The sequence below is a fragment of the Rhinoraja longicauda genome, chromosome 27 (assembly GCF_053455715.1).
Source record: "Rhinoraja longicauda isolate Sanriku21f chromosome 27, sRhiLon1.1, whole genome shotgun sequence".
Classification (NCBI taxonomy): Eukaryota; Metazoa; Chordata; class Chondrichthyes; order Rajiformes; family Arhynchobatidae; genus Rhinoraja; species Rhinoraja longicauda.
The window spans coordinates 3,149,772-3,293,950 of record NC_135979.1 but is presented as its reverse complement, the minus strand read 5'-3'; the positions used below and the strand labels follow the sequence as shown (position 1 = coordinate 3,293,950).

Below are 144,179 nucleotides of genomic sequence, written 5' to 3'. Positions count from 1 at the left end.
AAGGCGGACTGAGCGAAGGTGTTGTGCGACTACGGGTGCAGTCTGTGTGGAGTTTGTACGTTCTCGCCGTGACCGCGTGGGTTTTCTCTGGGTGCTCCGGTTTCCTCCCACACTCCAGAGACGTGCAGGTTTGTGGGTTAATTTACTTTGGTAAAGAGTGTAATTTGTCCCTAGTGTGTAGTAGGATAGCGCTAGTGTACAGGAATCGCTTGGTCGGCTCAGACCCGGTGGGCCGAAGGGCTTGTTTCCGTGCTGTATCTCTGAACTAAACTAAAGCTGAACTAAGCATCCAAGATGTGGATCTAAACCGGGTCTCTGGCGCTGTGAGGCAGCAGCTCTACCACTGAGCTCTACCATAGTGAGGGCGTGCAGCGTAGGTTTACTAGGTCAATTCCCGGAATGGTGGGACTGTCATATGTTGAAAGACTGGAGCGACTAGGCTTGTATACACTGGAATTTAGAAGGATGAGAGGAGATCTTATCGAAACGTATAAGATTATTAAGGGGTTAGAGGCAGGAAACATGTTCCCAATGTTGGGGGGTTCAGAACAAGGGGCCACAGTTTAATAATAAGGGGTTGGCCATTTAGAACTAAGATGAGGAAAAACTTTTTCAGTCAGAGTGTTGTGAATCTGTGGAATTCTCTGCCTCAGAAGGCAGTGGAGGCCAATTCTCTAAATGCATTCAAGAGAGAGCTAGATAGAGCTCTTAAGGATAGCGGAGTCAGGGGGTATGGGGAGAAGGCAGGAACGGGGTACTGATTGAGAATGATCAGCCATGATCACATTGAATGGCGGTGCTGGCTCGAAGGGCCGAATGGCCTCCTCCTGCACCTATTGTCTATTGTCTATTGAACCACCGTAAAACCTTGTGAGTTATAAAACCGTGTGAAGATCGGCAGTCTGATCTTGAGAGCCTCCGTGGAAGAGGTTTTGAAGCAAATGAACTCAAAGTAACGACGATTATTTTTGAAGGGTGGCGGAACTCCTTGGCTAGAGTTGTGACACTCTGATCACCGTTCTGCATCTAATGCCTAGCACCAGTGTGAAAAATTACCACTTTCCTCATCTGCCGTCGGGGCCAAACAGAGTTTAATTAGGAGGAATCTGACAGTGTTGTCACTTGCTGTCAGAATGGTGCAACATCAGCCGCTTTGCCAGTGTCTTTGGAATGCTATTTACCACCTCATAAGGTGAGGAATTGTTCTCAATGCTGCAGTTTTCAGTGAGGTCCCTCTCATTTGGACCCACCAGGGTGCACCTCCTCCAACCTCAGCCCCTCTATCAGCTGAGGCGTTCGGTGAAAGGACCACCCAGTCTGCGCTTGGTCTCGCCGATATGTGGACTCCTGTATATCGGCGAGACCAAGCGCAGACTGGGTGGTCCTTTCACCGAACGCCTCCGCTCAGTCCGCCTTGGCCCACGCAATCTTTAACTCCCCCTCTCATCCCCACACCGACCTTTCCTGTCCTGGACCTCCTCCATTGTCAGAGTGAAGCCACAGGCAATTTGGAGGAACAGCACCTCATATTTCGCTTGGGCAGCTTACACCCCAGCGGTACGAGTATTGATTTCTCTAACTTCAAGTAACCCTTGCATTTCCTCTCTCTCCGTTTCTCCCCCCACACGAATTGTCCTGCTAGTTTCACTGTTCGTATCACCTCTTGGATAGCCAACAATGGACAATTGTGGGCTCCACCTTCCCATGATCATCAGTGCTGGCTCTGATGAATTATTTTACCGACCTTTCATTCGGTTGTTCTTTGTCTCATCTTGTATCTCTAGTCTCCCTCTCCCCCGTCTCTCAGTCTGAAGAAGGGTCTTGACCCAAAACGTCACCTATTCCTTTTCTCCAGCGATTCCCTGCCTGACCCCCCCCCCCCCCCCCCTGAGTTACACAGTTGCAGATGCAGTTTAGTTTACTGTCACGTGTGCCGAGGTACAGTGAAAAGCTTTGCTGCGTGCTATCCAGTCAGCGGAAAGACAGCACTTGATTACAATCGAGCCGTTCACAGTGTGCAGATACAGGATGAGGGGGACAGATAACGTTTAGTGCGAGGTAAAGTCCGATCAAGGATCGTGCGAAGGTCACCAGTGAAGTGGCACTTTGTCTCTTTGTCACGTCGCACTGCACTGGAAACGATCCTTCTTTTAGCTTCACCCCGCTGTTGTAAAGGTTGAAGTGAAATGCCTTAAGGTGAGGTGGTTTTTTTAACCCGCCCGCCCGCCCTCCCTAAAAATACAAAAACCTTAAGAAAACACGCAGGTACTGTAATGGAGAGATGCTTGCATTGACAGCAGAAAATTAATTCCACGGCAGCCCACCGTTGCAAGAAAGCAAGCTCCAAAGATCATTTTTAATTCGGACGACTGAATGCAAACATTGTCCGTTTTCGGGAGGGCGAGCCGTGCCAACATTCTTTCGGCAAAATCTCGCCTCAGCTGGTGTGTTCCATCAGGCTGGAGTACAAAGCATTCCTGCTCTGCCTGCCTCCCCCAGTCCCTCACGCGCCGGGAATTTCTGTAACAATGGCATTTTTTCAGGGATCATTAGAGAATAAAGTATTTGTGACCGTGTTAAAGCGCGCCACTGAAGTCCTCCTAATAAAGCCCGCGGAGCGCACATGACTGCTCCAAATGGCTCAGAGGGTGACTTAGCAAGCGGCCAGCTGCAGTTCCAGCAGACGTCCTTGCTCGCCTGACCCCCAAAAATACTTCCCCGTCTAATCCCACCACCTTCTCTGCTCTCTGCACAAATGGTATTCACAGCAGTATCCAGTCCTTCTACCCTGTGGCTAACAAACTGTGCAACTCCTCTGTCGTGGGGTAGACTGACTGCCCTTCCACCCCATCCCCCCCCCCCCCACAACCCCTCCCCCCACCCATCTCCGTTCTAAATGGCCTACCCCTTATTCTTAAACTGTGGCCCCTTGTTCTGGACTCCCCCAACATTGGGAACATGTTTCCTGCCTCTAACATGTCCAACCCCTTAATAATCTTATACGTTTCGATATGATCTCCTCTCATCCTTCTAAGTTCCAGTGTATACAAGCAGAGTCGCTCCAGTCTTTCAACATATGACAGTCCCGCCATTCCGGGAATTAACCTAGTAAACCTACGCTGCACGCCCTCAATAGCAAGAATATCCTTCCTCAAATTTGGAGACCAAACCTGCACACAGTACTCCAGGTGCGGTCTCACTAGGGCCCTGTACAACTGCAGAAGGACCTCTTTGCTCCTATACTCAACTCCTCTCGTTATGAAGGCCAACATTCCATTGGCTTTCTTCACTGCCTGCTGTACCTGCATGCTTCCTTTCAGTGACTGATGCACTAGGACACCCAGATCTCATTGTACGTCCCCTGTTCCTCTGACGAAATAAATTCCTCCTCATCTCCTTCCTAAAGGAACGTCCTTTAATTCTGAGGCTGTGGCCCTCTGGTCCTAGACTCTCCCACCGGTGGAAACATCCTCTCCACATCCACTCCATCCTGGCCGCTCACTATTCGGTATGTTTCAATGAGGCCCCTTCCTCATTCTGCTGAGCTCCAGCGAGTGCAGGCCCAGTGCCGACACACGCTCATCACACGCTAACCCACTCATTCCTGGGATAATTTTTGTAAAGTTTGACTGCTGTTTCTGTGTGTCAGGTTTTTTTGCAGGTCAGGGCCATTTAGCAGCGCTCTCCCGATGACAGAAGCACAAAAATAACCATATTGTGTATCGACAGTCTGCCACTCAGTAGACACTGACACACATTTGCATGTTCTTGAACATGTAGCACTGCAAGCAGCCAGATTCAGTGGTGATTAAATGTCAGGGCTGTCAGACTTGGATCCCCGCGTAGGTCAAAGTGCCAACCAAGTAATCAATTGAGACAGCTCGGTGCTGGCTTCAGAAACCACTCCTCATACTGGAGGAAGACGAGTGTGTGTGTGTGTGTGTGTGTGTGTGTGTGTGTGTGTGTGTGTGTGTGTGTGTGTGTGTGTGTGTGTGTGCGTGTGTGTGTGTGTGCGTGTGTGTGTGTGTGCGTGTGCGCGTGTGTGTGTGTATATATGTATGTATGTGTGCGCGCACGCGTGTATGTGTGCGTGTATGTGTGTGCGTGTGTGTGTGTGTATGTATGTATGTGTGTGCGCGCGTGTATGCGTGTATGTGTGTGCATGTATGTGTGTATGTGTGTGTGTGCGCGTATATGCGTGTCTGTATGTGTGCACGTGTGTGTGTGTGTGTGTGTGCATGTGTGTGTGTGTGTGTGCGTATATGTGTGTGTGTGTGTGTGCACGTGTGCGTGTGTGCATGTGTGTGGATGTGCGCGCGTGTGTGCACTTGTGTGTGCGTATGTGTGTGTGCATGTGTTTATTCATGTTTCTAGACTCTGACATGCTTCTCTCAGGTGTAGAGGAAATATATGAGCCTCAGTTCAGTAAATGTTCTGACATTTGAAGAGATTAAATAAAACCCATTGATGCTGTATATTTACTGGAAGAAAGAAATAGGATTTTTTCCACCCTCCCACACATTCCCTTAGTTTAGTTTTGAGATATAGCACGGAAGCAGGCCCTTCGGCCCGCCAAGTGGGATAACATCGAACTAGTGTGAATGGGTGATCGATGGTTGGCGTGGACTCGGTGGGCCGAAGGGCCTGTTTCCGTGCTGTCTGTCTAAACTACACCAAACTAACTTCAATCGTAAGAGCAGGGTTGCCAGATTTCAAGAATCAGGAGTGTTTTATTGTTGTAGGTCAAGAATCGGAACAACAGAATCCTTACTTGCAGCGGTACGACAGGCCTGTAAACATGGCGCTCAGCAGTGGTACGACAGGCCTGTAAACATGGCGGTCAGCAGCTGTACGACAGGCCTATAAACATGGCGGTCAGCATCGGTACGACAGGCCTGTAAACATGGCGGTCAGCAGCGGTACGACAGGCCTGTAAACATGGCGGTCAGCAGTGGTACAACAGGACTGTAAACATGGCGGTCAGCAGCGGTACGACAGGCCTGTAAACATGGCGGTCAGCAGCGGTACGACAGGACTGTAAACATGGCGGTCAGCAGTGGTACGACAGGCCTGTAAACATGGCGGTCAGCAGCAGTACGACAGGACTGTAAACATGGCGGTCAGCAGTGGTACGACAGGCCTGTAAACATGGCGGTCAGCAGTGGTACGACAGGTCTGTAAACATGGCGGTCAGCAGCGGTACGACAGGCCTGTAAACATGGCGGTCAGCAGCGGTACGACAGGCCTGTAAACATGGCAGTCAGCAGTGGTACGGCAGGCCTGTAAACATGGCGGTCAGCAGTGGTATGGCAGGCCTGTAAACATGGCGGTCAGCAGTGGTACGACAGGCCTGTAAACATGGCGGTCAGCAGTGGTACGACAGGCCAGTAAACATGGCGGTCAGCAGTGGTACGACAGGCCTGTAAACATGGCGGTCAGCAGTGGTACGACAGGCCTGTAAACATGGCGGTCAGCAGTGGTACGACAGGCCTGTAAACATGGCGGTCAGCAGGCACCGCAATAAACAGCAAAAAGACCTTCATTAAATTAAAACGAACAATGTGGTGCAAAAAGTAAAACACAGCCTGAAGTCCCCAGTGCAACCCAAGGAGTTTGTGGTTCAGAGTCACTCATTCATTCAGAGTCGAGGTTCAATCGCCTGATGGTCATTGGGAAGAAGCTGTAGACTTTAGAGATACAGCACGGAAACAGGCCCTTCGGCCCATCGAGCCCGTGCCGACCAGACAGGTTTGTGGATCGGCGGCATTCCTCCCGGAAGAGGGTGCGAACGAGGTCATAAGTTCATAAGTGATAGGAGCAGAATTAGGCCATTCGGCCCATCAAGTCTACGGCGCCATTCAATCACGGCTGACCTATCTCTCCCTCTCAACCCCATTCTCCTGCCTTCTCCCCCCCCCCCAACCTCTGACACCCATACTAATCAAAAATCTATCTATCTCTGCCTTAACAGTATCTGTTGACTTGGCCTCCACAGCCGTCTGTGGCAATGAATTCCACAGATTCACCACCCTCTGTCTAAAGAAATTCCTGCTCATCTCCTTCCTAAAGGAACGTCCTTTAATTCTGAGGCTCCGACCTCTGGTCCTTCTGGAAACATCCTCTCCACATCCACTCTATCCAAGCCTTACGCTGGTGACTATAAGGGCAAGAGTACGGTCTCTTCCCCTACCCTGGGCAAAAGACTGTGCATTCACCCGATCAATTCCTCTCATGACTATATACACCTCTGTAGGATTACCCCCTAGCCTCTTACACTCCAAGGAATAAGGTCCTAGACTGCACAAACTCTCCCTATAGCACAGGGCCTTAAGTCTTGGTAAATCCTTGTAAACCTCTGCACGCCCTCCATAGAAACATAGAAAATAGGTGCAGGAGAAGGCCATTCGGCCCATCAAGTCAGCACTGCCATTCAATATGATCATGGCTGATCATCCAAAATCAGCCTGGGCAGCTTGCAGCCCAGTGGTATGAACATCGACTTCTCCAACTTTAGATAGTTCCTCTGTCCCTCTCTTCCCCTCCTCCTTCCCAGATCTCCCTCTATCTTCCTGTCTCCACCTATATCCTTCCTTTGTCCCGCCCCCCTGACATCAGTCTGAAGAAGGGTCTCGACCCGAAACGTCACCCATTCCATCTCTCCCGAGATGCTGCCTGACCTGCTGAGTTACTCCAGCATTTTGTGAATAAATACCTTCGATTTGTACCAGCATCTGCAGTTATTTTCTTATCCAAAATCAGTACCCCGTTCCTGCTTTTTCCCCGTTAGCCCTAAGAGCTCAATCTAACTCTCTCTTGAAAACATCCAGTGAATAGGCCTCCACTGCCTTCTGTGGCAGAGAATTCCACAACTCTCTGGGTGAAAAAGTTTTTCCTCGTCTCTGTCCTAAATTGCCTACCCCTTATTCTTAATTCTCCAGTTTCAGTCATGACTTTAAGGTCTTTCCTTGTAAATGTGATGGGTGTAACAGGAAATCGTGTTTACTCAAGGGGAGACAACAAAAACCGGCTTGATTCAACATCCTGCAGGAAGTCTACCGGGATCTGTACCCAGCAGGGTTGCCAACTTCCTCACTCCCAAATACGGGACAAGGTGACGTCACCGCCCCGCGCCCCACGTGACATCACCCAGCCAGCGGCCACGTGCTCCCGCTCCACCAATGGCGGCCGCCATTGGTGGAGCGGGAGCACGTGGCCGCTGGCTGGGTGAGGTCACGTGGGGCGCGCGGGGGCGGTGACGTCACCCTTTGTCCCTTATTTGGGAGTGAGGAAGTTGGCAACCCTACTAACGCGGGACAAACTAATTTAGCCCAAAATACGGGATGTCCCGGCTAATACGGGAACAGTTGGCAACCCTAGTACCCAGTACAGCTTGTAATTGTACAACAGAATTAATAAATGTGCAGTTATCCATCTATTTCTGAGTTACCAGTCAGAGGGTTATATTTAGGACACTGCCTCATATGTTGGCTGCAGCAAAGTTCAATAAGTTTTCTCACCACATCAGCTCGTCAACAATGTCTCTCATCAGGAGGCTTTAGAGTTTAGACTTTACTTTAGACGTTAAAGACACAGTGCGGAAACAGGTCCTTCGGCCCACCGACCCCACGCTGACCAGCGATTGCCCCGTACACGAGTGCTACCCTATACAATAGGGACAATTTACAATTTTAACGAAGCCAATAAACCTGCACGTCCTTGGAGTGTGGGAGGAAACTCCGGCTTAGTGGAGGCATATGAGATCATGAGGGGAATAAAAGGGCGGCACGGTGGCGCAGCGGTAGAAGTGCTGCCTTACAGTGAATGTAGCGCCGGAGACTCAGGTTCGATCCTGACTACGGGCGCCGTCTGTACGGAGTTTGTACGTTCTCCCCGTGACCCGCGTGGGTTTTCTCCGAGATCTTCGGTTTCCTCCCACACTCCAAAGGGCATTGGTGAGACCACATCTGGAGTATTGCGTACAGTTTTGGTCTCCTAATCTGAGGAAAGACATTCTTGCCATAGAGGGAGTACAGAGAAGGTTCACCGGATTGATTCCTGGGATGGCAGGACTTTCATATGAAGAAAGACTGGATAGACTCGGCTTGTACTCGCTGGAATTTAGAAGATTGAGGTGGGATCTTATAGAAACTTACAAAATTCTTAATGGGTTGGACAGGCTAGATGCAGGAAGATTGTTCCCGATGTTGGGGAAGTCCAGAACAAGGGGTCACAGTTTAAGGATAAGGGGGAAGTCTTTTAGGACCAAGATGAGAAAGTTTATTTTCACACAGAGAGTGGTGAATCTGTGGAATTCTCTGCCACAGAAGGTAGTTGAGGCCAGTTCATTGGCTATATTTAAGAGGGAGTTAGATGTGGCCCTTGTGGCTAAAGGGATCAGGGGGTATGGAGAGAAGGCAGGTACAGGATACTGAGTTGGATGATCATATTGAATGGCGGTGCAGGCTCGAAGGGCCGAATGGCCTACCCCTGCACCTATTTTCTATGTTTCTATGTTTCTATGTACAGGTATGTAGGTTAATTGGCTGGGCAAATGTAAAAATTATCCCTAGTGGGTGTAAGATAGTGTTAGTGTGCGGGGATCGCTGGGCGGCACGGACCTGGTGGGCCGAAGGGCCTGTTTCCGCGCTGTATCTCTAAATCTAAATCTAAAAATCTAGATGGGGTAAATTCCCAGGGTAGGGGAATCAAGAACCAGAAGGCATAGGGCAACTTTTTCACACAAAGGGTGGTGGGTGTATGGAGCGAGCTGCCGGAGGACGAAGTGGAGGCAGGTATTATCACCCCTTTTAAACATCAGTTGGACAGGTAGATAGATAGGGACAGGTTTAGAGGGATATGGCCCAAACGCAGGCAGGTGGGACTAGTGTAGATGGGGCATGTTGGCTGGTGCGGGTAAATTGAGCCGATTTATCACTCTACGACTCTATGACAATGTCTCTCAGCAGATCTCATCCACATGTGTTTCTCTCTGCAATTGTCTCCAGTCATCATTCTGTTGGGGAAATGTATGATTAAGATGGAACAACAAAATGTTTACATTTTGACTGCAATTCTGAGAAATCGAACATTTAAAAAAATCTGATTTAGGTTCTTGCTTTCAGTTCTGAAGCATAGAAGACAGCATTAGAGATGGGATGCAGTTTTCAAGAGAAGGTTTTGAGCAGAGCTAGCGGATTTTCAATTATGTTGTATAATCCAATATATTTTGGAGATTATACATGGTAAATATTGCCGTCATGCTTAACGAATTTTGAGAATAATGGTTTTTGAAATCCACTTTATCTTTGTGACATCTTTGATGGCTTTAGTGACTGGATGTTGCTTTCCCTGATGACTGTAGGAGCTGGATTGCAAAAGCATTAACTTACAAATGGGCACAGAATGTCATAAAACAGCACATGTTCCTTCAGAAGAATTTCTGAGTCCATTTGCGAGAGGAGGAATGAGAGTATAACTCAAAATTGATGAGAATGATCATCCATTTTATGTGTCCACGTTGGATTAGACAGAACATAAGGCACCTTGTGGACACTGCCCAGTCCATCACCGGCCCTGACCCCCCCCACCACCGAAGGGATTTATCGGAGTCGCTGCCTCATAAAAGGCAGCCAGCATCATCAGAGACCCACAGCACCCTGGCCACACACTCATCTCACCGCTGCCATCGGGAAGAAGGTAGACGAGCCTGAAATCTGTAAAGTCCAGGTTCAGGAACAGCTTCTTCCCTACAGCCACCAGGCTGTTAAACACTACTACCTCAAATAACTACAGAGACTATTATAAGAAAATAACTGCAGATGCTGGTACAAATCGAAGGTATTTATTCACAAAATGCTGGAGTAACTCAGCAGGTCAGGCAGCATCTCTGGAGAGAAGGAATGGGTGACGTTTCGGGTCGAGACCCTTCTTCAGACTGAAACGTCACCCATTCCTTCTCTCCTGAGATGCTGCCTGACCTGCTGAGTTACTCGAGCATTTTGTGAACAGAGACTATTATTATTATTATTATTATTATTATTATTATTATTATTATTATTATTATTATTATTATTATTATTATTATTATTATTGTTATTATTATTATTATTATTATTATTATTATTATTATTATTATTATTATTATTGTTATTATTGTTATTATTATTGTTATTATTATTATTATTATTATTATTATTATTATTATTATTATTATTATTATTATTATTATTATTATTATTATTATTATTATTATTTATAGTGTACTACTTTTACATGTTCTGTTGTGCTGCAGCAAGTAAGAATTTCATTGTTCTATCTGGGACACACGACAATAAAACACTCTTGACCGAAACAGGCCCTTTGTTTAAGATAGACACAAAGGGCTGTGGTAACTCAGCGGGTCAGGCAGCATCTCTGGAGAGAAAGGAATAGGTGCTCCTTCTCAGTCTAAAGAAGTGCTGCTTCTTTATCTCCACAGATACTGCCTGACCTGCTGAGTTACTCCACCACTTGGTGCCTTTGTTTGGCATAAACCAGCATCTGCAGTTTCTTTGTTTCTACATCAGGCAATTGTTTACATAGAAACATAGAAACATAGAAAATAGGTGCAGGAGTAGACCATTCGGCCCTTCGAGCCTGCACCGCCATTCAATATGATCATGGCTGATCATCCAACTCAGTATCCCGTACCTGCTTTCTCTCCATACCCCCTGATCCCTTTAGCCACAAGGATAGTGATCAGCCATGATCGCATTGAATGGCGGTGCTGGCTCGAAGGGCTGAATGGCCTACTCCTGCACCTATTGTCTATTGTCTATTGACCACATCTAACTCCCTCTTAAATATAGCCAATGAACTGGCCTCAACTACCTTCTGTGGCAGAGAATTCCACAGATCCACCACTCTCTGTGTGAAAAAAAACTTTCTCATCTCGGTCCTAAAAGACTTCCCCCTTATCCTTAAACTGTGACCCCTTGTTCTGGACTTCCCCAACATCGGGAACAATCTTCCTGCATCTAGCCTGTCCAACCCCTTAAGAATTTTGTAAGTTTCTATAAGATCCCCCCTCAATCTTCTAAATTCCAGCGAGTACAAGCCGAGTCTATCCAGTCTTTCTTCATATGAAAGTCCTGCCATCCCAGGAATCAATCTGGTGAACCTTCTCTGTACTCCCTCTATGGCAAGAATGTCTTTCCTCAGATTAGGAGACCAAAACTGTACGCAATACTCCAGGTGTGGTCTCACAAATGCCCTGTACAACTGCAGCAGAACCTGCTCCTATATTCCAATCCCCTCGCTATGAATGCAAACATACCATTCGCTTTCTTCACTGCCTGCTGCACCTAGTTTAGTTTAGTTCGGTGTAGTTTAGTTTAGTTTAGTTCAGTTTAGTTTAGTTTAGGGATGCAGCATGGAAACAGGCCCTCCGGCCCAGTGGGTCCATGCTGACCGGCGATCTCCCCGTACACTAGTTCAACCACACACACTACCGACAATTTACAGAAGCTAATTAACCGAACAAACCTGTACGTCTTTGAAGTGTGGGAGGAAACCGGAGCCCCTGGAGAAAACCTCTGGCGCTGTGAGGCAGCAACTCTACCGCTGTGCCACTGTGCCACAGTCAGAGAAACATATTGAATGGTCCTATCCAATGAAGGCAAGCAGACATATTTTTTGTCAAATTTGACTAGATTTTACCTCTCCTCGCTTTCTTCAAGCGCTCCGGATTCCTCCCACACTCCAAAGATGTTCAGGTTTGTAGGTTAATTGGCTTCTGTAAATTGTCGGTGGTGTGTGTGGGATAGAACTAGTCTATGGGGGGCTGAGCACTGGTCAGCACGGACTCGGTGGGCCGAAGGGCCTGTTTCCATGCTGTATCTCTAAACTAAACTAAACTAATCTAAACTAAACTAAACTAAACTAAACAATTGGCAAGAAATTATTAACTGGCGGAGCTGGCTCGAAGGGCCAGATGGCCTCCTCCTGTGCCTATTTTCTATGTTTTCTGTGTTTATGGACATATTCACCATGGACATTGTGTGCCAAAGGGCCTGTTCCTGTGCTGCACTGACCTATGTTCTAAGTTTATAATAATGCTGAGAAATACCACAAATTAAAGAAGCAAGTTCGGAACAATATCAGCAAAAAGGAAAACTTGACTGACTACAGCAATTTTCACTTCCCTGTTAAGTTGCCTCAAACCTCTCGGCTGCTGATGAAGAGCTGTTGACGTGTCGAGAGTGGTGTGACGTGGGAAATGTGGCAGATGCGTGGATGTGCACTGCAGACAGCGGCAGATACCTCTGGAAGGGCACTGCTCTGAAGCGATGGAGGCCAGAAGCCAGCAGAAGCCAAGGCTCAGACAGAAAAAAAGACACAAAGTGCCGGAGTAACTCGGCGGGTCAGGCTGCATCTCAGGAGATAGACACAAAGTCTTGGAGTAGCTCTAAACGTTTAAGAAACAGTTAGGTACATGGATAGGACAGGTTTAGAGAGGTATGGACCAAACGCAGGCAAGTGGGGCTAGTAGAGATGGGACATGTTGGTTGGCGTGGGCAGGTTGGGCTGAAGGGCCTGTTTCCACGCTGTATCACTCTATGACTCTAAGCTAGGGTACTGTCCGATTCACCTCTGCCCCATTTCAAACGTTGAAATTTGTCTATGGAACTGGTGCGCTACAATGCTGAAAAATATATTCTGTACTCTTCCCCTTTACTCTATTGAACTTGAGTATGGTTTTATTATATATATGTGTAGTATTGTTTGATCTGTTCAGAATCCATGCAAAACAAGGCTTTTTACTGTACCTTGGTACACACGACAATAATAAACCCAACCTAACCTAATATAGAAACAAGGAACGGCAGATGCTGGTTTATACCAAAGATAGACACAAAGTGCTGGGGTAAGGCAACAGGTCAGGCAGCATCTCTGGAGAAAAAAAAGGATGTGTAGCATTTTGGGCCTGACCCGCTGAGTTAGTCCAGCACTTTCACAAGTTATAGGACTAGAATCAGGCCATTCGGCCCATCGAGTTTACTCCACCATTCACTCATGACTAGTCTCTGCCTCCTAATCCCACTCTCCTGCCTTCTCCCCATAACCCTTGACACCCGTTCTAATCAAGTATCTGACTATCTCTGCCTTAAAAATATCCAATGATGGCCTCCACAGCCTTCTGTGGCAATTAATTCCACAGATTCACCACCCTATGACGAAATAAACTCCTCCTCATTTCCTTCCTAAAGGAACATCTTTCCCATCTCACCTTATGGAAGGAACGTTCGGAAGCCTGATACCAGAGGGGAAGAAGCTGTTCCTGATGCCAAGGTTTTAACAGGAAAACTCAGGCAACAGCAGGGAACAATCCAAGATGATACTTTCTGCGGCAGAGAATTCCACAGATTCACAACCGTCTTTCACCCAGAGTTGTGAATCTGTGGAATTCTCTGCCACAGAAGGCAGTGGAGGCCTGGATTTTTCATGAGTTAGATTTAGCTCTTAGGGCTAACGGAATCAAGGGATATGGGGAGAAAATAGGAACAGGGTACTGATTTTAGATGATCAGCCATGATCATATTGAATGGCGGTGCTGGCTCGAAGGGCCAAATGGCCTACTCCTACACCTATGTTTCTGTGTTTCTAATGGGGAAAATCAGTAGACCTAGATGTAGACAGTTCAATAGACAATAGACAATAGGTGCAGGAGTAGGCCATTCGGCCCTTCGAGCCAGCACCACCATTCAATGTGATCATGGCTGATCATTCTCAATCAGTACCCCATTCCTGCCTTCTCCCCATGCCCCCTGACTCCACTATCCTTAAGAGCTCTATCCAGCTCTCTCTCGAATGCATTCAGAGAATTGGCCTCCATAGTCTTGCTTCCATCAAAATGGCATAATTGGTTAATATTTACAATTACAATTCATACCAACTTCCATTTTAATGAGTATTTGGTCCAGGTATCTGGGGCGGTGTGGTGGCGGTGCTGATAGAGCTGCTGCCTCACACTGCTGGAGATCCCGGTTCAATCCCGACCTCGCATGCTGTCTGTGTAGAGTTTCCGTGTTCTCCCCGTGACCGCGTAGGTTGCCTCAGGGTGCTCCAGTTTCCTCCCACATCACAAAAGGCGTGAGGGTCGGTGGAGTAAGTGGCCTTCACACTGAAGAATGGTTCTGACCCGAAATGTCACCTGTCCATGGTCTTGAGAGAAGGCACAGGGTGCTGGAGTAACTCAGCGGGTCAGGCAGCATCTGTGGAGAACATGGATAGGTGACGTTTCACAGAGTGCTGGAGTAACTCAGCGGGTCAGGCAGCATCTGTGGAGAACATGGATAGGTGACGTTTCACAGAGTGCTGGAGTAACTCAGCGGGTCAGGCAGCATCTCAGGATAACTTGGAGAGGAGATGTTTCAGGTCGGGACCCTTCTTCAGACTCTCGAGATGCTGCCTGAGGTACTGCTGAGGTACTCCAGCATTTTTGTCCTTTTTTGTAAACCAGCAATTGCAGTTCCTTGTTTCTACAATTTACCTCACAATGGAATGTCCCGTGCACATTTTTCTCGTGACCATGTTGGAGTTATTAATGTAACGTAAGAATTGCCAGTAATGTGTGGCCATCAGACTACCGTGAATCTTAGCACCAGGAAACCAAGAGTGCTCCTCGTGGCAATTTTATATTTGAGTTAGGCAGTCTTTAGTTTAGTTTAGTTTAGAGATACAGCGCGGAAACAGGCCCTTCGGCCCACTGAGTCCACACCGACCAGCGATCCCGCCATACAGTAGCACTATCCTACATACACTAGGGACAATTTACAATGCTTCCTCCTGAAGCCAATTAACCTACAAACCTGCCAATCTCTGGAGTGTGGGAGGAAACCAGAGCACCAAGAGGAAACCCACGCAGGTCACGGGGAGAACGTACAAACTCCGTACAGACAGCGCCTGTAGTCAGGATCGAACCCAGGTCTCTGGCGCTGTGAGGCAGCAACTCTACCGCCGCGCCACCCATTCGGAACAAACAATGTTTGGACAAACAAACAATGTTGAATTCTAGCGACCAAAGGGGACTTTGAGGCGGCACGATGGCCTGTGCGGGGATCATCGGTCGGCGCGGACCCGGTGGATCAAAGGGCCTGTTTCCGCGCTGTATTTCTAAACTAAACTAAACTAGACTAAACCAGAGCAAGTGAGAGACAATATTCGTCACAGTCAGAATGGCCCAAAGCTCAGGGAATGAAAGCAGATTCACAGAAATGTAGGCCTCTCGATTTTTTAATTTGAACAAGGAAACTAGTTGCTTGGAAATGTCTGCCTTCTGCTTTCCAGGCGACCGAAACACTCACATTCCTGAGCGACCAGCTGCAGAAGTCGGATGACACATGCTGCTCTGTGCACATAAAGTCTTCCATGGGTACTTAACTTTCATTAATTTAGTGCTGGGGTGGTTGGGGAGGAGTGGAATAACTTTAACTCGCTTTAATTTTGTTTTAAACTATTTATATTGCACAAAGTGTAACACCCTCATGTGTGTGAGGCTGCCACAGTACATTGTGGCCTGTTCAATATCGACCGAGCGAAATGTTCAGGGTGGGTGGATAATAATTAATCTCAGACCGTGACTGGATTCGTACACTGCTCTTGAATTCCACACTGTAAAGACTTTGTTCAGAAAGGAGTCATGATCTTTCCTGCCCCCTCCTCCCTCTCCCTTCCCCTCCCCCCATCCCACAGGCTGTGTGGCGTGCAGGCCCTTTGTCGATGGCAGTTTCCTGCGAACTGCTCTCTCAGAAGGCTACAGCTACATCATTCTTCCCCAAGCCCGACACAAGGAGTCACACTGCCTTGGACAAAGGCATTCTGTGCAGCGACAAATCCCCATTGTTAGTCTCCAACACAGGCCGCTACTGTTTCCGGTCCTTGTTTGTCATCGGGATTCATTCCTCCAATGTTCATATCTTCCCCCAGTTGTATTTACGAGCTGAATTCGCTTTGCAAATTTCACATTCCTGCCCAGCCACTGGCATTTCTTTGTGGGAAATATCTTCTTGGAATTCTCCCCGACAGTAATACAAACTCGAGACTTTCCACACACAGCACGGATACAGGCCCTTCTGCCCATCGAGTCCGTGCTAGCCAGCGATCATACCGTACACTAGCACTTTTTAGTGGCCAGCCATGATCGCATTGAATGGTGGTGTAAGAAAATAACTGCAGATGCTGGTACAAATCGAAGGTATTTATTTCACAAAATGCTGGAGTAACTCAGCGGGTCAGGCAGCATCTCAGGAGAGAAGGAATGGGTGTTTCGGGTTGAGACCTTTCTTGAGACTGATCACATTGAATGGTGGCGCTGGCTCGAAGGGCCGAATGGCCTACTCCTGCACCTATTGTCTATTGTCTATCCTACACACACTAGGGACAATGTACAACTTTTATCGAAGCCAGATTAACCTGCAAACCTGTACGGCTTTGGGATGTGGGAGGAAACCGGAGCACCCGGAGTAAACCTCTGAGGGCGACGCGGTGGCGCAGCGGTAGAGTTGCTGCCTTACAACGCTGGAGACCCGGGTTCAATCCCGACTACGGGCGCTGTCTGTACAGAGTTTGTCCGTTCTTCCCGTGACCTGCACGGGTTTTCTCGGTTTCCTACCAGACTCCATATACGTGCGGGTTTGTAGGTTGGCTTGCTATAAATGTAATTTGTCCATAGTGATAGTGTGCGGGGATCGCTGGTCGGCGCGGACTCGGTGGGCCGAAGGGCCTGTTTCCGCGCTGTATCTCTGAATGAAGCTAAACCAAACTAAACAAATGCGGTCACGGGGAGAACGTACAAACTACACACAGACAGCACCCGTAGTCAGGTTCGAACCCGGGACTCTAGCGCTGTGAGGCAGCAACTCTACCACAGTGCCAGCCTAATGGATGCATCTTGCCCTGTCCTTAGAGGGAAAGAATTTTGTTGTCCTTTTCTGAACAGTTCCAGATAAACCAATGCAGGCACACTAAACTTTGAGGCATAATTTGTCCAAATTACTTGATAGAACCAATTAATCAACATGAACCCTCAACTATTACTTGTCCAAATCTTCTCTCTGTGTAGGATTTAGAATTTATCAATGTGGCAAAAACCTGTTGGCCTCAAGCACTAGATTTAGATATTGGACTTTGCTGGGTTTACCCTGCACTAAACATTATTCCCTTATCATGTATCTGTACACTGTAAATGGATCGATTGTAATCATGTATTGTCTTTCCGCTGACTGGTTAGCACGCAACAAAAGCTTTTCACTGTACCTCGGTACACGTGACAGTAAACTAAACTGCTTCATGGATGAGGTCTCGGGTCGAGATTCTTCTTCAAGCTGAAAGTCTCAGTCTGAAGAAGGGTCTCGACCCGAAACGTCAACCGTTCCTTCTCTCCAGGGATGCTGCCTGTCCCGCTGAGTTACTCCAGCTTTTTGTATCTATCTTTGGTGTAGTGACTGGTATTTCTGTCTCTCTGAGAATAATTTAAATCATAAACCAGTAATCTAGTTTATTCTGATATTTTATGGGAACAGATTTATCATCTTAAATTACTTAGAATGTTTTGCCATTTCCAGATTAGAGAGACAGTTTAGTATTTGCATGCAGTGACTATATCTGCATTAACATTTCAGCTGATTCTCTGCTGGGTTAATATTTCAGGCAAATTGACTCTCCTTTGAACTTTCTTTAATCTGACTTGATCGGACTTCAATGTTATATCTTTGCACTAAATGTTGTACCTTTACCCTTTATCTTTGCACTGTGGGCACCTTGATTGTGATCATGTGTGGTCTTTTTTTTTACTGGATAGCACGCAACAGCAGCTTTCCACTGTACCTCGGTATACGTGACAATAATAAACAAACAGACAGACAGACAGACAACAAAGTGAAAAATCCATTCAATGACCAGGTTTTGCAGACATCAGTGCTGGGTGAGAGATACACTGTCGTATCATAACCCTATAATCCGAAGTAGCTCTGGAAATAGCTTAAAAAGGCTTCAAAAGACCCACACCACCCTGGCCACGCTCGTACCACTCGGGGCGGTGAGGCTCGGCGGTGGCGGTGAAGCCTCGTGAGTCGGCCCATGGCCGGCGGTCGATGAGGGCATGGGGGGACCGCCGTGAGGGAGGGGCAAGAACAATGGAGCACCCAGAATGGGGAAGGAGAAGGGGGGGGGGAGAACAATGGAGCACCCAGAATGGGGAATGGGGAAGGGGAGGGGAGAACAATGGAGCACCCAGAATGGGGAATGGGGAAGGGGAGGGGGGGGGGGGAGAACAATGGAGCACCCAGAATGGGGAATGGGGAAGGGGAGGGGGGGGGGGGGAGAACAATGGAGCACCCAGAATGGGGAATGGGGAAGGGGAGGGGGGGGGGGGCGGGAGAACAATGGAGCACCCAGAATGGGGAATGGGGAGGGGAGAGTACAAAGGAGGAGCAGGCGCGGGGGTACATTGTAACTTTGTCGGCGCCCTTTATGTGGTGACTATTTGCATACCTTGTGCATGCAAACAAAGACAATAGACAAGCAAACAAAAGGTGTAGGAGTAGGCCATTCGGCCCTTCGAGCCTGTACGCACCACCATTCAATATGATCATGGCTGATCATTCACAATCAGTACCCCGTTCCTGCCTTCTCTCCACTATCTTTAAGAGCTCTATCTAGCTCTCTCTTGAAAGCATCCAGAGAATTGGCCTCCACTGCCTTCTGAGACAGAGAACTCCACAGATTTACAACTCTCTGACGGAAAAGGTTTGCCACAAAGAATGCCACTGTGCCCCGTCACTTGTGACACTAAAGTATTCCACTCCATTCCATTACATCTCGCGGCTACCATTGTGAAGAAGGTACAGGAGTCTGGAAACTGTGACCTCCAGGTTGAAGAACAGCTTCTTCCCAACAGTATTCAGACCCATGGACACTGCTCAACCATCTCCTTAACCCTACCATAGCAACGACAATCTTCTAATCTTCCATTCATTATTTTTGGCTGAGCTACAGACTTTGGTTTTGCACTATCATGGTCTGGTTACCGAGTATTAATAATGAATAATTATTTATTTATCTATCGTGTTGTTGATTATTGTATTTATTTGTGTGTTATCACTTTAATGGGCCAATAAAGCTCCTTGTACATGTGACAAGCAAACGCCCGGGCACTTAAGTTGTTACTGCCGTGAGAGTCGAAGAAAGTTTCTAGGTGCATTCCTGGAACTCCAGAAAATATCAGTGCCTTTAGGAGAGAGGGGAGAGAAGGTGGCGGCACGGTGGCACAGCGGTAGAGTTGCTGCCTCACGGCGCCAGAGACCCGGGTTCCATCCTGACCACGGGTGCTGTCTGTACGGAGTTTGTACGTTCTTCCCCTGACCTGCATGGGTTTTCCCCGGGTGCTCTGCTTTCAATAGACAATAGGTGCAGGTGGAGGCCATTCGGCCCTTTGAGCCAGCACCGCCATTCAATGTGATCATGGCTGATCATTCCCAATCAGTACCCCGTTCCTGCCTTCTCCCCATACTCCCTGACTCCGCTATCCTTAAGAGCTCTATCTAGCTCTCTCTTGAATGCATTCAGAGAATTGGCCTCCACTGCCTCCTGAGGCAGAGTATTCCACAGATTCACAACTCTCTGACTGAAAAAGTTTTTCCTCATCTCAGTTCTAAATGGCCTACCCCTTATTCTTAAACTGTGGCCCCTTGTTCTGGACTCCCCCAACATTGGGAACATGTTTCCTGCCTCTAACGTGTCCAACCCCTTAATAATCTTATACGTTTCGATAAGATCTCCTCTCATCCTTCTAAATTCCAGTGTATACAAGCCTAGTCGCTCCAGTCTTTCAACATACACTCCCACACTCCAAAGACGTACTGGTTTGCAGGTTAATTGGCTTCGGTAAAATTGTAAATAATAATAATAATAATAATACATTTTATTTATATAGCGCTTTTCATATACTCAAAGACGCTTTACAGAGATTTTGAGAACATAGGGAAATGAATAAATAGATAAATAAGTAAATAAATAAATGAACAGAGAAAGGAGACAGAAGGTGAGGTGACCTTCAGTGGTTGAAGGCAGTACTGAACAGGTGAGACTTCAGTGATGTTTTGAATGTGGTGAGTGTGGGGGAGTCTCCAACGGTTTGGGGTAGTGAGTTCCATAGGGTGGGAGCAGCGATGGAGAAAGCCCTGTCCCCCCAGGATCTGAGTTTAGTCTGGATGTGGGGGGATAGGAGATTGGCAGCGTGTGTGTAGGATAGTGCTGGTGTAAGAGGTCGCTAGTCGGCGTGGACTTGGTGGGCCGAAGGGCCTGTTTCCGTGCTGTATCTCTAAACTAAAGTCTTAAAAGGTGAATAATATTGATAGGAAAATAATCTTTAATGTTTCGCACAACACTCGCAGATCAAGAAATAGACCGTTTCCAACGTTTCCCCGTGGTCATTTGGATTTCCAGCATCTGCGGTAATTTGCTTCATTGCCATCAACCAAGACAGCGGACCTTGCCTCTGTATTTGCTGAACCATTTAGTGAAGGACGAGAAGCCGTATTTCCTTTGTGGCAAATAACCAACATCTGTTTCTTTTTGTACAGCTTCTGGGCTTTAACCTCATGTTTGTATCCTGTACAAAATGATTAAACTAAGATGAGTTTACTTGTGTTGCTGTTAGTGCTGCCAAATTAAATGTCTGTGGTTAGATTTAGTATGATCAACCAGAGAGTCATGTGTGCGGTTTGGAAGACAGGTGTGGGTGCCATGTCAATAGTTAAAATACATATTGTGTTGCGTGTATGGAGAACCATACAATGCTTCACTATAATGGTGCAAAGGATGGCTGTTATGTCCAAGCTGGAATAAAAAGGAACTGCAGAAACTCATTAGGCATACACCAACGACAAGACACATAATGGCTGTGGTAATGTGTAGAAATCTGAGTCTGAAGAAGGGTCTCGACCCATCACCCATCCCTTCTCTCCTGAGAAGCTGCCTGACCCGCTGAGTTACTTCAGCTTTTTGAGTCTACCCATGCTTGTGTCAGGGGTTATGGGGAGAAGGCAGGAGAACGGGGTTGAGCGGGAAAGATAGATCAGCCGTGATTGAATGGTGGAGTAGACTCGATGGGCTGAATGGCCTAATTCTGCTCCGATTACTTATGAATGCCGGGGTAACTCAGCGGTATGAACGCTGAATTCTCTAATTTTAGGTAACTGTTACATACCACTCCCCCTCCCCCTCCCCCTCCCCTCGTCATGCCCCCCTTCCTCCACTAAAAGCTGGTTAACCAGTTCCACAGCTCACAATGTTGTCTCCCTCTTGTGATCACACCAGCCCTAGTTAACAATCAGCCTATCAGGGAACCATCCTGCCTGTGGTCATCTCTCACTGGTCCTGATTTGTCCTGGGCTTTTCTTGCTTCCCATTCATCAGTTCATAAGATCATAAGTGATAAGAGTGGAATTAGGCCATTCAGCCCATCAAGTCAAGGGCGGCACGGTGGCACAGCGGTAGAGTTGCTGCCTTACAGCGAATGCAGCGCCGGAGACTCAGGTTCGATCCTGACTACGGGCGTCGTCTGTACGGAGTTTGTACGTTCTCCCCGTGACCTGCGTGGGTTTTCTCCGAGATCTTCGGTTTCCTCCCACACTCCAAAGACGTACAGGTATGTAGGTTAATTGACTGGGTAAATGTAAAAATTGTCCCTAGTGTGTGTAGGATAGTGTTAATGTGCGGGGATCGCTGGGCTCGGTGGGCCGAAGGGCCTGTTTCCGCACTGTATCTCTAAATCTAAAAAATCTAAAAAAAAATCTAAAAGTCTAATCCGCCATTCAATCATGGCTGATCTATCTCTCCCTCCCAACCCCATTCTCCTGCCCTCTCCCCATAACCTCTGACACCTGATTCCTTCCAATCCCAATGAACTGTCCTTGTTCTCCAGATTTGCTGCCTGACACACTGACTTACTCCAGCACATTGTGTCTTTGTGTGTAAACCAGCATCTGTAGTTCCTTGTATCTACACGAATGGTAACTCATTGGTTTTTGCCTGTTATGAGTGGAATGAAGTGCCAATAAACAGTCTGTGCATTATAAGATATTTTTATGTTTCCATCGAATTGCCATTTTCACAGTTTTAATTGAATGTATCTCCATGTTTAAAAGCAACAGCTGAGATCATTTGTGTAGGAAGGAACATCAGATGCTTTTTCCACCAAAGATAGACACAAATTGCTGGAGTAACTCAGTGGGTCAGGCAGCATCTCTGGAGAAAAGGAATAGGTGATGTTTGGGGTTGTGAGTCTGAAGAAGGGTCTCGACCCGAAACGTCACCTATTCCCTTTCTCCTGAGATGCTGCCTAACCCGCTGAGTTACTCCAGCATTTTTGTGTCTATCTTAGCTGAGATAATTTGTTCTGTAGTATTGCATTAGGTATTGTTGCAAGTTTACATACACAAACAAACATGGTCAGAACTGGCTCTGGCCACGCCGATATTAAGACAAATCATAATTGTGATATTCTATTTTGTTATACATTATTGTGCCTTTTCCCAATTACATAAAAATGAATGAATAACGTTTCTACTGCTGTTAATTTCTGATGCTTTGAATCAGGGCCTTATTGCCTGTGAAGTATAGATTTTGCTGTGGCTACAATATGAATTGGTTTCGGGGAATTAAATTTACAGCAGCATCACTCAGGCACATTAAATTCCACTTGTTTCTATGTCCAATGTGACATGCAGATTTATGATGCCAAAGTAGGGGTGTAATAAAAATTTACAGGGTAGAAATATCTCTGAAGAAATCTGCAAAAGCTGCAATTAACAGCAAGATTAGACACAAGTGGTAGGAGATGAAAGGCAATTAACATATTTCTGTCAAACATTGTACATAACTTTTGTCACTTGCAGCAGAAGTCATTAGTATTCTGCTGCCTATGTCCAGTGCTGTGGATGCCAAATAATGAACAGCGTTTTAAAATAGTGATGCATGGAACAGTGTGCTGATTAAAACAATGGTTTACTGTGCAGGAATATTCTGACTACACCTGTTCCGAGCCCAACAACTGGCATGATGCTACTGACCAGATTTAGAATGCCGTCAAGACTAGAATAGAACATTAGGGCAAGCTTGGGCTACAGGAGATTAAATAATTTCCAATTTAACAATCCCCGCAGAAAGAGAAAGTGGAAGAGTTTTAGTTTAGTTCAGTTTAGTTTAGAGATACAGCGCGGAAACAGGCCCTTCGGCCCACCGAGTCCGCACTGACCGGCGATCCCCGCACATTATCACTATCCTACACACACAAGGGACAATTTACATTTATACCAGCAAGCCGATTAACCCGCAAACGTGCACGTCTTTGGAGTGTGGGAGGGAACCGGAGGACTCGGAGAAAACCCGCGCAGGTCACGGGGAGAGCGTACAAACGCCGTGCAGACAGCACCCGTGGTCGGGATCGAACCCGTGTCTCTGGCGCTGTGAGGCGGCAGCTCTACCCACTGCGCCACCCTGCCCGTTAGTGAGGTTTTAAACTAGAACGGTGCAGAGACGCTGACACTAAGATGGCGCCCAAGCTTGGTGACTCTCAGTGTGATGGTCACTGAAGTGGATCTGCAATCGCCCGTCACAAACACTCCACTCTTTTCAACCTCCAGCCCTACAGCAGACACTGTAAATGGCTTGACTGTAATCATGTATAGTCTTTCCGCAGACTGCTTAGCACGCAACAAAAGCTTTTCACTGTATCTCGGTATCTCGGTGGCAATAAACTAAACTAAAACTAAAAAAAAACTAGCTGAAGGGTCTTCAATGATAAGATAAAGTCAATTTGTTAAATTGATCAATTCTGGAGGGTGTGGAGAGACATCTAATGTTTCAACTATGTTGCCTCAAAAAAGTGAAATGCAGCATGTTCACTGAACCAGAAAAAAATGTAATTGGATAGGACAGATTCTTTTGATCTCTGAACTGATTGTCCTTTTTTTTGCTTCCCCTCGCCAGTCAATATGGGCGATGGTATTGACTACAGTCAGCAGAAACGAGAAAATATCGGTGACCTTATCAATGAAACTCTGGAGGTGTTTGAACGTTTTGGTGGAGAAGATGCCTTCATCAACATCAAGTACATGGTCCCCACATACGAGTCCTGCATATTAAACTAAACCCCCCGCAAAAGGAAGGCAATGAAGAATTGAAAACTTTACTGGGCACATTTGTACTGCTGTATTTCAAATTCATCTTTATATATTTCAGAAAATTTGAATGCCATTTGAAATAGAATCTCTTAGAGAAAGTATAAAAGGAAACCATTATCAGTGGTGGGAAAAAAAACCCACAAGATAGAAAATGACAGAATTGGATTAACGTTGCATTTGTACTTTTGCATGATTTGATATATCATCTTTAAAAATCTCTCCAGCCTCTGTGTAGTGCTTTGACAATAATTAACATCTATTTCATTGAATAATAACCCGCACAAATTAGTTGAGCATTTATGAAAAACCCATCCATGTGCACAAATATTAATATTGTCTACAAACAATGAATTGTTTGTTCAATAAAGATTATTCATTTGGGAATTGGTATTCCCCATGCAGTATTTCAGTGCCAGGTTTGCGTGGATGATTTTTCAGGTCTAGGTGTTGATTTCCAGAGTTCTGATGATGTTTCACAATGCACACGTTAAATCAATTGTTCATTGTACGCAGGGAATGGAAGGCATGTGCTTTTGGCACCCTTAGAAATCCTTCACCAATTTAGTTTAGTTTCGGGATACTGTGTGGAAAGAGGCCCTTCAGCCCAACGAGTTTGTGCCGACCAGCGATCATCCCGACATTCGTTCTATCCTAGACACTAGGGACAATTTATAGAAGCCAATTAACCTACAAACCTGCACGCCTTTGGAGTGTGGAAGGAAACCGTCACACCCGGAGAAAACCCACGCAAGTCACGGGGAGAACGTGCAAACTCCGTACAGACAGCACCCGTAGTCAGGATCGAACCCGGGTCTCTGGCGCTGTGAGGCAGCAACTCTGCGCTACCCTGCCACCCATGCTTTTTGAGGAACACAACAGCCCAAACCAAGCTCACACAAGCAGCAATGTGATAATACCTGGATAAACCTTTACTGCTGATGTTTGAGAGATAAATATTGGCCACGACACCACGGATAATTCCTTCAAATTGTCCCCAGTGTGTGTAGGATAGTGCTGGTGTGCAGGGATCACTGGTCGGCCTGGACTCGTGTTGGCTGAAGGGCCAATTTCCATGCTGTATCTCTAAACTAAACTAAACTAAACTGCTTAGGTTATCCATGTTTACTTGTTTCACGACTTTTGTCTGCAATGTTTAAACACGATTCACACCTGCCCGGTCGGACAGCATGAGGTTTGCACTGAGCTCTGTAACAGTTCCACATTCAATAGACAATAGGTGCAGGAGGAGGCCATTCGACCCTTCGAGCCGGCACCAACATTCAATGTGATCATCATGGCTGATCATCCACAATCAGTACCCCGTTCCTGCCCTCTCCCCATACCCCCTGACTCTGCTATCATTAAGAACTCTATCTAACTCTCTCTTGAAAGCATCCAGAGAATTGGCCTCCACTGCCTTCTGAGGCAGAGAATTCCACAGATTTACAACTCTCTGACTGAAAAAGTTTTTCCTCATCTCCGTTCTAAATGGCCTACCTCTTATTCTTAAACTGTGGCCCCTGGTTCTGGATTCCCCCAACATCGGGAACATGTTTCCTGCCTCTAGCGTGTCCAATCCCTTAATAATCTTATATGTTTCAATAAGATCCCCTCTCATCCTTCTAAATTTCAGAGTATACGAGCTCAGTCGCTCCAGGATTTCAACATACGACAGCCCCGCCATCCCGGGAATTAACCTAGTGAACCTACGCTGCACGCCCTCAATAGCAAGAACTCCACTCCATTAGTTCTCAGATGTCAAGCAAACATGGTCGCAAACCAAAGCGCAATATGGAGAGCATCACGAGTGATTAAAAGTGTGGTGGCCTTTAAGAGAAACTGTGCTACTTGGACTGTGCACAAAGGGATTGCAATATTATCCTGCCAATTTCTACATAATTAATACTCACCCCACAGACTGCATCAAAGAGAGGTTGTGTTCAAACAGGGCATAACAGGACATGTGTTCAAACATAGAAATTATCATTTCTATTCTATTCTGTCATATAATTGTTTTAATACAGCTACAAGCTGCCAATTAATCTCCAACAGGAGAGGCACCTTTGCATCCTCCCACTCCAGAAGCATTGGGTTAATTGAGTGCCTTTCAGGAGTGCTAATTAGCAATTAGGAGAGAGGTCTACCAAGGCATGAAACAAAGCTAACCCTGATGTTCAAGTCAAGCCAAGATTATTGCCATACGCAAAAGTACAGTTAGGTACAGGTACAAAGAATATGTGCAGCACGGTGGCACAGCGGTAGAGTTGCTGCCTCACAGCGGCAGAGACCTGTTCAGGAACCAATTAATCTACAAACCCGGACATCTTTGGAGTGTGGGAGGAAACTGGAGCACCCGGAGAAAACCCACGCTGGTCACGGGGAGAACGTACAAACTCCGTACCAACAGCACCCGTAGTCAGGATGGAACCCGGGTCTCTGGCGCTGTGAGGCAGCAACTCTACCGCTGCGCCACCGTGCCGCACAAAAAATGATCCTTCCGCAGGTGTGGGACTTCGGGCTTCTGTACCCTCCTGCCCGATGGCAGCAGCACAAAGGGTATGGATCAGATGGTGGGGGGAGGGATCCTTGGTGCTAGATGCCATCTTCTTGAGGCAACATGTTTGCTTGACATCTGAGAACTAATGGAGTGGAGTGTGGAACTGTTACAGAGCCCAGTGCAAACCTCATACTGTCCTACCTTGCCGGAGTGAATCGTGTTTAAACATTGCAGACAAACGTCGTGAAACAACCAAACATGAATAACCAAAGCAGTTTAGTTTAGTTTAGTTTAGAGAGACAGCGCGGAAATAGGCCCTTCGGCCCACCGAGTCCGTGCCGACCAGAGATCCCCGCACACTAACACTGCCCTACACACACTAGGGACAATTTACATTTACACCAAGCCAAACTTGTAGTCTCTGGAGTGTGGGAGGAAAACCGCAGATCTTGGCAAAAGCCCACACACTCAATGCAGATGCTTTCGATGGTGGGGAGGCTGTGTCCATGATGGACCGGGGCTGAATCCACCGCTCTCTTCAGACTCTTACATTCCTGTATGCTGGAATTGTGGCACCAGTACCAGACTGCGATACAACCAGTCAGCAGAACTTCAGCAGAGCATATGTTAAAGTTTATTCACAAAATGCTGGAGTAACTCAGCAGGTCAGGCAGCATCCCGGGAGAGAAGGAATGGAGTTTTAGAGTATTCGGCGATCGGCTGAATCTCCTTGAAACTTCTCAAAGGGTAGAGCCACTGGGGCACTTTCTTCATGATTACGTTTCAGTGCTAGGCCCAAGACACGTCATCTGAGATATTAATCCTCAGGAATTTTAAGCTGCAAAGTCTTTCAACAGCAAACCCACGTGCAATCCAGACTTCCCTTTATGAAGTCAACCATTGGTTGCCATGGAGATAGATAAAGGGTGTCTGAATTACTCAGGTCTGTAAGATCCTGTCATGCATTAAGTTAGTGGATGGTTAACTTTCTGACTGACTGCCTTAATGAAAGGGCATCCAACCGAAACATTTATTTGGTATTTTTTTGTCTTTACTGCTGCTGCCTGATCTTCTGAGCATTTCCAGCATTTTATATTAATTTTTCAGGACACAAGACTCCACGTGCAGGAAGGAAATGCAGATAGATACAAAAAGCTGGAGTAACTCAGCTGGACAGGCGGCATCTCTGGAGAGAAGGAATGGGTGACATTTCGTGTCGAGACAGATCTGAAGAAGGGTATCGGCCCGAAACGTCACCCATTCCTTCGCTCCAGAGATGCTGCCCTGCCCCACTGAGTTACTCCAGCTCTTTGTGCCACTTTGTGTAAACCAGCATCTGCAATTCCTTGTTTCTACACACCATGACCAAACTCATCCAGTTGAATTTCCACCGCATCATGTAGTCTCGGACTCTGTACCACTCAGGTTGGAAAGCAATGGATTCCCTTTAACTTTGCCACTTATTCAGATAACACAGCGGTAGAGTTGCTGCCTCGCAGCGTCAGAGACCCGGGTTCCATCCTGACTACGGGCGCTGTCTGTATGGCGTTTGTACGTTCTCCCCGTGACCTGCGTGGATTTTCTCCGGGTGCTCCGGTTTCCTCCCACACTCCAAAGACATACAGGTTTGTAGGTTAATTGGCTTGGTAAAATGGTAAATTGTCCCTAGTGTGTGTAGGATAGTGTTAGTGTACGGGGATCGCTGGTTGGCGTAGACTTGGTGGTTCGAAGGGTTGTTTCCGTGCTATATCTCTAAACTAAGCTAAACTAAATCTCTATAATCATCTATTCTCTAATAAATACTCACCTAACTATGTTCTCGTATTCATCCTTTGTTATCTTCAGAATCATTATAGAAACATAGAAAATAGGTGCAGGAGGAGGCCATTTGGCCCTTCGAGCCAGCACCGCCATTCATTGTGATCATGGCTGATCATCCACAATCAGTAACCCGTGCCTGCCTTCACCTCAATATCCCTTGATTCCGCTAGCCCCTAGAGCTCTATTTAACTAATTATCCACTGTCAAGGCACGAGTCATCAACATTTGTGCCTCTCAAAAATTCATTCTAATATCTCCTCCCTCATCATTTGCTCCTTCATTACATTTCCCTCTTTTGCGTTTTGCTTCAAGATAATATTTCTTCCCCTTCCATCTTTCGATTCCATTGCGATTTTTTCTTCACGTTCGTCTGCTCTCTCCTTCCAATCCCTAAGCTTTAGTCCAAAATACTGGTCCATCTTCCAACCTCTCTGCTCTTGTAAAACTTCTTGGAACCACTCGATTCTGCTTGCAGTCATCATTCTGACTGTACGTTCATCACTGCTTGACTGAAATTCTTTTTCGCTAAATGCACTTTGGTAATATTTATAATGTGCCAATGCATAATCATAATAACCAAGTTTTTTCCACTGATTTATATAAACTATGCAGGCAAATAATGTGCTCCCTGAGGTTATGACTAAACTCCGTTTCTGCCACGATTACCCAACTGGGGAACAACCTTGGCAATATTAGGACCTACATCAATAGTTCAATGTCCCGCTGAGTTACTCCAGCATTTTGAGTCTACCTTCAATAGTTCAATGGTTCTTTATTGCCACATATGCACAGCACAGTGAAATTTCTTTTGCACAACCCCCAAATGCACAGTCGCCATATTTTGGCGCCGTTTACGAAGAAAAATAAATAGTCCAAAGTCCAAAGTCGGGTCCAGGCGCTGGATGTACTGGGGCGGCTCGTGTTCCAGGTGAGCCCCAGGCTGCTGCAGGGCCTCCTCCGACGCCCTCGAACGGCTCGGCCTGCTGACCCGCGTCCCTCCCCTCTCCTCTCCTCTCCTCTCCTCTCCTCTCCTCTCCTCTCCTCTCCTCTCCTCTCCTCTCCTCTCCTCTCCTCTCCTCTCCTCTCCTCTCCTCTCCTCTCCTCTCCTCTCCTCTCCTCTCCTCTCCTCTCCGACCTGACCTTGCAGGTGCTGGAGACAACACCCCGCTCCCTCTCCCACCGGCCCACTCCTCACGTCCGTCGTCACCAGCAGCTCCCCCCTTCTCCTCCTCCACTCTCCGGTCTCTGGTGCCGAGCTCGGCGACTTTGCAGCTTCCCCCCCCCCCCCCCCCCCCCCCCCCCCCACCCCCCCCCCCCCCCCTCCCCACCCCCCCCCCCCCCCACAGGCCGCGGGTCCTTCATGGCGGCGGTGAACCAGGACTTGTCGCTGCACGTGGTCCCGGGCAACCCGCCAGGTCTTCATTCTGGGTGGCCACGTGGTCTTTGTGGGTAGAATTGACAGGTTTTACAGAATCAAAGTCGTGACCAGCTAAGTTATAGACCAGGTACCGGGGCGGCACGGTGGTGCAGCGGTAAATTTGCTGCCGCACAGCGCCAGATACCAGAGTTTGTACGTTCTCCCTGTGACCGTGTGGGTTTTCTTCGGGTGCTCTGGTTTCCCACCAGAAAATGGTGGGTGTATGGAATGAGCTGCCAGAGGAGGTAGTTGAGAAGGGCAGGTACGACAACAACAGATAAAAGGCATTTGGACGGGTACAAGGATAGGAAAGGTTTAGGCACTTTCCTAAACCAAATGAAGGCAGGTGAGACTAGTGTAGATGGGTCATCTTGGTCAGCATGGGCAAGTTGGGCCGAAGGGGCCGTTTCTGTGCTGAACGACTCTATGACTCTCCATGACTCCATTGCGTAGGAGAGTTTTTCCTCCACTCTTCTTGGTTCTTGGTTCTTGGTCCTCCAAAATATTCCATATGGAATTTAAACAGGAACTTCAAGTTTTTTAAACTAAAATTTGGCCTGGTGTTTACTTCCCATCTTTTTAATCTTGATGTTGTATTGCACTTATACACCCTGGCTACTCCATATAAAAAAAATCAAATACACATTCCTCTTTGCACGATAGAAAAACTTAAGCATCACTCTTTTTGCTTTTGCCGACAATTGCTGCTATCAAGCTTTCAAGTAAAGAAAATAACGAAGGAACAGATGGCTTGGGAGCACTGCATACAGAGAGCAGGAAAGAAAAATCACGTAATGTTTCACACGTCCAAAAAATGTCTTCTGTTCTACTGGTTTCAGTGAATATCAATGATATGTGAAGGAGAGTATTAAACAAGGAGTAGGAACAAGATTTTATCAGTTGGGCAACCTGAATTCCTTTAATCAACATTCTTACAGTACAAAAGCATATTCATATTTAATACAATTTTAAGAGTTCGGGTCAGTCTACACATAATCGTTATGATCATTTTAATCAAAAAGGGCGGAACGGTGGCACAGCGGTAGAGTTACTACCTCACAGCGCTGGGGACCCGGGTTCGTTCCTGACTACGGGCGCTGTCTGTACGGAGTTTGCACGTTCTCCCCGTGACTGCGTGGGTTTTCTCTGAGATCTTCGGTTTCCTCCCACACTCTAAATACGTACAGGTTTGTAGGTTAATTGGCTTGGCATAAATGTAAATTGTCCCTAGTGTGTGTAGGATAGTGTTGGTGTGTAGGGATCACTGGTCGGTGTGGACTCGGTGGGCCGAAGGGCCTGTTTCCGCGCTGTATCTCTAAACTAGACTAAGCGAAGTACTTGGCTTTTTACCCCTTTGTGTGTGTACATTATATTTCTAGAATGCATAAACATATATAGGTATACCACAACTAAAAGGGTCTGAAGAAGGGTCTCAACCCAAAACGTCACCCATTCCTTCTCTCCGGAGACGCTGCATGTCCCGCTGAGTTACTCCAGCTTTTTGTGTCTTTGTTTAAACCTGCATCTACAGTTCCTTCCCACACAAGAATGTTTAATCGTCAGGTATCGACAATGGAAGGGCAACATTCTTACTTGCAGCAGCATGACAGGGACAGAAAGTTTAATCTTGATAAGTGCTTAGCTATTTCATTCTGTAATGTCTTGGCGTTGTGAGGGCCTTTTGATTTCACGACCTGATTCTCCATTCAGGGAACAAATTATCTCCATCCCTGAATCTTTCCAAAATCCGGAAGAATGCTGGCAAATGGAACGGAACAATGAGTTGTCCCAAATAAGCACCCTGACTCAAGAGCTAAAGATTGCACCTCCTGGTTTTGGCTTCACTCAATGATGCCAATATGTCATCAACTGCATCAACTGGTTGATCCATACGTCACTGCCACCAGTGGAAAATCAAAGGTGGGCCACAATGTGACCAACTTAATTATTACGGAGGCCACAACAGGGCACAAAAGTGCTGGAGTAACTCAGCGGGTCAGGCAGCATCTCTGGAGAACATGGATAGGTAATCTTTTGGGTCTGGACCCTTCTTCAGACCTTGAGGAGTCCATTTTGGCCATTGGCTCCAAGCCATTTTGGCCATTGGCTCCAAGCCAGCTCCCAGCACCACCGAGATGGCGGTCCTGACCTTCAAGTACCTCTTTGGAGACCTTGGAACTATCTTTAACCGGACTTTATCTAGCACTAAATGTTACACCCTTTATCTTGTATCTGCACACTTTGGACGGCTTGATTGTAATCATGTATAGCATTTCCACTGACTGGATAGCACGCAACAAAAAAGCTTTTTCAATGTGCCTCAGTACATGTGACAATAATAAATGAAACGAAACCATTCCATCCCATGCAATTCACTCTATTCTTAATTTCCTACATCCTGCTTTGTTTTCCCTTCTCTTGGCCCCTTCAGCCGCCCTTTGATTCCTTTGTCACTTACTTACGCTAAGAGCTGATTTGCATTTGGCAATTGACCCACTAGCATGTGCTTGGGATGTGGGAATAACTCAGGCCAAACTCACTGCGACACAGAGAAAACAAGCAGACTCTGCACAGACAGGGTCAATCATGGGCCCTGGTTGTTGTGAAACTGCAGCCTTAATTTCAATGTCACTCTGCATTCTTCAACTTATTACTGTGGTCTTTATGTCTTCGCAGAGGAACAGCAAAACTCCACAAATTCCTTCCTGAAGCACTTTTTTTTAGCCTGTGAGACCACCATTAAATAATGATTCAATCAATGGTACTTTTACCCAAGTAGTGATATTTTTATTTCGCTTACAGGGAGGCAGTGATAGAGTTGCTGCCTTACAGCGCCAGAGTCCCGGGTTCAGTCCTAACTATGGGTGCTGCCTTTACAGAGTTTGTACGTTTTCCCCGTGACCATGTGGGTTTTCTTTGGGTGCTCCGGTTTCCTCCCACATACCAAAGACATTCAGGTTTGTAGGTTAATTGGCTTTGGTAAAATTGTAAATTCTCCCTAGTGTGTAGGATAGTGCTAGTGTATGGGGTGATCGCTGGTCAGCACGGACTGGGTGGGCCATAGGGCCTGTTTCCGCTCTGTATCTCTAAAGTTTAAAGTGGGGCGGCACGGTGACGCAGCGGTAGAGTTGCTGCCTTACAGCGAATGCAGCGCTGGAGACTCAGGTTCGATCCTGACTACGGGCGCTGTCTGTACGGAGTTTGTACGTTCTCCCCGTGACCTGCGTGGGTTTTCTCCGAGATCTTCGGTTTCCTCCCACACTCCAAAGACGTACAGGTATGTAGGTTAATTGACTGGGTAAATGTATAAATTGTCCCTAGTGTGTGTAGGATAGTGTTAATGTGCGGGGATCGCTGGGCGGCGCGGACTCGGTGGGCCGAAGGGCCTGTTGCCACGCTGTATCTCTAAATCTAAAATCTAAAGTTAAGTCTAAAGCATACAGTTCAGTGACAATCCTACTATGCATTAGGCACAATCATACTAAGTTTATGAGTGTAAGATCGTAGACTACACAGAGTCAGTACACAAGAGTCACCAACGTTTAGGTACCAACTTGTATCCTTCAAGTCCGAATTTTTACGATGTTAGAGTCTTAACTTGGCCATGAAGGAACATTGTCCTGGCAGCAGCATTGGGTCGATAGATAAGTCATGGTTGAATGGTGGACTAGACTCAAAGGGCTGAATGGCCTAATTCTGTTGTTACGCGTTATGTTCTTATGGGTTAGCATTGCAGGGGTCATCCTGACCAGGTGATGTGTCAATGTCAATGTCCTCTACCACTGCACATTACCAAATGTTTAGTTTAGTTTATTGTAATGTGTACTGACGTACAGTGAAAAGCTTTTTGTTGCGTGCTATCCAGTCAATGGAAAGACTATACATGATTACAATCGAGCCATTCACAGTGTACAGATACAGATAAAGGGAATAACGTATTATCATATCATATCATATATCTACAGCCGGAAACAGGCCTTTTCGGCCCTCCAAGTCCGTGCCGCCCAGTGATCCCCGTACATTAACACTATCCTACACCCACTAGGGACAATTTTTACATTTACCCAGCCAATTAACCTACATACCTGTACGTCTTTGGAGTGTGGGAGGAAACCGAAGATCTCGGAGAAAACCCACGCAGGTCACAGGGAGAACGTACAAACTCCTTACAGTGCAGCACCCGTAGTCAGGATCGAACCTGAGTCTCCGGCGCTGCATTCGCTGTAAAGCAGCACCTCTACCGCTGCGCTACCGTGCCGCGTACTGTGGAAGATAAAGTCCAGTAAAGTCCGATTAAAGATAGTCCAAGGGTCTCCCATGAGGTGGATGCTAGTTCAGGACTGCTCTTTAGTTGGTGATAGGATGGTTCAGTTGCCTAATAACAACTGGGAAGAAACTGTCTGTGAATCTGGAGGTGTGCATTTTCACACTTCTGTACCTCTTGCCTGATGGGAGAGGGGAGAAGAGGGAAGGACCGGGAAGAGACTGTATTATTGGCTCAATCCAGTTACAAAATATAAAGGTCTTTTATTGTCACCTGTACCAATTAAGGTACAGTGATATGCGAATTACCATACAGCCATAAAGCAACAAGACACACCACGACATAAAAGTTAACATAAACATCCACCACATCGGATTCCACATTCCTGTGTGATGGAAGGCAAAAAAGTCAAATCTTTTTCCTCTTTATACCAGCCCATGTCACAGATCCTCCCGTTAGGTAAATCCAACTCAAATTTTAGAGTGAGAAACCTTTATTTTAATAAGTTTGGGATTTTTTTAAAAACACATACACGAAAAAGCTCTGCCTTTTTTTGCACTTTTGTCAATAGAACATTAAATTTAGAGATGTATCAATTTTAGGTTGCCACAAAAAAAAGAAAGACACACAAAAGTTTAATTTTGTTCTTTGGAAGCTTAAAAATAACACAGTAGTACCAGTATAAAAAAAACTGTGAAGGGGTTGGCTCCATACTGGAATTCATAATACAACGCATACACTAATGGCGAGAAAATGAAATGACATGCTGTAGCATGCAGTGCAAAAAAACAATCAATTTTGTCAAAATTCCAAGAGAGCCCCTTTAGGTATCCCTGGTTCAGGAGATAAATACTATCTTACTGCACAGCTGCAAGCATTCAGGCAGCAGTGTGTGTGTGTGTAGCACAGCACAGCTACATGCACAAAACAAAATGTTTGCCAGTAGTACGTGCATGCATGTGAGGAGGTGCATATTGTGAAAGGAGAAGAAAGAAAGGAGAAGAGGGTTGAAAACAAAACACTGGAGGGGGAAAATGTTGTTCTCTCTCTCTCTCTGTCTGTGTCTGTGTGTGTGTGTGTGTGTGTCCTGGCGAGGGCGCATGCGCCAGCCCGGGGGGGGGGGGAGGGAGGGGCGGGATATACACCGCACCGCGCAACCGAACTTGCGCCCACTGGGCGGCGATTGGTGGTGGTTGGTGTCGGTCAGCGTGGGGGCTGGCGGGGATTGGTGTCGGTCATCGTGGGGGGCGGGCGATGATTGGAGGAGGCGGGCGGTGATTGGAGGAGGCGGGTGTCGGTCAGCGAGAGGGGGCGGGGTAGTGAGCAGGCAGCAGGGGTAGGTTGGTCGGCGGTGGCGCCAAAGGGGGGGAGGTGCTGTTGTCCGCCCGCCCGCCGTCGGTCGTCGTCTCCTTCCCCTCACACACAACACACACACACGGTGGCGGCGGCACAAACAGCAACACCTCGGAGCGGCCTCTCTCTCTCTCTCTTTCTCTCTCTCTGTGTCCTCTCACACGGAGCCGGCGGCGCCACACACACACACACACGGAGACAGAGACAGACATACACACACACATACAAACATACATAACTTACTCGCGGCGGCTGCGGCGGCGGCGGCGACGACGGCAGCAACGATGATGGTCGGGGAAATGGAAGCCACCAAGGAGAAGCCGAGACCCAGTCCCGACTACTTGATGCAGCTGATGAACGACAAGAAGCTCATGTCGAGCCTGCCCAACTTCTGCGGCATCTTCACCCACCTGGAGCGGCTGCTGGACGAAGGTCGGTGTCCGGGGGGGGGGGGGGGGGGAGGAAGAGTTGTTGAGGGGGAGGGGAGGGGAGGGGAGGTGGGGGGGGAGAATGGAGTAGGAAGAGTTTGTTGAGGGGGGAGGTTGTTTAGTTGAGAGTGAGGAGGGAGGGGGGAGTTGAGGGTGAGGGAGGGTGGGGGGAGTTGAGGGTGGGGGATGGTGGGGGGAGTTGAGGGTGGGGGGAGTTGAGGGTGAGGGATGGTGGGGGGAGTTGAGGGTGAGGGAGGGTGGGGGGAGTTGAGGGTGAGGGAGGGTGGGGGGGAGTTGAGGGGGGGGGGAGTTGAGGGTGAGGGATGGTGGGGGGAGTTGAGGGTGAGGGATGGTGGGGGGAGTTGAGGGTGAGGGAGGGTGGGGGGAGTTGAGGGTGAGGGAGGGTGGGGGGAGTTGAGGGTGAGGGAGGGTGGGGGGAGTTGAGGGTGAGGGATGGGGGGGGAGGTTGTTTAGTTGAGAGTGAGGAGGGAGAGGGAGTTGAGGGTGGGGGGAGTTGAGGGTGAGGGAGGGTGGGGGGAGTTGAGGGTGGGGGGGGAGTTGAAGAGGGTGGGTTGAGTTGAGGGTGTGGGGGGAGGTAAGGGGGGGGTGGGGTGAGTTGAGTTGTTGAGGGGGGTGGGTTGATTTGAGGGGGGGTGGGGGTTGAGGGCGAGGAAGTGTTGAGTCGAGGGGATCTTGAGGAGGAAAGTTCAGGAGGGTTGAGAGGGGGAGGAGTAGGGAGTTGAAGAGGGTGAGGAGAGGAGGAAAGAGAGGGTGAAAAGGGTTGCTGGTAGTTGAGGGGTATACATGGGAGAGAGTGGAGGGGGAGTTGAGGTGGAGGGTAGGGGAAGTTAAAGGGGGTTTGGGGGAGATTTGAGAGGGAGGAGGAAGGAAGAGCTGAGGGGATTGGGGAGGAAGAATGTGGATGGTGGGGAAGGGAGATGGAGGGAGTGAAGAGTTGAAGGATGTGAGGGTAAGGAGGGAGAGGAGAGTTGGGGAAGTGTAAGTGTAACTGGAAGGAGTGGGAGAGGATGAGAATTTGAGGGAAGGACAGGCTTTAGGGAGAGGGGAGGGGAGGCTGGGGGTGAATTTGGATGGAGGGGAGGGTGAGGAGAATTTGGGGAGGAAGGGAAGTTTGGGGGAAACAAATGAGGCTGGAAGGAGAGGGTTGAGGGAGGTGGGATGTGGGAGGGGTGAATGGGAAGGAGAGGACAATTGAGGGGAGGCTAGAGAGTGAAGTTGGAGGGGGAAGAGTTGGGGAGATAAACTGGAGGGGGAGAAGAGATGAGGAAGTGTGGGAGGATGGAGGAAGATGTGGGGGAGGTGAAAGAGGAGAGTAAAAGGGTGAGGGTGGTAGGGAAATCAGCGAGGCTAGAGGGGGGAGGAAAGGATGAGGCAAGTGAAGAGAAATGGAAGTGGGGTGAAGGGAGGAGAGAACTTGGGGAGGAAAGAGGAGGGGGCTGGAGGTTAGAGGGGGATAGGAAGAGGTTGAGCAGGAGTTGAGGGAGAGAAGAGTTGAAGACTAGAGGGTGCAAGGCTGTTGGAGGCTGAAGGAAAAGTTGGAGAGGGAGATGGAGGGTGAGAAGAATGTGGAGGAAAAGTTTGGGTTGGTTAATGGGAGAAGAGTTGGGACTGGCCAATGTGCTTTGGAGTAGTAGTAACTCTGAACCCCAGCGTAGAAGGAAAGTGTCCCTCCGCCTCCCGAGCCGGGAATCAGCTTCCCTCTTGAGAGAATTGTTCTCGAGGGTTGGCATGGGGCGTATTTTTTAATTTAAAAAAATTAAAAAATCAACCCGACCGTGCCTTGTCGTCGCCGCCCGCTCCCCCTCAACACGCCACCCCACCAATGGTGGGTGGGAAGGCACTGGGACATAGCATGGTGGGGGATTTATTGTTAATCCAAACTTTCACATACTAAACTTCTACAGACAACGGATCGCCCTGGGTTTAACTTGCAAATAATAACTCGTGGAGAAGTTGGATATCCCGAGAACACTTTCCTGCAGTAGTCGAGTTATTTTTCTTTGAATGTTGCTGTCCGGCCCACAAAGCGAACTAGCAGGCCCACTTCCATGCCTATATTTTGCAAGAGGCTGCATTAAAACTTTATTTTTTCTCTCTCTCATATAAATTCAGGAGCCTCTCGGTTAACTAGTGGGCTGCAAGATCGCCGGGCTGCTGCTGTTTCCTGAAACCTAGGCCGGGGAAGGCAGTTAATTCATTTTTTAGGCGGTTTGAACTGCTTTGCGAAGTTTGCTTAAACTTTTTTTTTGTTTTCGTGCGTAGTCGGGAATCTTTCTAGAGGAAGTCGAGCCTCCTTTTCCTGCCCTTGCACCAAGCCACGTTGTTTGTGATAACTGCTGAGAAATTCGTCTGAAAATGTCGGCTTTCCGTTTCCACCTATTGCCCTCCCCCTCCCTTTTTTTGTTTAAATTGCATTCTCACTGAAAAGCAGAAGGCCGTGGATTTTTGTTTCGCCCACCCTTGAAGCCCCCATCGGAAAGTGTAATCACATTGCAAATGCAGCGCTAACTCCAACACTAGGCTGCGCTAGACGATGCAAAACAATTTTCAGCTCATTCCTTGACGAGACCGATGCAGAATTGATTTCCTAAAATCACTGTTTACAGCAGGGCATTAAATAATTAAAAATGAAGGGTAATTTGTATGATAATTGCATTATCAAATTCCCTGTCATTCTTGTAGGTGAACAATTTCAATTCTTGGTGGTCAAATAATAATTGGAACTCGATAATCTTTGTTATAATTTCTGAATAGTTGCTTTTGTTGTGCGGCTCTCTTAACACGGTATATATTACTAGGTTGCCTGGGATTATCATGGTAACCAATCTAATGATCCTGCAAGGCTTCCTGCTGAGCAGGATTTGGTGATCTGAATCCAAGCGCAGAGACTTGGAGTAAAGGCCCCTCTCGTCCGGTTCCTGTTTATTTGCAAATCAACGTAGTCAGGATTGGTATTCTGCTGACAATACAGCAGCGTGTCGGTAGAGCATCAGGGGACCTCAGCTAACCATTGTTTTGGTGTCTGGGTGGTTTCTTTTGCCTCCTTATTTTACCGTCTGTTTTTTTGGATGATATTATGAAGCCTGTTTCTAAGACATAAGACATTTCACGGCGTGATTCGAAAGAATGGAGGAGCTCTCCCAGTTCTTTGGTCAGTTTTAATCCCTCAATTGGTTTTCTGAGATATTTGATCAGAATCGCACTGCTTTTTGTCGGGGCTTGCGGTGTTCAGATTACCTATTGCAATTTGCACATTGCATTTGTGATTGTGCTTCAAAAGGTGCTTGATTACCTAAGGAGCGTTGGAGGATGTCTTGAACATGTGAAAGCGACAAATAGGTACACATCTTTTAGCATTTCGTGTTGTAAATGGACCAAATTATCACTTCAACTTCGGGTTATTATTGTGATGCCAATACCCTCGTTTCCCTCTGCGTCCCACTGTGCAGTTCGAAATGAAGGTTTTCATGGCTGCAAAAATGGATGATTCTCGATGCTGCTTATAAGCTGTCTCTCTTTTCTGCAGCTTTGCTATATATTTTTATGGGTTCTGCTGTGGAAAAAACAATCTCCAAATGACCAGAGTATATCATAAAGCTTTCGACATAATGGAGACTTGTTGGCATCTCATTGTTTTTGTTACACATCCTGTTATTCCTTGTCCCGCCGTTGAGTTCGCCTCATTTCTATACCAATTTTGATTTACGTACCATCAAGAGGCACTGTTCTACATATTCCAGTATTTTTCCTTTTTCCATTTTGACTTTAAACCAAGATCCTTTTCCATTTGATGTGCAGTTTAGATCACCTTTCCAGCTGCCACTTTATCTTCTGCTCAGAAAGAGAGGCACAATATTGGAATAACTCAGTGGGTTAGGCAGCATCTCTGGAGAACACTGACAGGGGATGTTTTAGGCCTTCAGGAGTTTGAAAAAGGATCCCCACCTAAAACGTTTCCTATGTATGTTCTCCAGAGATGCTGCCTGACCTGCTGAGTTATTCTTGCACTCTTTTTTTTGTAAACCAGCATCTGCAGTTCCTTCATCTTCTGTGCACCTCGCACTGTGGATCAAATTTTCTTTGAGCTTTTGTTCCGTATGACCACTGTCCCGGTTTCAGTTCCATTTCATTTATTTGGGTATGAGGTGAATATTATTGGAACTTTGAAGAAGCTTTGAATAAAACATGGAGTAAAAGCTTGCGGCAAGAGATGCTATGTGTAAGTAATCAATGGTGGTCTTGGGTTATAGTCTCCATATAAACTAAGTGAGAAACAATGCTGGAGCAGCTTAGCGAGTCAACAGCATCTGTGGAGAGAAATTGACACATATCAGTCTGAAAAAGGATCTCAACCCGAAACGTCACCCATTCCTTCTATCCAGAGATTCTACCTGTCCTGCTGAGTTACTCCAGCATTTTGTATTTATTTTCGGTGTAAACCAGCATCTGCAGTTTCTTCCTACACAGACAACATTTTGGGTTGTGACCCTTCTTCGGACTGATAGATTAGAGGGAAGATAGCTGGTAAAAAGAGGCGAAGGGAAAGGATGGGGCAAGAGCTGAAGAGATCAGTGAATCCAGGTAAGGAGGGCTTGGTTGGCAGATGAGTCTGGTGGGGCAAGAAGGATGGAGGTGGGAACCAAAGGTGGAGTTGATGTGCAGATAAAGATAATAATAATCATAATACAGATAAATGGGAGGTTAAATGTAGAATTAGAGGGAGGGATGATGGATAGAAGGGAACGGTTGAGGGGAGAGAGAAGAAAAATGGGGCACAGAGGTGGGGAGGAGGGAAAAGGAACATGGGAAAGGGGGAAAAGAATGGTGTGGGGGAGAGAGAAGTGATCTGGATGGATGAAGAGAGGGGATGTAATTTGCCTGAAATTGGTGGATTTAATATTCATGCTGTAAACTACCTACACTGAATATGAGGTGCTATTCTTCAGGTTTGCATGTGGTCTCGCTGTGGCAATGGGCAAGGCCAAGACAGAATGGGAATGAGGGGACTAAAGTGACCTGCAACCAGGAGCTCCAGTGGTCCTAGTGGAGAGAGCACGTGTTTGACAAAGAGGTTGCCCACTCGACATCGGTACATTGGTCACAACAATGTAGAGGAGGCAACATTGAGAGCACAGAATGAAATAGCCCCTCCAACTGAACCTTAATTTCAATTTATGCCTTTTATCTGGGTCTGAATTTTTACACGGAGAATCTGTTCACATGCTGCTTGTCACATTCCAAATGACCACCACCTTTTTGACATTGATAAATAGTTGGTACACTTTAGTCTGAGTCTGCAGTATGCAAGGTAGTGTGCTGTTTAGCTTACAGGATTTATTAGGCATTAGCTCAGATTATCTTTTCAACTGATTTTGTTCCATTTTTGAAATTCATTAGAGTTTGGGTTTATGTATAGACCAATACTAGACGTATTAGTATGCACTTTAGTGAACAAACCTGGTCGACTCAGCCGAAACCATTGGAATTTCCTTTAAATTTGAGATTGCTTTGAAGTTTTTTTCCATATGCTTATTGATCATATCTTGCCAGTCAAAATGGGCAATATTTTTAGAAGTTCATCTTTCTCTTTCCTACTCCCTTATTCTTTGTTCAGCACTGCTATTTTAATCGTGGAGGCTTTGTATAGATTTGCTCTGCACCTGACTTTATCATTATTAAAAACTGGTGAATGGTGTGTAAAAGATTACTAACCACATTTGGCAACTAATATCAGAACTGTTCAGTGATGTGTACAACCGAAATGTGTGGGAGTGGGAGGCAAGTCATAGACACAGCCCCTTCTGCCACTCAACCCATGCCTGCCAATCATTAAGAAACCATTTGCTTTAAATAATCCTTTTTATTCTCCCTACATTTCCATGGGCATCCATCCCCCCATTCTGTTACTCGCATCCCAACAGCAATTTTCAATAGCCAATCAACTTGAATGTCTCTTTATTGTACAAGGGAAAGGGAACGCCGAGGAAAGCCTTCATGGTCACAGGAAGCACTTGCAGTCTACATGGTGCTGGAGGTCAGGATTGAACCTAGGCCACTGGAGCTGTGAGGCAGCAGCTCTACTAGCTATGCCACAACCTTCCTTCGCCTTTACCAACAATTTCGCATTATTTCCTTCTGCCCTTATTGCCCTGGCAATATTGTTGACCAGGTTTGGTCATGCCTTTTAGTCCTATCCAGCCTGTGCAGTTAGCAAATAAAATAGTGCTGGAGTAACTGGGTCAGGCAACATCTCGGCAGCATATCTGGGGAACATGGATGGGCGTCGATTTGGGTTGGGACTCTTCTCCAGACTGATTACGAAGGAGGGGGGGCTGAAAGAGGGAAGGGGCAGGACAAAGTGTGGCAGGTAATGGGTTGATGCAGTTGAGGGGGGAGTTAATAGCCAAATAGCCGGACAAAGGCCAGAGATAAAAAGGTGCGAGACGAAAGGATTGAAGAGTTAGTTGTGAATTGTGAAGCTGCAATTGCAATTGTGAAGATGAGGTTAGTATCTGGGTACTCCTACTGGACACAATTCCAGAATTGAAAATTAATAAACTAGATGCTAGAAATCTGAAACAGAAAATATTGGAAGCATTTGATAGATTCACAGATGCCACCAAACCTGTTTTAAACACTCCTTATAGTGACAATACTTTAACTTTTGCAGGTATTTTTAGGTGTGGGTGAGGCAAGTTAGTTGACACTGTCTAGTTAAACGTCGTGATTACAAACTAAACTTTAATGGGAAGTATCGTGTTCATCGATGCCATGTACTGATTGACTTGCTATCTTCTGCTTCATAAGTGACATGTTGGGTTGGACAACTGCAAAGTACTGGAGCAGAAAGATCGTTTTTGTGGCATGGATACAAGTTTAGATTTTGATTGGCATTCTATTTACTTTCTGTCTACCACTTTTACTGATTGTCTGCTGAGGAACAGTGGCAATATTAGCAGCCCTTTGTTGTGTCTGGTTGAAGGACAAGTCCTTGATTTGATACCTCCTTAAGCATTTTTCCCAGAAGATGGATAATGTATTTGACACTTGGCTCTGTATTGTGCTAACATTGTAATGCAGCTGAGGAAAGTCATTCAACAACTGAGGTTTTTGCAAGGTGCCTTCTGTGCTGTTTTTGCATTGGTTGGTTGCACAATCTGAAATTGGCTGTGACACAGTATGTGTTTGGTTTAGAGATTATCTTTTTGAAGAGAATAAATTCTGAGGAGGCTTTATGAAATAAATTTTGAGGATGATTCCCTTTGAGGGGGACATCTAGAACCAGAGGAGAATTGTTTTGAAATGAGAGGTCCATCATCTAAGAACGATGACAAGGGATTTTGAGCATTATGAATCTTTGGAATTACCTGAATTGGGGAGGTGTGGAAGCCAAATCATTAAATGTAAAGGCTGAAGTAGATGCATCTTGGGTCTGTAGGGAAATCAACTATTTTGAGGTAGAGGCGAGGCCAAAATCTAGTTAGTTCTTATTAAATGGCAGAGCCTGTTTAAGGGGCCACACAACCACCTCTTGGTCTTGTATACTTGCTGGCCTTGGGCAGGTGTTACAGGCGGGTGGAATTAGTATCTTAGGAACCATGTCTGTTGCAGAGATCAGTGACTGAGCCAATATTTTCGAAAACATTTGCGAAATCAGTCCAATGTTGAATAAGCATTTAGACATTTTGGAGACAGTCGTAATGGAATAAGATTGGCGGGTGATTCTCCAGGTATTCAACCATTTCCGCCCTTGATTTGTTATTACTGATAGTTTCATAGAGCAGTACAGCACAGGAACAGGCTTGCGATGTCTGCCCAACAGGATGCCGTTAAACTAACCTCGGCCAGCATGTGATCCATAGCATTCCATTCCCTCCATTTCCATTTTTCCTGAACCCTCCCAAATAATGCTGCTTGTGAATTAATTTTGAATTTTTCTTTATCCTCCCTCAGCATTTCTTCCATTCCCTCCCTCAACAACATCCAGATATTGTTTGTGTTTTGTTCTCTGTCTGTCCTTTAGACTATTTATTGGGTGGTTTTGCATAAATGACTGCTGCTTTAGTTGCAGCTTTAATGTCACTGTTTCGATGCCTGGTATATTTGCTCATCTGAGGAATTTTTATTGTAATCAAATTTCCACAATCTTGAACAGCCAGGTTATGATGAACTGTGGATGAGGTTCATATATATATTATGGGTATCGTCAGAATGTGGTAACTTGTCGATATCTGATCTTTAATGCCCCTTTTGTCACATAGAGCCTTGCAAAGAGTATATGGACTTGTGTAAATCTCATTCATTTCATCTTGCATTGCATCACTTGATGCAGTACGTCCTTAGATTACTGAAAATATTTTAACTGCAGTCAGAATTCTGCAAAAAATGACCACATTTAGGTTTGTGATCTTCCAATTCTGTTAGACTGTAGAAATTGGGTGGACTATTGTAAACCGGTTCATTGGTCACCTGTTTTAAATAAATCTGTGACTATGTTTGAGGTGGAGGGCTTATTTCCCATGTGTTTTGATAATGTTACGAAGGACCTTGAAGCAGGTAAAGGTGGGTGAATGCCGGGGCCAGAGCAGGTGTATCCTAGGGTATGGTGGGAAGCAAGGACGAGATTACTGAGGCCCAAGCAAAGACTTTTGTATCTTGGTTAGCCGTGGGCTAGATACCAGGTCACTGGAGGATGGTGAATGTTATGCCTCTATTTAACGAGGGCTGGCAAGTACAAGAGGATTGACAAGGGAAGAGTGATGGACATCATCTGCATAGACTTCAGCAAGGCAATTAACCAAGTTTTGCATGATTGGCTGGTCCAGAAGGCACATGGAATCGAGTGTGAGATAGCAAATTGGTTACAAAATTGACGGTGGTAGGAGGCTGAGGTGGGAGTGGTGCTTTTCAGATTGGACATCTAAGCAGTGGTTCTCTGCAGGGATCGATACAAGGTCCTTTATTGTTTGTCGTATATGATTTGTAAGAGAATGTGTGTGGCATAATTTCTAAGTTTTCAGATGACATCAGAATTGGTGGTATTATGGATGATGAATATGGTTGTCTAAAATTATGAATGGATCTAGATCAATTGGGAAACTGGACATGGGAATGGCTGGTAAAATGTAATTCTGTCAACTGTTAAGTGAAACATTTTAGGAATTTAAACCAGGGCATGTCATTTGCAGTGAAACGTTCTGTGGCATTAAGGAGGCTGAGGAGTGATCTCGTATGTATATACAATTGGGGGGCATAGATAGACTCACCTAATCTGAGGGATGGGAAAGTGGAGAGATGAACAAATATTAGAGGGAATAGGTTCAAGGTAAGAGGAGAAAGATCTAAAGGGGCTCTGAGGGGTATGTTTTTAAATAGGATGATATGTTTATGGATCTGCCAGAGGTGGTGGTAGTGGCAAGTACAGCTATGAAGTTTGAAAGACATTTGGGCAAGTACATGGTTAGGACCAGACCAGAGGGATGGAAATGTAGGCAAATGGGATGAACATAAATGAGAATCTTGGTTGGCATGGATGATTTGGGCTGACGAGCCTGTTTCCTTGCTGTATCACTCTGAATCTTGCTCCATCCCCAAATATCATTAAAGTGAGTAGCATTCAAGGCCGCTACTGATGGTATTTGTATTTGCCACGTTGACTACTTTAGAATCTGAGTCAGTATGGCAGATTTCCTGCCCCAAGGACATTGGTGCACCAAATGGGATTATTGACAGTCTGGTAATTTTCTGGCACCACTACTGATGTTTTTAAAATTCAAGATTAAATTCCACAGTGGCCATGGTGGATTGAAACTCGAGCTGTTAGATTGTTACTCTGGTAATTTAATTGCTGCACTATCACTGTTCCTTTTGCTGGAGTTGAGTTCAGTAAATGTCATTTATAATGAAATCACATGCTAATTGTTTGCAGTTTATAAATAAGGAGCTGTTCATATTTAGACAAACGAGGTAAAAATATTTCTGCTGTCATGAATCGTTGGATTGGACCTACAAGGCAGCCAGCATCATCAGAGACCCACACTACCCCCTGGCCATGCTCGCATTTCCCTTCTGCAATCGGGAAGAAGGTATAGGAGCCCGAAAACTAATGTCCAGGTTCAGGAGCAGCATCTTCCCTAGAACCATCAGGCTAATAAACTCTACAACCTCCAAATAGGCTCCATATAGAGTTGGGGGAATTATTTTTCACTGTGTACTATTGTCTATTTGTCTTTTATATATACTGAACTTTTCTTTGTTATGAATTTTACAGAATGCTATGTTTACATATCTGTTGTGCTGCTGCAAGTAAGAATTTCATTGTTCTGTTTTGGGACATGTATAACAATAAAACACTTCCTCAGAGGCTGGTGGAAGTGGGGGTCTTGAAATATTTTTCAGGGGAGGTTGATAAATTCTTGCTTAGCAAGGGAGCGAACGGTCATGACTGGTAGATGGGAATGGAGAGCTGAGATCTGCCAAGATCTTACGAAAAGGTGAAACAGAGCGTAGGCTGCCGGGGGTGGTGGTGGAGGCAGATATGATAGAGGCATCTAGAGGCTTTTAGATAGGCAGAGGAGATTAGTTTACATCGGCATCAAGTTTGGAATAGACATTATGGGCTGAAGGGCTTGTTCCTCTGCTGTACTGTTCTATGTTCTAAGATTTAGTGGCTTTGTTTCTAATTTGTGTTTTATGTAAGAGCGCTGAGAACCATTTGCTTGCTTCACGTCTCATTGACATTCTAATTGATGTGATGGTGACACTGTTGAAACTTCCAGGCCCAAGATTCTTGATGTGAACAATTTTTAATGAGTGTATGTGATGAATTTAGATGAAGTTTGAATGAAATACTGCCAGTAATTGTAATGTGCAAGTTTCTGTATTTAATCTAAAAAGTATAGAATATTGTTGCATCTCAAGTTTGAACTATGGTGCATTGATGTGTTTTTTTTAAAAAATCAGTTGGAAAGTGCTTTATCTTTTTAGATGAGGTACTGATTTTTTTTGGACACTAGTACTATGTGACTATTTTTATTTGGATCATTTCAAGAAAATATTTTGGGGGGCCAATGAGGGTTTTGATTTACAAAACATGGTGCTGGAGAAACTCAGCAGATCAGGCAGTATTTGTGGAGGAAATGGACAGGTGACCTATTGGGTCGGGACCTCGTATAAATCGGTCTGAACTGTCCTGACTCAATGTCGTCTGAAGTGTTCTGACTCAATTTCCTCCACAGATACTGCCTAATCGTTGAGTTCCTCCAATACTGTTTTGTTCAAGAATCTACAATTTCCTATCTATAGGTTAGGTATTCGAAGTTCCCAATTTGTTAGTTTTTTGATCAGTTCATATCTTGTACGTGTAACAATGTATAGGGAGATAATTTGGCTCATTGGGTCCATGTTGTCCGCTGAGGAACTAGTCCCACTGACCCTCATTTCCTTGTACTCTTAGGATCCGTGCACTCACATGTGCTCTTTGCCTAGCCCCCTCGATGTTTGTTTTCCCAGTATTCTCCATTAATGGTTAAGTTACAGCAACTAATTAAACCTATCAGCTCATCTTTGGGATGTGTGTGGAAACTGGAGCACACAGAAGAAATGCATGTGGTTACAGAGAACATTCAAAATCGGCACACTGCCTGAGGCCTGATCAGCCTATGTTCCTCACGCTGTGGAGCAACAGCATTAACTGCTGCTCAGAATGTTGACTGTCCACCTGTGACTAGTGTTTTCATTCCAGTTTCCCCACAGGTGCTGTGCATTTTTATCCACAACCAGCAGTAGCTAGAGTAACTTATCAAGTGACGTTATTTTGTTTTTCCCTCTTCGTAGATGTTTGACATTAAAAATTACTAACTGGTCTTGCAGAATTAGAATTGTTTGCTGTGGTAATAGCCAAGAATTAATGCATTTTTAAAAAGTGATTTTAAAACCTAGTTTAATTGTTAGAATTTGGGTGAATGTATATTCTTATCAGAAGCCCTGTACATTTATTGTAAGTGTACAGGGTTTGAATGTTTTGCTTTGTTTTAAAGCAAGTGAAAACTTGTGATCCATTATCTGAATTTATTCTGACTTAAATTCATGAATCCAAGTTACTTCTGTTATCTGGGTTTGTTCATTCTACATTTTCCTTTTGATCAGTTTATAGATTGTAGCAATGATCGTAATGATTTTGGGTTTTGAAGTACCTGTGATGTTTTTTTCTGGCCAATTTCCTGTAAAATATTAATAGTACAGGTGTTTTGTTTTCCACAGTTCAAGCAAATGTGTTAAATGGGTGAATGGAATTTAACATTTTCGTAAATATTGGTTCTTTTATAAGAAAAAGCTAAATATATTCAAAATTTGCATTATTTAGATGTGAACTTTTGATATCCTGTGCCAAATTTTACAAATTGCTTTGGCCAATCTACTGCAAAACATTTAAAAAAAAACTAATGTATCTTTTGCACTCTTCTACATAAAATAACACGATTGAACACAATAGATCATTGTGCTGACAGTCGTTTGTGCCGTTGGATTTAATTCACATTCAAAAGTCTGAAACTAATTTACTAATTCCCTGTGCTACCATCTTGTGCTAAGTCTCTTCCATTTTCTATTTCTGGCATTCTCTCTATTTCTCACTATGGAGGCAGTGCATCAATAGTTTCTCTTCCTCTTTCTATATTCTGGTGCATCCCTTCTCCATCCTTGTCCTCTTCTTCGTTTACATGCTGGCCCTTGATGTCGTCTTCCAAGCATGGACTCAACTTCCACATATGCTTATGACTTCCCTTCACATCTGCTGTGGATTCCATAGGAGTTGCCACATTCTGCAGCTCCCTGGCTGATATTGAGCTCTGGGTAAGTTGTAAATTTATCCATCTTAATTTTGGTAAATCTGAAGCTATTCTGACTTGCCAGCACTACATTACTACCTCAGCTGTCATCTGAACCTTAGCTGGAAGTGGGAAAATTCATGTTCTGCTGTGCCCCATTTTGGACTTTCTTGCTGAAACAAGGTGAATCTTATGTCCGCAAGTGGGCAAAATGAGTTTCCACCTGAACTGTGCTGTTTACATTGATTAACCTGAATTTGCAAAATCTGAATACTCGTAGTGCAAATGACTGAATTACCGATTGTGTTTATATTCCACCATCTCTTCGTACACATTTCCACACTGACTTTTAAGTCTCTGACTTTCAAATGATTGCTGCCTTATGCTTCTGACTTGTCATTTTCTATTTCTACATTGGTAGCCAGTAATCTACAAGCACAACCCGCTCATTAAAAAGAAACTTGTCCCACTTTCCAGGCCATTTATCAACTTTTTCTTTTTGTGGTTGCTTCCCCTCCAAATGGTGATTTATTGTCCTTTTTCTGATAATCCATTGTGTTTCCTGCAAGTTGCTGAGCTGGTGCAAGTTGGGTCATCTTGTGATAAAGGAGCAGTGTGGAGCTCTTAATTGAGTAACCCATAATCTGTTTCCATTTTTATCAATGTGAGTTTTAGCAGATGGTTTGCTGGATGGAAGGCTGGAATGTTTTGACATTTTTGTTCATGGGCCGCCATTGAGAATTATTAATTCTTTTTGTAAACTGGCCAATAAGGGTGAGCTTATAACATAGGCCAGCATTGGAACTGAAAAAATATTTGAAGTGACTTAAGTAAAACAAAACATTAAATGGTTTAGTACAACAATATAGTTTGGAGTGGCTTATTGCCGAATAAATTTGGGGAACTCCAATTGGTTTTACTTAACGTGTGTGCCTGTAAATGAAGAGTCATACAGTGTGGAAACAGACACGTCGGCCCAACTCGCCCACACCGGCCAACATGTCCCAGCTACACTAGTCCGACATGCCTGCATTTGTCTCATATCCCTCTAAACCTATCCTATCCATTTACCTGTCTGAATGTTTCTTAAACGTTGCAATAGTGTCTGCCTTGATTATCTCCTGTGGCAGCTCGTTCCATACTTGGGTTTCAAGGACCTGCTTACTCTTGTCCCTGGACCCCTGTTTGTTCTCTCTGTATGGTGACAAACTGGATTTACTGCTCTTGCAGGCAGTAGTTTGCCAGGTGGATTATGGTGTTGAAGGCAGGGCTATAGTCAATAAATAGCTTAACGTGGGAGTCCTTGCTGTCTACATGTTCCCGGGATGGGTTTAGGGCCAATTTCAATATTCTGCAATGGGACTTGATGTGAAATTTAGTGTGAATCCTTAAATTTCAATTTACTTTGTCCTAAAGTGCATCAGAAGATAATACGATACCAGGGTGAATTAATGGCTGTAATTGAAACATACTTTTTTAGTGAAGAATACCATTTCATAAACAACTCAAAGGAAGAAAACTGGTTATTGATTATAAGTAGACTGGTCAATGGGATTTTACTTTCCCTGTTCCGTCCCTCCACCTCAATTTTCGCCTTGGGATTCTTTTACTGGTTGTAATGAAATAGCTTTATGAAATTTGACCAGCATAGATCTATGCATTTGAAAGCAACCTATGAAATATCTTTGTTTCTGAAGAGGATTTTCTTCTTCCAAAATGTAAAAAAAATAATGTTTGTGTGTTCCAGAACTGGTACAAGTCCACCACCGATTTTCTGGCAATCAGTGGTCTGGTACCTCCTTTAATCTGGACCAATTTACAAGAGAGACGCTTGAAATTCTCCCCCATATTTGGAAACTATAAATTCCGCGTCTTGATGAAGGTCAATGTTCAAAGGAAGTGGGAGAACAACAAGGAAAACTCTTCACATATTGATTTGTCATGACGTATCAGTATTGGTCTGGAAGAGATATATTCTTTGACGTTGAGAGTGTTGGAGGAATGGGGTGATTGTATTTCAAACCAACTGGGTGCTTTGAAAGTTTGAGGGTTCGAGTCAGGTCTGTTGTGCTAAATGCTTCTGATGGGTCAAGAAGGCGAATAAGTAGCATGTGAAATTTAATATAGAACATTATGAACACAAGACTGCAGATGGTGGAATCTGGAGCAATGTACTGCTTGATAATTCACAGATTGGGTGAGCAACATCTGGGGGCAAAAAGGCGATGACGTTTCTGGTCAAGAACCAGTTTCTGGAAATCGAGACGGAAGTTAAGTTGTTTAGAGGGGGTGTGAAATGTTTTGTACATTAAGGTTGTGATCTGCAATTGGCTTACAAGTGATATAAACAACGCCACTTAAATCAAAAGGGAAATGAATAGGAATTTGATGGAAAAAAATTGTATGGACAATTGTACGGAACAGTGCAGATGGGGGAATTGGCTGACTAGCTCTGTGTCTGGCTTGTTTGCTCTAGAGTTCATGTAGTCTCATGGCTAAACATTGCATGATTTTTAAAAGACGAGAGGTAAATGATCTTTGTTTTAACCACGTGGCCTCTATGGTAATATTGCAGTTCTCGACCCTATGGCTGGAGGGATTCAAATAAATTCTGGCCTTGAGTGTGAATTGGGGCCACCTTCTCTACAGTAGCATGGCTAAACTATTTTTCTCAAACCTTCAGCAAGTACAGTAGGGTATTGATTGAAGGTTGTACAGAATGTGGATAAATTGCACAGATTATGCAAATTACCAACACTTTTCCCAGCAACGAGCCAGTGTTTTCGGTAACTGAGATTTTTTTTTATTCAAAGAACATTCATGCCTTCACTAAATTATATTGGTATTCAGAAGGAATGTGTGAGGCTACAAATGTCTTTGTATTCACAAGAATAATTCTTGCACTTGTCTTGAAGAATCCCTTCTGAAAGCTGAAAACAGAAAACATTTTGTGCCTGAATCTTAATAGTTGCAAATGTGCATATTGTCATTAAGTAATGATGTGGAAACGGTACAATTTAAGCATCTGTTCATTTGGATAGAGTAAGTACATACTAAGGATTGAAATGCTATTTCAAACTTTATCTCCTATATAATATGAAGTCTTGTTTTTGGAATCGGTGAAATACTGCTTTTTTGATTGAAAAAAATTCAACATGTTGCAAAATATAATTACTTGCCTTTAACAATGAAATGTGTAAGAAGGAACTGCAGATGCTGGTTTAAATCGAAGATAGACACAAAAAATTGGAGTAACTCAGCGGGTCAGGCAGCATCTCTGGCAAAAAGGAATCGGGATGACGTTTCGGGTCGAGACTCTTCCAACTCAATGAACTGCTATGATCTGCCAAATTTTCCAGCATTTTTGTTTTTATAAGTTTAGCATCTGAGTTTTATTTTCACTTTTTCTTTCATTATTCTGTAGAAAATCCTGGTTGGTCAACTGATAGTGAAAATTAAAACAAACAGTAGCAAATGCTGGAAATGCTCAGCATGACAGGCAGCGTCTATGCAAAACATTTGGGGGTGCCTCGATACTGAGTTTGCAGATGTGTTTGGTGCACCCCAACTTTGTTATGCAACAAAATAATTTTAGTGATTCTTGCAAATTCCTTTAAATGTCATGGAAAAATTGTGACATGCTGCATCCCTGTGCATCATCAAGGTTGCCCAGTTATCTTCCCTGGCCAGAAAACATTGGAACTTGCCCCATGCAGATAATATTTACACCGTGATCGTGTTTACTTCTAAAGATTTGGAAATATTTGTGGAGCAATGTTGACTGGGTTTGTTACGGATAATGCAATCTAATTGGAATTTTAAAACTGGTTATTTTTTAATGGTTTTGTACATTTTTTGGTCCAATAGCACAGATATCACTTAGTTCAGAATAAGAAGTTCCAGGTTCCGTTTATGAGAAGCCCCATTTTTGGTCTTGCAATAATGGAGTGAATTGTTGATCCCTGAGTCAGGATTCCAGTAATTCTGCAGTCGCACAAGGTGGGAACTGTTCCATTGGTTCAAATGTTGACATTGGTTTCTTATTTTTTTCCTATGACACATTGAATCTTTATCTGGCAACTTGTGTTAATAGAAACTGATTTACTTTTAGAGTAGTCTTAATACAAGATAATAGATTTCCTAAATATATACATTAAGTAGTAAACATTATTTTTCCATAATATTTTAAAGGGGTCAAATTGTGCATGACCTATGATTGCACTGGTCTTTTGTTGTAACTTTTGGGATGTCATTGATAACATAGAGGCTATTATTTGGATGCATGTAGAAGTCTCACATAGTAGTGAAAGGACTGCACCACCTTGCAAACTATCCACTGAGGTATCTCTTGTCCCATCTGTGGAAGTTCCATGCAACGGGCATCTCAGAATACACACAACTGAAGCAGAAGGAAGTTATCCTCAATCCCAAGGCTTTGTGTAATGTGTTGCATTGATAGCCTTTGATGTTGATAACCAAGGATATAAAATGTGTATTTTTACTGTTCTTTGAAAACAATACACAATGATAAAGAAACAACATTTTCAATAAAGTTTGGCAGTGCTATTCAAACACTGCACTGCATGTGTCTTGGGTACAAGTGCATCCAGGCGGCTCCCTTTTCCCTTCCCACTTTGACTTGAAGCAAGAGTTCAGTTGCTTCATCGCCTTGAGCCATACGTTTGTAGTGCAGCAGCCTGCTGGAACCTGTTGTTGAAGGTTCCATGGTGTGGTGGTTCTCTGGACCAACCTAATAGCTGTCTGTAGTCTAGCCCATTGTGTAGATTCCTCTCTGCACGTTGCAAAAAATAGTCGGGACAGCAGATGCTATTGAAGACTGTTAGATTTATCATTGGACAAATTTGAGGTGTATGCAGTCGAGAATTTCATTTTGACAACAGATTTCACCGAGTTGTAGCACCGATGGCGTTCTCTGGATTTAAGGATTTGGTGTTGTGAAAATGGAAGAGCTGACAAATGGTGTTTTTGAGGCATTTTCAAGAGTGAAACTGTTGTGGTACATGAGGATACCTTAAAAGGCAAAGAGCTAGTGTGTTCCTTTTTTTAAGGATCTTGTTTTCATGCATAATCCTTAGAAATTAATAACTAATTTAGCTATTTAAATTGCTCTGCTTATTTTACATCAGCTTGATTTCCGAGTAGATGGTTTTGTAAGACTCTTCATTTTTGTTGCATTAATTTCGGAAGATTTGCTCCTTAAATGGAATGTGTCCTAGGTTAAAATGCCATGTATTAAGCCAAGATATGTTGCTATTTAACTGTAAAAATCAAACTCTGTTGCAGGAAAAATTGTTCTGAGGACATGGGTGGCATCGTTTTTATTATATAAACACTTTGCTGCACCATGTGCTCTGGCAGCAAGGTCAAAAATGCAACCCTTTGTTAAGATAACATAACATGAAACCAGCTATGTGGGCAGCTGATAAAGTACTTTAGGTTTGATGAAAACCTCCAGCTCATACTGTCAGAATTGCTCCAGCTGGTATAAATGTTTTAGCCTTGAATTTAGTCATTGTCGTTCCCATCTGCCAACAGAGAACAATCCTGTGTATTAAAATTTGTTTATAAAAAACTTAAGCTTCATGCTAGTATTAGTCCATTAGCAACAAACAAGCTTTAATTAGTACGAGTGTCGGGGGTTATGGGAACAAAGCAGGAGAATGGGGTTGAAGGAAAGAGATCAGCGATGATTGAGTAGACTTGATGGGCCATATGGCCTAATTCTGCTCCTATCATATATGAACCTATGAACATTTTTGTTGGAAGTAAAATCTGATCAAAAGATCTGCAAGGAGTATTGTGCTCACTACAATCTAGGGAAATGGGTGTGCCATGTTGCAACATAGAATGTCTTTCTGTTATGACTTGGCATGCATTTACAGCTAATATTTTCATTTGAGTTTAGTTTCTGTCACGTGTACCGAGGTACTGTGAAAAGCTTTTGTTGCATGCTAACCAGTCAGTGGAAAGACAATACATGATTACAATTGAGCCATTCACAGTGTACAGATACATGACAATGGAATAACGTTTAGTGAAAGATAAAGCCCGATCATAGTCCGAGAGTCTCCAAAGAGGTAGATTGTAGTTCAGGACCACTATTTCTACCTTGGTGTCTTTCAGAAAGGATGGTTATATTTTCAAAGAAAAATCACAATGCTTAGTCTCTTTTTAAAATGAGGTTACAAAATCTGAGGAAGCGACTGTAATGAACCTCTATATTGATTAGCTTGGCTTGCAGCTTTGGTATTGGCCTTTGGTTGCACTGCAATGGTCAGGCACAATCTCCTGTCGAATCATTCACTAAAAATACTGTAGCAGTTGATGGGTTAAACCATGCACTGCTATTGTTCCATTCTACAAACACATTCTACTGCTCCATTACTAGTTACTGATATGTATTCTTTAATTTGACTGTAACGTGGCCCAGGCTTGCACTGTTTTCATGCTACCTTAGTCTTCTTAAAGGATACATTTAAGTATCCTTAAATATACTTTTAAGTATATATAAGTTTTGAATATATACTTTTATTTATAAAATCTGGTAAACTGCAGTGTTTTCAGGATCAAAAGAATTGAATGTGTTGCTTTACATATTGACATGGCACATGAAATTGCAGGTTCATTACAAGTGAGTAGAAAATGTCAGAGGGTGCTTTTGCCAAATTCCCAATTTAGTACGTGCCAGTCATACTTGATAGGGCAGAATTATCTTTAAAGACCCTTCACCACAAAGTGCCAATGTCTCCTTTCTCTGCAGATGATGTTCCAGTTACGTATGTATGGAGTGATTTCTGTTCTTATTTTAGATATTTGGAATTTGAAGCGCTTGTTGTTCTAAAATACTTCCCTGGGTCGGTGAAGCTACTTTTACATTGACCTTGATGGGGTGTCTGCACCAGTGGTTCCTGATATACTGGCAACCCTGGCAGCTGTCTCTGTGTATCTGGGTAAATCAGCATTGCAATTGCTTTCAGGGGCATGATTCATGCGTCAAGAACTGGGTGACACTGGCGAACCGCTGGCTCACAGCGGCAGAGACCTGGTTTGACTACTGACCCTGGGTGCAGGCTGTGTAGAATTTGCATATTCTCCCAGTGTCCAAGTGGGTTTCCTCGTGTGGGTTTTTAGGTTAATTGGCCATCTGTAAATTGCCCCGAGTGTGTAGGGAGTGAATGTGAAAGTGAGGTAACAAAGAACCAGTGTCAGCAGGTGATTGATCATTAGCATGGACTGGATGGGCTGAACTGCGGCCTGTTTCCATGCTGTAGCTCTAAATTAAACCAGGAGCTCAAGTACCTTGAATTCAGTGCTAATGTAACGTATGAGAGTGCTATTGATAAGGTTCTCACCCACATGTTTTTATTTATTCTTTCTATTGAGTACAATTCTACATCTTGAATCTGGCAGATCATATGTCTTTCATAATTTGAAGGACATTAACTTGTTCCTGTAGAATTTATTAATTTTATTAGGGGTTGTGTCTTTGTTAGTCATGTGAGCACTTGGTGATGACCTGTAATTTGGGTTTTAGACTGCCAATTGTCTGGTGCTACCCCTAATACCTCTTATGTATGCTGATTGTCACTTCATGGATTGGTTTTATTCTTTAATATTGGATATTTTAAGTTACGCTATCCTTTGATTAACATGGCCTTGTATTTGTTTTCTTAAGGATTAAGGAATCTTCAGTTATTACTGGAAAACCCCGCCTGGAGAGGGAATGTGTACTTCTGTGAGGAAATTGCAGAGATTTCTGCCCTGCAGCCTTTTGGCATCGTTTGTGATTTCCACAAGACCAAAGATTTGCAAATCTCCTAATTGTAGTTATGCAAAGGCACATAGTAGGCCATTTGGATGAAAACTTGCTCTTTTACTGAAGTAGCTGCCAAAGTTTATTTTGAATCTAGTTGGCCAGTATGTTCAAATTTTTACTTATCATGATGTAGGTGCGTTTATAACAAGGGCATCATTTTTTAAATCAGATGATATCCCAGCTGACTTATATTGTATGTTTTAATCAGTTAAAATTTGTTCCAGTCGATAAATTTCAGTCACTAAGAAGTTGCATTTTTATTCATTTTTGGTTTAAGGCGGATAAATCTAGCTTTCAACGTGCTCATGCAAACCACTGACAAATTCTCATCGCTGTTTCTCAAACAGATTGTGGCTGTAGTGAAGATGGCCATAGAGGAAGTGTGGTGGAAAAGGTTTTAAAAAAAATGTTCACATTTGCATGAGTTATTTTCTTGAAATAAGACAAAGCGTGAGCTAGTCTGTAATTATTGCTGTCTATTTCAATGTAGTTTATGGAGACTAATTTTTGGCTATATTTTGTTTATAATAAGAGGCACTATTTTGTCCAACCCCCAAGGAACAAACTTTATTCCTACATGTTCAGATTGAAATCAATTTACTCCTTAATCTGGATAATGTTTTGGTTTGCCGCTGACAACATATTGATGTCTTCTGATCCAGTATTTATATTTCATTGAAGGAACACAATTAATAGCCCTCTTCCTAAAATACAAAAGCTACCTAAGGCGTTGTCTTTAATAACTTCAACACCTCTAAACTTCACAGCCAGTGAAGTACTTTTCAAATTGAGTTGATCTGTTGAAACATTGCGACAGACAGTTTGCATGTAGCGAGTAAGATGTAAATAACCAGGGTGATTCATTTGAGATGACCAAAGCATGTAATATTGGTCAGGAGACTGGAGTAGCTGTCTTAGCCTGGCATAGATGTTTAAAATACGAAGGATGTATTACCTGAAACTGCACAATTGGCAGAATACATTTGTACATTTTCTAAAGGCTGCTGGAAACTGCACTAAAAACAGTACTTCACATAATATTCTTAACACATTTTAGTTTTAATTAGTCACTTGTACTCACTTCAAATATTGTTTAATTTCAAAAAATTTAAGTTAAAAAATCGCTGATTTAAATCCAGGTTTGCTGCAAAGACAGATATGAATGACATCAAAGGAATGCAAGATTTAGCTTAAATATTGCTATTACAAAGACTGTTATTGATAGAGATGGTTGAAAACTTCAAGTTCCTAGGGTTCCATATTGCCAGAAACCTAATCTGGTCTCTTCGCACACATTAGGTGATCAAAAAAGTGCATTAGCATGATTTATTTTCTTGGGTGTCTGAAAAGATATGGCATGTCCACAAGTTACGCTGTAGGAAGTCTGCTTCACAGTGTGCTTCATGGCCTGGTATAGCATCTACTCTACTCTTGACTACCTGAACCTGCAGAGAGTGGTGAACACAGTTCAGTTCATCACAGGCTTGTCGTTTTCTTCTGTCTAGTCCATCTTTAGGATGCTTTGTACCAGGAAGGCTGAAAATATTGTCATTTTGGCCATTTCCTCTTCTTTCCCTTACCAGGTGTATATGGCCATATGTTAACCTGAATCTCATCTCATGTTGAGAAAGGCTTGAAGATGACAGATTTTCTCAGTGGGTTCAGATTGAATGACCCAAGAATACTTGTCAAACATCCAGGATGATGCTTGTCTATTGCTTTAGTCTGCCGTGTTAGGTGCCATTCAGATTTAAATGTTGCACTTCTGCAAGTGAGAATTTTATTGTTCTCTTTTGGGATATATGACAATAAAACATTATTGACTCCTGGTATGGCTAGTAGGAGTGTTGTGTAATGAGGATCTTTGTTTCACATCAGAAATAGAAGTAATCTTCATTGAATATTCAATTTTAGTTTGCGTTTTATACTGATTCTTCAGATCTAGTATTCCTTTTCTGAAGAAGAAATACTGCTTAGATTATTAATATTTTCTCATTAGCACCTTCTTTATTTTCTATATAGTTGATAAGGTTAATTTGAGTATTTTCCATCATATGCTTGGTTCTGTTCGCATTAATATGCAGTCCACAAATCTAAAGATTGAAAATGACCAACTGTTGAGCTCTTGGAGGTTTTTAATTTTAAAAAAGAGGTTCCAGCGCCACTTTTCTGTAGACATTGGTTTCTGTGATCCAAAAATGAAATAGATATTGTAAAACTGAAATAAAATACTCAATACTCAGCAAGGCTGGCAAAATCTTGAAGAGATGGTTAATGTGTCAGATTGATCAATCGTCTATTTTTTTTCTTCTTGGGAGTCCTGTTTCCATCTAAACCAATTTGACAAACACATGTCAAAAGGGGGCACTATTCAAATTTTTTGGATGATAAGTTTAGTTCAGAGATATACAGTGCGGAAGCAGGCCCTTCGGCCCACCGAGTCTGCGCTGCCCAGTGATCCCCGCACACTAACACTATCCTACACATGAAGGATAATTTACAATTTTACCAAGCCAATTAGTTTACTAACTACATCTTTGGAGTTGTAAGTTGTAATGTACTAATTACATATCCAATGACAATGAGCAAAATACAAGTATTTGCAAGAATTTTAATGAGAGGATAAACTCCTAGCTACCCTTCCAATATCCAAATTTTAAAGACCGATTAATCATACTTGTGCAGTCACCTGTTTAGAATGGGTTGATGCAGTGTTGGTATTGATTTTTGTTTTGTTCGTGTTCTTACAAGTGTTGCTCTGACCTTCATCTTTCGTATTACAATCCCAAATGAAAATCTGTTTCACTTGATGGCATTTCTGAAGTATAATTCAAAGTGTTGACCTTTTTGGTTCCCCTCTCAGGATGTCTCATTTCTGCCCCACACCCACTCCCCCTCAGCATAACGATGGTTAGAAAGTCATTTAAACAATGTCGGGTACAAACTGTAAGAATAAATAAACTGTTATAGAGTTTTTTTTGTAAAGGCCTGGTATTTGTTGCTAGTGGAGACTTGCATTGAAACATTCGGAAAATCTTTTGTTTCTGCAGAAATAAGCAAAGTACGAAAGGACATGTATACAGATACAATGAATGGCCTTGTTGATAAGCTGCCAATGGACCTACCAGATCCCATAGGACCTATTATGCAGTTACAAGAAAAACTATTTGTGCCTGTGAAAGAATATCCAGATGTAAGTATTTCTTGAAATTGTTTATTTTTGTGGAATAGTCTATGAATTCATGGAACTTTTTTGTAAAGTTTGCACAATGTTTACCCAGCTGGGCAGAAACCGATTACGGTCGTAAGTTGTAAGAGGCTTTTTGGTTGTACCTATTTGTGTTTAATGCAATATATCTATAAACTTTGGAGGGATAGGACTAAACTTTATGGTGTAAGAATTGGACAATTTTGTTACAAGGGCAATGTCAAGCATCTTGATGGGTTTTTAAATGTAGTTTCAGGGATTGAAAGTTTAAAAGAACGTTTGAGGGATGATTAGCCCGAAGTGGATTTGTATGTGAAGAAGCTTCATGAAACAATGTTAATGGGTGCAGAAAGCTGTCTCCCACGTAGCTGCATAACCAAGAACTTTAAACCTAAGCAGTTATGAACAAACTGGAAAATGAATGAGGGCTGGAGGGGGTTTCGTATTCAACTGATCTAAATGTTGTGTGGCCGGTTTGTTTGCTCACAACAGTGGAGGTTGGTTGAAAACTTGGGGAATAATAGTATCTTGCATGATCTAAATATGTTTTAGATGCTAAGGCAATGCAAGTAGGTTTGTTTCTTTTTTTAAAAAAAGCTAAATCTTGAGGACTAGTTATGCATTCATATTTAATAGTGAAATGTAATTTATTCAAATGAGTTTTGACATATGTATCAACACCCAAGTGGTTTGGTGAAAGCACCATGTCTGTACTACAGATGTGGAAATCTAAGCTTGGCTTATGATCTCAACAGTGATCTGCAAAAAGACAATTATTTATGTAATCACTGCATAAACGTGAATCAGTCTAGATTGCCGACTCCTGTTGCACATTTTAATTGTTTGTGTGCGTGTGTTCAGATGCCTGCCACAAATGTTGTTTCAGTAGTGCACTGGGGCAGCACAGTAACGTAGCTGGTAGAGTGCTGCCTCAGTGCCAGGGACCCGGGTTCCATCCTGATCTCGGGTGCTATTCTCCCTGTGATTCGGGTGCTCCGGTTTTCCCCCACATTCCAAAGATGTGGGTTTGTAGGTGGGTCAGGGATGGTGAAATCTTGAGTTTAGATCAGCGATACAGAAACACGCCCTTTTGCCCACCGAGTCCGCGACGACTAGTGATCCCCGCACATTAGCACTATGCTACACACTGAACAATTTTACATTTGTACCAAGCCAATTAACCGGCAAGCCTGTACTGTACATCCTTGGTGTGTGGGAGGAAACCGAAGATCTCGGAGAAAACCCACGTGGCCACCGGGAGAAAGTACAAACTCTGTATAGACGGCACCCATAGTCGGGATTGAACCCAGGTCGCTATCGCTATAAGGCAGTAGCTAGGCCACCACGCTGCCCCTGGAGTTTTGTGGGCATAATCGCAGAATATGGTGAAAGTGATACATTTTAAGGATTGTGAATTGTTGGAAGAGTTGTGTATTGAGGAATGAAAGTGAAGTCACTGTCAGCTGTGATCTTATTGAATGGTGGGGCATGAGATTCCCTATGGTTTACTCCATTTCTATTTTTGTGTTGAAGGCTAAATGATGTCAAGCATTACCCATTCCCCTCCAGATGTAAAACACCAAATAGTTGTAGTAATTTAAAAGTCAAGAGAAGAATCAAGAGTGTTTAAATGTCATGTACACTGCTGTCATTTTACACAGTCCATGCTGCAGCTGGCCAGAAAGGCCCATTGCACCCGTCACCTCATTTGGAAAATAGAATCAAAAAGCTGCAGTAACTCAGCGGTTCAGACAGCATCTCTGGAGAAACGGAATAGGTGTTGTTTCAGGTCAAGACCCTTTCTGGATTGCCAGTGATTCGTCCTTCTCTCCAGACCTTCAGCCTTCATGCCCCGGGGGGCGCCTCACCCAGCCGACCTTGAATCTCCTTCGTTCTGGACGTTTGAGCTGCTGAACCAGGCCATGATGCAGCTAGTCAGCATGTGCTCTACTGTACACCTATAGAGTATTGGAAGGCATTTAAAGGTCGCATGGATGAACTACAACAAGTGTTCATCCCATTTTGGCAAAAGAACAAACCAGGAAAGGTAGTGCATCCGTGGCTAACAAGGAAAATCAAGGATAGTATTAAAACAAAAGATGAAGCATACAGATTAGCCAGAAAAAGTAGCATACCAGAGGACTGGGAGAAATTCAGAGTCCAGCAGAGGAGGACAAAGGGCTTAATTAGGAAAGGGAAAATAGACTATGAGGGAAAACTGGCAAGGAACATAAAAACAGACTGCAAAAGCTTTTATAGATATGTCAAGAGAAAAAGATTAGTTAAGGCAAATGTAGGTCCCTTGCAGTCGGAAACAGGTGAATTGATCATAGGGAACAAGGAGATGGCAGACCAATTGAACAAATACTTTGGTTCTGTCTTCACTAAGGAAGACATAAACCGTCTGCCGGAAATAGCGGGGGACCGGTGGTCTAATGAGATGGAGGAACTGAGGGAAATCCAGGTTAGTCGGGAAGTGGTGTTAGGTAAATTAAATGGATTAAAGGATGCATTAGTGATAATTTTTTAAAACTCTTTAGATTCTGGAGTAGTTCCTGAGGACTGGAGGGTAGCTAATGTAACCCCACTTTTTAAAAAGGGAGAGAGAGAGAAAACGGGGAATTACAGACCAGTTAGCCTAACATCGGTAGTGGGGAAAATGCTAGAGTCAGTTATTAAAGATGTGATAGCATCACATTTGGAAAGTGGTGAAATCATCGGACAAAGTCAGCATGGATTTACCAAAGGCAAATCATGTCTGACGAATCTTATAGAATTTTTCGAGGATGTAACTAGTAGAGTGGATAAGGGAGAACCAGTCGATGTGTTGTATCTGGACTTTCAGAAGACCTTCGACAAGGTCCCACATAGGAGATTGGTGTACAAACTTAAAGCACACGGTATTGAGGGTTCAGTTTGAGGTGGATAGAAAATTGGTTGGCGGACAGGAAGCAAAGAGTAGGAATAAACGGGTCCTTTTCGGAATGGCAGGCAGTGACTAGTGGGGTACCGCAAGGCTCAGTGCTGGGACCTCAGTTATTTACAGTGTATATTAATGATTTGGACGAGGGAATTGAATGCAACATCTCTAAGTTTGCGGATGACACGAAGCTGGGTGGCAGTGTTAGCTGCGAGGAGGATGCTAGGAGGCTGCAGAGTGACTTGGATAGATTAGGCGAGTGGGCAAATGCATGGCAGATGCAATATAATGTGGATAAATGTGAGGTTATCCACTTTTGCGGCAAGAACAGGAAAGCAGAGTATTACCTGAATGGTGACCGATTGGGAGAAGGGGAGATGCAACGTGACCTGGGTGTCATGGTGCACCAGTCATTGAAAGCAAGCATGCAGGTGCAGCAGGCAGTGAAGAAAGCGAATGGTATGTTGGCATTCATAGCAAGAGGATTTGAGTTTAGGAGCAGGGAGGTTCTGCTGCAGTTGTACAGGGCCTTGGTGAGACCGTACCTGGAGTATTGTGTGCAGTTTTGGTCTCCTAACCTGAGGAAAGACGTTCTTGCCTTAGAGGGGGTACAGAGAAGGTTCACCAGATTAATCCCTGGGATGGCGGGACTTGCATATGAGGAAAGACTGGATAGACTGGGCTTGTATTCGCTGGAATTTAGAAGACTAAGGGGGGATCTTATAGAAACATATAAAATTCTTAAGGGGTTGGAGAGGCTAGATGCGGGAAGATTGTTCCCGATGTTGGGGGAGTCCAGAACCAGGGGTCACAGCTTAAGGATAAGGGGGAAGTCTTTTAGGACCGAGATGAGAAAACATTTCTTCACACAGAGAGTGGTGAGTCTGTGGAATTCTCTGCCACAGAAGGTAGTTGAGGCCAGTTCATTGGCTATATTTAAGAGGGAGTTAGATGTGGCCCTTTTTGCTAAAGGGATCAGGGGGTATGGAGAGAAGGCAGGTACAGGCTACTGAGCTGGATGATCAGCCATGATCATATTGAATGGCGGTGCAGGCTCGAAGGGCCGAATGGCCTACTCCTGCACCTATTTTCTATGTTTCTATTCATCGACATACTGAATCCTCTGGGGAAGTAGAGGCGATGCTGAGTTTTCTTAGTTATTGCAATGAAGTGCTGCACTGAGGACTGATCTTTGGAGATGCACATGGAGAAGAACTGTTGACCCTTTGTTGGGATCTGGAATAAGGGTCATTCATTGAAGACCATGGGGAGGAAGAACACACTGAAAAGGAGTCTCGACTCAACGTCACCCATTTCTTCTATCCAGAGATGCTGCCTGTAGTTCTTTCCAACACACTTCAAAATCTCTCTTAACCCTTATCAGAGGTGTGGATACTGGCTTTAGTTGATAATCTTCGACTATTTTTACATAATGTTTATTTGAAGGACCAGTATCTCTCGTTTCAAAGGTCTTTTATTATCACGTGTACCCATTAAGGTACAGTGATATGCGAATTACATTTGTTTAGCATTTTATGGAAATGTTACTCTGCTGAAGAATGAAATGCAGTATATTGACCTTGAGTATAGAAAATAAATTCAACTAATGCAATCATAATTCTATTCCCAATTTTTCTGACGGTAAAAAAGGCGAAAATGAAGGTTGCTAAAAACAGTTCCTTTTGAAGCAGAGCTGAAATTGCAGCGGTGCTTTTAGAAGAGATCAGTGTTACTGTTTGCCTGATCATGGGTAGTGTTTGGGGTGTTCTTCGGTGCCACAGTAGCATGATTAGATTTTTTTTTTACTGAAGAATGAGCTTTCTTTAATCTATTGGCTCTATTAGCAATTTATAATTTTGTATATTTAGCAATCTGCAAGGTGTTATATTATTTGTCCCCTAAGCTTGAACTACAAAAAATTTGCATGCTCTAAAAATATTAGTGTCCATATCTTAAGTAACATTGGTGCTTTTAGATGGAAGAGTGAAAACTCTACATGTTGTAAATACCTTGGGCAGTGTCAGATTATTTTGAGCTATAGAAATTTCCAAATTTGATGTCGGATATTTTCTCCTGCAGTTAATACTTTTGATCACCTTGTGTTTAAGCTGAACAGTAACATGCATTTCTGTACAGTTTAGTTATCTGTCAATATCCTGGCGTGTTAGAAACCATACAGAATATTAGTTAAGTCATAGTTTTCTTTAAATTAAGTACTTCCCGACAAATTAAAAATTAAAAATGATTCTATACGGGTGTATATTCATGCTCATGAAAAATAGGACTAAATGCTAGAATAACTCAGCAGGTCAGGCAACATATCTGGAGAACATGGATAGGTGATGTTTCGGGTCAGAAACCTTCTTCAGACTTCCTACTTGGGTACATTCTGAGGAATGATCAATTGACACTTGAGGCTGTATTGTGCAGCAACGAGAGGTGCAAAGTGACCCAGCGGTCGAGTTGCTGTCTGTATGGAGTTTGTACATTCTCCCTCTGATCATGTGAGTTTTCTCCAGGTGCTCTGGTTTCCTCCCACACTCTACGCTATACAGATTTGTAGGTTATTTGGCTTTGATAAAATTGTATATTGTTCCTAGTGTGTAGGGTAGTGCTAGTGTATGGGGTGATCACTGGTTGGCCGAAGGGTCTATTTCCAAATGCTTTGGGTGTGTATCGAATTATTTTGAATTTCAAGACCAAGAATGCTGTACTGAATTGGTGCTCTCGTGGGACAGTGCACATCGGGAATTGGCCCAGTAAAGTGCAACTGCAATTGTTTCAAGCCGTCTGTTAACAGCTTGCATTAGAACTGTAATTGTTCACTTTTCTCATCAACAGAAGTAACAAGATTGTGGTATAACAGTCAGCGAAACCTGCCACAGTAATATCTGTCTTATGAAGGCAATGCATTCTGATGTTTACATTCCAATGTCCTTAACAAACAACAGGCTTTTTCTAAATGTATTAAAAGTGTTATTGGTCCAGGATCTTGCCATCTTTCTAATGGTTTTATTTGGTCCTACATTAAGATGGTAAATCTTGAGTACACCAGAATTCTTGTAGTTATCAATTTCTAATTAGCAAGAAGCTCTTGTCCTTGGCAGAATGATCACACTTGACTTTCCAAAAGAACATTTTGATTTTCAAAGTGTCAATGAAGCTGTTTTAGGGGTCATGTAGGATTTCCAATTTAAGCTTTAAAACTTAAGGTTAATGTTTTGAAAGTGAGAAGAGTAACATGAAGAAAGGCGTAAAATCAGATTCAAAAAAATTTACAGCAAAACTTGGTTGTAACTGGATATTGATTTTAAAAAAAAATCTATTTCATTTCTCTCTTTTTAGTCTTGGGAAGCCAATTTAACTGGCTAGTAATTCATGACCATTTATGTTCCATTTAAGGTTTAAAATGTTGCTGTAAATTTTGACATGAGCTTAAAACAGCTTATTGCGGTGTGATGTGTTCTCAAAATTGTTGTGGATAAATTAATGATTCCTCACAGTCACCTGGGAGATTGACTATGGTCGAGGGAGTAGTGATTTGATGACTGACTTAAAATCAGTAATTTATTCAGCAAATGTTAAACCTGCAGTTCTGGTAATACTGAGCAAATTTAAAGTGCCCTTTCTGCCTGAAGATGATTTGATAGTTCAGCTGTGTTGTGACTTGTAGCTTTATGGAATGTTATGAGTCATACCTGCAAAAGCATGTTTGGTATTACTAACAACTGAAATGAATGCAGTTAACACTGCTTTGCAAATCTCCCAAACTGCATTTGTTGTCCATCATCAGCCCTGCATGTTATAAAGCAGAAAATGCTTGCAACACTCAGCATGTCAGGCAGCATCTGTGAAAATAAACTCTTCATATTGTGGGTCCTGAATCCTCCCCAATACCTGACTTGCTCAGTATTTCTGATATCTGTTTTTATTTCGGATTTTCAGCATCTTCATTATTTTTAAAATGGTTGCATATGAAATAAAGGCACCAGGAAGTCTACAGCAGCGTAAGAGGCAGTGCTGCTGCCTCACAGATCCCGTCAGCAGGGTTTAATCTTTGTCTTTCGTATTCTGTCTGGTTTGCATGTTGTTACTGTTTGACTGTTTAGGTTCCCACTGGGTGCTCCGGTTTCCTCTAAAATCCTAAAGGTGCTAATTAGTAGGTTAATTGACTCCTGTCAATTAGCTGTAGTGTAGATGGATGGGGAATTGGTTTAACATGAGAGAGAATAGGCTGCAGAAAATTGGAAGAATGGGATCAAGCCAATAGGTATAGGTGGCCATTTTGCCCATTGGCAATAATAAGGAAGTGTATATTCATGTTTTAAATATTTCATGTCTGGAAATTATTTATTTGATTAAGTGAACATATTGCTTTTATTCGAGCTTAATTTAGAGATACAGTGTGGAAACAGCTCCGTGCCGACCAACGATACCCGTACATGAGCACTATCCCACACACTAGAGCAATTTACAATCTTTACCAAAGCCAATTGACCTACAAACCTGAATGTCTTTGGAGTGTGGGAGGAAACCGGAGAAAGTCCATGCGGTCACGGAGAATGTACAAACTCTGTACAGTCAGTACCCTGTACAGTTAGGATCAAACCCGGCTCTCTGGCGCTATAAGGCAGGAACTCCACCACTGTGCCGCCTAGTCTCTTATGATTATTTGTGCATCTGGATTTTCCATTTAAACTTAGATTTTGGTGATTTTGCAACTTCACCTCTAAGTTGCAGGAGCAATACACATATCGGATTCGCAGTTCTACTGGACTATCGAATGTTACTTCAGTTAATGCCCAGACACACTTGCATTTCACTCTTTGACCTTGCACAGTTATATAATAAAAGACCAAGTGGGCCTGTTGGGCCCAAACCTCTCCTGCATTGGTGCAGCACCCTCTCCTCTCCTTCCTCCCTCCCTCCACCCCCTCCTCTCCTCCCCCCCCCCCCCACCTCCTTATCCTCCCTCCTCCCCCGCTCCCTCCCTCCAGCCCCTCCCCTCTTCCTCTCTCCCTAGGTGATAGATTTAAACTTTAAAATGTGAAAAACTTAAAAAATAATACACCAATTTCAATAAAACTACCATTTTTAAAATTCCTATTGGGCACAAAGCTGTCTTTGCGCTGGATTTGTGACTGATTTACTGTCTTTTTATCATTTGAAATGATCCCGAGTAAAACACCATTGGTGGCTCTGGATGGCATGCAGGCTGTGCTGAGTGCAATATTTTCCCCTAAACTTAGTGCCAATAAACTAAGGTGGTGTCATTTGGGCATCCTAATGCTTGGGGTAGGTGGTTGTAACAAAATCTTTGCATGTTTCATCTGCAATGCTTTGTAAATGCTCATACTTTCATCCCAGCTTTTAAATCTTCATGGAAAATAATGTAAACACTCATCCCAAACAGTATTTGGACTAGGAAGAGTTAATGACCTGGATTTTTCACTAAGCAGTAAACCTGTGATACAAGACACCATTTTTGGAAGTTGTTTGCAGTTTTTCTGGACTTCTCCTTTTGCTGATTTATTGGCCACGGGCCAGTTTAGGGCAGTCCCCGACTTCAGAGATATCCTCAAGCAGACACGTAATGCTGTAGGAATGGGTGACGTTTTGGGTCGAGACCCTTCTTCAGACTCTTTGTAAACCAGCATCTGCAGTTCCTTCCTACACATCCTTAAGCAGGGTGAGCAAGCAATCACGTTGCACTTTTAGTTGGCATACAGGGAAGTACATTTTGTCCAGATGTGTTCATAATGGTCTAAATTGCCAAATTTAAAGTACAAATTCACTATAGATGCTTAAATGTATTATTTTAATTAAAAAATATATAAAATCTCATTTGTATTTTCTGCAACTAAGCATATGAATTTTTTCTTTTGTGGGAGTCTGTGTCCACTGGTTTATGACGATTACATTGGAGGCTGGAAAACGGTATACCCTGCAGGGAAGTGAGGGTTCACTAAAACTAGCATTAATTTCCCTGCTTATCCATGCACATTTGCTAACTCCAAAGTGGCATGACAACAAAATGCTAAATATCGACACAAAGTGCTGGAGTAAGCAGCATCTCTGGAGGTAAGATTAGAGTAGGTCCGGGGAGTAGAGAAGTCAAGACGGTTGATGCCTCCTGGGCAGTTAGAGAGAAAAAATTCCAGAGAGGGTAGATGGCTGCCAAGGGGGGGGGTCCAAGAGGAGGAGGATGGTTGGAGAAGGGATAAGGGGTGCTCACTGGGAGGTGAGGACACTTTCCCATAGAAGGTATGGTTGAGATAAATGCTGTTTGTTCCTAAATGGAAGTAGAAGCAAAAGCAGGAAATTGACCATTGCTATGTTGATCAGAAAGCTTGATTATCTGTCTGTAATCTCATTTCTCCAACTGACTCTTGCATGCCTTGATCTCTTTAGAAACAAAATAATTTTCTGGCTAATAGTATTCTGACTAAGCACTCAATCCTTTGTAGATAGAGAGGCAGAAAATGGAGGCAGAGTTGGACTTGGCAGCATGTTCGGTACGACATTATGGGCCAAGGGGCCTGATCCTGTGCTGTTTTATGTTCAACGTAACCACATCTTGTTAACCTTACCACTGCTCCCTTCATTCCTAAGTGGCTTATCTACTCTGAACCCGTGTCTCTAGTCTTGTTTCAGTCTGGTGAAACCTTCCCCCTTCTGCATCTAGTCTGTCAAGCCCTTTAAGAATTCTGTAAATTTCAATAAGATCTCCCCTCATGTTTGTAAACTTGACAATGCAATCATGGTCCACGTCAGGAATCAGTCTTGTGAATCTTTACTGCATATTTCAATAGCAGAGATCAAAACTGCACATGCTAGTTTAGGTAGGTGTGAAATTGCTAAGGATGTGCAATTGCAATTAGACTCAAATCTCTTTTTGTAATAATGCTAATGTTGCATTTGTCCTCCTAATTGCTTGCTGTGACAGCTTCGGTGACTTGTGCGCTAGAAGGCCAAGGTCTCTTTGAATATTGAGAATACCCAGCTCTTAGTCATTTAATAGATACTGCTTTGCCATTGGATGTACCAAAATGGACGTTCTCGTGCTCTTGTATTCCATCACCCCTTGATCAGAAACTGTACTCCTTTGGAGATCCTCTTTGTTCGAGTGCCTGCTTCTGCATTCTGTTGTAGTACATACTGTTATCCATCAGTGTTGTAGGGCAACGTAAGAATTCATTAATTGCTGTTAATAGATGGTGATTGCTGGTGCCACTAAATTACTTTCTACCTGTCATTGGTTTACTATAAGAACTGTTTTTCTAGATTTAGGTAGAGTGGTCTTTTCATGGCAATGTGCATTAAAATCTTGGTTCGTGTAGCTTGAGGGACAAAATATGTTGCTGGCAGTTTTAAATATGAAAATTTGTTAATGCCTTTCTTACTTTCTCTCTCCCCTTCCATCATTGTTTTGTGGTCTATATTCTGCTTCTATCTTAAGATTTATGGTCTGTCTTCTCACCATACACCATAAGTCTGATTTCTTTCAAATAATGTACACTAAATTGTGTATGATTCCTCAGCAGAATGGATTGCTTGCTGACAAGTGTTCTCAAAGGTTTATGGTTTTAGAAGAAAGTTTCATAGCAACTAAGAAATGGAAGGCCAATATCAGCATTTTTATTTTCAAGGCAATTTATTTAGAACATACAAATGTTTACATGGAAAAAATATTGATCACTACCATTTCTGGCCTTGAAGTTAGCTTTGAACATGCAAATGCACCGCAACTTGCTCATTGAAAATGAAATACAAGTACAGGTGCTCCTCAACTTACGATGGGGTTACGTTCCGAGAAACCCATTGTAAACCGAAAATATCATAAGTCGAAATGCATTTAATACACCTGATCACGTGGCCGGAAGCGAGCTGCGGCTCGCTACGGGTTGCTGCCGTTTTCACCATTGCAAAGTCGAAATATCGTAAGTCGAAGCATCGTAAGGCAGGGAGAATCTGTACTTCCATTTGGCCAAGAAAGGGTGTTCATATGTCCCAACACAGCAATGTGTTATATATTTGATAGCCTAATGCAATATCATCCTGGACTCTTATGATCATCAAAGTATGTATGAATGCAAGCTCCATTTAGGCTGATGGTAATGATAAAAGATCAACAGAAAATTGATTTTTCTGTAAACTTCCAAACAAAATTGCATGTGTTTTCAACATAACAGAATATAGATACTGCGCTGTATGACTCTCGACTCTGTCCTTTTGAAAAGCTTGCTTGTTGAAGGAAAGAACTTGATCAAAATAAAATGCCAGAAAAAGTACAGCTAAATGTTAATGCACTGCCTTTTGGCAAGGCAAAGATAGAAGTCTGAAAGTAGGGAAGATTGCATTACCACAATAACATGTAAAATAATGATATGACAATGTGGGTGGCAAAAGGCGTGGTGTTGAAGGTTGTGTGTGGTGTCTATGCCTTTTAACTTGCAAGTGTGAGTAATTGTACTATGTTTTAAATGCTTGTTTCTGAGCCTCCCTTGGCAAAATGCGTGTGGTGTATTAAACATTAATGATCCTACGATGCAAAATGTATTGGATTAGACTGCTTGTTCTAAATGTGCATACTTTTAATCTTGCACCTCTTTGCTATATTCTCTATAATAAGTTTAAGAGCATTTTATACCAATGAATGTGGTTTGCAATAAACTTGCCCCATTGTAATTTGTGCACATTGCATGAATTGTAATATCCATGTCATTATTTCACATGTTATTGTGGTAATGCAATCTTCCCTACTTTCGGACTTCAACCTCTTCCTTGCCAAAAGACACTGCATTAACATTTAGCTGCACTTTTTCTGGCATTTTATTTTGATCTAATTCTTTCCTTCAACAAGAAAGCTTTTCAAAAGTTCAGAGCCAAGAGTCATACAGTGGAAAAGTTAAATACCTCCCAGGAATTACTAATGTACAGCCAATCCTTTTCACAGCTGACCTTCAATATTGCATCCTACTAAACTTCAATTCATTAACTCATTTGTCCAAGACCTTTGCCTTAGATCTGCACTGATTCAGTTCTTTGTTCAAATTCACCCTGTCCTGACTCCACCAGTGCTCAAACATTTAACTCTGTACATTTCTGCAATTTGAGCTTGTATATTGTTTAATTTTGGTTGCACTATTTAGCATGCATCCTAAGCTGCTGTCTCTTTTGAAATGTGCTATTTAATTTTCCGAAACCATGGTCAAGACTTTTTAAAAGGGTCGGAAGGGCAGATGATGTCAAGGCATCTATATATATATTTTAAATTGTGGACTAAAGACTGGTTGGTATTATTTAGCAATTCAATTTTTTCCACACTAGTTTGTCTTCAACTGAAGGGTAATAGTAAAGTGGAAATTGTCATTGCCACACATTGTATCCTCCATTGCATCAGTGTGACCATTGCTCATCTGTACACAAGGAAATTACATTTGAATTGATTTGATCTTGAATTGTTTGCTTGATTTAATGCATAGCAAATATTCAAAGTCATCTTGTAGTTTACTTTCATCTGTGCATCTACTGTGAGCAGATACAGGTTCAATTTACATGGAGCATTTGTGGAAGGTGTTTTGGGTTGGCTATCTAAAGTAGGTCATCATTTATAAATAGCTACCTGTAATGTAAGCATTTGTTTACTGCACTCGCAACATGCCATGTGTGCTGTAAATCATAATTTGGTCTGAACTTGTTCCAAAGCTTTACCTTTTGTAGTGTTCTTAATGTGTTAATTTTACAGCGTCCTTTCATACGCTAACTCTGATCACTATGATGAAGAGTGCCTACTTAATTTTGTTCATCTCAAAGCCAATTCAGTGTTTTTATTGAAAAACGATGTGTAACTTCAAAATAAAAAGGTGAATGATGGAGATACTCTGCTAGTGAGACAACATCCGTGCAGAGTTGACTTTGGAGATGATGCCCATGGCAGGTGATGAAAGAATAAACCACACTGTGGGGAGGACAGTCCCTATGGGAATGCTGAAAGGAAAGATGTCACATAAAAAAAAAATCATAGATAAGACAGTATGGAAACTGGTTATTTCGGCCCAACTTGTCTGTGCCAACCTCTGACCATTTAATTTGTCCATGTTAGGCCCATTTCCCTCTAAATCTTTTAATGTACCTGTCTAAATGTTACACATCCTCCGGTTTCAAAGTTCAAAAACACTTTATTTGTCCCCGTGGGGCAATTTACGAAGGCACGTAGAGTAGTACAAAAACTGTTGGGGGGGGGGAGATTAATGTAAATTTCCCTGATGTGGGACGAATAAAGGAATATTAAGTTTAGCCGGGTGAGCAGAGGGACACGAGTGGTTGGGAGTTGAGGAGCTGAACAGCCTTGGGGACAAAGGTTGCCCTTCTCTGTGTGCTACAGCCTGGGCAGTGAAGCCGGCGTCCTGAGGGGAGCCACTCAAACGCAGAGAACAGGACGTGTGAGGGTCCTGTAAAATCCTGCCCGCTGACCTTAGCATCTGCTGGCCGCATAGGGTGGCGAGGGCTCTGACAGGGAGTCCAATAATTGTGGAACAGACTTTGGCTGTGCTCTGCATGCGGTTTTTGTTCTGAAGGCTGAAGGAGTGGAACCAGCAGGTGAATGAGAATGTGATGACGCGCTCAATGAAGGAGTAGTAAAAAGTTATGAGAATGTCCTTGCTGACCCCAAAGAAATTGATGTTCCTCAGGAGATACTGCCGTTGCTGGCATTTCCTGAGGATATCCTCTGCGTTGGAGGCAAATTTCAGCAGTTTGTCGAAGATTGTGCCCAGGTACTTGTATTCCTCAACAATCTCCACAGGCTTCCCGTGGATAGTGGTGATCACTGCCGCATTCAGTTCCCTCTGCTTGTTGGAGAAGGTCACTATCATCTCCTTTGTTTTGTTTGCATTTAGTTCAAGACAGGAGTTGTCGCACCAATCCACAAACTCATGAAGAGCTGAGCTGTGGTGCTGTGAGGGGCCCGAGAGCAGAGATAGGAGAACTGTGTCATCAGCGTACTTGACCAAATGACAGTTTGGCTGGGTGGACCTGCAGTCATCAGTGTACAGAACGAAGAGCAGCCCTGCGGGGAGGAGTCAGTTGATGTGTGAAGGAGGTTGGAGAAGGTGTTATTGACCAGCACTCTCTGTGACCTCTTGGTGAGAAAGTCCATTATCCACAGGGTTAGTCGGTCATCTAGGTGAAAACAGGTGGTGAGTTTCTCTGCAAGAATGTTTCCTTCCACGTCCTAAAGATGTGCGTGTTTGTAGGTTAATTGGCCTCTGTAAATTGCTGCTGTTGTGTAGGGAATGGATGTCGAAGTAGGGTGACGAGAGAACTAGTGATCAGTGGTTGCCATGGACTTGGTGGGTAGAATGGCCTGTTTCCATGCTGTATCTTCCAATCAATCTGTTCCTAGACTGGGGTCTGTACAACTGGATTGATATGAACATGGAAACAAAGCCAGTTTCTAAAAGCAGGCGTGTAATGTTTGGACACCAAGTAATAGATAGCTGGCCAATTGTTTGTAGAATCCCAGGTTCAGATTCAGTTGCAATATTTTTGGCCTACAATAAATCTGCTTGAAAGTTGTGATAGCATTTGTTTATGTACGCGACTATTTGTGTCCCCCCACATGTTGTTAAACCACCTGCGGCTTTAGACCAGGAGATACAATTTCTTGAGCAAATTAAGGGCCACTAGATTCACATGATAGTAATGTGTGATCATAATTAAACATCTGCTTGTGGTTGGAGGCAATGACTGGCGTTATTACTTGTTCTAAACTTGCTTATTGATAATTGTACACTTTAATTTTGCTTTTATTATTTACTGGTTTTGTTTGATTTGTTTCAAATGTATCTGGGGAAGGGGGATTGTCACCAAGGTATCCTGATCTACATTTTGTTGTGGTATCTTGGATAATGTTTGCATTGTATCTCTTAACAAAATTAAAAATATTGGTTTTGATTTATGAGAGACAGGGTCTGCTTGTGTAATGGCCTTTTATGAATGGAAACTAAAGCTGAGGGAGGAAATGCAAACTGAAAGGGGCAGGTTAGTCTGCCAGGAGACAAGAGGGCATAACAATCTGAACATTGAGAAGTGTAAGATCCCTCTTGCTCTTCAAAATGGAGAAGCAGCATTTGGGTCAGTATTGAGAAACATGAAGCCATGCATCATGAGCATACAGAAGTTTTGTATAAAAGGTTGAAGGCAAACAGTTTTATAAATTATATTCACCCACATGACTCAACAAACATCACCTTCACTATGTAAGAGAGTCAATAGTTTCCACATTGGCCTCATTAGCTGCTTTCATTAGGATGCAAGGATGACTTCCACTCTGATTTTGTGGAAAAATCAGAGTGGAAGTCATCCTTGACCCCAAAGAACAGCTTAGCAAAAGACTAATATATTGGTGTAGTTTTCCAATCTTTCACAGCTAACTTCTCCCTCCGAGATAGACACAAAAAGCTGGAGTAACTCAGCGGGACAGGCAGCATCTCTGGAGAGAAGGAATGGGTGACGTTTTGGGTTCAGACCCAAAACATCACTCTCCAGAGATGCTGGCTGTCCTGCTGAGTTGCTCCAGCTTTTTATGTCTATCTTCAGTTTAAACCAGCATCTGCAGTTCCTTCTTGCACATTTCTCCCTCATACATAGTTATCCCTGCTTAATTTATGTCCCCTTAACCTGGTAGTTAATATAGCAGTCCTGCACCTAGTATAGTGCAATTGGTTGCTCAATACTGACCATTTCTTACAATTAATGCATCACATCACTGCTTGTTTAGTTTACGCTAGTCTGTCTGCATTATTGAACATGGTGCATCTCCCCTTTAATTTCATAAATTTCTTTTCTTACCACTTGTAGGAAAATATGAAAGCTTTTTTATAAGTAAGGTTTCCAAAGATCTGTTTAGAAAATTAATTGAAATAGGTCAAGTGCATGACTAGATAAGGCAGTGATAGGTGTTTTTTGGAATGGAGTACTTAGTTGAAAATATGTTACAAACAAGGGTCTAGTTTATTTTGCCAGCAAACCTATGGAAAGTATTGCTTATTTGTGTGGAGTGTGCAGTACTGAAGTAATCAAACTTAATTGGATTCCTGTAATCTGACGTCCTTTCTTTCTTCCTCAGTTTAACTTTGTGGGCAGAATTCTTGGCCCAAGAGGACTCACTGCAAAACAACTGGAAGCGGAGACCGGTTGCAAGATCATGGTGAGAGGAAAAAGTTCAATGAGAGACAAGAAGAAGGTAAGATTAAACATGGCTGAAGGTGTTAAAGATTAAATGATTTGATTTGGGTTTTATTGGTCGAGGGGAATTGCCATTTATAGTAGGCCATTGTAATTCCACTCGGACAAGGATTAAGGTGAAGGTAGACACAAAATGCTGGAGTAACTCAGCGGGACAGGCAGCATCTCTGGAGAGAAGGAATGGGTGACGTTTTGGGTCGAGACTCTTCAGTGATGTCAGGGGAGTGGGAGGTACATAGATAAGGAAGTGTAAAATGTGAAAACAGGACAAAGGGAATGGAGATCGAGGAAAATGTAGAATAGATCATTGGGAGAAGGTAACAAAGCAAACAGATAACATGTAGTTGGAGACAGTAAGACAGGTCGGAGAACTGGGAAGGGGGAGTGGATGGAAAGGGAAAGCAAGGGTTACTTGAAGTTAGAGAAGTCAATATGGCGTGTGAGCTGCCCAAGTGAAATATGAGGTGCTGTTCCTCCAATTTGTGCAGGGGCCTCACTGACAATGGAGGAGGTCCAGGAAAGAAAGGTCAGTGTGGGAATGGGAGGGGGAGTTAAAGTGTTTAGCACTCGGGAGATCAGTTTGATTTAGGCGGACTGTGTGGAGGTGTTCAGTGAAACGATCACCAAGCCTGCGCTTGGTCTTGTTGATATACAGGAGTCCACACCTGCAACAACGGATACAGTAGGTGAGGTTGAAAGAGGTGCAAGTGAACCTCTGCCTCACCTGAAAAGACTGTTGGGATCCTTGGACGGAGTCGGGTGGGGGGGGGGGGGGGGGGGAAGAAAGGTATAGGGATAAGTGTTGCTTCTCCTGCGGGCAGCGAAAAGTACCTGGGGAGGGGGTGGTTTGGGTGGGAAGGGACGAGTTGCGGAGGGAACCGTCTCTGCGGAAAGGGGCGGAGATGGGCAGATGTAGCTTGTGAAGGGATACCGTTGGAGGTGGCGAAAATGTCAGAGGATTATGTGCTACTTGCAACGGCTGATGGGGTGGAAGGTGAGGACAAGGGGGGCTCTGTCCCTGTAAGAATGGGGGAGGGGGACCAAGAGCGGTGCTGCGGGATATCGAGGAGACCCGAGTGAGGGCCTTGCCTATAATGGGAGGGGAACCCCGTTTCCTAAAGAATGAGGACATCTCCGATGACCTGGTATGGAACATCTCATTTTGGGCGCGGATGCGACTTAGACGGGGGAATTGGGTGTAGGGTATAGTCTTTGCAGGAAGCAGGGTGGGAAGAAGTGTACTCTAGATAGCTATGGGAGTCAGTGGGTTTATAATAGGTGTCAGTTGATAGTTTGGCTCCTGTGATGGAGACGGTTGCTTGGATGATTAAGGTGAGGAATTATTTTGCATGTGTTGCAGGAAGATATAGCTTCCAGGATATCTGCATTTTGCTAATCTGTATATAAAGCTTTTAGGGGAAGAGATTGATGATCAATTAATTGGGGCAGTAAAAATCAGTAACCCTACCTTGTACTGTCATTTTAAAATGGAATCCATACTTTTAGATGCATATTTGTGTCCTGTTTTTTTGTTGGGAGTTACCCTAAAACTCGCGTGGCACCCCATACATTGTCAAGGCGAAGAATATTACATTGGTTGAGGCTAGGAGAAATGGATTAGAACTGATGAAGCAATTGATGGAAGACATTCAAGTAGAAACCAAGAACCATGGATGCTAGTTTACAAAGGAAAGACACAAAATGTTAGAGTAATTCAGCGGGTCAGGCAGCATCTCTGTAGAAAACACACAGGTGATGTTTTGGGTTGGGGTTCTCCTTCAGATTGATTACGGGTCTGCAATCCTCTGACTTGAGGGGCCCAAGTGCAGACCCCTGCAATCGGTCTGAAGAAGGGTCCCGACGCAAAACATCACCTATTCCTGTTCTCCAGAGATGCTGCTTGACTCGCTGAGTTACTCCAGCATTTTGTCTTTCCTTGGAATGCATTTAATATCTGCTTACTGTGAGGTGTTGGTGTTTTCTTAATGGATTAAGTTACGTTTGTCTAAAGTCTTGAATTTTTGTAGTCATAAAGAAGCACATCTGGTTTTTCAATCTCTTCCCCCTCATGGTTACAATGGCCCAGGTTATACATGACTGCTGGTGTGGTGTGCCCTGTAAGGACATTTTATGTTCTAGTTTTAACTGAAGTTCTTCTCTAGATGCTCTGGGTACCTCCCACACGTAAAAGGTATGTGCGTTTGTGGGTTAGTTGTCCACTATAAATTACCCTTTGGTGTGCAAGTGTATGGAAAAATCTGTGGGGAGTTCATAAAGAATGAGAGGCTCTGTGTAGAATTAGCATAAATGGGTTCTTGATGGTTGGCATAGACCCAGGTGGGGAGTTCAATTTCCAGGAGTCCAATTTCTGTGCTGTACGACTGAGTTTACAGGCAAGAGTTGTATTGTTCCCCAAAAAACAAATTGGTAAAATCAACTAATTCTTGTGTCTAAACTCGATGACATCAATGGAATGATTTTAACTGGTTTTGAGGTATTGAAGTTTTCAAATTTAAATCCTTTTTGAAGTAAAGCACGGGGGTGTACACGTCCCCGAGTGCTGCCTATTCCTTCCTGCCAGGGACCTTCTAAAAGCAGGCATTAAGTTCAATGTGATGACGTGGCACAGAGTGATTCTGACAATTTTATTTAAGAACTGTAATGGTGTGCTTTGAACTGCACTGTCATGGTTAAAATTTCAGCAATGTGATTTGTGCTTGCTCAGAGTTTTCTTTGAAGGTAGAAGTTAAATTCAGTCACCTTTTGTGGTACAAAAAGTAATCCATTTATTTAAAAGGGAGATATTGCATTTTTCTGAATCTTTTGCTTCTGTCAAATGTTTTGGCAGCACTTGGTAATAAATGACAAGATCTGCCAATTTGTCTTACAATAAAAACATCGCAGCACCATAAGATTTTAATGTTCTTACAGCCATCAGCAAGTCTAACAATGCAGCTAGTGAGAAAAGTGTTTGATTATGTGAATCAAAAAAAGGCATTGGCATTTTTTGCTGAGATATTTGGCATCCGTTTTGCCTAGTTTATGCTCATTGCTCTTGTGCGAGAAATGTGCTCTGTAAATTAATTCCACGGATTTTGAATAAGATGCAATGTAATTAAACATAGGCAAATGCCATGTGATGTACACATTCCTCATTGAATTAGAGCATAGTACACGTACAGTGCAGGAACAAATCCTTTGCCTCAATGTCTGTGAATATGATGCCAAATTAAACTAATCCTGACTACCTGCATGTGACCCATATCAGTTCATTCACTGCATAGTTATGTGCCTATCTAAAAGCTTCTTAAATTCCACATCTGCTTCCACCACCACCCCAGGCAGTGTATGTTCCATTCTGACCATTAAACTTTCCCCCTCTGTCCTCAGATCTATGCTTCTAGTATTTGACATTTCCCCCCAGTAAAAGGTTCTGACTCTTCCCCTATTTATGCCTCTCATTTTATAAACTTGTGTCCGATCTTCCCTTGCCTGCCAATTCTCCAGAGAAACCAACCCAAGTTTGTACAGCCTCTACATGTAGCTAATTACCTCTAATCCAGACAGCATCCTAGGAAATCTCTTCTGTGCCCTCCAAAGACTATATCTTTCTTGACCTAATACTAGAAATGTGGCCTAACCAACAATTTCTACAATTGCAATGTAACTTCCTGGCTCTTGTTGATAGACGCAAAATGCTAGAGTAACTCAACGGGTCACGCAGCATTTCTGGAGAGAAGGAATGGTTGACATTTCGGGTCGAGACTCCTCGGACTCATTTCTCTGTCTGAGCGGGGACGTGTGCCATACGCATCTTTACCACTATACTCCTGTTGCTACTTTCAGGGAGTTATGAACTTGGGGCCTCAAGATCCCTTGGTACGTCAATGTTGTTAAAGGTTCTGCCAGTCACTACCTACTTTTCCCTTGCATTTGACTTCCCAAAGCCCAACACCTCAGATTCTCCGGATTAAACCCTGATCCCCATTTCTCCACCCATACCTGTAGATGATCTATAGGCACAAAATGCTGGAGTAACTCAGCAGGATAGGCAGAAGGAATGGGTGACTTTTTTGGTCAAGACCCTTCTTCAGATCTATATCCTGCTGTTTCTCGTCCAGCTTTCTTCAGTGTCCACAACTCCAATTTTTATTGACTGCAAACTTACAGATCAACCCATCAATATGTTTATCCGAGTCTTTATACACATCACAAACAAGATTTCCCAGCAGTGAAGCCGCTGGGACACCACTGGTGTCTGATCTCCAACCAGAAATGTAGAATCCAAACCACCTAGTCACTGGATCCTATGCATCTAATGTTCTGGATCAGTCTGCAACGAATGGCAGAATAACACTGCACAAAATAATCAATTTAGTCCTTTGAACCCATGCAGTTCAGTTAACTTCAATCTCTGTGAATTTTTTTCTTAAATATCTAGTATTTACTTTTGTGTGGCACGTTTCGTTTCCTTTCTCTAAAATAAATCCTCTTAATCCCCGTAATGTAGTCAGTCACATTGAACTGCCCTCTGCAATTGGAAAATTTATTTAGCTTAACTTTTCATGAAATTAACAGTTTAAGAATTATTTCTGCTCTACGTGGAACAGCCACAACCTTGTCCTATATTTGTAGCTATTCCCTGAATCCATTCACATTTTTGTATCCTTTCCAAATATATGACCTTCCTGCAGCGTGTTGCAGAGAACTGGGCACAATGCTCAAGTGCATTAGGTTTATTCTTGCAGCGTTGTTTGCTTAAAGCTCCCATTTGGCAATGGGTTCACTGCAGTTAGCTATCTATTTCAAATACTTTTGGGCTTCATGTGTACCAGCTGTGACATTTTGCAATTTTGATTGAATAACCAAGCCCTGATTTATAAAGTGTTCCTTTGTAAGAGACAGAATAGGCCCTAGAGCCCCCCCAAAAAACAGCAGATAAGTTGGTTAATGTTTCTTCAGTTTTTCCTTTAATTTATAGGTGCCTGAAAATGGAGTACATTAAGGCTGTGACTGATTACTTTATTCCTCCTCATTTCATTTAATGTATTAGTTATAATGACTTTTTCTCTGCATATGTGGTCATATCTGAGGTGCTAATGGATTCCAGTCTTGGTTCCTTCATTTACATGTAACTCTGATATTGCTCAGAGGCACAAGGCTTAGTTCTATTGTGTTATAGCGGTCCACTGTTGCCTCTTCAACAGGCAAATATTTGAGGAGCCAGATTTTCCTGATTCCGCTAGCTCTGACTTCAACTCTCATTGAAGGTAGACACAAAATGCTGGAGTAACTCAGCGGGTCGGGCAGCATCTCTGCAGAGAAGGAATGGGTGACGTTTCGGGTCGGGACCCTTCTTCAGACTGATGTCAGGGGAGAAAGGTAGGATGTAGTAGGAGACAGGAAGACTAGTGGGAGAACAGGGAAGGAGGAGGGGAAAGAGAGGACAGATGAACTATCTGAACTATCTGAAGTCAATGTTCATACTGCTGGGGTGTAAACTACCCAAGCGAAATATGAGATGTCGTTCCTACAATTTGCGCTGGACCTCACTATGACATGAGATGCTGTTCCTACAACAGCATCCAATTTCTTCTCTACCATGTTGCACTCAATGTCTTCATTGTCATTCTGTCCCCATCAATATTCTATTTGCAACCTGTACTTATCATTGATTGCCTCTTCTGTGGACTCTATATATTCCAAACTTTATTGAACTAGGGCCTGAGCAGATTATTAACTTGGGGTGCTAAATTCATTTTTTAAATATAGGGTTAAATCCATGGAGATGGAACAGTTTCCGAAAACAGTTTCCAAATATTTGAAACTAATTTTGTTCACTGAAACATGACATCTATATTTGTTTATTATGTCATGGTGTAGCTTTACGCCACTTTGGTTTGGCCGCGTTTAGAGTTTTGTGTGCAGTTTTGATTGCCCCATTACAGGAAGGGTGTGGGGGTATTGGAGAGGGTGCAGAGGTGGTTTACCAGAATGATACCTGGATTAGGGGCTATTAGCTACAGGGAGAGGTTGGACTGACTTGGATTGTTTTCTCTGGAACGCTGGAAGTTGCAGAGAAACCTGCTAGAAATATATTAAATTACACGAGAAATAGCTAGGATAGACAAAACGTTTTTCCCAGGATGGAAAAATCATATACTAGAAGGCATAGGTTTACAGTAAGAGGGCAAAGTTTAAAATGTGTAGGAAAAAAGACTGCCAATGCTGGTTTAAATCGAAGGTAGACACAAAATGCTGGAGTAACTCAGCGGGTCAGGCAGCATCTCGGGAGAGAAGGAATGGGTCATGTTTCGTGTCGAGACCCATATCAGTCTGAAGAAGGGTCTCGACCCGAAACGTCACCCATTCCTTCTCTCCCGAGATGCTGCCTGACCTGCTGAGTTACTCCAGCATTTTGTGTCTACGATTCAATAAACTCTTTTTGCTGTGATTATTTTTTTCCCCTGCAGTTTAGCAGAATAACAGCTATACAATTTGTTTCAACATGTCCACACCTCAATTTATTTGGCTTCTGTCAATGAATTAGCATGAACACAAAGCTGAAGTACTGGGCTGGTCAGTGAGTACACAAGTGGTATAATTGATTTTTTTTTAGCTTATGCAAGAGTTTTAGCATTCAATTTACCATCTGGCTGCACTTGAATAATTTGGGATATGTGTGGAACACTACAAGCAGTGAGTCTACACTCCATTAAACTATAACACAACTAACTCGTAGCTTTCTGTCCTACATATCTACAGGAGTTGGCTCAAATCTGGCAGTAGGAAGGATTTTTTTTAAGGTGGTGCTGTTTTAAGTATCATACGCTCCTGCTTTCTGCTTGGTACACACAGAAGCCAAGATATAGATATATTCAATGATTAACTTCAGATGTTCATAAGTTCATAAGTGATAGGGGCAGAATAAGGCCATTCGGCCTATCAAGACCACTCCACCATTCAATCATGGCTAGTCTATCTGACAACCCCATTCACTTGCCTTCTCCCTATAATCCCTGACACCTGTACTAATCAAGAATATATCTATCTCTGCCTTAAATATACCCATTGATTTGGCCTCCACAGCCTTCTGTGGCAATGAATTCCACATATTCACCATCCTCTGACTAAAGAAATTCCTCCATCTCCTTCCTAAAGGAATGGCCCTTTATTCTGAGACTATGACCTGTGGTCGTAGACTCTCCCACTAGTGGAAACATCCTCTCCACATCCACTTTATTCAGGCAATTCACTATTTGGTCAGGCATTGATGGAAATTTTAAAATATAAATCGTAATTTTTCCAATTAGATCTTTCCTTTGCTTGCTCTCAATTCCTTACTCAATACATCGTAGTTGGCGGTGGGTGATGTAGAGAAGGTTGAAGAGCAAATGGAGAGACTAGCACGAGTAGGAGCAACAAATGTAGGGGAACCAGAATGGGCTTGTGTGTCCTCGTGCCAAATTGTTGAACTGGATGTCAATTCGATTTTCTAGCATTCTCATTTCCAATATTAACATTCCAGTTGGAATTCAGTACAACATTTGGGAGTTGATGTTATATTGATCTGTTTTATTTTTGCTCACTTGTAAATCTCCTACTCCTAAATCTCAGTTTGAGCCCTTGATAGATACAAAATGCAAGAGTAACACAGCAGGTTAGGCAAGATCTCTGGAGAAAAGGAATAGGTGTGGTTTCGGGCCGAGACCCTTCTTCAGACTGAAACGACACCTATTCCTTTTCTCCAGAGATGCTGCCTAACCCACTGAGTTACTCCAGCATTTTGTGTCTTGTCTACCTTTAGTGTAAACCAGCATTTGCAGTTTCTTCCTTCACATTTAAGCCCCTTGCATGTTTTCAGTATTTTTTATGTTTGCAGCTATACAAAAGGTATTGGTTATTGTTTTATTTAAACCAGATGGTCACTTTATTATGGTAAATGATCACCTTCTAATCAATTTACAAGAAATAATGCGCAAGCTATACTTATGTGGGCCCAGTTTCCATGGGAGGAATTGCCTTTTATGCTGCAATCTTAACTTTATAATGTTATCGAAAACTATAGCATTTGGGTAATTATGGTAAAAGATTGGTCTGTCTATTCCAGGAACATCCTAGGAGAAAACTGGTCTTTTCCTGACTTAAACATTTTTTCCATGGTGGGATGGTCTTTGGAAGTTGACTTAAGTAACTGCAGCTTAGTCGTGTTAGAGGAGAATGTGATGTATACCCGTTTCCAGTGAACGAAAATCTGAAATCTTGGTTGTTTTTTCATTCATGAACCAACTGCCGACGGAGGATTATGTGCTCTGTATTTTGACTTGAGAAGCTGTGAAATCGTACAATTTGATTTTAGCTTGCTGATCAAACAGAAGGGGTTCCATGCATTTGGGATAACTTCCTGAAATCTCTAGTGCTCTTGTTCAATTACACCACAATATTCAGGATAATAGTCAAGGAATCAATTCAAATCTGATGGCTTTTTTAATGCTTTATCTATGACGTTGGATATGGTGCTACATGAATGCTGTATATTCCCCTGATGTTTCACCAGTAATTTGTTTCAATCAGTTTTTCTGGCTGATGGATCCAGAAAAAGGTATAATGATAGCAACGTCTTCTGTATAAATAAGGCCTCAGAAGAGATTTGAGGTAGGTTTACAGTGTAATTAAGTCCTGCAGTGAAAAGGGCTTGCATGGGCACAGACTCTAGTTGGGCCTAATTATTTATTTGCATGTTTTATATAATTCTGCTTCTTGTCTTTACAGGAAGAGCAGAACCGAGGCAAACCCAACTGGGAGCATCTGAATGAAGACCTCCATGTATTAATAACTGTTGAAGATACTCAAGACCGAGCAGAACTGAAGTTACGAAGAGCTGTAGAAGAGGTCAAAAAACTTCTGGTGCCTGCAGTAAGTTTCTCAGCTATTTCTGTTGTCGGGTGATCATAAAGGCTGTAGGTTTCTTGGGTTCAAAATGTAATCCAAAATAGTTCTGGATTTTCCATACTTGCTATTGTTATTATACGCACGTCAGCAGAGGGTTTAAATTGTGAATGGTTATGAAGTTGCATCCGAGTGATGAGAGTAGATATCTTAACCTCTTTAATTTGAGACTGATCATTAGAATGTGTGAATTGTTCATTTGTCTTGCATGTCTAAAACGCTAGACAAGAACTTTCATTTACTTAGACTTTAACTAGACCTATGCATATTTCTAGTATGGATGCTTAAACCAGTTGGCGGTTTGATAAGTTAGACGTTGGACTTATTTCCTGGGATTACTCCATCTACCAGGTTTTGCATCAATTAATGTTAGTCAAAACTAAAATTAGCATCCTTGAATGAACAAAGTGCAAGAGCAAATCAGCGGGTCAGGCTGTATCTTTGGAGAACATGGATAGGTGATGTTTTGGGTCAGGACCCTACTTCATCCTGAATGTCTGACCACAATTATGTTCAGTGTATTGGTCAATGACAGACTGCGCTCATGTACAGCGAGACCTAGACTGTATCTTACCTTGGATAGAAGTTGCAAGTAATATTTCCTGCATACATATGACAACCACTTGACTATCAATTATATGACCCCTTTCCCCTTTATCATTGGCATGCCACCCAACTTTACCTTCCACCTCCACTCACCTTACCATCCTGCAGAAAATTGACCTGACCTGGAAATTGCTTTCACCAACCATGTGTCATATCTGCGTGAGCAGGTCAGAAGCTGGCTGTTCTTTATTGAATATCTCAGTCGTGTATCAGATTTAGGTCACTGTGGAGAACTGCCTAGTTGCCTGGATGAAAGCTCTGCGTGAAATAAATCTGACAACATCAAGAACAAGCCAGGGACCTTGGCACACATTCAGCATCATGAAAGTTCACTCTATCCCTGCGTTCTGACTACATTATGTACCATTTATAATTTTATAGTATTTATTTATTGGATTGAGCAATGCAGGAACCCAGCTTTTATTGTCAATTCCTAATTGCCCTTGACCAGATGATGAGGAGCCCAGTCTTGAACTCTACCTATTTTAACGAGGCTCTGAGCTGCATCAACAAGGTTTGAAAGCTGCAAAGAGTGAGAATATGTATAAATGTATTCCTCCCAGTGTTGATTGTGGATGATCAGCCATGATCACAGTGAATGACGGTGCTGGCTCGAAGGACCGAATGGCCTATTCCTGCACCTATTGTATATTGTCTATTGATCTTGTGGCAAAGTCAGTCAAAGAATCTCAATACTTGAAGAATATTGGGAATCCCAATAGTCTTTTTGCCATTTTGTGCTTAGCCCCCTCTCTCCCTGCATGTCAGTTCTCATCACTCTCAAATCGACACCATGACCCAGAGGGTAGAACTGTCCACTCTTCACTTTCTCACCCTAATTACCATCCAGGATAGAGGGTGGAGGACATAACATGTTGGAGTAACTGAGCAGGTCAGGCAGTATCTGGTGAACATGGATCGGTGATGTTTCGAGTTCGGACCCTTCAGAGGGCACACCTTTCCTCTGCAGTGCACATGGCTACTAAAATGTATGCATTTTTAATATTGACATTTTCTTTTAGCTACTTAAATGCATTTATTAGTGTATGTTAATGTTAACAATAGAGGCCTTATTTATTTAGGTGTGTGGTGGCTTTGTAGGAGACAGCTCTAGTGGTATATCTCTTGTGGCTAAGTGATTTCTCTTACATTCCTGTAAGAAAATAACTGCAGATGCTGGTACAAATCGAAGGTATTTATTCACAAAATGCTGGAGTGACTCAGCAGGTCAGGCAGCATCTCAGGAGAGAAGGAATGGGTGACGTTTCGGGTCGAGACCCTTCTTCAGACTGATGTCAGGGGGGCGGGACAAAGGAAGGATATAGGTGGAGACAGAAGACAGTGGGAGATCTGGGAAGGGGAGGGGAAGAGAGGGACAGGAACTATCTAAAGTTGGAGAAGTCAATGTTCATACCGCTGGGCTGCAAGCTGCCCAGGCGAAATATGAGGTGCTGTTCCTCCAATTTCCGGTGGGCCTCACTATGGCACTGGAGGAGGCCCATGACAGAAAGGTCAGACTGGGAGTGGGAGGGGGAGTTGAAGTGCTCGGCCACTGGGAGATCAGGTTGGTTAAGGCGGACTAAGCGACGGTGTTGAGCGAAGCACATGCGGGCCTGCATTTGGTTTTGCCGATGTAAAGAAGTTGACATCTAGAACAGCGGATGCAATAAATGAGGTTGGAGGGGGTGCAGGTGAACCTCTGTCTCACCTGGAAAGACTGTTTGGGTCCTTGGATGGAGTTGAGGGGGGAGGTAAAGGTACAGGCGGTTGCAGGGGAAAGTGTCCGGGGATGGGGTGGTTTGGGTAGGAAGGGACGAGTGGACCAGGGAGTTATGGAGGGAACGGTCTCTGCGGAACGCAGAAAGGGGGGGATGGGAAGATGTGGCCAGTGGTGGGGTCCCGTTGTAGGTGACGGAAATGTTGGCGGATGATTTGTTGGATACGCTGGCTGGTGGGGTGGAAGGTGAGAACGAGGGGGATTCTGTCCTTGTTACGAATGGGGGGAGGGGGAGCAAGAGCGGAGCTGCGGGATGTAGAAGAGACCCTAGTGAGAGCCTCATCTATAATGAAGGAGGGGAAGCCCCGTTTCCTGAAGAATGAGGACATCTCTGATGCCCTAGTGTGAAACACCTCATCCCGGGCGCAGATGTGGCGTAGACGGAGGAATTGGGAGTAGGGGATAGACTTTTTGCAGGAGACAGGGTGGGAAGAAGTGTAGTCTAGATAGCTGCGAGTCAGTGGGCTTATAGTAGATGTCAGTCACTAGTCTGTCTCCTGTGATGGAGATGGTGAGGTCCTGAAACGGGAGTGAGATGTCGGAGATAGTCCAGGTATATTTAAGGGCAGGATGGAAATTGGAAGTGAAGTGTATGAAGTCAGTGAATTCTGCATGGGTACAAGAGGTAGCACCAATGCAGTTGTCAATGTAGCGGAGGTAGAGTTCGGGGATGGGGCCAGTGTATGCCTGGAACAGGGATTGTTCGACATACCTGACAAAGAGGCAGGCATAGCTAGGGCCCATGCGAGTGCTCATAGCTACGCCTCTGGTTTGGAGGAAGTGGGAGTAGTCAAAGGAGAAGTTGTTAAGGATAAGAACCAGCTCTGCTAGGCAGAGGAGAGTGTTAGTAGATGGGGATTGGCTGGTTCTACGGTCGAAGAAACGGAGGGCTTCGAGACCATCCTTGTGGGGGATGGAAGTGTAGAGTGACTGGGCATCCATGGTAAAGATGAGGGAGTGGGGGCCTGGAAACCGGAGGTTATCGAGGAGATGGAGAGCGTGTGAGGTGTCTTGGACGTAGGTGGGGAGGGATTTGACATGGGGGGATAGGATGGAGTCGAGGTAGGTGGAAATAAGTTCGGTGGGACATGAGCAGGCAGAGACAATGGGTCTGCCGGGACAGTTCTGTTTACATTCCTGATGTGTTGATGTTGGGGAAATGTACTGAGTCCCTTCAATGTTATCCCGTCGATTTATTGAGCAAGACAGCTCCAGCCAATTTACTCAATATTCTTTGTTTCATTCATTGAGACTTTGCATACAGAAATCTCTGTTCATAATTGCATTCCATCTGCAAATCACACCTCTTGAAATATTATGGGAATTGGTAACCAAAATCTGGCTTGTGGTTGAAAAATTTCCCAATTCATTTTGTTGGGCATTGTTAATCTTGGGGATTTTCAATCTCTGAAGGCTGTAGTTACTTGTTTCTCGACTAAATTCAAGACTAAAATCAATAGACTTTTGGGTAAATGGGGATTTACGGTTATGGGGATCGATCAGAAAAGCAGTCTAAAGGCATATCTTCCAGAAAGCAGCTCGGACTTGGGGTGCTATGGCCTATTCTTTCTACATGTGGAGTTAATGTAAATGAGCAACTTAAATACCGTGAGCCAGGGAACCAGAATTTCTAAGGGACCTTAACATGCCTGATGAAAGCTGAAGCGCTACCTGATTTTTTTCTTTAAATTAGACAGGGTTGCATTATCATCTACGCGCATCAATGAATAAAATACCTTTCTGTATTCAACAGCGTGAAATTGATTGAATTTTTTCACCACAATTAAATGTACATTCATTCATGCGCTTTTTATTTTGGTTTGAATCAGAGCTCTTACAATAGTCTGCTTCTGAGCTGTGCATTAATACTTAATGGTGGTCATGTGCCAGCCCTGCAGAATGCTCACTGATACTTTTCCCTCAGCAAGCTAATACTCTCAACAATTTTAAGTGATGCCAGGTGTGAATTTAGCTGTTCTTCAGTTAGCATTGTGGAAAGACTCTCCAAGGTTGCAGACCATTGAGAATGAAGTATTATGTCAGTTGAAATCAATATTCATTTGACGCTCTTGTGCCTTGCACATAGTAAGAATGCCTTTCAATGGCTATTGCAGTGACTATCTATTTGAAATCTAATTTCTTAAATTTAACAAATGTTGCATTATACTAACATGTAAATAATCACGAGAAAATATCAATGAACTACAGATGTTGGTTTACAAAATCATCCACATATCAAAAACCCATCTGCCTGTCAACCCCCCCCCCCCCAACCACTGCTCGCCTGTATCCACCTGTTACTCGTCTTGCCCCCACATTTGACCCCTACCACAATCTGTCTGAGGAAGGGTCCCGGCCCAAAACGTTGCCTATACACATTCTCTAGAGATGCTGCCTGGCCTGCTGAGTTACTCAGCCACTTTATGTAAATAATCACGGCTATCTGTGGTTTAACCATTGAAATCAATGTTTATTATTTGAGCTTTTACATACAAAGGGAATGTTGGATTTTATTACTTTTTATTTATTAGTAAGACCAAACAGTAATCCACTTCCACCTCATGCTTGAGCAAAGTAAGCTTGAATGATTTAATTTGGGAAATTTAACATTCCATACATGGTTTGAATTTTTGTAACAATGACTTCTAGTTCATTCTGTAGTTATTGATTGAAATACAAAACTGAAACACTCTTGCAGGCTGCATTTGTAATAATAAGTGGTGATGCTGCTTTCTATAGGAAAAGACACACAGTGCTGGAGTAACTCGGCGGGTTAGGCAGCTTCTCTGGAGGGAATGGCTAGGTGACCTTTTGGGTCAGGAACCTTCTTCAGATTCGTGATCTATATTCTGCAGAGATGCTGCCTGATCTGCTGTGTTGTTCCAACACTTCCTCTTTTGAAAACCAGCATTTACAGTTCCTTGTTTCTGCTTTTGATGAGACTTTGCTTGAAATTTCCAGGCTTTTTAAGGATTTCTAATCATTATAAAACAGTTAAATTCTGGCTGGTAATTTACATTACAATTTAATCCTGAGCATTATAATGAGTTGTAGAATTTTGATTGTCTAAATGATTGGAAGAAGCTCCTAAATTGCAATTTAGCTGAAGCTCAAGAATGGCTACACAAGTTTCATCTGTTGCACGTTTAGACAGGAGATTTAGCTGTAAATTTTCTTTTTGGTTTTAATTTGAAGCACCGTGGTTGTCAAATTGCTTAAGTGTTCAGCAGAGTTGACGTTGTACTTGACAATGAGATGGATCTGCTTTGTTTGATCCATTTCTGTTTTTTCACATTTTATAAGTGATATCTCTAGGGCCACAATGGTGTTTATAAAATATGATCATTTGTCTTGCTGGACAGTTTGAATTCATTCGCTGAAAGTTTCTGACTTGAAATTTTAAGTGCAGGAAAAACCAATACTAGAAGATTGCCATTCTGTTTTACTTTGGCATTTATTTGTACACGATCGAAGAACTTGCCAATTCTTGGCTTAAATTTGGTTGCACAGTTGCAGGTAGTCAATAACGTGGCTAATGGTGGCAGTTGGTATAGTTCTTGTTTTGAGTGAATTGGTTTGAAATGTATCCTAAATGGAATTGCAAATATAGTGGATAGGATTTTCTCAAACCACCCTTGTGATTTGTATGCCATGGAAAAAATGTCATATTTCTACTTGAGATTTCTAAGAAATTTGATTTTAGGTCTGCTTACTGCCCCAGAGACTGAAGAAGAGAAAAATCAATGGGGGCACTGTAATCGACAAACCTCAGCTGATCATGCCTAAAGTGGAAGCAATGGTTGTTTTTAAGGTGGTTCGTTATTGTCTGCTTAGATTTTGCTTACTTTCAATGCTTACATACCAATTAGCACTTGTGAAGTTTGAGGACACAGGACAAAGAGCTCGACAGATAGCAGAATCATTGCCGCTCTTGAAATATAAGCTTTTCTTCGAATTTGCAATCCTTGCATGAAAGGGAGGTGTGAGCTGTAAAGGAATATTTGAATGCGAGTTGGTGCTTGCTCTCAAGAATCTGACAGTTGACTTGAGCAGCTTGAAAGAGAGCAATACTAATGAGCAAAGTGAAAAGGTGCAGTTAGCAATTCAGCAAAATAATCATTTCAAGACCTCAATGGATTTCTGATTGCTCTTTGCTGCAATCGTCATGCTTGTAATTAGCTCTTGTTGTGTTACGCTAAAATTAGATTGATATATGATCAGATTGCACGTTTTAAGACTTGCTTGAGAACTGCGCAGGCAAAAATCTATTGCGAGTGACGCTTAAGGAGACTGAATAGTGACCTTATGGAAGTGCATAGAATCATGAGGGACATGGATAAGGTTGAATGCAAATAGTCACCAGGGAAAGAAAATCAAAAAACAAGAGGGCACATGTTTAAGGTGACGGGGGAAGGATGTAAAAAGTGGTTTGTTTGATCCATTTCTGAGGGACAACTTCACACAGAATGGTGCGCAAATGGAAGGAGCGGCCAGAAAAAGTGGTTGTGGCAGGTACAATAACATTTAAAAGACATTTGGACATGTACATGGATAGGAAAGCTTTGGAGGAATATGCGCATAAAGCAGGCGAACTAAGGTGGTTTGGATTTACTCATAGACAATAGGTGCAGGAGGAGGCCATTCGGCCCTTCGAGCCAGTGATCATTCTCAATCAGTACCCCGTTCCTGCCTTCTCCCCATATCCCCTGACTCCGCTATCCTTAAGAGCTCTATCTAGCTCTCTTGAATACCTCTTGTCGAAAGCTTTGCTATTCAATCGGATAGGTACTAAGTGAGTACTTTGCATTGGTATTTACCCAGGAGGATGTAGGATATAGTGAAGGTTATACTAGGGCTATTTGAAATAAAGACAGTGATACTGAATCTTTTCAATAGCATTAATGGGGATAAATTCCCAGGGTCTGATTGATCTATCCCACGTTATTGAGAGAGGCAAGAGAGAAGATTGCTGGTGTGTTGAATTTTGTATCCCCACTAGTCACAAGCACAGTCCCAATTTATAGCAGGAAATTATAGGCTGGTGAGACTTGCATGGTAGGGTTGTTGTTACAAACAATAGGGGATCTATACTCTTTTGGAAGAGGAGCTAATTAAGAACACAGCATTGCTTTGTGCGGGATCGGTCGTGAGTTGGTTTTTTGAAGAGTTGACGGAGGTGATTGAGGATAAGTCAGTGGATGCTGTCTATAATGGAGTTTCACAAGATATTTGACAAGCTCCCTCTTGGTAGGCTGATCCAAAAAATTAGCATGTATGGGATCCATGGTGAATTTGTACTTTGCTTTCCAATCAGGCTTGTCCATGGAAGAATGGGTAGTGGGGGTGGAAAGGTGTTAGTGGAGAGCATACTGTTAATGGCAGAGACCTTAACATGTTTGATGCAGCGGGTCTTGTGGTCCAAGTCCACAATACCCTTAAAGTGTTAACACAAGTAGATTTGTTAAAAAAAGCATACGGTTTGCTTGCCTTCATTGGTCGAGGCATTGTGCAAGTCAGGAAGTCACACTGCAGCTTTATAAAACTTTGGTTAAGCCGTATTTGGAATATTATGTGCAGTTCTGGTCTCCCCTTTTACAGGATGTGGAGGTTTAGGAGAGAACTGATAAGTTTACTAGGATGCTGTCTGAATTGGGGATTATTAGCTATGAGAGGTTGGACAAATTTGATATTTCCACTGGAGTGTTAGAGGCTGAGGGGAGACCTGATAGAAGTTTACAGAATTGAGGTAGGTATAGGTTAGCCAACTATAACCTTTTCCCTGGGGTGTAAATGTCAAAGACTAAAGAGCATCTCATCTATGGTGAGGGGAGGGGTTAATGAGGTGTGTGTGTGGCAGTTTCCTTTGTGATAGCTGCCTGGCAAGCACTGCCAAGGAGTGGTGAAAACAGATGCATTAGTGGCATTAGTAGTCTATAACAGGCTTTTAGATAGGCACATTTATTTACAGGAGTTGGGGCAATAGGGATCAGGTAGAAGGGATCAATTTAATTTGGTATCATGTTCAGTATAGACATTGTGGCTGAAGGGCCTGTTTCTGTTCTGCACTGTCCTCTGTCAAGTCCAGCATTTTACCTTCCAGCTAATTTGCACATTTGGCAACAATTTCAGTTCAATGCACATTGGGACCACCTGCAATCTAGCCCTTTTTATTTTTAGTCTGATGCCCTTTAACTGCTTAATGACATTTTGCTAACTTTCTACGCACATTAGCTTCTGCAAAAATATTTTTGATTGCACTTATTTTTTGAATTAGGAGGAAATTATTACTGTGAAGCGGGCTGTCCAGAAGCTGAAAGATTGGTGCAGATTTACTTTCTTTGATATTATTTTGACTGATGGAACCTTTTCTACCTATTGAAATCTCAATGTTGGAATTGATTTCCCATGGAATTAGTCCAACTGGCAAGGAATAATGACAAAACCAAACTAAATTTAAAACTAAATGTAAAACTAAATTTTCGTTTATCGTTGCTTTTACTTACTAGTTAAACGATTGGATAAAATAATTAGTCGATTACTGCTGGTAAATAACATTGCCATAAATACCTGAGGGATAAAAATTGAAGTTTAATAGGCAACATTTGTCCACATTCTAACAATTGAAATGTCCACAGTTCAGGTACTCCATGACTTATGTAAGGGTTACGTCAGATTTTACCCAAGTCAAAATTGCCATTTCCATCCCCTGCCAGAAATAGCTCCCAGAGTATTGACTGTGTCCGTTGTGTCCGGGGCACTTTCTGCGGCGCCCGGCCTTCTGGGTGAGAACCACCGCCATTGCTGGCTTTTGTTCCGTCTCACCGTTGGGTCACTTTCAACAGCAAGTGATCTTCTGGGTAACCGCCACCGCCGCTTGTTTCCGATGAAAACTTGAGTGATCGTACAGTGCTGTGGAAATTACAAACTGCCTTGATTGCATTAGAGACTGAGTGCAGTATTGTTTACCTAAGTGCGAGTTTACGCAAGTTGGGGAGTGTATGTTTATGGTGTTCAGCAAGTTGATACTTGACATGACATGTTCATTTCACATGAAAATGTGCGCTGTAGCTCCAGATGGACAAGATGCTCTCTGCAGCTCTGTGGCCACTGGGGTGATGTGCATGAAAATGACCATTCCTTCTCTCCAGAGATGCTGCCTGTCCCACTAAGTTACTCCAGCATTTTGTGTCAATCATGGGAATGACCAAGTGTTTATTCATTGGCATTTTTTCCTTTCAAATTTTAAATTGAATCACTGGCTCAGTAGTGGTCGGACGGAAGTTGAAATAATTCTTGGTTCCGATTTCTAATTTGCTTTGAAAACTAACAAAAAATGTTTTTAAAGTGCTGAAAGTTCTCTGGTCTGGTCCCCTCTACAAAGATAAGTATATAGTTTTTCGGGTACATGACTATTCATCACCAGTCCATGTTGCATTTAAGATTTTCAGCATCTGCTTTTTATGCTTTTCAAATGCTTCGTTTCCTCAGATTGTTCTTAGACAACTTGATTTAGATAATCTTGAGCTTTAGTAGTATGAGCGTATAGTTTGTTCAGTCATGAACAAGACTATCAGAATTTCAGTAGGTAAACAATTCAAAGGTTGAATTTTAAAATCTGGCATCAAAAGAGTAGTTCTCAAAATCAAATTGGTGGGGTCTCTATACATTTTAAAAGTAAAGACTGCATGCTCTAAACTTTCTATTATGAGATATTCTGCAATCATGTAAACAGTTTGGATAAATGGAGTATTCAGATTTCTTGGATGCGAGGTAGATTTTAATAAGTTTGTTTCCCCAGGTAATTCAGTCATAAAGCACACTGGAAGTTTTATTCTGCTGTTATGCAATGTGTGTGTTCTGTCACTGAACCTTGTAAATACATGTTAGGTATGTCAGATGCTTAGGGCCAAATGTCAGTTGAAATGTTGGTGTGTATTTACCTATGAGATTGGAGGCAATTTAACCCATTGGTTCCTTGCCAGTTCACAGCAGATCTGTTCAATCAATTCTATTTATTTTTCCTTATTTCGCTGTGCATCCACCGTTTCGGCTCAAGAGTCTATCAACCCGTTTGATTCTCTTTGCTACTTAGAGGCTGAAAAGGAGTAATTTGCAGTGGCCAATGAACCTTCCAACACATCTTCCATATGTGGGAGAAACCAGAGTACCCAAAGTTTTTCGAGTTAGAGTGTGCCCATCAACGCTATACAGACAGCATTGAAGTCAGGATTGCATGGTCTTTGGACTTTTAAACCAGCATCACTAATTCCTCTAGTGGACTGCCCTCAGGACATAGACAATAGACTATAGGTGCAGGAGGAGGCCATTCGGCCCTTCGAGCCAGCACCGCCATTCAATGTGATCATGGCTGATCATTCTCAATCAGTACCCCGTTCCTGCCTTCTCCCCATACCCCCTGACTCCGCTATCCTTAAGAGCTCTATCTAGCTCTTGAATGCATTCAGAGAATTGGCCTCCACTGCCTTCTAAGGCAGAGAATTCCACAGATTCGCAACTCTGACTGAAAAAGTTTTTCCTCATCTCAGTTCTAAATGGCCTACCCCTTATTCTTAAACTGTGGCCCCTTGTTCTGGACTCCCCCAACATTGGGAACATGTTTCCTGCCTCTAACGTGTCCAACCCCTTAATAATCTTATACGTTTCGATGAGATCTCCTCTCATCCTTCTAAATTCCAGTGTATACAAGCCTAGTCGCTCCAGTCTTTCAACATATGATAGTCCCGCCATTCCGGGAATTAACCTAATAAACCTACGCTGCACGCCCTCAATAGTAAGAATATACTTCCTCAAATTTGGAGACCAACACTGCACACAGTACTCCAGGTGCGGTCTCACTAGGGCCCTGTACAACTGCAGAAGGACCTCTTTGCTCCTATACTCAACTCCTCTTGTTATGAAGGCCAACATTCCATTGGCTTTCTTCACAGCCTGCTGTACCTGCATGCTTCCTTTCAGTGACTGGTGCACTAGGACACCCAGATCTCATTGTACGTCCCCTTTTCCTAACTTGACCCCATTCAGATAATACTCTGCCTTCCTATTCTTACCACCAAAGTGGATAACCTCACACTTATCCACATTAAACTGCATCTGCCATGCATCCGTCCACTCACACAACCTGTCCAAGTCACCCTGCAACCTCATAGCATCTTCCTCACAGTTCACACTACCACCCAGCTTTGTATCATCTGCAAATTTGCTAATGGTACTTTTAATCCCTTCATCCAAGTCATTAATGTATATTGTAATTAGATGCGGTCCCAGCACCGAGCCTTGCGGTACCCCACTAGTTACTGCCTGCCATTTTGAAAGGGACCCATTTATCCCCACTCTTTGCTTTCTGTCTGTCAACCAATTTTCTATCCATGTCAGTACCCTACCTCCAATACCATGTGCACAGAATAAGGCAGTGGGTTTTCCCCAGGTGCTCTGGTTTCCTCCCACATTCCAAAGATGTAGAGGTTTGTTGGCTTTGATAAAATTGTAAATTGTCCCTAGTGTGTAGGATAAAGCTGGTGTATGGCGTGATCGCTGTTCGACGCAGACTCAATGGGCCGAAGGGCCTGTTTCTGCACTGTATCTCATCTAAAGATGCTTTTGCATGCGTTACTTAGATTCATCCCATAGTTACCCCTCAAAGTTGTAATGTTTCTAAATTCTTTTTAAGTGTCTAGTTCAGAGCTATCATCTTCAAGCACAACTAATTTAATTGTTTTTTTGTTTCTGGCAGTCCATTTTTGTCTTGTCCTCTGTCCTCACAAACTAAACTTCAGGCAATTTTGTTCTAGTCATTTGTTTGAAATGGAGATCAAATGTGTTCACTTCCCATTATCTGTCGATTTGCCTCTATGGGTCTCAGACCACATCTTGAATTTTCCAAGCAGTTGGAGCTGCTCCAAAAAGATAATTTACTTCTCCCAAGTGTAGGAATATATATTCCTCCCATAAATATCGTTATAAAATTAGCAGAAAGTTCACAAGCCCACTCGCGATTCTTTCTATACACATTTAGTCATTTTCCGTTGTTTCTCAAACATGGTCTGCAGCAGCACTTTAATCCTATCATTTATGGAATTTTGACACAGCTTCTATTTTTAATCAAAATTAACATTTTAAATTGCATACAGAATTGCTTTCCTGACATTTGAAATAGTTACCTTTAGGTCTTTAAAATTCCTGTATTATTCCTGTCTCTAGAGTAGCATTTCCCAGAAGATACGCCCATAATATTTGTATTACTACTAAAGCTACATTCCAATTGTGCAGCATGTAGTCATTAGCAGTATTTATTAATCTGAATTTGGTGTATGTTGATTAATAGTTCCATAGTTGATTTATGTAAATTTTTGTTTTAATGTACTTGGCCACATTTTCGTGTTTCTATCTTTAAGTTAATCACATTTTTGTCAGTGCAGCAGTTTGTATGAAAAAAAATCAGTTTAACTTTTCTTTTGTTTGAACCATTGTGAATTGAGAATAGACACAAAATGCTGGAGTAACTCAACGGGACAGGCAGCATCTTTGGAGAGAAGGAAATGGCAATGTTTCGCGTTTAGATCCCTCGGATTGAGTCAGGGAAACAAGAGACATGGAATAGTAGGGTGTGAAAACGACAGATCAAAACAGACGGTGTCAAGGAAATATAGAATGATTCATTGTTGGCTGAGAAGGTTACAGCAAAGCACACTAACAGTATAATTAATCAAAATGAAGCTAGTCTGAGAAATAGGGTGGGGAGGGCAGGAGATTGCGAGAGTGTTAAATTTTGTGCCTGTGGAGTTACATCTGGAGTCTGAGTTGGCAGTTCTGGCAAGATGGGAAAAGCAACTGGTTGAATGTGAGGCTTGTGCATTGAGTCTGGGAAGTCCCTAGGTGGATGGATAGCTGTTCCAAGTAGTGCAAAAGGCACTTCTTAAAATTTGAATGTGAAATGTGCTGTATAATTGGATGCAGAATTGTTTACTTATAATAAAAAGTATCTCTTGAGGTGCATTCTACTCAATATCCAACAGACTGTCACCATTGTTTCAAGATATTCTGAACCAACAATAATCACCAGCTTGATCTAGATAATTCAGCAAAGTGCTGGAATTACATTGAGTGCTGGTACTCAATTATGTGCGGCCACTCTGATCTTGGAAGGAAAGTTAAGATTTGCAACTGGGAGAAATTATAAAGAAAAGCAAATGTGTTTAATTGGTAGTTGTAATGTACTGTTCAGAATCTGTACTGTTTGGGAGAGGTTGAAAGTGTTGAGGTAATGGCATTTCTAAATGCAGAGGTCATCAGTTGACTGTTGGCCACATGACTAGAAGTGTTGTCAGGGATATAAATCTAACTCAAAGCTTCTAAACTGATTTTCTTTACTTAATCTGAAATTAATCTAGGACAACTCTGTATAAACTCTGGTCTTCCTTTTTAAGTTCTAGGAGCAGAATTAGGCTATTCGGCCCATCAAGTCTACTCTGCCATTCAATCGTGGCTGATCTATCTTTCCCTCTCAACCCCATTCTCCTGCCTTCTCCCCGTAAAACTTTTATAAAAAAAAGAGTTGCCCCTTGGGTTATCTGTCCCCATGCCATGCCTGGTGTCCTGTTGACTATTGTTTGTGCCTTGATGTTTTGTACAAGTTGGTTTACCATCTGCAGTAATCACTAAAGCATCTCCGTCTTGTCCTTGTATCTTGGTGGCTGGAATCAGTACCAAGAATGCCGAGATGCTGGTGAGCAAAAAAAAACTTTGTACAGTATTCAACAGAAGCAGTTGTGTTTGGAGTTTGTGGATGATCGCTCCATCAAAAATGGAAACCTTTGCCATAAAACTGCTTTCAAAGTTCAGACTGCTGAGAGAAATTAACCAATGTGTGAAAAACTTTCCAGCATTTTCTGTTTTAATTTCAAATTCCCACCATTCTCATTTAATTCGCTGGGGTGTTTTTTTCAGGAATAGTCAGCTTGAAGTTCAATTCTCTTGGAATTTTTCCCTTCCCTGCTTGACTTTTTACTTAATCTTTGATCAACCTAAATTTACACGTCTTTGCTCAGGAACGACTTCTAGTTATGACTTAATAAGCATGGATTCCAACTGAAATTCCACACGTCCCATCTGAGTTCTGGGCATTAGATGATGCCAAAATAGTTGGCATTTCTCAAATTATTGCTTGCACCTTCTTGAGACCTACGCTTCACATGATGAACTGCCGCATGATGTTGCAGGCATGTCTTCAGCACAGATTTGACTTTCACATGTATGTGTAGGAAGGAACTGCAGATGCTGGTTTAAACCGAAGATAGGCGCAGAATCCTGAAAGGGTCTTGATCCGAAACGTCACTCGTTCCTTCTCTCCAGAGATGCTGCCTGACCCGCTAAGTTACTCCAGCATTTTGTATTTAACTTTCACATAATAGTGGAAGGGTGCCAACCTGAAACACCACCTATCCATGTTCTCCAGGGATGTTACCTGACCACTGAGTTACTCCAGCACTTTGTCTATTTTTTTGTAAACTGTAATCTGCAGTTCCATGTTTCTGTAAATTGTAGTCTGTGTTTTACGAAACAGAACCTTAATTTTGTTATTCTGAGAGTCACATCAGCTTTGCATTCTGGTTGTTTTTAGAATTATCTGTACCATTCCATAAGAATAAGGGTAGGTCATTTAGGATTGAGATGTGGAAAAACATTTTCACCCAGAGTTGTGAATCTGTGGAATTCTCTGCCACAGAAGGCAGTGGAGGCCAATTGACTGGATGTATTCAAGAGAGAGCTAGATATAGCTCTTGGGGCTAACGGAATCAAGGGAAATGGGGAGGAGGCAGGAACGGGGTACTGATTTTGGATGATCAGCCATGATTATATTGAATGACGGTGCTGGCTTGAAGGGCCGAATGGCCTACTCCTGCACCTATTTCCTATGTTTCTATCAGCTACCGTTCCAGCCTTTTTTTAGTGGTCCACTCAATCCTCTCATTTCTTCCCCCACCCACAGTTGAACAAGAGATGTGACACCTCATCTTTCTATTTTCCAACTCTATTTTTGAATCTGAAGTAATTTTCTTGTTTCTAGTTTTGATGAAAGCTAATAACCTGAAACTCGTTCTCCACTGAGTTTTACGATAATTTTTCTTTTCAGATTTCCAGCACAAAGTATTGTTTCTATTTTGGTGTCTTTTGTCGTTTGGTGTTACTGTCAGCAATAGTCCAATTTTTTTAACCTCTAACTTTTAGTTTAATTGTTTAATGTTTCCGAATACGAGTCACTTTGACGTGAGAGGCAATGTTTAGCCTTCATACACAAGCTGTCGAGATGCTCTGGGGACAGGGCCTCAGCAGTACTTTTATCTGTGGCTTACTTGCCCCAGGCCTTGCCAGATATCTGGGTGTTCCGTTCACCCCTATCAGTGGGCCATATACAGCTTGACTCGTGGGGTGGGGTTTGGTAAGTGGAGATATCTACTGTTTGAACATTTGTAAAACTGGTTTAAACTGCTGACTTGTACTCCAGGGTGAAATTTGTAGCCATGAAGTACTGTTTTTGATTTCATAATTAATGGTTGGACGAATGCCTTGTTAAACTGCTGGGTATCTAGATGCTGATCAGTCCTTAAATCCTGGAGTTATGTGAAATTACCTGTTGTAATTTTGCCGCATGTGAAAGGTTTGGTATGGCTGGAAGCATTCCAGGCTCCTGGTATCTTGCCCAAGTTGATTATTTTATGTGATCTTTATCCTTTGTCTTTTGAAGTTTGCCTGCCAGAAGATAAAGGTATCATCACTTCCTGCAGATGTTTAATGGTGAGCGTTTAGGAATGGCATTCCTTACGCATGCTCTCGTCCTCTTTCATCCAAAACCAATCTTCCCATGACTTTGAAGAGTGAACATTAAATCTGGAATCCTTGCCTTTAAGGCTTAGTTACTGAATAAAAGGTTTGAAACTTGGGATCCAGAGTTTAGGACAGGCCTTCAATTTTTCTTTCTGCTTTTTCTGTAATAGTGATGTTATTTAAGTACACAGCAGCACTTTGAACAGTGTCTGCAGTGAGTTGCAGGCACAGATTGGAGTTGGCTGAGTAATTTTGTGTATCCAGTTAACCTGTTTGTTGGAGAATTATTTATTAAATTTATAAATATAGTTGCAATCCCAATTTAAATCACTATATCTGCAAGCTTGGTGTACTTTTAACTCTGAATAGTCTGAAGGATCCTGGCCCAAAACATCTTCTGTCCATTCACTCCGCAGATGCTGCCTGAGCAGCTGAGTTCCTCCACCAGTTTGTTTTTGCCCAAGATTCCAGTGCCCACAGTCTCTTGTCTTCTCACTTTTAACTTGGCCAGCTTTTCCATTTTCCACTAGGGTGTGTCTGCAGAACACGCTTTGTCTTATTGTTATCTACCCCTGATTTGCATGCAGCTCCAGTTTAGCCCAGACGGAGTGAAGTGAGTTTTGAATCATGTTTGAGTTTGTTCTTAACAAATATTTAAGTATGCACTTTTATTGGCAGTCACTACTTCAATTTCTCCGCCTTGGCCTTGAGTACAAAGACCAGTAGGTTTAAAGAGACATTTGGAAACTTGCATCAAAATTACCCAAAAGTAAAAAGCCAGGTGTGGATTAGTTATTTTTCAAACCTATGTGGGAGAATGTAGTGATCTCCTCATTTGGTTAAAAATCACTCTTCATTTTATATTGAATTTTGTAGTTGTGGCTTTAATTCAAAATTCAGCGGGTGATGCATAACTGGGGGAATATGATGAGAGTTTTAAAGGTGGTGCAGTAAGAAAAACGGTTGGAACAGTTTCATTGCTGTATATAACTCTAAGACTTTGTTTCACAATAGTGCCACTTAGTTGTAGGCATTGTGTTTACTGAAAAAATAAGGCCTTGAAGGTGCACAGGCTATCTAGGAGTAATGCTGGGGATTTGTTTCAGTTCTTTGCGGCAGCTGTAGTCATCGCTGTAGAGGAAGCCATAAACGTGTTTTTAAAAAATCATTGAAGGTTTTGTTCGGGTAGATAAGGTTTAAATGTTGGGTGTAATAAATGCTACATGGTATCACCCCAAAATACATTGGGGTTTACAAATTGATTTTATTGAATTGCCACGTGTACATAGTTATAAGTACTGCTTAGTTATTGTTGATGTGTTTAGCTGATGGATTGATTTTGCTATTGATGTTGCTATTTTGCTATTGTTACTCCCGCTATTAGGGGAAGTGCACTCAAGATCTATATGGGATTGTGGTTAATCTGTATTTACTCCATGACATTTATGTAAAGACGTTCAGATGATATGCAGAGGAGGCAATGGCACAATACCCTGGAAGGCAGAAAGAATAGGACCCTGCTCAGAACGGTTTAATAAGACCAGAGCTAAACAATTGAGAGACCAAGCCTATTGGGTTGTACCCTGCGGACATGCTTTGTGCCAGTTTAATTTCCAATGCCTGACAGATGAATTTAGTTTTCCATGTAAGAAGCAGCAGCCATATCAGGGTCGGTCTAGACGAACTATAACATAAGATTCTGCAATGAGGGGAGATGGGTTTGGTTGTCAAAGTGCTGTGGAAGAAATGGTGATATTTTTTAAATGGAGCTGAAAATATCCAGTTCTAACTTTAAAAATAATTTCCCCCAAAACTCTTATATAATATTTACAAATACCAAGGAGCCAGCACCTGCATTGTTATTATCTAACTAGTTCTAGCATCCTTGATACACTCTATCTGAGATCAGTTGAGCAAACCTGGAACCTTACAATCTCACCGGCCACTGTGCATCTTTATCAAGTAAATCTTTATGCTACATTCAACATTCAAATGGGTATATTAATATTGCATTATGACTATTTTAGTGATCCTGCAGTGCCACAGTTTAAGAATAAGGGGTAGGCCATTTAGAACTGAGATGAGGAAAAACTTTTTCAGTCAGAGAGTTGTGAATCTGTGGAATTCTCTGCCTCAGAAGGCAGTGGAGGCCAATTCTCTGAATGCATTCAAGAGAGAGGTGGATAGAGCTCTTAAGGATAGTGGAGTCAGGGGTATGGGGAGAAGGCAGGAACGGGGTACCGATTGAGAATGATCAGCCATGATCACATTGAATGGCGGTGCTGGCTCAAAGGGCCGAATGGCCTACTCCTGCACCTATTGTCTATTGACCTGAGCCCACAAACTACTGTTGCTGGTTGAAGTGACAGAAGTTCTGTATCTCATGTAGTCAATGAGTATAGAATATTTCAGGCAGGCCTGGTCTCTTTATGGAAGAAATTACCATGTTTTGGTCACAACAGCTGGTATGTTTGTCCATCTGCTCATAAATAAGTTATTGGAGCAGAAATAGGCCATTTGGCCCATCAAGTCTATTCCGCCATTCAATCATGGCTGATCTAGATTCGCCCTCAAACCCATTCTCCTGCCCTCCCCATAACCCCTGAAACCCTTGCCCTCACTGTTGTCTTCATCGGCTGTCTGTGGAATTGATAGTTGTACAGTTAAATGGGACAAGGCAGTCTGAAGATGTTGGCTGTGCATACAAACAGATTTTTGCAATTTATGAATACTGACCAGGCTGAAATCAATTTTATCTGTTTTATGTTTTCCATTTTGCCATAAAGTAAATGTTTTAGGCACTAAGGTGAGTTTTGATTTTACAGACAATTAAATTACTTGGGTGCAAAAAATGTGCGGGGTTTACTTTGAGATTGGACATTTGTGCGCTATTGTTGACGCTTCGAACTTTTGTGCAGTGTCTGGTTTCCAATGTTCAACAAATGCTTGGGATGTTCCACCCAGTCGGAACTAGTTTATTCCTGCCTCATTCTTTACGGTGCTAACAACCTATATGTAACATTTTGTGACTTCACTGTGGATTGAGATTAAGTTTGGCCCAAGCAAACTGCACTCCTGAGCCCAATGTCCATTACAAATCCAGGGATTCTCACAACTATCATGACGACACCTTCTGCAAATTTGGCTTGCTGTAAGAACTCCTTTCCATTTTCAATTTCTCTATTGAGGTATCTGTTTGGATGATGATCCTTCCCAGGTGGCTTTGAGGTGCCTTCTATTTAGGTACAATTTTGTAATTTTTTTTAATCTCCCTCCTTCCCTTCACCCCTTGCTCCAGCTATAGTAAACAAGAGCCTCATGATCAATTTATTGGACTTCTGTACCCTCCCTTATCGCATTCTTTAATTTCGGAATTCTAGCAACTGTTGTCTGTTTCTCAGTTCCAACATGTTCTATCTAGCTGCCCCCTTTTCATATGCTTCTATTTACATTCCGCTGCACAGATCAGCTATGATTAACTTGATTGCACTCAAAAGCAGTTACCAACTGGTCAAGTGCCTGAAGAAGGGTCTCGACCCGAAATGTCACCCATTCTTTCTATCCAGAGATGCTACCTGTCCCGCTGAGTTACTCCAGTATTTTGTGTCTATCTTCACTTTCGTATTACACTGGTCAACCTCCGCCTCTTAAATACAGCCATTACCTCTCCAGTTCGCCGCTCCTCTGCGATTTACCATGAAAATATAAGCTACCTTCCAGCTTTGATGAAGGGTCATTGATCTGAGATGTTAACTCTGTCACTATCCACGGAGGTTTGAATATCTTCCAGTACTTTGTTCTCTTAAATCTCAATTTTAAAATGGGATTTAAACATTTTTACATTTCTTATTAAGCCAGTTTTAGAATGCGTAGAAAGGAACTGCAGATGCTGGTCTATACTAAAGATAGACACAAAATGCTGGAGTAATTCAGCAGGCCAGGCAGCATCTCTGGAGAAAAAGGAGGGGTGACGTTCCAGGACAGAACCCTTCAGTTTTAGAATGCATTCATTGAAGAATTTGTAAGAACCTTGTTGCTCTGTGATTGCAGCTATACTTGTTCTTTGGTTTTAATGTTTGTAGTTCATTAGTCTGAATGCAAGCTCCACTAAAGTTTATTCGTGTGAATGCTGTGGAGCCTTGAGATATTAAATCGAGACTCCACCTGCTCTTCCCAAATCAGCGTAGAAGGTCCCACAGAATTCTCTGAACAACTGAGTTCAATAAGCTATTTTAAACAACCAGGATGTTTGTCTAGTCTGGTTACATCAAATACTGCATGGGCTATATAGAGACAGAATGGAGCATATTGTCTTTGGATTAATGCTTAGCTCTATAGTTTCACATTTTTGGGTTGCAAGGCTAGAATGCAGCTGTTAAAGACGTAGACATGAGTGTGCAGGATAAAATTCCTAAATTTGTGAATTAGGACTTTAGAGGCGTGGTAAATAGCGAGGAGAGTATGAATTGATGGCAATGAGATGAGGCTGACTGAAAGGTGCCCACTTACCAATGCAATTTAATAAATATGAAACCGTGCATGTTGACCAAAGGCATGACACATGAAAATCTCAGATAATCTGTCAGTTTTGTGACTTTGCAGCCAGATTGACAGATTTCTGGATTACTGGACACCTGAACCCTCTCTTTAATTTACTTTTTATAAGGTGTTACAGATAACAAATTGTCAAGTGAGGCTTATAAGTAAAAAGGCAGAAGATAGACACAAAATGCTGGAGTAACTCTGGGTCAGGCAGCATCTCTGGAGAAAAGGAATGTGATCTTTCGGGTCGAGGCCATTCCTCACTCGCCTTCGACCTGAAGAGTCACCTATTCCTTTTCTCCAGAGATGCTGCCTGACCTGCAGAGTGTCTATCTTCAGTGTAAACCGACATCTGCAGTTCCTTGTTGCACAAGTTAAAAGGTAGCTCAGGATGCTGGGGAAACATTTCCAGGTGAACTAGATGCCAAACCATCAGATTATTGGATCTTCACTATGTAGGTTAAATGGCTCATTTCTAAAGGGGGAGTGTTGATGAGGGATTTGGGTGTAAACGTGCATAAATTCTTAAGTAGTGGTAATAAATTGTTGGGGATCCTGGGTTCTATTAGCAGAAGCATTGATGTTTGAACCCGTTGGAAACTTGGATAATTGAACTAGTGTTGCAATTGCTTTTTTTAGGGATGGTTGTGTGGTAGGACGAGATTTAAACAGAACAGTACAGCCCAGAATGGTTATTCCGAACAAGATGCCGAGCTGAACTGATCTCATCTGCCTGCATGTGATCCATATCCCTCTATTCCCTGCATATCTATGTGCCTATCTAAATGCTTCTTAAAATGCCACTATCGTATTATGCCTCCACCACCACCCTGGCAATGCATTCCAGGCCCTCATCACCCTCTTTTAAAAAAAAAAGATTTACCCCGCACCTCTCCATTAATGTTTGCCGCTCTCACCTTATAGCTATGTCCTCTAGTGCTGGTCATTTCCGCCCTGGGGGAGAGGTTCTGACTGTACCCTATCTGTGCACCTCATAATTGTATATACTTGTATCAAATCTCCCCTCTACCTCTGACGCCCCAGAGAAAAAATGTAGTAAAGCTCCATTACTTTCAATTCCCAGCACAACCACCAGCACCAGTTATCAGCGTCATGTTTAAAAGCTGAATGACATCCATTTCCCTGGAGTCAGTTTAACTTCGTAACCTACAAATTTATCAAGCAGTATAAAGCGGTGCCACTTGTCTATGCTCAGTATCTGAACTGTTGCCTTTCTTTTGACGATTAGCCGGTGTGTCTCCAGGCAGAGATGGTGTTAATTCATCTCTGGCTGCCACAAAAGCACAGCCAAAACGTGCTGCATATGTGAGGCTCGTCCACTGGGACATCACGACAAATCTGATTTAGAATTTTAAACTGATGAAGCTCTGTAGGTCAGTGAATGGAAAAGCATTTAGCCTCTTAAAAATACATACACCAAGCTCTAACTTTAATGTCCTGTGTTCTCGAGTTGTTTTATATAAATCTTTTTTTAATCGGCATTGTACACTGCAACACTCCAGGTTCGGCTGAGAGTTTATTCCTATTTATAACTTGGTGATGAAGGACAGTTAAGATAAATTTATCCTGTTGCTCCCCAGTATCCCCAACCCCACCCTTCAACTCAGCCATGTCTCTTTAATGCTGAAACCAAGAAAACAGATAATAATAATAATAATAATATATTTATTTTATATAGTGCCTTAACACATGCACAAAGCGCTTTACAAATACAATTAACATAGAAACAAACAGACAAACAGACAAACTATCCTGACGGAAAAGCGGCGAATAATCAACGCCAGCGTCCTCTCACGTCAGGGTCCAGCAGTAGACATTAAAGAACACAAGACACACAGATACAATTTTTTACACAAAACAGCCATCACAGTGATTGCTCTAGGCATACCCTCACTGTGATGGAAGGCAAAGTCTTATCTCCTCCTCGTTCTTCTCCCGTGGCGCCACGAGGCGATCGAGGCTCCCAACCCCTTGAAGCCCCCACCGGGCGATGGAAAGTCCCAGGGTCGAGCCGAGCAGGCCGAAGAAAGTCCTGAGCCCCCACCGGGCGATGGAAAATGCCGCGGCCGAGCCACGCAGGGCGATGAGAGTCCTGAGCCCCCACCGGGCGATGTAAAGTGACGCGGCCAGGCCACGCAGGGTGATGAAGGGCCTGCGGGCGGGTTGATCGTGCCTCGTGCTTCGGGGCGGTCGAAGCTGCTACGGCTGGAGCTCCCAAAAGCCGGTCGCCAGCCAGGGACCTGCGAACTCCCGATGTTGCGGTCTGCAGGGCCCACGGCCGAAGCCTCCGAGATGGTAAGTCCAGGCCCTGCGACCGGAGTCTTCGAGGTCGATCCCAGCTGGAGGCCGCCGACTCCACGATGTTAGGCCGTTGCGCGAACGGAGATACGACACGGTAAAGGTCGCATCTCCGTTGAGGAGGAGATTTAAAAAAAGGTTTCCCCCAACCCCCCCACCACCCCCCTACATACACAGAATTAAAAATAAAACAAAACGTACATTTAACATCAACAATGACAAAAAAACACAACAAAAAAAACGGAGAGACTGCCGGTGAGCCGCAGCTGCAGAACACAGCCACGCCCCATGAACTAAGAATGCTGATGGATATACCAGATTTTGCCTTGAGAACGTGCCAAACTCGGGGTTTAAGAAGAGACTTGTTTGAAGCTTTTGATTTTACACCCATTGTTTTAAAGACTAAAATAGAGTGGGAGATGAATAGTTGCCTACCTGAGGTTATAATTAGATCTGTACTCTTCACTTGGTGAATTGCCAAACTCAGTTCTTTCATCTTAAAACGGCCGGCAATTCCTATCTTCAGTGCAGGATGTTCCTGTATTGTTGATTCTGCTGACCTTTTTAGGGGGGGGGGGTGGGTGGGGAGGGGAGAGGGGAGGAACCCCCCCCCCCCCCTTAAAGGGGGTGGGGAGGGGAGAACCCCCCCCCCTTAAAATCCATGACTAAATGTTGAAAACCCATTTTAGTGGGGAAACACTGAGTGGTGAGTTCCTATTCCCTGGACCTGGAATATCTAACAATGAAGTGCTGTCCCTGTTACCCGTTGCAGGGATGCACTTTGACTCTCCTGACTAGCAGTTTAAACCCACCCACATGGCTGTGATGTTTGTGCAGGATGTACTGTACACGGCTGCCTACTTAAAACTAAGTACCCCGAGGCTTTTTTCAGCATAGCCAAAGACTTCGACCAGGCCAACCTCAAGTGTACTACTACAATGCTATCACTGTATTCTGTCCCACCAGCGGCTCAAACACCCTTGGCCAGTGTTTCAAGATGCCTACTGCTCTATCCCCCCATCCCCAACCATATTTGAGAAAATCTGATAATTGGGCTCTTACTCCGTCCGCTTAAAGCCAAAACTGAAGCATGAGGATACGGTACCAAAAGTTGTACGATGCTGTCTGAGGTAATGTGAGATCCTACATGACTGCTTGGAGTTGGTGGATTGGTCAACATTCAAGGATTCAGCAGCCCACAGAAATGAGTACACCATGAATACGTAGGACATGTTGATCGGTGTGGACAAGTTGGGCCGAAGGGGCCTGGTTCCACGCTGTACGACTATAACCAGTATCGTTGCAGTCTTCATCAGTAAGTGTGTAAAGGACTGCGTGTCAAGATATTGGTTTCCCCAACCAGAAACCATGGATTTACCGTGAGATCCACTCCCTTGTGAAGACCTAGTTGGATGATCCCGATCTGTACAGAACATCTAGGTGCAACCTTTGCCAAGTCATAAGCAACGCCAAGAGGCAATTCCCGACCAAGTTTGAGACCCAGACCATCTGCACAAACACCAGTTGATTGTGTGAAGACTTGCACATTACAATGGGCTTCAAAGTAAAGTCATGCAGAATCACTGGCAACAATGCATTCCTCCCTGATGAGCTCAATGAATCCAATATTCTATTTGAATGGGAGGCTTATAGAAGGATGTCACCCGACCAGACAGCCCTGGTCGCTATCACATCACATCACTGTCAGATCGGCAGTGAACCAACGGAAAGCTACTGTCACAGATGGAGTCCCCGGTCAACTGTGCCTTGCTTTCTACGATTGAACGTTTCTGGCATTTTACCTTTATTTCTCATGATCCTATTGCTACCCAAAAGATTAATTTATAAATCAAAATATTTGGTATTTGCACTCGTCTTTCTCTTTCCTTTGAAGTGCTCAAACCAGTTGAGACCTTATGGTCGTTCTAGCCAGATGCTTGTATTTGAAGCCTCATTGTTCTGAAATTTATGTACTGTCGAGATCAATATGTATATTGGACCTGAAACTCACCAATTCCTTTTCTCCATAGATGCTGCCTGTCCCACTGAGTTTCTCTAGCTTTTTGTGTGTCTATCTTCGGTTTAAACCAGCATCTGCAGTTCCTTCCTACACATGTGAATCCTATCCCTGGTTAGAAGTTTAGAACAGAAATCCCAAATTGGTAGAATAATATTTGATACTTAGCCTTCACTTAAGGTCACATATATGAACAGTGGCTTTAAGCTACTTTCCAGAGCATTTAATGTGACTGTTTAATTGTGTATTAACAGTGGTATATTCGTCTTATTGCAGGCGGAGGGTGAAGATAATTTGAAGAAGATGCAACTGATGGAGCTAGCGATTCTTAATGGTACCTACAGAGATGCCAATATCAAAGCACGTAAGCGAACTGCATTATTGTGTGGGATTGTTTTTAATGTGATGCTTAGTTCTAGTTGGCGACAATGGTTTTGTGTTTTAAACTGCATTTGTATACTGTCTAACATTACAGGGATCATTGTGAAGCAAAATTGCACATTTAAGTGTAAGAGTATATCAGGGTAGATTGGGGGATTTTAAAGAGCATCTAGCATAACACAGACGGAGAAGCTAGTACTTGCAGTATTTGGAGCCCTTACATTGAAAGGGCTTGCTGCTGCTTATGAATAATCAGATCTGGTGAGCTTGGGAGACTAGAATTGGATTGCAACAATGACGGGAAGAGGGTTAGAGGTTTTGTAGCTCCTTGCATCTTAGGAGGAAGCTGTTCAGCCTAAGTCTTTGTTTAGTTTAGAGATACAGCACGGAAAAGGACCCTTCAGTCCACAGAGTCCGCACTGACCAGCGATCTCCCCGTACACTAGTTCTATCCTATACACCAGGGACAATTTACAACGGCCAATGAACTTACAAACCTGCACATCTCTGGAGTGTGGGAGAAAACCGGAGAACCCCCATGCTATCACAGGGAAAGCATACAAACTCCATACAGACAGCATCCATAGTCAGGATCTAACCCGGGTCTCTTGCGCCGTAAGGCAGCAACTCTACCGCTCTGCTATCCCGTGGTGCCTCTTAGCTTGATCCTGAGGCTACTGAGTGATTTGAAAATAAGTTTTCAGTCAATGTTGTTCAGCATGGGTTAGGACATCAAGGTTTGAGTAAAGTTTATAGTTGGTTAAGGGAGCTGGGAGGAGGAGTATTGCATTAGTCTCAGTTTTGAGGTAAACTGAAATATGAGGATTACAAGAGTGGGGAGACTGATGTTCTGGAATTGCTAATAAACGATCACAGTAATGCTATGGTACATGGTCAAAGCTGTGCTTTTATAGACAAAATGGTATCGGTACACACATAGTTCCTTGCTGTTTTGTCTATATCATCCTATAAGCTGTCTGCCTTTTTAATTAATGCATTTTATCTTTTAAATTTAAACGTTGTGAAATATTAAAATTCTAAAAATTAAACACCTAGTTTTTGACTTTTGCCGGCATGCCATACCATCACAAAATAAACACTGGGTCAAAGTGTAAAAATGATACAAGAGTGTAAGCAAATGGCTGACACCAAGCATCGATACTGTGGGTAGAATAGGAATCGGTTCAGATATGATTCCCATCTAAGGCAGGAATGAGGGGGTAATATTTCCAGCAATTCTCAGCTGAACTCTAATCCTTTCTGGATAACTAATCTTTTCAAAATGTCAGCTGTTGGCACTATGCCTGTTCCTTCCATGCTTGAAGACTATATACCATTATTTATAATTCGATAGTGAGTAGTGCGAAGTAAAGCACCTTCAAATTTTAAACAGCTGTTGGTGCGGCACTCCCAATTGTCTGTTTTCTTTTAAGCCTTCAGAATGGAGAAGGCTTGACGAATAGAAGCACAAACTGGTTATGTTGCTGGACTAACCAGGGGCATAAGTTCAACTCCATTATAGAGTGATGGGAAACGGGCCCTTCCGCCCAACTTGCCCACACCGGCCAACATTTCCGACCTACCTGTATTTGGCCCGTATCCCTCTAGCCCTGTCCTACCCATGTTCCTGTCTAACTGCTTCTTCAATGTTGGGATAGTCCCAGCCTCAACTACCTCCTCTGGCAGCTTGTTCCATACACTTCCAGTTTAAATTCCATTTGGAATATTTTGGAGGACCAAGAACCCACCATGTTTCTTAAAAGCTGTGATCATGCCATCTAATAAATAACAGTTAGTGTCAGTATTTATTGGTAATTGTCAAACCACTGGGACTGTCATTAAAATCCCAGTGAGGCTTCTTGGAAGGAAATCTGCCTGCGTTACCTGATGTCACACACATGTAACACCAGGCCCACACACAGAGCCAACTCATTGACATTTTAAGGGAAAGGCTGCAGTCCCCTAAGTTTAGTGTTGATCTTCTAGTTCCAACCACACCCTGTGAAGGAGTACTTAAAACTTGCCTTTAGAATGAATGTTTAGGTGAAAAACTAAATATTTTCAGGAGCAAGGGGGAAAATAAGGCTCTTTAAATCCTGATTTTAAAATGTTGTAAGCTGCTATTGCCATTTCTGAAAAAATATGTGGCATTAATGTGAATGTAAGATTTAGAATTTAAAGTTTAAGGAATACAACAATAGTGCTGTGACAGACTGCTAATTTTAAATTGGCCATGTTGCTGTAAATCATGCTTTTGTAATTGGTGGAGACCCAGGGGAAAGGAGGCCTATGTGATTTGGACTTTGAAAGATTTAAACATACTCAAAATATACTGAAAAGGCATACATTTTGAGCTAGAAACAAAGAACTGCAGATGATGGTTTACACAAAAGTGCACAAAGTGCTGGAGTAACTCAGCAGGTCAGGCAGCATTTCTGGAAAACATGGATTGGTGACATTTTGGGTCAAGGTCCTGAAAAGTCACCTATCCATGTCTTCCAGAGATGCTGCCTGACCTGCTGAGCTACCCCAGCATTTTGTGTCCTTTTTATAAATTTTGAACTGTCAGTTTTGTTACCACCCTAAATATTTGTAATTGTTTATTTCTGGTTTAGTTTTTGAACTGTTACTGGAGCATTGTCTTTAATTCTTTTTTATCTACCTCCAAGATGTTTGCTTGCCTTGAGATGTTTTGCCAAACTATATGCTTGCATGATTGGTGTGCAAATGTATGTGGCGATGCATACTGTGTACATGCCTGAGGTGATGCCAATTGATGGATATTCCATTATTTTGGGGTTATGGGGAGAAGATAGAAGAATGGGGTTGAGAGGGAAAGATAGATTTGATGGGCTGAATGGCCTAGTTCTGCTCCTCTAACTTATGAACAAGTATTTAGATGACTACGAATATTGGGTGAAATATTCTAAACTGCCATTGATCTACTTTGGAATTTAATTCGGATCGATAGTTAAAATTTATAGGAATAGATGCATGATTTAGGGCTTTGCATCACCCCTTTTCATAGTTTGTTCCCCTGAAACGGAACAATGAAATTCTTGCAGCAACAACACAACAGTTTAAGAATAAGGGGTAGGCCATTTAGAACTGAGATGAGGAAAAACTTTTTCAGTCAGAGAGTTGTGAATCTGTGGAATTCTCTGCCTCAGAAGGCAGTGGAGGCCAATTCTCTGAATGCATTCAAGAGAGAGCTGGATAGAGCTCTTAAGGATAGCGGAGTCAGGGGGGAAGGGGGAGAAGGCAGGAACGGGGTACTGATTGAGAATGATCAGCCATGTTCACATTGAATGGCGTTGCTGGCTCGAAGGGCTGAATGCCCTCCTCCTGCACCTATTGTCTATTGTCTAACAGATTGTAGGCACAGTAGTTAATAGGTAATATAATAAACAAACCAGAAAAAGTGCAATAAATAAAACATTTTGTGATAAAACAAAAAAGTTGGAGTTGTCGTCTTCAATAGCTTGACAGTTGTTGGGGGAAAAGCTTTTCCTGAACCTGGACATTACAGTTTTCAGACTCCTACACCACCTTCTCGATGGTAGGAGTGAAATGAGAGGATTGGTTTCAAACAAGTGGTATCGCCTTGCATGTACACATTACTGCATTTTCAGTAAATTGTGTAAATTTAGCACTTGCTAATTTGAATGAGCTGAATGTATTCCATATTGTGGTGCACAGAAATGCCAGTGCCTTTGCCTGTACTTGATAACTTCCTTTGTTCATCTACCATTTCTCTCGTGTAATAAAGCATTTGAAATGAGAATCTATTAAGAGAAATAATTTCAACAAAAAAAAAAAAGAGTTCAGTCGAATGACACATGGGTTTGACTGAAAAATTTGAGATCTGGAAGAAATTTTCACATTGCCTTTGGATTTTTCTATTTCAGAACTTGTTTTATTTGACAAATTATAGCGGTGTATATAAAAATAAAAAAGGGTACAATACGTGGCACTGGTATTTCTTTGATATAAAATTGCCTATCATGTTGCTTTTTGAAACGGCGGGTATGTTTTCTGTGTCAAGATTTTGCTGTATATATCACTATTTAGTTTGCTTTATTTGTATTTTCTTTAAAATTTTGCTTGATTAAATAATGGTAAAGGAAAATCAGCTTGCAAATGAGGGATGTTTTGTAAAGTATTTGTGATCATTGCATGAACTAATTTCCTTTTTTCCTTCCCTATCATACTTTTCTTCCTTTAATTCTTTTCCTCCTCTTTCCCACTCACCTTTCTTTCTCCCCTCCTCGTGATCCCTGTTGCTTACTGCAGCTACCCTTGCCTTTTCTCTTGCAGCAACAGCACAGGGTCCACGGCTCATAACTGGACCAGGTGCACCTATGCTTCCACCAGCTGCCTTGCGTGCCTCTACGCAAGCTGGCCCTGCCATTATGAATATAATTAGGCCTATTCAGACTGCAGTTATGCCTAATGGAACCCCTCATCCAGCTACCTTAGTACCACCTTCACCAGAGGCTGGTATAATATATACAACACCCTACGACTACCCTTATGCTTTGACACCAACTGCATCTCTACTGGAATATCCAATGGAGCCAAGTGGGGTTCTAGGTAAGCAACACCTCAAAATAGACTTGACGTGAAAAGCTAGCAAGATTTAACGTTTGTCTTTTGTTGAAGTTTTGTGGGTTTTTAAAGTTTTAAGTATTTACAAAATCCAATTTCTCAATGGAGTTTAGTTTATTATCACATGTACCAATGTACAGTGAAAAGCTTTTGTTGCGTGCTTACCAGTCAGCAGATAGACAATACATGATTACAATCGAGCCATCCACAGTGTATAGATATACGATAAAGTGGATAGCGTTTAGTGTGAGATAAGGCAGTAAAGTCCGATCAAAGATAGTTTGAGGGTCTCCGATGAGGTGGATAGTAGCTCAGAACTGCTCCCTAGTTGTGTAAGGAAGGTTCAGTTGCCTGAAACCAGCTGGGAAGAAACTATCCCCGAATCTGGAAGTGTGCGTTTTCACACTTCTGTACCGTTTTCAGGGTGGGAGAGAAGAGATGAGGGAATGGCCAGTGTTGTCCTTGATTAGGAGGGCTGATGATTGTAACATTTGCACTGAGATGTGCATGTACATGTAGCCAAATTAAAATAATTTCCAAATATTGCACATTTGAATTTTTAAATGAATTACAGAAGTTTGACTCTTCAGCTAAAATTAGGCAATAAAATTATAGTGGATATTTTCAGCTGAAAGTTCAAACTTGGGTATTTATCAATCACCTGTGAAGCTAAATGTGTTCACTAAAGAATGGAAAAGATGAAATTATTTTGAGCAGGAATTAATTTAAATGCAAGTTTCAAATCCACGGAGGAGGGAAATTCGTGTGGGTGGGCTGCTTTGGTGAGACGAAAATATTAAAGTAGGAACTGGGTTCAACGGTTGAATAAGACAGCAGTACAGGTGCTCCTCAGCTTACGATGGGGGTTCCGTTCCGAGAAACCAATCGCAAACCGAAAATATTGTAAGTCAAAATGCATTTAATACACCTAATCACGTGGCCGGAAGCGAGCTGCAGCTCGCTAAGGGGTCACTGTGGTTTGCGCCATCGCAAAGGCGAAATATCGCAAGCCGAAGCATCATAAGCCGGGGAGCATCTGTTATCAGACTGAAGAAGGGTCGCTTCCCGAAACCTTGCCTGTCCATTCCCTCCCCAGATGCTGCCTGACCCGCTGAGTTTCTCCCGCACTATGTTTTGCTACAGCTACGATAATGCTATTCATGAATTCACAGTCCTAGTTTGGTAACAAGTGTAAAGACTGAATGTGTCTTGAATTTGCTGTAAAATACCAGTTTTATTCTTCTTCAAAAGTATTTTCTTGAGCAAGTCATAGTTTTATTAATCATCTCAATGCACCATGTAAAATGGTGGTTCAAGACTTTGCAATGACTTGGGGAAATTGTGTTAGGGGCCTTCCAGTTTACAAGTAAATTGGAGCAAAGGAGAAAATGGGCGACTTTTGAAATGTATCAAGTTGTAACTTTCATAATAGTTTACAATGACTGGAAAAGTGAGGGAAAGAATGTGAATACTGTTGGTGCTTCAGAAAACCTTTTAATTTTACAAAATTTCCTGTTTAATGTCAAAAATACACTACCTAGCAAAGTTGGTAGCCGATTTTTAAAAAAAAGTCTAATCTGCGGATTGATTGATGCTCTAAAATTTTAAGTAACTGCAAATCAGACTTTTGAATGAAAGAATTTTCAACATGGGCTGATAGGTTAGGAGCGTATGTAGGCTCTTGAAACCTTTGTTACTGAATTGAACCATTGGGAATACCCTGATAAGAAAAGAGCAAATCCATTATGGGAATGGGCAAGTAGTTTTGTAGAGAGTAAACAATTTAAATTACAAGAGGGACAAGCTAATGTGTTGCGTTATAAATACTTAAATTGTACAAGTGAAAACTGTTGACTGTCTTAACTTGCTAATTGTTTGTCCTTAGGTATGGCTTTTCCAGCAAAAGGCTAAGAATGCATGGGACATGTGTCTGAATCCTCAGGAAAAAATAACTTCCTCAGAAGAAGTGAAGAGTTTGACCAAGCACATTGAAACACGAGCAGTATAGCCATGCTTATTTTGGGTGCAGGGTGTACAATATTTGGCAGGCTTTAACCACATCATACAATATATCCTAAGACTTAAGGACACGGTCAGTGGTTTAAAGTACCTAAAGCACTTTTATTTTGAGACAAGTGTTCCCTTGTAGCGATGTTGAAAAATGGATACACTGAAGACCTGATTTGGATGAATGCCATATCACATACCCTATCAAACCACTACTTGGAGCAGCAAAGCGATGGTGTACAGTGATAACCAAAACAGTACCAGAATTAAGGGGGTGGTTGTCGGCTTTCCCATAAAGGTTATTAGATTTTTTAATAGATCAAAAAAAAAATAGAATCTTGTTTTTTTTTGTAAATAGATATCTACACTAGTAGACAATGTATTGGTTCCGATATAACTGAGGCAGCTCTAAATTGTTCTGCCTGCCCTCATGGGACTGTATTTAAAACTTACATGTCAGAATGGAATATTGCGAGATATGTGTTGGGGACATAATGGTGCAATGGATTAGAATACTTTGTTCTTGTCAATTTATCTGGGTTCAAATCCAACCCAAATTCAAATGAGAAGTTTCTATTTTATATCTCAAATGTTTCTGGAGTGTGCACAGTTTCTGTCTACTTTTCTGTTGGATGCAGACCCACAATGTAAAACTGTTGACAATTAGAGTAAACGGGCAACCTTGCTGGGGGCTTTTGTGGTTAAGGCATAATGATGAAGCATTTAAAAAAAGAGATATGAACTGCATCTAGTTGTTCCTTGCTTGACCTATCACATGAATTAGGCATTACCCTTTGAAAAGGAGCAGGTTCAGTGATTTTGAAGGTCAGTTCTCGACTAACACCAGAATCCTTGATAGCCTGATGTTTTTTGATCTATCAAACATTGATCTTTGTCCTTTCTCTGAAATGGTGGCTTAGTGCTTTATCTCAGTAAAAACATTAATCTGTAAACATTCGTAAATTAACCCATAACATTAATGAGAAAGGAAAATCCACAAATGCTGACGCTAGTCATTACAATGGAATCTCTTGTCTTTGTGCTTATGAAATTGATTCAAGATAACGCAAAGCTTAAATTGCTACAATTGTTCTGAAAACTGTTTTTTTTTTAAATTAAAAATTGCAAATTCTGGTGCTACCCTGAAGCAGCACGTTATGAGTTAAAAGTGCATTTCTCTTGAGAAAGAGCAAGAGGCATTGGAATCTGATCTTTGTATCACAATGCACACTAACCACTGATCAACCCTTGTAACACACTGACACTTGCCAAACTGGCACTCGTGATCCAAATCTGCAGTGTTTCAATCTCTGCTTGGTGCAAGGCTCATTTATTTTTGTACTTTATTTTTACTAACTGCTTATCGATGAATGCTGATGGGTTTTACTGTGGTTCCGGATCTCTCTTCTGCGCTAAATTATACGTGCAAGCTGCCCACAGCTTTTTCTTCTTGAACATTTTTTACTGGTGCTAACTTAATTAACAACATAGCAAACAAGTAAACTTAAGTAGATAACTTACTGTGTGATGCCGTTTACCTAACATCACAAAACATAACGAGATCTCCAGTAATCTGCAGGTTCCATAAAGGATCCACAGCTGCTTTTGCCTTATTAAAATTGATAATAGGAACATTGTTTGAAAGACAATGGTTTTGAGTTGTCCATAATGCTTTGTGTTAAGTACTGGCTAAATTTATCTGTTGCATTTAAATCTGTCGTACCAAATGAAGAACCATTTCAATGAACTTGTATTTTCAGTGGAGCAAACCTGACAAATATTTTTTATCCATTCTTTTACCCTCTGGGGTTTGGTGAAGACATTCCTTGACATTATTGAAACAAATCCTCAATTACATTTTTAGACTCTGCATTTTTAATAGTGGTTGACACTAATCCTATCAACTGGTATCCTGTTTTAGGATTTTCAATTTTAAAAACCAAAGCTCGAGTGCTGTTTGTTAAGAATGGCAGTGTAATAATGCCACCAACAGACTTAACAGTCTATGGTTAATTACAGCAATGCGGATAAAATTCACTCTTACTGACTAAGTTAATCAGGTTTTACACATTGGAGGATTTCCAAACAGCTATCACTGAAAATACTACAGTTGACTTGAATACAGAGATGGTGCTGCAAATAGCTAGGTCGTCATATTTATGACCATGTAGCAAATCTGCCTTTGGGTGCTTTGTTGTAAGTTAACCAAATTGATCAAATGTGCTTGGATGTGTTAGTCATATGCAGTATCCATTGAAATGAAGCCTTTTTTTAACAGTCCCAGCACACAGTACTGAGAGATAAGCAGTTAGTAAAGCAATGTTGTCTGGCAAGATTACCTAAATTTACTTTGCCTAACTTTTCAAGTCATTGTGCTATTGTATTGTTGAATTATGTACATCTTCACCAATTTTGAGTTCCTTTTTTTTTAAAGATTCTAACTTTCTTTTGGACTTGTCGCAATTTAACTAGGTGCGATGGCAACTAAGGTTCGGAGGCATGATTCGCGTGTCCATCCTTACCAAAGGATTGTGACCGCAGACCGAGGTTAGTTTAGTTTTGTAGCCAGAACGGCACTTACTTTGATCAGTATTAAAACAGTGACTTGCCAAGAATAGAAAGTACTTGGTTCAGTGGATTGAGGAGCATGAACTGATGAGGTTGTAAAACAAACTGAAATATTGCAGTAAGCAATAAAATCCACTGGAAATTTAAAAAACTCAAAACATTACATTCCTATGTGATACAAGAAGTCAGGAGCACAGATTGGTTCTCCTTGCACTAATTTTAATTAATAATTTTTATATAAATCCATCATGTTCAGTTTTCTATTTGTGACTTTGCCAAATGTTGATCATATATTAAATTTTTTTTAAGGCAGGATTAGTTGCTGACATTTGGGTTTTTTTAACCAGGGAGCTCAAAGTTATGAAGCTACTAAAATGTCTACATTTCTTTATTAATCTTCTGTCTAATAAATCCTGCTTGAACGAATTAGATTTTTTTTTTTCTGCAATTAACATTTGCAAAGCAATATCACGACAGTGGGAGCATTTTATGGCTGGATCCAATTTAGTTGCAGTAAGCCTCGTATGGTACTGAGGCCTTGTAAACCATAATTTAATAGGCATTGTTTGAAATTTGAAGCTTTTTACACAGAGCCCTTTTGACTTTTAATTGCTTTTTTAGTGTATTAGTTTACAGGAATTGATTAGAGGTAAGGGCAGTAAAGTTTGGAACTCAAATTGCTGTCCTAGTGATTCAACCCTCTGCACTCTTGATGGAAATGTTAACCTTGGTCCCTGAAGATTTACTGTAGGTGCACATATTCAAGGGTTATGTCTACTCAAATTGTTCAAATTTGCACTGAGTTTGTATTTCATTTTTGTTCTCTGCAATGTTTTTGTTCCTGGTTTTTTAGTCTTAATAAAATGGTTGTTTAGATTTCCTGCATTGGAATTTTTACCGTGGGCATTTATTGATTTTTATTCTTTACTACTTTGAGACATTCCACTCCTTTGAAGTCTAATGTAAAAAGGTTTTAATGTTCATGTGTAAAGGAAAAGGCACCCTACTACAATAGTGGAGGGAATGTTTAAACTACATGTATATTTTGGTACTAAATGTTAATTCTATCTTTTCCCCAAAACATCAGATTTGTTTTACAACACTACGTACCTCTAGTGATGTAATCTTTTCATTCTGGCTCCTTAACAAGGCTGTTCTCTAAGAATCGTTGAGAACGCGATAAAACATCATTATCTTTAATTGTACTCTAGTATTAATGCTATTTATGTTTGATTTTGTAACAGTGAAATCTGAAATCAGGAATCTGAAATTGTACTGTACAAAGTTTGTGTATGGAAGTTTTTTGTTTGCAAGTGTCCAGTTTCAAACCAGGTCCCTTGAAGTCCTAGCAATCTAGAAGTTTGTTTAACAATTTTTAAACTTGGTAACAATGATTTTTAATGCTTTGATTTCAAATGAAATTTGAGATAAAAAATAATTCCCCGTTAACTTTCACATGATGTAAAAGTAACCTCCACCCTTTCATTTTGTTGTAGATAAATACTAATGTTTATAGCAGTCATCTCGAACATCTTTAGAAAAACATTTTTTGAATTATTTTTGCTGTCTCTCTTCCCATAATTTTTTTTTTAGACCTTCAGGGCTGGATGAATCCATTGGTCCTGGGTCCTGGGCCCTACAAAAATCTGGCAGGACCACAATTCAAATTGTACGAGACCAAAGGATCACCATCTCAACAGTACTCAGTATGTAACTTCCAGGCTTCTCATTATTAACCTAAAATGAACACATGCACTCTCAATGAATACTTGTTTCTCTCGCACAAATGTGGCGACACCTTTCACATGCTTGTGAGGAAGATTTGAATGTTTGAGCGGCTTTTTGTTGCTGCAGAGCCATGTTTAATGAAAACTTAACGCAAGAAAAAAAAAACAAAGTTGGATGCCAAGAATTCTCAACTGTCGTCTCCCGGAGGCGGCGGCGGTGGTTTTGAGTCTCTTGATCGTCCTCTTGGGACCTTTCCAGTTGTGTGACTTGTACCTCGGGCAAAGATGTGGTGGCATCATGGGGTGGCGGCAGCGGGTTTGCTTGATGGGATGTTATATGGCGATGGAAGCCGTAATTCAAGGGCAGAAGTAAACGTGGCATGAAATATCTTGTGAAAGATCACAGTGTGGCCCAATTTAATGTGTACCTAGCTTAAAATTCCCTCCATTTTAAGTGCTTGCTGCATTATATCCGGAGGGCTAGAATTGTAATTAATGGACTGTAACTGTAAATTTTGTTTTGGCTTGTGTACAGTACAAAATTCTTCCAGCCTTGAACTTTATATTGTGACTGCTACTAACCATTAATTTAGTCTTGTATTTCTGTTCATTTTCGTTGGAAGCTTAGACATGTTTTCATGCTCAAATCATGATACTTGTGGTTCGAGTTTCAGATCTTTGACAAATATTTTTTTTTAATTGGTTAAATGGTTAGTGTTCATGTCATCAGTCTTCACTAGCTGACGCTAATATCTTTTTTCTATCTTTTTGTTTTATGTTCCTAACTACCCAGCTGCCACAAGCAACTAACCCATGACCTTTGACCTCTGAACTCTTCACCCAATGATGACCTGACCATGCCTGTCCGCTGATCAGTTAACTGGTTACCGCCTATGCTTGCCTGTCTTCAACACAGCGAGCTATGGCACTGTCTGTTCGTCTCGTTACTTAACAACGTTTATCTAAAAAGCTCCAGCCTCCGCTTTTCTGGTTGGGTGAATGTGGTGCCGGATTCCGCACTGAATAATACTAAAGCAATAAGTCCAGTTCATCCCTCACCACTGTTTCTCAGTGATCATCTCTTTAAAAAGATTCTCCCTAAACGAATGGTAAGAAAGGTCTCTAAACAGCACTGGCAAAGGATTGAGCACTGTTCAGGCAGTTGCCACCGGACAAATGTGATGGAGATCCGATGTAATTTATGTTGTAGTTACAAACTCTTTGACCGCATTTGTGATGATGCATTATGAATGAACCTTGGGTCAAGTATATTGGGAAGAGTTCAGTGCTGACAAGGTACACTGCAATTATGAACAAAGATTTAATACTTCATTTAGAGTACCTTAGGGTTTTTCTTTTGCCAAACACTCAAGCCCATTCACTTTCTCGCTGTCAAGGTGCCACGTCGGAATGGTTCAGTATTGCCAGCCACAAAACAAATATTACAAAATACTGAAGCTGTTGAAGAATAGTGAAAATGTCAGAGTTGCATGATACATTCAACAATTGATTTTATGGGATGGGTTCTTTTAAAAAAAATTCTATAGGTTCCGATCAGAGGCACCCCTCCCCATAATTAAATGCCAGATATTACACCTGTTTTACACTTCACTTTCTGCTACATGAAACACACCACCTTAGTGTCTTGCTGAATGCCCAATAAATCTGAAACCTTTCCCCATCTTCCAAGGGTATGGATGCTCAAATCCATCGAAGATTTGAGACACAAGAGACTGCAGATGCTAGCATCTTGAGCAAGAAATAGATTGCTGGAGGGACTCGGCGGGTCAGGCAGCATCTGTGGGAGGGAAATGGAAAGAGGTCTTGCCCTAAAGGTCTTGTCCCACTCCTTCCCCTCGCCTCTAATTACCAGCTATCTCCTCTCTTCTCCATAAGTTTGGAGAAGGTCCCAACCTGAAACGTCATCCATCCATTTCCCTCCACAGTTGATGCCTGATCCGCTGACTTCCCTAAGCAATTTTTTTAACGTAGATTTGAGCTTGATTCTCTGAGCCTACAATTAGACTAAACCACTCGGTCTAAGCATAATCGTCAAAGTAAAGATAGCAGGTTTCCCCATTGTTAACGCATCTGGGTTAGAATTGCTTTTTGCTAAACATGCAGTGTGCTTGTTGAACTGCTTATGAAATTTGTTTGATTGACTTTTGCAAACTTTCTGTGTGTTACATTACTAAATTGGATGTTTAATGCATAGAATAGAAGGCAAATGTTTGCCCCCTTATCCCCAATTACTGTTGCGCACAGTAAATGGAAAATGCCTGGCAGTGTTCTCTTTACTACCCCCCCTCCCCTCCCCATTTACTGATTTTTTTTTGTCATCTGAGCTTCCTACATTTATTTAATGTGCCAGTATGCATTCTAGCTCAGCCTAGGAAAAGCCTGTGCCATTCTTACTGTTCATGTATATCTTGACATGGAGGTACATTCATAATGTGTCACATTTCTGGATGCAAAAAAAAATCTGTTCTAACTCTTCGTAAATGGACACTTCTTTCAGAAGGATGTGAAAGCCATGCTTGCCTATTCTATTTACTATATATGTTATAAAAGTGTAGATAAGTACAGTGCATTTAAACCACAGAGGAAAAAAAACTAGATACTTTTACAGGGTGCTGGTGAAGAAATATATATTTTTGACAATTTAGCTTTTTATACTTACTTGCAGTAACAAAATACAAAAACTAAAAAAAAAAGTAAAGGAAGTGATGCTGGATGGTTATGATAATAAGAAAAACTGAAGACCAAAACAGTATATCTAAGATTTTGCAGGGTTGTGGGTGAGAAGAGAGATAGCATTAAGAAAGCAAAATAGTGCCTTATACATGCCTGGTCATTTTGTAAGTGTCTAATAACATATCGTTTGACTTAATTCTGCTGCATGTCAGTCCATTAATTAGAGAGAAGGGAAGTAGTCTTAATTGGCAAAGGTATTCAAAAAGATAAAACAGTTGTGTGAAGCTACTCCCGTGACATGAGATTAGGCCTGTTCAGTTCATTGATTCTATGCAACAAGTGTGAAATAGTTTCTTAACCAGCTTCTATTTTGTGCCACCATTAGTGTCTTCCTAAGTTGAACATACTTCAAATTTTCTCATTGTGCCATTTTTTTCCCCTCACAAAATCAAAGCCTTTTTTTGTTTCGCCTAAAATCCGAGAATGTTTTCTCATGGTCACTTACAAAATGAAGACCATCTTGGCTTAGTATTGCCTGGTTAACTAGAGGCAGAGAAAACCAGCTCTTATCACTAAAACTACTACAATGCTGCAGTGTGACTAGAACAAAGTGCATAAGAACAAATTTGAAATGTTTATTTCTTGCTGCCCTTCAATATTTTACTTCTGTCAGTTCTCATTGAGTTTACATCGGTTGTATGAACTCAATATTTTGTCAGTGTTATTTTTTTTTGTAAACAAAACATGAAAATGTTTAACAGTATTATATATTCCCTCAGTTACATTAAGGAAATGGCTCAAAGACACTGCTGTTACGTGATGGCTGGTTGAATGCAAAGCAATTACATATGCTGTGTACAATATTTAACATATTGCCTACACGTGTATAGTATTGTAATTACCACCATTGTTACAAGTTTATAATGTATTTTTCTATCTTCATTTTGTAAGTATATTGTATACCACTTACAAATTTTTCTTCCAGATTTGAGGCCACTGTGGTTTTGATAGCCAAAAACCATTGCAGAATTATCGTAATCATATTCTTTATCATTGGGAGTGTTGCCTTTTCTGACTTGTTAACTCATTATCCATTTAATAAGTTTCTTGTTAAAAAAATGTTTTTACATGCTTGCATTTTATTTCATGGTGTTTGCTGTTTCTATTAACCCTGGCATTTATTTTAATAAACGTTATAGTACAAATCTACTAACTGCTGAATAGTTTGTTTAACCCTTGAACAGTCTGGTTCACTGGACTAACCTTTTGAAGAGTAATGAAGTACTCTCGCGTACATACATGCACACAAAATAACACTAGCTGAAAACTGCTCCAAGTTATGTGCTATATCGTTTTGTTGACTGACTTGCACTGCACAACAATATAAACAACAACATTCAGTACTGAAGAACACCCTGGGGGGTGATGTGTTCATCATCCCTTCAAGGTCGGGAACAAAGTAACATTTCTTTTGAAATATCTGTCCAGTCTTGTCTACTGCCTACCAGCTAAAGCACCTTCTCTGTGTACTAATGTTGGACCTGGCCTCTGTGCTTTCTTTCTTCTTTTTAACTAATGCAGAAGGTGTTTTGTTCATAGAGGCACACAAGCAATGATTTGGGAAGGGTGGGGATGGGGGGGGGGGGGGGGAGTGGTGTAGGACATTGGGAATAAAGATTCAATGCTTTTTAATGCAGAAATCAATCTTGTCATTTCCCTTTTTGGATAGAGTTGGAGTGAAGGGGAGAGTTGGCAATAGTCGGATAGTAAAGCAGTCCATGGACTACTGAGTGAAGAATATTATACTGTATGATGGTTTGTTTCTCAGTGTTTTATATAATGTAAATTGAAGGGGGGGGAGGGGAGAACAATAAACACTGAAGATCTAATACAGTACATTAATGTCTAGGGAATCACATTGCAGTCAATATATGTCTGCAAATTTACTTTAAGATAAAACTATGCATAAAGGATGTTTGAAACTGTATATAAGTAGTATTTATAGATAAATTTGAAATCACTTCTATGTAACTTCTACCAAAAGGAGCTCTCTTGTACGTTTGTGTGCAATAAAAGACTTAAAACTGGAATGCCTGCCTATATCAGTGAGCTCAAAAGAGTCTTTTCCTAAATGCAAACAAGTTCCTTAATCATTATTTGCAGTATAATTGCATTCAATGTTATTCATGAGTTTATTTTTCTGCATTACTGGACGAGATGATTAGGTGTTTAGGTGTTCTGTAACCCACTGTGCCATGGTATTGACGGAATAACTCCTTTCAAGCTTCATAGCACTTGCATTTTGAAACAGGAAGCTGCATCAGAAAAAGTTTTAAATGTTTGTGCTGCTTTTGGGTGAAAATTTAATTGGTATGCATTCTGTAACCCATCGCCCCACGCAATAAATTTCAGTGTTGAAATATTCCACTCACAGAATTGGAGATTATGTCCGTTCTCCAACTTTCTCCTCCCTCCCTGCCTTCCCGCACAGATTCATTGAAAGACACAGCGTGGAAACAGGCCCTTCAGCCCACCATAAAACAAAAAGATAGAAAAAAGATCGCCTGTTCACACTAGTTGTATGGTTTCCCACTTTCGCACTCATTGGTGTTTAACCTACAACCCTGCACATCTGTGGGAGGAAACTGGGGTATCCGGAGGAAACCCACACATTTAGAGAGGGGGTGCAAACTCCAGACAGACAGCATCTAGTTTTGTCTATTGTCACGTGTACCAAGGAACAGTGAAAAGCTTTTGTTGCGTGCTGAACAGTCAGCAGAAAGACTACACGGTTACAATCAAACTGTTTACAGTGTATAGATACATGAGAAGGGAATAACGTTTAGTGCAAGGTTAAGGTCAGTATTTAATCTGGGTTGCTGTCGCTGTGAGGCAGAAACACTACCGGCTGCACCACTATGCTAACGATATATATACGACATATGTGGAAGTTTAACTTGGAATTATTATTGGAATATTAAATCTAATTGACCTCAGTAGTTGCAGTTCTACATTAAAATGAAAGGGCAATGTGCCAGCCATTTCATTTGTACCCTGCCTGGGACCCGGAGTAAATCCAGATTGGCATGAATGATAGCCAAACAAGGAGTTGAATTGTGCTGCGTTATGGGTAAATAGGGGAGATCAATGGAAGAACTAAATTTCCTATAGAATCTTGCACATCCAGATTGTTAAATTATGCCAGCAAACTGCTTTTGGGATAATTATGAAGGGATTTTGCAAAGTGCTTGTGACACTCTGCGAAGAATCAGTCTGAAACAGGGTCTCGACCCGATACGTCACCCATTCCTTCTCTCCAGAGACGTTGCCTGCCTTGCTGAGTTACTCCAGCATTTTGTTTCTACAAGGAATCTTTCATTACATAATGACATTGTCCTTGTCCTTGAGACTCGCTTGAAATACAAACTAACACATTTGGCTTCTGAGATACTATGTCCCTAACAGCTTTTGCATCAATGCACCGGAAAATATTTGCTATTTTAACTATTTGAAATTGGGCATCTGTTCATTGCAAGTGATCATGGTTTTGGTACTTTCCCTTCAAAAGTTTGTGTTTTACTGAGGATTAAATCCCAGTGTATGCACAATATGTTTTCCACGCATCACATCAGTGTTTTTACCAGTGTACAACTTGTGCATAAGTCATAGGAGCAGAATTAGGACATTCGGGCCATTGTGTCTACTCTACCATTTAATCATTGTTGGTCTAGCTTTTCCCCTCAATCCCATTCTCCTGCCTTCTCCCCATAACCTTTGACACCCATACTAATCAAGAATCTGTCAATCTCCACTTAAAATACTCATTGACTTGGCCTCCACATCATCTGTGGCAATGAATCCCACAGATTCACCACCCTCTGGCTAAAGAAATCCCTCCTCGTCTCCTTTCTAAAGGTACTTCCTTTTATTCTGATATATTAGAACATTTAACATAACGTATTAACATTCATAAATTAACAAAAAAATCTTTGCAGCCTTTTCTGGTTTTGAACATCCAATGATTTCAGTATTAAACCAACCATCCAGGTTATTTGAACAGAATAAAGCAAGAATCTCTTACCTGTGCTTTGGTAGAAGTTATTGATGTGTAAATACTTTGTAAAGTTGTCTTTATGAGGGGCAAGTTTGCATATTAAGTAAAATAAATTGAGAAAATGGCAGACTTCTATTTTCAAATGCAGTTGTTTGATTTCAATTAGTATTTTTCTGTTTGGATTCCATGTTTTATGCAACTACTGTACTATTTGATTTGTGATCAAAGCTATATCTACTGTCCACCTGCAAATCCACGTGAACGCAAGACGGCTCTACGGTTTGAGTTTGTGATTGTACTAAAGCCTTGAAATCCAGATTTCGATATAATTTCACATGACACAAGCTTTGAACCCAGCTTGTGTCATAATAACTATTTGCTTAATAAACTATAAGGTGCTTTAACAAAGTTGAATTGTTAAAACAAAGTTTATTGTCTCTTCAATGTATTGTGCATGGGGCTTTTGTACAACGGACTTTTCTCCATTCCAAACCTTAATATTTCTAATAGAACGTGTAAGTGTTAGAAAATTGAACTTGGTGTAACCTGAACTTTTTTTTGAAAGTATTTGACTAAAACTTGTATTTTATGGATGCTGTCATTACAGATTAATTACCCTGCTGTATAAAGACACAGAAGGACTAGGTCTAACATCTGCTGTTTTTCCTATTAGTTTTCTTGGTTAGAGGTACAATACTTCGAAGATGCTTTATGCACCTGTGCTATGCTCGATTAAAAATCTTACAAGGATCTCAAAGTAACAGTTTTGGTTTAGTTTATTGTTTCCGTGTACCGTGGTACAGTGAAAAGCTTTTTTGTTGCGTGCTATCCAGTCAGCGAAAAGACTTTACATTATTAGCATCAAGCTATCCACAGTGTACAGGTACAGCATAAAGGGAATAAAGTTAACTACAAGGTAAAGTCTGATCAAAGATGGTGCACTCTCCAATAAGGTAGATGGTAGGTCAGGACCGCTCTAGTTGGTGATAAGATGGTTCAGTTGCCTGATAATAGCAGGGAGGTGTGCGTTTTCGCACATCTACCTCTTGCCTGATGGGAGAGGGGCGAAAAGGGTGTGACCAGAGTGAGACTCGTCCTTGATTGTGCTGCTGGCCTTGCTGAGGCAGCGTGAAGTGCAGTTTAAATCTTACATTGCAATCTAGTGATTTGTCACATTTTTAACTGCTGGTAAGTTTCCAACATTGTAGTTTCATGTCTGGTTTGAGCCCAAAATATATAGCCTTGTCCTTAGAGTTACCTGGCAGTTAGTCACCTCCTGGGAATGCTTGCAGTAAGTTGCTGCTGTATTACGTTAACCTCACAAATGCTGCAAGTGTTTTGTCATAGGTTACTACATCTTCCTCAGGGGTTGATGGTGTGATGTGCCCAGTTGCCTTCTGTGTGAGGTGAAACCTTCACTCTTGTCCCCAAGCTTTTTCATTATGGATTTTCTCAAAATGTGACACCTCTTCAGTGAGCACAACAAGGGTGGCATGGTGATGCAGCAGTAGAGTTGCTGCCTTACAGCGCCAGAGACCCGTGTTCGATTCTGACTACGGGTGCTGTCTGTACTGAGTTTGTACATGTGGTTAAAGTGCACATTGTCAGATTTTAATAAAGGCCATTTTTATACATTTTGGTTTCACCATGTAGAAATTACAGCAGTGTTTATACATAGCCCCCCCCCCCCCCCAATTCAGGGCACCATAATGTTTGGGACACAGCAATGTCATGTAAATGAAAGTAGTCATGTTTAGTGTTTTGTTGCATATCCTTGTATGCAATGACTGCTTGAAGTCTGCGATTCATGGACATCACCAGTTGCTGGATGTCTTCTCTGCTGATGCTCTGCCAGGCCTGTCTTGCAGCCATCTTTAGCTTATGCTTGTTTTGGGGGCTAGTCCCCTTCATTTTTCTCTTCGGCATATAAAAGGCATGCTCAATTGGGTTCAGATCAGGTGATTGACTTGGCCACTCAAGAATTGACCATTTTTTAGCTTTGAAAAACTCCTTTGTTGCTTTAGCAGTATGTTTGGGATCATTGTCTTGTAGAATGAACCGCCAGCCAATGAGTTTTGAGGCATTTGTTTGAACTTGGAGATAGGATGTGTCTACATTTCAGAATTCATTATGCTACTACCATCAGCAGTTGTATCATCAACTAAGATAAGTAAGCCAGTACCTTCAGCAGCCATACATGCCCAGCCCATAACACCCCCACCACTGTATTTCACAGATGAGGTAAGCTTTGGATCCTTCTCTCCTCCATACTTTGCTCTTGCTATCATTCTGATATAAGTTGATCTTTGTCTCGTCTGTCCACAAGACCTTTTTCCAGAATTGTGGTTGCTCTTTTAAGTACTTCTTGGCAAACTGTAACCTGGCCATCCTATTTTTGTGGCTAACCAGTGGTTTGCATCTTGCAGTGTAGCCTCTGTATTTCTGTTCATGAAGTCTTCTGCGGACCACCTTAGACAGCTGAGGAAATTCAGTGTGTCTCTGGGGATCCTTCATTGCTTCTACTCTGGGGCTGTAGAGAGCATCCTGTCCGGCAACATTACAGTCTGGTTTGGGAACAGCTCTGCCCAGGACAGGATGGCCCTGCATAGAGTAGTGCATTCGGCAGAACGCACCATGGGAACTACACTCGCCCCCCCCTGCAGGACCTATACATCAGGAGGTGCAGATCCAGAGCAAGCAAGATTATGAGGGATCCCTACCACCCCAGCAACGGACTGTTCCAGATGTTACGGTCAGGCAAGCGCCTCCGCTGTCACGCTGTGAAAACGGAGAGGATGAGACGGAGTTTCTTCCTACAGGACATCAGGACTGTCAACTTCTATAACTCCAGGGACTAAATTTTGTCTTCTCTATATTAACTTTATTTATATGCTGTAACTGTAATTCTTTTTTGTGCACAATCCGCAGGCATTGCCACTTTCATTTCACTGCACATCGTGTATGTGTATGTGACAAATAAACTTGACTTGACAGTGGTCATTGACAAATCCACACCTGACTCCTGAAGAGTGTTTCTAATCTGTCGGATAGGTGTTTGGGGATTTTTCTTTATTGTGGAGAAAATTCTTCTGTCATCAGGTTTGGAGGTCTTCCTTGGCCTACCAGTCCCTTGTGATTAGTAAGCCCACCAGTGCTCTCTTCTTAATGATGTTCCAAACAGTTGATTTTCGTACGCCTAAGGTTTGACTGTTTCTCAGTCTCATAATGGCTTATTTGACTTTCATTGGCAAAACTTTGGTCCCCATGTTGATAATCGGCAATAAACGTTTCTAAAGGTGATGAAAAAACTAGGTGCTGAGAGCTCTCTTCTACCTCCATTGAGGAGGCAATCAAACACACTTGAGCAATTACAAAGACCTGTGAAGCCATGTGTCCCAAACATTATGATGCCCTGAAAAGGGGGGGGGGGGGGCCTGAAGCGTCCCAATTCGAAATGATGCCTATCCATGTTCTCCAAAGATGTCTGACCCGCTGAGTTACTTCAGCACTTTGTCTTTTCCTAGTGTCTTCTGTACCCAAAATTAATCTCTTGATGCAGAGTAGTTCCCATCTGGAATACGCTCCCTTGAGTAGTAATAGAGACGGATCCAAATGCTGGGTTGGAAAAAGTAGCTGCTTAAGTAACTAATAAGGATAAAATAATCAGGGTTGTGGCTGAAAGGTGGGGAAGAGCAGTCTTTGTTCATTGCTTCCTTACCGAGCCAGTCAGTCTGAACGAGCGAATGCTTTCTTAATTGCAGTAATATTCAATGGTTCTGTACACACAGAAACATACAACATGGAAACAGACCCTCGGCCCAATATGCCTACGCCGACCTACATGCCCCATCTGCGTATTGAGTTCCACCTGCCTGCGTTTGGCCCATATCTCTAACCCTGTCCTATCCTTGTACCTGACCAGCCTGCTGTTTTGTTAGTGTGTTTCCTTTCTGTAAGCTGCTCCATTACAGCTACACAAGTGATTAACAGAGGCTTTACACTCGAGTCTTGGGTTCAGCCATTTTAATTCAGGATCTCCTTGGCTACTGCTTCATGGGTAATATATCCCCGGGAGTGCGCTATTCCAATAACATCCCCCTTTATTTACAAAACAGATATGTAAAGCAGCTTTACATGTATAGCCGTAAATTAAATTCTTCCATGACAGTCCATTTTCCAACATGCCTTTGACAATCCATTTCCGTGGTAGCTTCCAAGTTCTCCCTTGGATCTGCGACAGTTCAGTGCTCGGAATTTTCTAAACTTTGAACAACACATGTCTGGTTCCTCATTCCCTTTCCCCTTTTTATTTATTAATTTGTTTGTTTATTTATTTAGCTTTAAAATGGCCATTGCCACTACTTCTACATAAACTATGCATATCAAACCCTAACCGAAAATATAACATTAACTTTTTAAACATAACCCAATAGCCTTAACATCTATACTCAACTACATGTACAGGCCCTAGCCTTATTTGGGCACATAATTCTGCAGATAGCGTGGTTTTCAAACGCATCCACCCGATCTTTTTGTCAGGGTTTGATGCTCCCTGGGGGCCGGTGGTCGGCTCGTTGGTCTTCCTCAGATGGTTTCGCTCCGGTTCAGGCAACGTCACCAGGTCATCCAGGTCAACATCAGTGCGATGAAATGGCTCGTTGGTCTTCCTCAGATGGCGTCGATTCCGACGATAGATGACGCCGTCCTCGCTTCTGACTTCATAAGATCTGGGTTGCGCAACACGGCCTACAACCACAGCCTTCCTCCAGGGCTGATGTCGATCATCGGTCGGCTTCACTCGAACTGGGTCGCCAGCTTTCAGGGAATCAGATCTTGCGATCCTCTGTTGTAGTAGTCTGCTTGCCTGCCTCCAGCTGCTCTCAACTCATCTACTTTTTTCTGAATTTCAGGTTTGAGCAGCCTCCGAGTAGTCAGTAGAATGGTCCTGGCATGTCTGTTCATCAATCTTTGAACTGGACTGCTGCTCATGCCAGGTGTTGGTGTGTTGCGAAAAGCTAGTATGCTCAGGTAAGGGTCAGCTCCGGCAGCCTTAGCCTTCCTCATCAATGACTTCGCAACTTTCACACAGCTTTCCATTACTCTGTGGATAATAGGGTGATGCGCTCGTATGCTCAAACTGCCACTTGGTAAATCTCTTGAACTCAGCTTGAACTGTGATCTGTGATGAGCTGATCTGGTATTCCATATCTTGCGAACTGGCCTTTGATTTTATGGATGACTAGCACAAGTGTGCCCGTTGGGCCCGTCCTCGTACGGTTTCCATTGTAACCGGGAGGGGAGTGGGGGGTAGGGAAGGGGGAGGGAGGGAGGAGGGGAGGGGGAGGGAGGGGAGTGGGGAAGGGGGGGAGGGAGGGGGGAGGGGAGGGAGATGGGAGGGAGGAGGGGGGGTGGAGGGGGAAGGGAGGTGGACCTCCCCTTTTCCCAGTACCCCTCTTTCCCCGTTGGGCCCGTCCTCGTAGGGTTTCCATTGTAACCGGGAGGAGGGGAGGGAGGGAAGTGGGAGGGAGGAGGGGAGGGAGGGGGGGAGGGGAAGGTTCCATTGTAACCGGGAGGGGAGGGAGGGAGGGGAGGGGGGGGGGAGGGGAGTTGGTGAAGGGGGGGAGGGAGGGGGACCTCCCCTTTTCCCAGTACCCCTCTTTCCCCGTTGGGCCCGTCCTCGTAGGGTTTCCATTGTAACCGGGAGGAGGGGAGGGAGGGAAGTGGGAGGGAGGAGGGGAGGGAGGAGGGGAGGGAGGGGGGGAGGGGAAGGTTCCATTGTAACCGGGAGGAGGGGAGGGAGGGAGGGGAGGTGGAGGGAGGGGGGGGGAGGGGAGTTGGTGAAGGGGGGGAGGGAGGGGGACCTCCCCTTTTCCCAGTACCCCTCTTTCCCAGTACCCCTCTTTCCCCATTGGGCCCGTCCTCGTAGGGTTTCCATTGTAACCGGGAGGAGGGGAGGGAGGGAAGGAGGAGGGAGGTGTGGAGGGAGGAGGGGAGGGGGAGGGAGGGAGGGATGGGGGAAGGGTGAGGGAGGGGGACCTCCCCTTTTCCCAGTACCCCTCTTTCCCCGTTGGGCCCGTCCTCGTAGGGTTTCCATTGTAACCGGGAGGAGGGGAGGGAGGGAGGTGTGGAGGGAGGAGGGGGAGGGGAAGGGGTGGGAGGGGCGGGAGGGAGGGGGAACTCCCCTTTTCCCAGTACCCCTCTTTCCCCGTTGGGCCCGTCCTTGTAGGGTTTCCATTGTAACTGGGAGGAGGGGAGGGAGGGAGGGAAGAGGGAGGTGTGGAGGGGGTGAGGGAGGGGGACCTCCCCTTTTCCCAGTTCCCCTCTTTCCCCGTTGGGCCTGTCCTCGTAGGGTTTCCATTGTAACCGGGAGGAGGGGAGGGAGGGAAGGGGGTGGGAGGGAGGAGGGGAGGGGGGGAGGGGAGGGGGGAAGGGGGGAGGGAGAGGGGGAGGAGGGGGAGGGAGAGGGGGGAGGGGGAGGGAGAGGGCCCGTCCCCGTAGGGTTTCCATTGTAACCGGGAGGGGGGAGGGAGGGTGGAAAGAGCATCCCTCTCCCCATCAGAACTGCCCCCTCCATCGACTCCTTTAAGTCCAGGCTCAAAACCTATTTCTACTCCCTAGCGTTTGAGGCTCATTGAGGAGGCGCTGTGAACTGTTTGCGTGCTACTGTATGTTTCATTTTTTTCCTTAGTACCTAATCAGATGTACAGCACTTTGGTCAACGTGGGTTGTTTTTAAATGTGCTGTACAAATAAAATTGACTTGACTTGACAGCTTTTCGCAACAATGTAGCACAGGGGCATTGTGACATCACAATGAAGATTAATCCGCACCGCAGCGCCCCCCTTCTGTCAAAACTTCGATAAATCAGGGGGGGCAGCGCTTTAAAACCTCTGTAATTTAAAATATATACGACCAAATTAAATGAAAATATCACGGCCGATCAGCCGGGAGGTTGGCGATTAAGTCGGTGCAAAAACCGTGGCCCGACTGTTTACCGTTTTGCCGAAATCACTGATGCAAATAAACATGTAACAAACATATTGATATATTCACAAGATCTGAGTTTTAATAGTATACTAGCACAAGTGGGCCCGTTGGGCCCGTCCTCGTAGGGTTTCCATTGTAACCGGGAGGGGAGTGGGGGGGAGGAAAGGGGGAGGGTTAGGGGAGGGGGAGGGAGGGGGGGAGGGGAGGGGGGAGGGAGAGGGGAGGGAGAGGGGAGGGAGGGGGATGGAGGGGGGAGGGAGGGGAGGGAGGGAAGGGGGGAGGGAGGAGGACCTCCCCTTTTCCCAGTACCCCTCTTTCCCCGTTGTGCCTGTCCTCGTAGGGTTTCCATTGTAACCGGGAGGCGGGGGGGGAGGGAGGGAGGAGGGGAGGGGGGTAGGGAGGAGGGGGGAGGGAGGGGGGTAGGGGGGAAGGGGTGAGGGAGGGAGGGGGACCACCCCTTTTCCCAGTACCCCTCTTTCCCCGTTGGGCCCGTCCTCGTAGGGTTTCCATTGTAACCGGGAGGAGGGGAGGGAGGGAAGGGGGAGGGAGGGAGGAGGGTGGTGTGGGGGGAGGGAGGGGGAGGGAGGGGGGGAGGGGGAGGGAGGGGGGAAGGGTGAGGGAAGGGGACCTCCCCTTTTCCCAGTACCCCTCTTTCCCCATTGGGCCCGTCCTCGTAGGGTTTCCATTGTAACCGGGAGGGGAGGGAGGGAAGGGGGAGGGAGGGGGGAGGGGAGGGGGAGTGGAGGGGGGAAGAGGGGGATGGTGGGGGAGGGGGAGGGAAGGTGGAAGGGGGGAGGGGAGGGGGGAAGGGTGAGGGAGGGGGACCTCCCCTCTTTCCCCGTTGGGCCCGTCCTCGTAGGGTTTCCATTGTAACCGGGAGGAGGGGAGGGAGGGAAGGGGGAGGGAGGTGTGGCGGGAGGGGGAGGGAGGGGGGGAGGGGAGGGTGGAAGGGGTAGGGAGGGTGGAAGGGGTAGGGAGGGTGGAAGGGGTAGGGGGGGAGGGAGGGGGACCTCCCCTTTTCCCAGTACCCCTCTTTCCCCGTTGGGCCCTTCCCCGTAGGGTTTCTATTGTAACCGGGAGGGGGGAGGGAGGGGGGAGGGGGAGAGGGATGGAAGGGTGGAGGGATTGGGGGAGGGAGGGAAGGAGGGAGGGGGGGAGTTAGGGGGGAGGGTTGAGGGAGGTGGGGAGGGAGGGAGAGGGAGGTGGGGATGGAGGTGGGAAGGAAGGGGTTGAGGGGTGAAGGGGGACCTCCCATTTTCCCAGTACCCCTCTTTCCCCCACCACCAAGCCCCCTCCGCAACGACCCCTGTTGTCCCCCTCCCCAGTCCCCATTCTCAGACCCCCCCCATTCTCTCTCTCCCCCAGACACACTCCAAGTGCTGTTTCGCAACACTTGCCCCGGTGGCCCACGAGCATAGAGGCCCCATGCTGATCTGTGTATGTTAAGTGACTTGCAATAAAAAAGACTACTTGAAAACAGTGGTTTAAAGTGCTGTTTTTGCTACATTCGCGGTCATTTAGTGCTTCTCACGACCTTGAAAAAAAAGGCCAGAAAAAAAAATGTAAGTTTAAAACCTCTGTAAAGATTAAACACCCAATAGCAGCTGCTTGTCCATTGTGACGTCACACGCTGAATACCGCGGGGGGGGGGAAGGGGGGTCAGCTCGAGCTCATCTCACAGGGGCATTGTGACATCACAGGCTGAAGACTAAATCCGCACCGCAGCGCCCCCCTGAAAAGGGGGGGGGGCCTCTGTAACTTAAAAAATACGCGACCAAAGTAAATGAAAATATCACGGCCGATCGTTCGGGAGGTTGGCGATTAAGGCGGTGCGAAAACCGTCGCGTTACGGTTCACCGTTTTGCCGCAATCGCTGTTACGAATAAATATACACACGATATATTCAGGTCAAACCCAAAAAATATATATATATATATTCACAAGATCTGAGTTTTAATAGTATATAGATAGATATTCACTGCCAGTGTTTTCTCTAGATAGTCTATTTCCCAATATCCAGAGAAATAGTCCACAGTGACCTAATAGTACCTTCCATCCAAGTGGAACAAATCTGCACCCACCTTTGCTCATGGCCTCTGAAATTTTATGGGAATGCAGTGTTTCTTTTGGTTGCTCTTGAGCTTGACATGTCTCACATTTCTGTACGAAGTCCTTGATTTCTACACTCATTCCGGGCCAGTGCAGACATTCTCTTGCCCTTCTTAGACAGCCATTCACCCCAATGTGAGAATCGTACTTTTGTGAGCATCATGTGTCTCCTGGCTTTAGGGATGATTACTCTCTCTCCCCTAAATATGAGGCCATCTCCAACAATCAGCTCGTCCCTCACATGGAAATAGGAGATAAGTTCTGGGTCAACCTCCTTGTTCTCTGGCCAGCCTCGTTTGATCACCTCTTGCAGTTTCTGCACAGAGTGCGCTATTCCCATAACGCCTGCCATCAATTTTCCATTTCCAAACAGCCCAGCAAATATTAGGTTTGTGAGGTTGTTATATATAACAAAGGCCAAGTGGAGGCAGGACCCTAGAGTGTGGGCTTGCCCAAAGAGCTCTCCTGGCAGCTGCACCTAGCTTCTACTCCTTTCTCAGCACCTAGTCCCCCACCTTTGAATGTCCCGATCACAATTATTTCTTTGTAGTGCAGCGGCACGCGGCAGACAAGCCAAAGCCGGTGTCTTTCACTGAGCTGATGTCCACCAGCTGCAGTCAACATTTAGTTAGTGTGTGTGTGTGTGTCCTTGGAAACTGTCCATGGAGCTCAGAGTTACACAGCTGCTTGGGATAAACCTTAATGTGCTTGCATCTCTTTCCAAGCTATCTTGACAACCACACGGTCCTGGAGGAGAAGGATACAGCTTTCATCTCCAACGTGGTCACCTTGTAGTCAACGTGCAGAGGATTGAGACCCCAGCTGTGCAGGAAGGATGTGACTGGGAGGGTTCATCTCAATAGGACCAACGAGATTGGACACAAAGTGCTGGGGTAACTCAGCGGGTCAGGCAGAGTCTCTGGAGAATGTTTTGGGCCTGGAGCCTTCTGCGGTCTTTTAGTGGAGAGAAGTGTGGGGCAGGACAAAGCCTGGTGTGCAATGAGTGAAAGAAGTTAAGCTTTTGATAGGCAGATGATTTTGTAAACCAACACCTGTAGTTCATTGTATCTCCTATCATGATTTTTTACATTTCAAGTAACCCTTGCATCCCCATTCTCCGTTCCCCACCTTGGTTGTACTAGTATCACTATCATCCTGTTGAGTTTCACTGTTTGTGTCACTTGTTATCACCTTCCTCACTGCTAACAATGAACCGTTGTGGGCTCCACCTTTCCTTGATAATCGTTGCATTTTGCATATCTTTCATTCATTTGTTTTTTGTGCGTTCTGTATCTCTCGATTCCCTCTTCCCTGACTCAATCGGAAGTGTCTTGACCTGAAACGTCACCTATTTTCTCCTGAGATACTGCCTAGCCTACAGAGATGCTCCAGCTTTTAGTGTCTAACTTCAGTGTAAACCAGCATCTACAGTTCCTTCCTACACATGATTATTTACATGTTAGTTTAACAAGTAAAATGTAAGAAATGAAACTCCAAATAGATACCACAGTCATTGCAATAGGCATTGAAAGGCATTCTTACTGTGTGCAAGGCACAAGAACTTCAAATTAATATTTATTTCAACTGACATAATACTCTATTCTCAACAGTTTCCAACCTTAGAGAGTCCACATTGCTAACTGAAGAACAGCTAAATACAAACATAGAAAATAGGTGCAGGAGTAGGCCTTTCGAGCCAGCACTGCCATTCAATGTGATCATGACTGATCATCCAAAATCAGTACCCTGTTCCTGCTTTACCCCCCATATCCCTTGATTCCTTTAACCCTAAGAGCTGAAGCTAATTGAAAGAGACACACCTGGCAACACTTAAAATTGATTTTTCGGGTTGGAACCGTTCTTCAGACTGAAGGATAGAGAAGGCCAGAACAAATCAGGGCCGGCGATATGTGGCCGCAGGAAGGGTGGAGTCCATCATGGTCCATTGTTGGCTGGTGAAGATGTTCTGACAAGAGGGATGTGAACAGTGGAACTGGTTGGATGTCTAGGGAGCGGGAGAGAGGCGAGAGGAAAAGAAATGCGGGAGTAACTTGAAATTAGAGAAATCAATGTTCATACCGCTGGGGTGTAAGCTGCCCAAGTGAAATATAAGGTGTTCTTCCTCTAATCTGCCTGTGGCCTCACTCTGACAGTGGTGGAGGCCCAGGACGGAAAGGTCAGTATGGGAATGGGAAGGAGAGTTAAAATATTTGGTGACTGGAAGATCGTGTAGACCAAGGCAGACTAAGAGTAAATGTTCAGCGAAACGATCGCCCAGTCTCGCCGATATATAAGAGCCCACACCGGGAACAGTGGATACAGTAGATGAGGTTGGAGGAGGTGCAAGTGAACCTCTGCCTCACCTGAAAGGGTCTAGCAAGGTCTTGCTGCTTGTTTGAGATCTCCGGTCATAAGGTGTTTTGTCATGACCTTCGCACCTGCTCACGGAATCTTGCTGCAAGATCTGCAATGAGACTGGTCCTTGGTTATGCTGGTGGACTTGCCGAGGCAGCGTGAAAGTGTAGATGGGGGTCAATGGAGTCTGAAGAAGGGTCTTGACGCAAATCGTCACCTATTCGGGCGGTCACGGTGGCGCAGCGGTAGAGTTGCTGCCTTACAGCGGGTGCCGTCTGTACGGAGTTTGTACGTTCTCCCCGTGACCTGCGTGGGTTTTCTCCAAGATCTTCAGTTTCCTCCCACACTCCAAAACCGTACAGGTTTGTAGGTTAATTGGCTTGGTAAATGTAAAAATTGTCCCTAGTGGGTGTGGGATAGTGTTAGAGTGCGGGGATCGCTGGTCGGTATGGACCCGGTGGGTCGTAGGGCCTGTTTACGTACAGTATCTCTAAATAAATTCCTTTTCTCCAGAGATCCTGTCTGGCCCGCTGAGTTACTCCGACCTTTTGTTTCTATCTTTGGAATCAATAATGGAAGGAAGGTTGGTTTGCGTGATGGCCTGGGCCACATCCACAACTCTGCAACTTCTTGTGATCTTGGATGGAGCTGTTCTCAAATCATGTTGTCATAAGGAATTGGAGTAGAATTAGGCCATTTGGCCCAAAAAGTCTACCCCACCATCATGGCTGATCTATCTCGCCCTCCTATCCCCATTCTCCTGCCTTCTCCCCATAACTTCTGACACCTGCACTAATCAAGAATCTATCTCTGCCTTGAAAATATCCACTGACGGCCTCCACAGCCTTATGTGGCAAAGAATTCCACAGATTCACCACCCTCTGACTCAAAAAAAATGTCTCCTCATCTCCTTCCTAAAAGAACGTCCTTTAATTCTGAGGCTATGACCTCGTGTCCTAGACATTACCACTAGTGGAAACACCCTCTGAACATCAACTCTATCGAAGCCTTTCACTGTTCTGTATGTTTCAATTCGCCCCCCCCCGGCCCCCCGGCCCCCTCCACTCATTCTTCTAAACTCCAGTGAGTACAGGCCTAGTGCCGACAAACCCTCATCATAGGTTAACCTCATTCTTTTTTTTTTAACAAATACTTTATTCCAAAACAAAACCAAACATACAAAGTAGTGACGCGATCAAATCAAAAGCTGCCTGTATTGGCAGTTTACAAACAAAACAATCAAATTAAAATTCCGCCAACGTTGTCAACAATACATTCGGTGACCTGCGTTCACGGAAGGCCTCTAGTGTCCCCGTGGGCACCGCGTGTGCGTGCTCCCTCTCCAGGGACACGCGGGCACGGACGTAACCCCGGGAAAGGGGCGGTCGGCCGACCCCTGAGCAGCCATCGACTACCCACTGCCTGGACCCGCGAACGGCCATCTTGGCCACCTACTCATTGTTGCGATCCCATGTTGTGAATCACCCAAAGCAGCTTATTAATGAAATTAATGTTTCAAATTTTCTGATGCTTCCTTTTTTAAAGAGATGGGCGATGGAACATTGAGACCCAATATAACCTTTTCTCCTTGTGAATTATGTAATGTTGGCTGTTTTAAACATTGTTTCCTGCCAATATGTAAATTTGGTGGATTAGATAAGATTGTTTTACAGAATTTATTCTGTATTTAATATTTCAGGTTAACCTTTCATTTTTAATTGCACTTTTCTTACATTTGAGATCTGTTCTTGAGTCATGCCAAGCTGAGCTCATTATTACAATAATTATTTAAGTCTTGGGAGCTGTTGCTTTCTTGCAAATCATGAATATATAAGCGAAAAGGGAATGAATACAATCTCCCTAATAGCACATTATCTCAGTTTATTGAGCAATATGTCCTCATTCATGTTATTAATACAGTGCCGTGTGCTTCTGCAATACTTCTCTGTGTCTACGTGTGACTGAAATTGTTTAGCGGATCACTTATCCTTATAACAATGGTCAAGGAAAGAGCGTTCACGTCGCGACCAATCTGTTCACCACTACGCACAAGAAGCGCAAGACGCCATTGTATGCCAATGCCGAAGTGTGTTGTGATCTTGTGATGTGGACTCGATAAGAAGAGGATTCTTCCGACAGATCAAGATGAAACTGCTAGTTAGTTCCTCGTTGCTCCAGAGATTCCATCCTGACCTTGGGTAACCGAGTGGCGTTTGCAGGTTCTCATTAACGGCACATTCGGTGGAGCTGCTGCCTCACAGCGCCAGTGGCCCAGGTTCGATCCTGACCTCGGGTGCTATCTTTGTGGAGTTTGCATGTTCTCCCCGTGACCACCTGGGTTTCCTCCCACGTCCCAAAGGATTAATTAGACCTCTGTAAATTGCCCCTTGTGTTGTAGGGATTGGATGAGAATAAAGGGGGATAGCATGGAACTAATGTGAATGGGTGACCGATGGTCAACATGGACTCGGTGGGCTTGAAGAACTGTAACTCTAAACACAGTTAAAAAGTGGATGGGGAAGTGTGTGTTTGGGGGGGAGGGAGGGGGGAGTTTTGTGGTTTCCAGAGAGGGGAGTTACTCCAGCACTTTGTGCCTTTCTTTCTCTTGAAACCTCCATCGTGATCTAGTTGATGTCTGTACACTGTGGACGGCTCGATTGTAATCACGTATTATCATTCCGCTGATTGGTTAGCATGCAACAAAAAGCCTTTCACTGTACCTCGGTTTACGTGACAATGAACTAAACTCAAATAGAAGACGCTCGGATGACCCAGACATAACGATTGTGTACTGAATCGTGAATTCGGATCTTTGCATAGTTTGAAAATATACAAGCTTCGAGCATTGATTAATCTGTTCATCTAATTAATCTGGAGTGATGCTAATTCTGTAGTAATGAAGAGAAAGATATTGATCTCCAGTGACAAAGTGGGTACAAACTGAATAAAAACTGCTCTATGTGGCCTGAGCTTTGCGGTTGTGTAATCATTTAATAAACTAACTTTAAGCCTGAGGTTTAATGAATACTTTCAAATGTTTATTTATATCATCATCCTGACCCATGGCTTTCCCTCTTTTAGTTTATAGTCTAGAGATACAGCACAGAAACAGGCCCTTCGGCCCACCGAGTCCGCACCGACCCACTATCCACGTAAGCGAGCACCAGGGACAATTTACAATTATCCCAAGCCAATTAACCTACCAACCTGCACGTTTTTGGGGCGTCAGATGAAACCGGAGCACCCGGGGAAAACCCACGCTGGTCACGGGGAGAACGTATAAACTCCGTACAGACAGCACCCGGAGTCAGGATAGAGCTGGATAGAGCTCTTAAGGATAGTGGAGTCAGGGGGTATGGTGAGAAGGCAGGAACGGGGTACTGATTGAGAATGATCAGCCATGATCACATTGAATGGCGGTGCTGGCTTGAAGGGCCGAATGGCCTCCTCCTGCACCTATTGTCTATTGAACCCGGGTCTCTGGCGCTGTGAGGCAGCAGCTCTACCCGCTGCCCTGCACAACTTGTATGACTCTAAGACCCTTGAAACTAAATTGTTCATTTAATTTCCGCTCTACTATCTCTTAACACTATCTTTGGTAGCTTCACTAAACTTGCCGTTGAAAGTTGGCCAGTTACAGTTATGATCCTTATAAGGCAGTGATCATTAGTTTTCTGTATAGGAAGCAACTGCAGATGCTGGTTTAACCGGGTGTCAGGGGTTACGGGGAGAAGGCAGGAGAATGGGGTTAGGGGGGGGCAAAGATAGTTCAGCCATGATTGAATGGCGGAGCAGACATGATGGGCCAAATGGCCTAATTCTGCTCCTTTCACTTATGATCTTATGACCTAAACCGAAGATAGACATAAAATGCTGGAGTAACTCAGCAGGACTGGCAGCATCTCTGGAGAGAATGTATGGGTGACTTTTCGGGTGGAGATTGAAGAAGGGTCTTTACCCGAAACATGGCCTATTCCTTCTCTCTAGAGATGCTGCCCGTCCCACTGAGTCACTCCAGCATTTTGTTTCATTGGTTTTCAGCTCAACTTCCACGTTGCAATCTAAGATTTGTGCTTCTTGTGTGGTCTTCTGCTTGAGCTGATGCAACTGTGATACTTAATGTTCCCAAAACTATGTTTTCAACACACAAAGCATCTGTCCTTGTGAGGTATTTCTGTAACAATTTGACGGAAAAATGAAATTTGAAGAGCGCTCCGAGTTCAATAATTTGTGAATGGTTTTACTTTCTCGTGAACTCATTTTGATTCTGAAATCCAGGATGAATCAAATATTCATGATTCTGTGTTTGAAGGAGCTATGTGGGGATGAAAGTGTCTATTCTCGCTGCTGTCAGGAGATACTGTAATAACCATTTTTCATTTTTAAAAGGAATAATCTAATTTTCTGCACACATAATGCAGTATTATTCGTAATGTCAACTGGAAGGGAATTAACAAGCCCTTGATAAAGGAAGCAAAGATGCAGCACTGCCCGTGAAATGGAAGCAAGTATGTCTCGACCTTGAAAGATCTGGCAGGTTTATTGAGATTAGATGAGTGCCAATTCCTG

The 144,179-nt window shown here is 43.1% G+C and overlaps 2 protein-coding genes across 10 annotated transcripts in view; both read left to right on the top strand.

The window, feature by feature from the left end:
* pacrg (PARK2 co-regulated) overlaps positions 1–24,865 on the top strand; it is a 185,104-nt gene extending 160,239 nt beyond the window's left edge. The window contains exon 5 of the mRNA XM_078423011.1: positions 24,031–24,865. Coding sequence (XP_078279137.1) covers positions 24,031–24,191 — 161 coding nt within the window. The 3' untranslated portion in view covers positions 24,192–24,865. The remainder of the gene's footprint in view (positions 1–24,030) is intronic.
* A 10,726-nt stretch (positions 24,866–35,591) lies between these two features.
* Positions 35,592–124,160, top strand: qkia (QKI, KH domain containing, RNA binding a). 9 transcript variants are annotated; one of them, XM_078422852.1, is made up of 9 exons: positions 35,594–36,008; positions 59,740–59,882; positions 75,950–76,066; positions 84,841–84,984; positions 110,394–110,484; positions 114,795–115,094; positions 119,589–119,663; positions 121,278–121,390; positions 122,205–124,160. In XM_078422852.1, the coding sequence occupies exons 1-9, from the start codon at positions 35,861–35,863 to the stop codon at positions 122,226–122,228; spliced, it is 1,155 nt and encodes a 384-aa protein (XP_078278978.1). In that variant the 5' UTR covers positions 35,594–35,860; the 3' UTR covers positions 122,229–124,160. The 9 variants fall into 9 exon arrangements, with proteins under 9 accessions (XP_078278979.1, XP_078278976.1, XP_078278982.1 ...); XM_078422853.1 differs by having other exon boundaries at positions 35,592–36,008; positions 114,819–115,094; positions 121,278–124,160; XM_078422850.1 differs by having other exon boundaries at positions 35,593–36,008; positions 121,278–124,160.
* The last annotated feature ends 20,019 nt before the right edge of the window (positions 124,161–144,179 follow it).

What these genes read in the sequence shown, in the direction of transcription:
- qkia (XM_078422850.1), top strand. Translation starts at nt 35,861, where the DNA reads ATGATGGTCGGGGAAATGGAAGCCACCAAGGAGAAGCCGAGACCCAGT. An exon ending in CAATGAGAGACAAGAAGAAG is followed by an intron (nt 76,067 to 84,840) that starts GTAAGATTAAAC and finishes TTGTCTTTACAG; the next exon opens with GAAGAGCAGAACCGAGGCAA. An exon ending in AAAAACTTCTGGTGCCTGCA is followed by an intron (nt 84,985 to 110,393) that starts GTAAGTTTCTCA and finishes TTCGTCTTATTG; the next exon opens with CAGGCGGAGGGTGAAGATAA.